The 133,981-nt window shown below is 52.1% G+C and overlaps 6 protein-coding genes and 6 long non-coding RNA genes across 22 annotated transcripts; 9 read left to right on the forward strand and 3 right to left on the reverse strand.

The window, feature by feature from the left end:
• The first annotated feature begins 16,069 nt into the window (after positions 1–16,069).
• Positions 16,070–17,427, forward strand: LOC135289447 (uncharacterized). Its single transcript, XR_010352201.1, has 3 exons — positions 16,070–16,205; positions 16,540–16,662; positions 17,345–17,427. It is a non-coding gene; the product is annotated as an uncharacterized LOC135289447 (long non-coding RNA).
• A 1-nt stretch (position 17,428) lies between these two features.
• Positions 17,429–27,705, forward strand: LOC135291253 (serine/threonine-protein kinase PAK 3-like). The gene is made up of 11 exons (XM_064405287.1): positions 17,429–17,486; positions 19,646–19,709; positions 20,492–20,540; positions 21,855–21,964; positions 22,253–22,370; positions 23,205–23,304; positions 23,729–23,925; positions 24,256–24,390; positions 25,918–25,993; positions 26,315–26,455; positions 27,307–27,705. Exons 1-9 carry the CDS (start codon positions 17,429–17,431, stop codon positions 25,960–25,962), a joined length of 876 nt encoding a protein of 291 aa, XP_064261357.1. The 3' UTR covers positions 25,963–25,993; positions 26,315–26,455; positions 27,307–27,705.
• Positions 27,706–29,601: 1,896 nt separating this feature from the next.
• On the reverse strand, positions 29,602–32,415 carry LOC135290664 (uncharacterized). The gene is made up of 3 exons (XR_010353430.1): positions 30,793–32,415; positions 30,550–30,648; positions 29,602–29,698 (listed from the first exon to the last, which is right to left on the reverse strand). It is a non-coding gene; the product is annotated as an uncharacterized LOC135290664 (long non-coding RNA).
• Positions 32,416–35,011: 2,596 nt separating this feature from the next.
• LOC135290036 (uncharacterized) lies at positions 35,012–37,636 on the forward strand. Its single transcript, XR_010352777.1, has 3 exons — positions 35,012–35,342; positions 36,131–36,168; positions 37,538–37,636. It is a non-coding gene; the product is annotated as an uncharacterized LOC135290036 (long non-coding RNA).
• A 3,076-nt stretch (positions 37,637–40,712) lies between these two features.
• On the forward strand, positions 40,713–53,252 carry LOC135290962 (serine/threonine-protein kinase PAK 3-like). Of its 2 annotated transcripts, XM_064404974.1 has the most exons (14): positions 40,713–40,854; positions 41,682–41,753; positions 42,088–42,210; positions 42,893–43,034; positions 45,196–46,089; positions 47,401–47,510; positions 47,799–47,916; positions 48,751–48,850; positions 49,275–49,471; positions 49,802–49,936; positions 51,465–51,609; positions 51,723–51,771; positions 51,862–52,002; positions 52,854–53,252. In XM_064404974.1, the coding sequence occupies exons 6-11, from the start codon at positions 47,467–47,469 to the stop codon at positions 51,507–51,509; spliced, it is 639 nt and encodes a 212-aa protein (XP_064261044.1). In that variant the 5' UTR covers positions 40,713–40,854; positions 41,682–41,753; positions 42,088–42,210; positions 42,893–43,034; positions 45,196–46,089; positions 47,401–47,466; the 3' UTR covers positions 51,510–51,609; positions 51,723–51,771; positions 51,862–52,002; positions 52,854–53,252. The 2 variants fall into 2 exon arrangements, with proteins under 2 accessions (XP_064261044.1, XP_064261045.1); XM_064404975.1 differs by lacking the exons at positions 47,401–47,510; positions 47,799–47,916; positions 48,751–48,850; ... (4 more) ...; positions 51,862–52,002; positions 52,854–53,252 and having other exon boundaries at positions 45,196–46,519.
• Positions 42,292–48,589, reverse strand: LOC135290963 (uncharacterized). The gene is made up of 4 exons (XR_010353794.1): positions 47,803–48,589; positions 47,503–47,709; positions 46,256–46,450; positions 42,292–45,219 (listed from the first exon to the last, which is right to left on the reverse strand). It is a non-coding gene; the product is annotated as an uncharacterized LOC135290963 (long non-coding RNA).
• Positions 53,253–55,154: 1,902 nt separating the features above from the next.
• LOC135290407 (uncharacterized) lies at positions 55,155–58,137 on the reverse strand. 2 transcript variants are annotated; one of them, XR_010353183.1, is made up of 4 exons: positions 57,534–58,137; positions 56,340–57,346; positions 56,097–56,195; positions 55,155–55,244 (listed from the first exon to the last, which is right to left on the reverse strand). It is a non-coding gene; the product is annotated as an uncharacterized LOC135290407 (long non-coding RNA). The 2 variants fall into 2 exon arrangements; XR_010353182.1 differs by lacking the exon at positions 55,155–55,244 and having other exon boundaries at positions 55,308–56,195.
• A 9,031-nt stretch (positions 58,138–67,168) lies between these two features.
• Positions 67,169–68,598, forward strand: LOC135291455 (uncharacterized). The gene is made up of 3 exons (XR_010354249.1): positions 67,169–67,322; positions 67,657–67,779; positions 68,462–68,598. It is a non-coding gene; the product is annotated as an uncharacterized LOC135291455 (long non-coding RNA).
• A 2,957-nt stretch (positions 68,599–71,555) lies between these two features.
• On the forward strand, positions 71,556–78,053 carry LOC135289994 (serine/threonine-protein kinase PAK 3-like). Its single transcript, XM_064403886.1, has 8 exons — positions 71,556–71,633; positions 72,948–73,057; positions 73,346–73,463; positions 74,298–74,397; positions 74,822–75,018; positions 75,349–75,483; positions 77,011–77,086; positions 77,408–78,053. Exons 2-7 carry the CDS (start codon positions 73,014–73,016, stop codon positions 77,053–77,055), a joined length of 639 nt encoding a protein of 212 aa, XP_064259956.1. The 5' UTR covers positions 71,556–71,633; positions 72,948–73,013; the 3' UTR covers positions 77,056–77,086; positions 77,408–78,053.
• Positions 78,054–87,253: 9,200 nt separating this feature from the next.
• Positions 87,254–94,501, forward strand: LOC135291254 (rootletin-like). Its single transcript, XM_064405288.1, has 10 exons — positions 87,254–87,263; positions 88,232–88,281; positions 88,633–88,736; positions 89,658–89,796; positions 89,950–90,143; positions 91,462–91,589; positions 91,788–91,957; positions 92,785–92,856; positions 93,191–93,313; positions 93,996–94,501. Exons 1-10 carry the CDS (start codon positions 87,254–87,256, stop codon positions 94,491–94,493), a joined length of 1,488 nt encoding a protein of 495 aa, XP_064261358.1. The 3' UTR covers positions 94,494–94,501.
• A 3,504-nt stretch (positions 94,502–98,005) lies between these two features.
• On the forward strand, positions 98,006–103,128 carry LOC135289974 (serine/threonine-protein kinase PAK 3-like). Of its 4 annotated transcripts, XR_010352721.1 has the most exons (8): positions 98,009–98,644; positions 98,933–99,050; positions 99,884–99,983; positions 100,408–100,604; positions 100,935–101,069; positions 102,597–102,741; positions 102,855–102,903; positions 102,994–103,128. XR_010352721.1 is itself a non-coding variant. In XM_064403872.1 (7 exons), exons 1-6 carry the CDS (start codon positions 98,601–98,603, stop codon positions 102,639–102,641), a joined length of 639 nt encoding a protein of 212 aa, XP_064259942.1. In that variant the 5' UTR covers positions 98,006–98,600; the 3' UTR covers positions 102,642–102,672; positions 102,994–103,128. The 4 variants fall into 4 exon arrangements, 2 of the variants coding, with proteins under 2 accessions (XP_064259942.1, XP_064259941.1); XM_064403872.1 differs by lacking the exon at positions 102,855–102,903 and having other exon boundaries at positions 98,006–98,644; positions 102,597–102,672; XR_010352720.1 differs by having other exon boundaries at positions 102,597–102,903.
• Positions 103,129–119,586: 16,458 nt separating this feature from the next.
• On the forward strand, positions 119,587–129,674 carry LOC135290316 (serine/threonine-protein kinase PAK 3-like). 6 transcript variants are annotated; one of them, XR_010353059.1, is made up of 11 exons: positions 119,587–119,716; positions 121,867–122,221; positions 122,712–122,760; positions 124,075–124,184; positions 124,473–124,590; positions 125,425–125,524; positions 125,949–126,145; positions 126,476–126,610; positions 128,142–128,448; positions 128,539–128,679; positions 129,531–129,674. XR_010353059.1 is itself a non-coding variant. In XM_064404247.1 (7 exons), exons 2-7 carry the CDS (start codon positions 124,141–124,143, stop codon positions 128,184–128,186), a joined length of 639 nt encoding a protein of 212 aa, XP_064260317.1. In that variant the 5' UTR covers positions 122,469–122,760; positions 124,075–124,140; the 3' UTR covers positions 128,187–128,494. The 6 variants fall into 6 exon arrangements, 1 of the variants encoding a protein (XP_064260317.1); XR_010353058.1 differs by lacking the exons at positions 119,587–119,716; positions 121,867–122,221 and having other exon boundaries at positions 122,469–122,760; positions 128,142–128,286; positions 128,400–128,448; XR_010353061.1 differs by lacking the exons at positions 119,587–119,716; positions 121,867–122,221 and having other exon boundaries at positions 122,466–122,760; positions 128,142–128,217.
• Positions 129,675–133,981: the final 4,307 nt, after the last annotated feature.

Consider the following 133,981-nt stretch of genomic DNA (forward strand, 5'->3'; position numbering starts at 1 on the left):
TACTAACAGTTAACTCTTATAACTCTTCAACTTGTAACCTTAAACAGTTTTAAATAGATGGAGGAACCCATTCTCTATGTTCAAAATAATACATGAAATCTTCACACCAAACAGTTGTCAAAATGTTCACTCCAATCTCTAATCCAATAACATCACAATAATACTCCAAAACAAATGAAGGCTCCAACACAAACTAAAAATTGCACATTCATAAGTTAACAAAAATAAGAATAAATAATAATGACTTGAACAAAAAGTATAATAATCCTAGTATAATTAGTCTCTGTCTTTTTATCAGTCCTTCTAAATGACCTTTTGTTTCCTTCTAAAGGTTACTTTGAGATTGTTTGAGTTTGGGATTGCAACCCATGTGGAGGAGTCTGTAGTGGGTGCTGTTGGATCCGGTCTGCTGTTTGCGGGGATGGTACCAGTCCTTTGACTTGGGTCATGTGAGTCCAGCCTCTTTCTCGTGTCTTTATTGCAGTGTGTGTTGTGAGTAATAACTGGAAGGGACCTTCAAATTTTGGAGTTAATGGGGTATTGCTCCATGACTTAATAAATACCCAATCTCCCGGACTTATTTGGTGCACATCTGTATCAAGGGGAGAAGTGTGGGGAAGATATCCTCTTTTTCTCAGACTCTCTAGGGTTTTTCCAATAGTTCCTAGGTACTTTTGAGCAGTCGTTTCCACTTCTAAATAGTCCCCAGTACTACAGGGAGTCATTAAAAATGGGAGTCCAAACATCATTTTGTAGGGTGAAACCCCTATGTCCAATCAGGGTCTAATCCAGATCCTTAAAAGGGCAAGGGGTAGACATTTGAGCCAGTTTATCTGCATTTCTGTGATTAATTTTGTTGATACATTTTTGAGGGTTTTATTCATTCTTTCTACCCTCCCAGAGCTCTGGGGATGCCATGGGGTATGTAATCTCCATTTTATTCCCAAAGCCTCAATTATTTTATATAATACTTGGGCGATAAAATGTGGTCCCCTGTCTGAATCAATATTGTTCACCAACCCATTATCAGGGAATTATATTTTCTAAGATAACTCTGGCAATCACTTCTGCAATCTCTTTTCTTGTTGGAAAGGCTTCTACCCAATGAGTAAGGTGGTCAACTATTACCAATAAGTGTTTGGAACTCTGTATAGGGGGCATTTCAGCAAAGTCTATTTGAATGTTTTGAAATGGTATTTGGGCAAATTCTCTTCCCCCTGGTATGGTTTTCCTCATCATCTTCTGATTTACTTTTTTGGCAAATTAAGCACCCTTGATTTACTGCTTTTGCTAACTCATGTATTCCAATACATAGGTTTTCCCTTAAAAAGTGATCACATAACCCTTGGACCCCACCAATGGGTTAATTAATGTATCTCTGTTAACATTTTCCGGGCTAGGGCTTTTAAAATTTAAAATTTTAAAATTTAAAAATTTACGCCAATCTGCTGTCAACCACTCCCCTTCTTCCCCCGATGCATTTCTAATTCCTTTATTGCTTTTAGTTCTTTCTCACTGAATACTGGTTCTCTTTTCTTTGCCTGACACTTCATTTAACCTGAGTAATTTCACTGGCTCGCCTGGGTCTAATGCTGCCTCCTTAGCCACTTGGTCAGCTAACCGATTCCCTTTTTCCTCAATGGTATCCCCTTTCTGATGTCCCTTAACATGTACCACTGCCATCTCTGCAGGTTTAGGCAGAGATTCTAATATTGATCTTATCAGTACTGTGTGCACTAAAGTTTTTTCCTTTGGAGTTCAGATACATGCTTTCCTCCCAAATATTTCCAAATGTATAAACAATTCCAAAGGTGTAGCGTGAGTCGATGTAAATTGTCCCTTGGTCCCCCTCTAATAAGTCAAGTCCCCTCTTTAAAGCATAGATTTCACAACACTGAGCTGACCAATTAGAAGGCAATCTGCCCTTCTTGGTAATTCTCATGTCTTCCTTTTCTGTAATTTTGATTATTACATATCCAGACATCCTTTTTCCCTCCACTACTCTTGAAGACCCATCTGTAAATAATTTCCTTCTGTAAAGTAAAGCTATCTCTTCTAGCTCTTCCCTAACCTTTGTCTGAAAGTCCACTAGTTCCAAGCAGTTATGCTCCAGTTCTAATAATGGCTCTCCAGAGAGAAACTGCACTGGATTTAGAGTTTTAGAGGTTACCAGCTCTAGGTTATCAGCATTTATTAAGATTATTTCATATTTTAATACTCTGGAGTCAGTAAGCTACCTCTGGGCTCTTTGGCTTAAATTTGTTTTTAGATCATGTGGTCTGTGGATTGTTATTTTACCTCACAGGGTCAGTTTTTGAGTCTCTTCAATTAAGATGGCTGCTGCAGCAACTCTTGAATGCAGGTGGGCCACCCCCTACCTACAGGGTCTAGCAGTTTTGAGATGTAAGCTATTGGTTTCTTACACCCTCCCCACTCTTGGGCTACCACCCCATATGCAATTCCTTTTTCAGTGTTTACAAATAGGTCAAATTCTTTTTCAGGATTTGGCAAACTTAGGACGGGTGCTGAGGATAGTTTGTCTTTTAAATTATTTAGTTTTTTATAATTCTCAATTGTCCATTCTATTGGGTCAGGGTTTACTAATTGTCATATAAAAATTTTACACTTTGGGTATATTGGTCTAACCATAACTTACAGTACCCAAATAAGCCTAATAGTTTTCTGACATCTCTTTTAGTTTTTGGTGCTCGTACAGATAGTCTGCCTGAAATTCTTTCAGGACTCAATTTCTTATATCCTTTCCCAATTATGTGTCCCAGATAAGTGACTTCTGTTTCCACAAATTGCAATTTATTCTGGGATACCTTAAAACCCTTTGCTCCTAGGAAGTTTAAAAGATGTATACTTGTTGCATTGACATTATTCTGTTCCTCTCCGGATATTAATAAATCATCTACAAGTTGTAGAATTTGTACTTCACTGTCAGGGATGAATTGTTCTAAAAGCTCTTCTAAGGCTTGCCCGAAGAGATCTGGAGACTCTGTAAATCCTTGGGGTAGGCGCATCCACCTTAATTGTTTCCTCCTTTTCTCTGGATGTTCTCACACAAGCGCAAAGCAATCCCTACATTCCTCAGCAAGAGGACATGCCCAAAATACGTCTTTTAAATCTATAATGGTAAACCAGGTGTGCTCCCTTGGGATCTGACTCAAGAGGGTGTAGGGATTTGGGACCACCGGATCCCTGGTTATAGTTCTCTTATTTATTTCCCTTAAGTCTTGGACTAATTGGTATTTTCTGTCTGCCTTCTTGATTGCTAAAATAGGGGTGCTGTGGGGAGACATACATGGCTCTAGGATACCTTCCTCTAATAACTGCTCAATCACAGGGGTCAATCCCTTTTTACCCTCAATAGACACTGGGTATTGCTTTACCCAAATGGGAGGAATTCCGTTTTGCATTTCAGTTCTTATTGGTGGGATGTCTAGATAGCCTCTCTTTCCTTCTCCTGCCCAAGCCTCTCAGTTTATCCACTCTGTATCTCCTGATGTCAACTATCATTCTCCCATCCTTTGGAATAATCCCCACTCCTAATTGAAGTTGTAGGTCCCTTCCTAGTAAATTACTTTCTAGCTTAGGTAAATAAATAAAATCAGCCACACACTGCCTTCTGTTTCCTTTAATTTCTACATTTTCAACTATGGAAGCTCTAAACGGTTTTCCCTCCGCTCCTATCACCTCACAGACCTTTCTCCCAGTCATCACTCTTGCAGGTAATTCCTTCATACTTGGTCTATCTGCTCCAGTATCAACTAAAAATTCAAATTCTTCACTTTGGGGACCCACCTCAAAGTTTACTAGGGGCTCTTCTTGATAGTACATTGGATGCCCTAACGTGTAAAGCCCCTGAAACCCCTAGTCATCACCCCTCAGGTGTCTCTCTCGAGCCTCTTGTTCTTTTGCTATTGCCTCATCAAAAGAGAGTTTGTTGCAATCCCTTCTTATGTGTCCTATCTCTCCACAATAATAACATTTCCTGTCACTCAGTGGTGCCCTGGTCTCTTGTTTGTATCTACCCATGGAGGTAGTATAGGTTTATCTTTGGGTGTTTCAAAGGAGGACTTTTGTCCACCTTCACTGATTCTGGAGAGTTGTCCCCATTGATCTCTGTTTCCCCCGGGACTTTCCCTGGCTATAGCTACCATGATTCTCCATGATTCTAGCTTTAGCTTTAGTTTTCTCTTCCTCTCTCCTTAAATATATCTTTAAAGCTTCCTTTAATAGTCAATTTATTCCCTTCTCCATTTTCTCTAAATTTTTCTGGATGTCCAGCCATGATTTTGTAACAAATTGCATTTTTAGATATACTTTGCCTTCAGAGCTATCAGGATCTATATTGGAATAGAATTGGAAGTTCCTCTTTAATCTATTAAGCCAAGTAGCTGAGGTTTCATCCTTTTCTTGCATGCTATCAAAAGCTAGTTTTATGTTATTACTTCAGGGAACTGATTCCTTTATTCTTCTAACCATCAGAGACCTATACTCCTCCATGTTCCTTCTGTCTTCCTCTTCATTGGGGTCCCACTCAGGGTCCTTTAAGGGTAATTTTTGGTCACTGGGATCTCCTGAACAATTTCCTCACTCCCAGATCCACATTCCTGGGTCCCTAATCATCCTCACTTCTTCAGGGTTGAACAGAATTTTAAAAATAGAGTTCAGCTCCCCCCAGGTGTAAATGTTGGGACCCAGAAATTGGTCTGCTTGGTTTGATATACCTACCAGATCCTCACTAAGCTCCCTAACTCCTTCTTAAAACCTTGAACTTCAGTGGCTGTTAATGGGGGCATTCACAAACCCAAGTCTTCCATGTATCCCACCCAAGGGGACTTCTCTAAGAGGAAAAAGCCTCTCTGCTTTAGATGGTTTAGATCTTGTATTACAGTAAGGTCCCTCTGTGAGGTTACCTTTCTGGGAAGAAATGGGAGGTGTAGGGGCTAGTTGACTTATACTAACTGGGTTAGAGATGGAGGTGCTCACCTCCCAGCTAGGACGAGGTAGTGGTATAGCGGTAGGTAAGGGGGAAGAAACTGAACCTGTAGGATGGGATACTGGGAGCTGGAGAGGCACTTGAAGGGGTTGAGAGGGAGACGGGAAATAGCCGGGTTAGAGGGAGGTGGGGCAGAAGTATTTGGAGCAGGTAAGGGAGTTGAGGTTAGGGTAGGGGTATTAATCATAGCAGTATTAATCAGAGGTGTGATGGGATTGGGGCAGCTGCTGGTTCTAGGGATGGAGAAGCCAGAGGTAAAATCGGGAGATCTGGGAGAGGAACCTGGGGCATTGCCAGGTAAATAGGAGGGAAAGGAGGAGGAGGTAAGTAATCAAGGGGGTCCCACTTATTACTAGCCTGTTCTCTCATTCTTTCCTTCCTGTTTTTGTAGCTTACAGATTTTTACAATGTCATTTCCAGTGGTATCCCTCTGCTAACATGCAACATATGTTAACTGCTCATGATTGGGACTTTCTCAGGTTTTCAGGTGTTGATTTAATTGGGAACACATCCATGGATCTTTTGTCCCATACCATGGCCACTCCCCCTGCAGGTTTAACTTAGGCCAGACTTCCATACAATAGTGAACCATTTTTATTTTCTCTAAGCCTTTCGTGGCCTCCCAAGTGTTCCACTGATCTAGCATCTGTCCAAGAGGGCTATCAGGGGGAATATTTTTCTATTTTCTCTCATCTTCCCTTCTGAATCTTTCACTTTTACTCAAACACCAATGGGTCTGGTGGTCTTCCTCTGGTCTTCCTCTGGTCTTCCTCTGGGAATCCAGTGGAAAAGAAAGCTGCTCTTCTACTAATCCAATGAGAAAAGGCTGCTCTGGTGTTCCAAATATCAGATTATATCCAGATATGAATGCTTGGCTCCTCCCCCTGGATGGAGCATCTCAGAACGGCATGATGTAATTTTATCAGTCATACAATGAGACTCAATAGCCCATTAACAGAAAATGTTTCCCAGAGGAAAGGTTTGTGGAAGAGATAAATAAAACTGCCCAATTAACAGAAGATAAGTGCCCCACCTCTAACAGATGGCAATAGCATACACACATATGTTACAACCCAGGACAAGTGCTTATCAAGGATCCCCAGAAACTGTAGAGAAGTCACAAGACTTTTCCCTTTTGCCACTGCTGCTGCTTTGACAGCAAGATGTAAATTATAAATTGGACAGCCACTTACTCTGCCCTTGTCTGTGTCACTTTTCTGCATGAGGACTTTGTTTAAAGGACTCACAATTTCACTGTATTTGGAAAAGCAAATTAAATCCTCAAATGTCAGAAACAGAGACATCATTACAATTAAATTTATTCCCTGAGTTTATCTGTTGCCTGTGGTGGAAAGGTTCTGAACATGGAGGAAGAGGGGCACATGGCAGCTTAAGTCTTATTTCTGTATGTTTCAGGGAACCTGAGAAATCTTGTTTCAGCCTGTCAGGAAGTCAGCTGAAAAGTAATACTTCAATTCTGGTTTCTTATGAGTTTCTTTTGGTTTTCCGTCTTTTTTTTTTTTTATTATTTTTTTTATTTCTTTTGGTTTATTTTTTGGGATTATTTGTTTCTTTGATTTTAAGCGTGGGTATTTTGTTCTGGTTTTAAGGCTTAATTTGTTGGGTTTTTTTGATTTGGTATTCTGAGATGGGGGTTTTTATTTTGTTTTATTTTTATATGTTTGTGGAGTTTTGTTTGGTTTTGGGTTTTTTTTGTTTGCTTGTTTGTTATCATTTAATTTCAGAAAATCTCTTTCGAACATCAGCGGAGCCTACCTCCAGCCGGGCTGCTGGGACCCTGTCAGCAAAGGAAGTGCAGGAAGCCTGGAGAGGAGGCAGCGGTGCTTGAGGAGGCTTTGTGGCCTGCCAGCTCAGCGCAGGACTGGCAATCAAAACACCTAGCAGTGCACGGGAGCGTTCCCTTCCTGGTCAGGCTGCGCCTGAGCTGTGCTTTGCCCTGGCGCTGTGCCTTGCGGACGGACAGTCCCGTTTGTGGCTCCGCACTGCCCGAGGCTCTCCCCCTCACACAGGGGCCCCGCCCCGCCCCGGGCGCCCCCTGGCGGCTGCCCATGGCGCCCCGCCCGCCCCGCGCAGGGGCGCTCCCTGCCCATGGCGCCGCCCAGCGGCAGCCGCCCCTCCCTGCAGGCCCGGGCCGGGATCGGGCCCTGCTGCCCGTCCTCTCACTCGGCTCCCTTCTTTCCAGGAGCAAAGAAGGCTGCAAAGGAAGCCTTTTCCAGCTGTGTCCCTCTGCTTGACTTTGTGGGGCCAAAAGTCTCCCCTGAAGGTGGCCCTACTACATCCATGAGGGCTGGTGCAGGAAAAGATCCCTTCTCTCTCCCACCAGCTGTCATTACTGCCTCAAAAGCACCGCCCAGCTGTGCAAGGAGAAACAGCCCATGGCACACGGGTGCCATCCCTGCCCAGCTGGGGCTCTCTCGCACAGCAGCAGCAGCAGCAGCAGCAGCAGCAGCAGCAGCAGCAGCAGCAGCAGCAGCAGCAACAGCAGCAGGGCTTGCCTTGGCTTCACCTGGAAAGCCAGAAGCCTCTGTAAATCAGCAGGTTCCCAGGCTGCATCAGCTCCTGATAATGGGTGAATCCTGCTAGCTCTGACCATTTCCCAAAGGTTAGAAAGGCAGCAGTACAGACATACATGCAGAGCAACCAGCGTCCAATAAATGTGTAAAACTGTCGGGGTTTGCGTGGCGTTATTAGGGCTGTCATGCAGACAGTGTCTCCTCCACAGCTTGTGTGCCATGCTGTTGCTGGGCCAGCCTCGTCCCCAAGCTGTCACCCTCAGCCTCATTCTCTGGCTGCTGTTGCATCTCAAAGCACAGGTGCCCAAGTTCCTGACTTCCAGCTCTCAGGCTGGAGCACCAGCACATGCTGTTGCACATGGATGAATGATCTGAGTCCACCGTGCTGGCAGAAACCACTTTTGCTGAGAACATAGCACGTAGATAGTAGAGGAAAAAGGTGGTTGGAAACTCTTGGCGTGGGGCAGCCTGCTAGAGCTTTCTGTTGCTTTGCTCTGAGGAAACGGCAGTGTTTTGTGAATGGTGGGCAGAAAACGGTATGCATGGCTCTGGGGACTGTTTTGTAAGCAGTGCATGATTGAAACTATTCCCTGATCTCTTAACCTAGAGGAAATTAAGGCCACCCAGGAACATTTTAATGCCTTGGCATTATGAGACCAGTAAGGCACAAATATTGGGTCTGTAGATGCAAAGGTATTCCTCATCTAATCAGGCATTCCTTGAGAATTGTCCTGACTTTCAGTCTGACAGGCAGAGGGAATTTGCATCAGGACAACATGCAGCCTCCCAGATGTCACATGTGGCGTCTGACCAGCTGCTCTCTCCACTCCACTTGCTGGGCTCATGCCAGAGGTGGTCGTGGGGCTGGGAAACACCTGGACTTGTGTAGAGCCCTTCCCAAATGCTAGCACGGCTGCAAAAGCAGGCAAACAAGAAAAGCCCAGGTCTTTCTCCATTCTTTGTAGTTTTTAACTGAGACCTGGTGGTTTTTCCAGGCACTGGCTGTCCATGCTCAAGAAGGTATTTTTAGGAGGGAGAAGAAAAACCTGGTTTCAAAGGCAGAGGAGAGGAGGGCAAAGGAAGCTTCCAAACTTTGGAAGGCTTGTGGTTGCTCTGTTTTCCTGAGCCTGCCTTCCTAAGGTGTGCCCACCAGCTGAGTGATTTGGTCTCTGCCTCATGACTGCCTTTTGGGTGGGACTTGCCCATTTTGGTGCACTGCTTTCCTCCCCCCACCAGCTTCTACATTGTCCCACATTGGGATGGAAGGTTCTTTTGCTTCTTTCTGTGTGTCCATTAGAGTCAGATGCCTGTGACTCCCAGATGCATACTGCAGGGAAGCTGCCAGAGGTGAGGCACAGGCCCCCAAGGCTTCTTTGAGGTGCCCTAACTGTGCAGCAGCGGTGTGCTGTGTGTGCAGCACGTTGGTTCCTTGGCTTTTTCTCCCCACTTAGCTATCATTCTTCTTTCAGCAAGCCCTACAGTTTGCTGGTTGATGTTAGCCATGCAGCAAAGGGGTGGGAATGACAGGCATTCCAATGGAGGGAATTCTCCAGGATATTAGCAAAGCATGATTTCATCCACAGCATTTAAGCAGCTGTTCTTGGTTTTAGTCAGAAGCGCTGCTGGCCAAAAGGGCACGTTGCCTTTGGTTTCCTCACATGCTGGCTGCTTCACAGAGTTCAGCTTGGCATACAGGGTGTATGGGCTTGGTGCCTGTTTTGTGTTACTCTGGGATCCTTGGAGCTGTGGGCTATGGACTGCAAGGGGTTTTGTGCTGCTTTGGGTCAGAGGAGAATTTTCCGGGCTTTTCTTTTGTGTGAGCCCTAGAGCAGGTTTGGTTGCTATGCATGAATTCACAGAACATGCCAGAGCGGCTGCTATTGTGATGTCAGCAGAGGGCTGCCACGTCACAGCGTTGTCAGCAGGAGGTTTTCCTGGTGCCCGCAAGGCTCAGCGTGCAGAGCAGCTCTTGGCGTGCTCCTTGCAGGAGGATCACCTCGACTCAGCTGTTCTCAGCTTACAGCGGGTGTCCTTCTGTTTCTCTATTTTCTTGCAGAGTCCGTGGACTCGTGCAGGTGTCCTGTTTTGCCCTTTTTACTTGCACAGTCTCAGGACTTGTGCAAGTGGGGTTTTTTCTATTTTTGTTTCCCGGCCTACGGACTCGAGCAGCCCTGCTCAAAGGATGGAGGCAGTCCGTAGAGCAGTCAGCAGCGCCTTCTCATTGGCGGCTTCTCGGAAAGCTCTTCGTCGTTTGGCTGGTAAATAGAAGAGTTTTTTCTTGGGGCAGCACGTTGGAACAGAAACGGCATGAAGATGCCATATGTTTGGCAAAGGTCCTGTCAAGAGCTTCAGCTGAAAAGGGGGTGTGTCTTGCCCAGCAGGGTGTAGGAACCTCAAACATGCAAACTGGGAGAGCTTTGCAGGTGTCCTTCTAAAAACTGTGCGCTTCTCTCCAGACCTGAGGAAAAGCATCTTTCTTCTGCATTCCATCCTTAAAGGATGTGCCTGTCTTACTGGACCCCCTCTGTGTGCTCCAAGAGCCATTGGCTCTGCGCTGAAGCGCAAAGTGCTGAGCACTTGGTGTGTGCTCCTTAAGCCCAGAGCTGGGCCTGTGCTGTGTCCCAACAGAACTGCAAGCGCTAAGAGTGGTGTGGTGAAAGCTTTTGTGGGGAATTGGTTACAGCAACCGCATGGGACATGCTGCATGCCATTGACAAAAAGAAAAAGCAAGTCCAGGAAAGAGAGGAGAAAAAAGCTGCTTTAGCTGTAGGCTGGACAATGAGCTCCAGTGTAGGCACTGACTGCTAAGGAACAATTGGCATCCTCAGGGCCAAGTTTCTAGTTACTTAGTGGCAAAGCCGAGCAAAAGGTAGACACAGCCCAGGCTATTGGCCTGCAGTCTTGCTTGCTGTGCTAAAGAAGTGCTGCTCCTGGAGCGATGCTGTGAAGGGAAACTGCTCTCTGTTTGCGTGGACTTGTGCTGTGGAATTCCTCAGCACAAACAGTTTTCTAACAGCCCCTGATTCATTTTCCTTTGCCCCCGGCAGATCGCCTCAGAGGTGGAAGGAGTCAAGCACGCCCTTTGGTGAGTGGGACGGGCACCCTTGACATGCCTGGTGTCTGAAGATTGTGGAGAAAGCTGTGGGCTTGGCCTGTTGCAGTAGAGTGCCAGCCTGGCAGGCCGAAAGAAAGTCCACGTCAACATCTGCATGAACACTACCAGAAGGATTCCATCCATTTCCTCCTTTTCCACCGAAGAGGTTTTAACTAATGAAAGTCAAGCTTTGCAGACAGGAGGCCACATGCTGATTGTAGCCAGCCTGAAATATCTCCTTCAGATGCATGCGCAGTCCTGTCTTAACATTAGTCTCATCTAAGCACTTGAATTGAGGTTTAATGACTGAGCATCCCACTTTTATCCAAATTCATGACTTCTGCTCTAGGACAGCTGGGCGTAGAGCTCAGGAGAAATAAGGTTCTAAAACACAGGTTACTCCCTGTCCCTCATGCTGCTGCCTGTCTGCAGAGCACCACAGCAGTGGCAGAAGCTCCTCTGGCTGGCTCTCTTCCTCCAGAGGCTAAAGGGGACACAAAGGACAACAAACCTCCGGGTGTTGTCGATCCAGGGCCTGAGTATCGTGCACCAATCAGTGGCAGCTTTGGTTGGTTGAGTGCAAAGCTTTGGTGCAGTGCAGAGCTGCAAGTTTCTGAGCAGGCAGCCCTTGCCCTTTGTGGCTGAAGATGTTGTGGGCTGGAGTCCTGCCATGAGCTCACTCTTCAGCCCAGCCACTGGCCCTAGGGAAAATTCACATGCAGACATCATTTTCCTGGCACTCTCACAAGGACTGTGAACTTCCCTTGGTGTCAAAGAAGCACTAGCATGATGTCCTTTAGTGCTACTGGTGTGAAAGTCAGCCCCTTTGTGCACAGAGTCTGTGCAGGCTCCCTGCTGCCAGCACAGAGAGAGGTCCCAAGGCGCAGTTCACAGCCTTGTGGGGTGCAGAGGAGCCGCTGTTGCCTGCTGGGACCCACCCCTCTCCACGCCCTATCTAGGCAGCTACAGTCACAGCTTGGACTACGCCCTTAACTTTGACATGAGCCAGGTTTGCTGAGAAGTCTCCTGAGCAGCTCTGCATGGCAGAGACAAGGTCTGTCTGTGAAGGGCTGGAATGCAGTTCCTATTGGCTGCTCTCACAGGCCTGAAACCCCGAGGGGAAGTCAGTTGACCAGAGCTGAGCAGGGAAATGTTCCCTGCTTCTACTCAGACACTTCAGAGCAACTCGAGGGTTAGTTGGCACATAAACACCACATCAATACCACATAAACAGCCCCACACAACAGCTTTTGCCTTCAGGTGAGCTGTGTCTCTGCTTGCTGCTTCTGCCAGCTCTCAGGAGCCAACTGCCCTGCTCCTTATTGCTTGTTTGTGTTTTTTCCCTGCCTATTCCTTGCAGGTCCCGCTAGGCGAGGTCCTTGCCAGTCAGGACTCCTGGGCCCAGGCAGGAAAGGCGGAGGGGCAGGAGAGCACAGATCGAGTGCGTGGTGCTCAGGAGTTGAGGTGTGTGTTGAGCTTTCTCACTTTCTCTGAGCAGGGGTGGGCGTTGCTGGGCTTTAGGAGGCCCAGTGTCAAAGAAGCAATTTAGCTTTCTCCTTGTTGGACTTGCTCAGCACAGACTGGGGAAGGCAGCCCAGGGCAGGTCTGGCTGCTGACCAACGTAGAGCACAGCTGCCTGCTGGCACTCACTTCTTAAACCTTGACAAAAAGCTTTCTGAAGTGGTCTCGAGTGAAAACAAGGGAGGTTCAGGCTGGGCTTAAGGACATTGACCTGCAAAGGCAATCATGCAGCAGAACAAGCGCCTCAGAGAGCTTGTGCAGATTCCACCCCCAGAAATTCAGAAGCCCCAGCTGCATAGAGCCTTGAGCAGCCTGTCCCAATGTTGACCCCAAGTACTTGGAGCTGAAGACTGGGCTGGAGGCTTCCTGGGATCTCTGCCAGCCTAAACCATCCTTAGATACGTGGATTGGAAAATCGTCCACACCTCCTCCCCAAGCTAGAGCTTGCAAGGCTCTTTCCCTGTTTCACTAGTGAAAGCTAGAGTCATTGTGGGAGGAGTCACCTGGGCTTATCAAGCATGTCTTAGCCAAAGAAGAACTTTGGCAAGTCCAGTATCCACTGTAATCAGAAAGGAGCATAAGACCTAGCAGGCAGGAAGCAGTTACACTGAGAGTACCTGAGCTTTCTGGATGTGTTCTGTGGCTTCTGGAAGCTTGTTTGACTTGCTCAGTGGTGACTCTTTCACCTGCATGAACAACAAAGAGAGATGCTGGTCTAGGCAGGGAATTGCAGCATTCTCTTGAGGTGCAAGCAGAGGGCTGTGGGAAGGCCCTGAGACTGCCCTGTGTGGGACATGGTATACAGTCCTGGTTTTGCAAGGAGACTGTGCTGCAATTAAAGGCTTGTTTGTCTGCTTGCCATAGATGGAAGGAGCTGGCTGCGTTTGAGAGAAAGCGCCACTCCTCACTAGAGAGGGCGTCTGAAGTGGCGGCACAGACAGCAGAGGAATGGCAGCCTCAGAGGGATCTGCTGAAGGAAGCGTTTCCTCTGGCTGTGCCAAAGGTACGCTCACCTTGTTCCTAGGATGCACCTGTGGGAGAGGGATTAGTCCTAGCAAGACCCCCCAGAACGCTGCTTCTGGCAGCAAGCTAAGACTGCGACTGGGTTGTTGTTGTTGTTGTTGCTCTTGAAAAATGGTGTCCCCCCCACTTCCAGGTTTGCCGGCGGCAGCGGCCAGCCCACAGGGGCCTGGAGAAGGTGCTCCAGGAGTTCTCTCGCCAAGGGCACACCCTGTCCCAGGTGTGCAGAGAGAAGGCGGTGCTGGCGCAAGAGAACGCTGCCCTGGAAGCCCGACTGGCAGCCACGGAGCGGGACCTACGAGGCCTTTCAGAGCAGCTGGCAGAGGCCAGGTAAAGGCAGGGAGGAGACTCTGGGTGGGACATCATTGAAGGTCTGGAATTACAAAGGTGCTGAGCATGAAGATTTACTGCCTACTGGCAGGGAAGCAAAGAGACACGAGCAAAAAGAAAAGGCTACTGTGACCTGAATGTTATTTTTCTGTCAGCTCAAGTTCTCAAAGCACTTTTTGGGTGCCTGCTTGGGACCCCTTGCACATTCCTGTGACAAATGCAAAGCAAGCCGCTTGGCACTGAATTGAGTAGCAGGGAAACTGTGCAGAAGGTTGCTGAAACTGGAAGTTTCCCTGTGGTATTGCTTTCTCCTTCGGTGCATCTGACCATCAGTCTTTCCTTGCCAAGTAGTTTGTCATGGGAGTTTCAGAATTCAAAGCTCTTACATGTGAATGATGTGAGTGGGGCGGTGACGCTTCAGGTGAAGCTGGAGGGTCATGCTGAAAACCTTGAGACCCTGCAGAGCTCACTCTTGTGAAGGATGGTGCAGAACCTAGAACTGCTTACAAACAGCAGCAGCAGCAGCAGAAGGGAAAGGTCTTGTGACTTCTTGACCGTGTCTGGGGATTCTTGCTGAGCACTGATTCTTGCCCACTTACCCACCCACGTCTCTAACCTGTCAAGGTCCCCTTTGGCTGGTTCTTTTTCCTTTTTAAAGAGTGCCAAGATATTTGGGCACTGTTGGCTTAGTTAGCCAACAATGAAGGTAGCAAGTGGTCTTGTTCATCAAATTGCAGGCATTTAATTGGTGGGATATCTGTCCCACCCTCCTCCGTGAGAGTTCTTGTGGAGATTAAAACCTAGTTCTGTTTTCCTACTCATCCTTCTAGAAGCTGGAGATGTCACTATACCATTTGGTGAATTCCCTTATCCCTTTTACTTAGAGAGTGCCCGGCCAACAAAGTACCTAGAAGTACACAATGAATGGCATGAAACATTGAGGAGTCAGCCAGGAGAGCACTGCTCTGTCCTGCACCTGCCAAGTGACTTGGAAGTGCTGATGAGCTCAGAAGAGAGGCTGGGATTTTGTTCCTTTGCACATACTTGGCGGGCACGCCCGTGTGTGATAGGTCAGGCAACAGCAATTTCAGCTTTGGCTGCTGAGACCAAACTCAGCCGGGCTAGGTCATGAGGAAAGGCTGCCCAGGCACCTGGAGGGGCCTGCTTTGCTATGTAAAGCGGTAAAAGAGTGCTGCTGTATCTGAGTTTCCATGAGTTTCCATTTTCCATACTAAGGTGGAGGGATCTCAAGGCACATCTTATGCAGAAACTATCCCTGTGTGCCAGGAACAATTGCTCTTCATCTTCACAACTTGTAGGTCGGAGAAGGAGAGCCTGCAAAGCAGCCTGCTGGAGGCTCAGCAGCGCATATCGGAGCTGGAGATGGCCAGGAGCCGTGTGGAAGCCCAAGTGCGCACGGCCACGCAGGCCAAGGAGGCGATACTGGGTGAGAGCCTCGTGCGCTTTGTTTCTGGTGATGGCCCTGCCCAGTGCAGCTGCTGCAAAGCCAGCTGGGTGCGCAGGGCTTCTGAGGAGAGAAGCAGCTGAGGGCAGGTCCCTCCTTGCCCGAAAGAGAACGGGCTTAAAGTCAGCAGCTTCCTCTGCTTGTGCAGTGTCTGACTGCTGTCGTGTGTCATGTTTGCAGAGGACGTGAGGGGCCTTCGTCGTGAGCTGCTGGCTGTAAGAGCTCTCAGCCAGCAGCAATGTGAAGACATGGCTGAGCAGCTCCGCTGGGCAGAAGAGCAGTGCGGCAAGGCTCTGAGACTCTGGCACTCTGCTCAGGAAGAGGAGAAAAGGAAGCTGGTGCAAGAACTGGTAAGAAACAATAGACACCTGAAGATTTCAGGCAGGTTTGCTGGGCTGGCTTATGAGTATGTGACATGGCCACAAGCATCTGCTGTAGGCCACATGTGGCTGAGCCAGGCAGCAGAGGGCTCCAAGGGCTCAGACTTGAAGGCCTGTGAAGAGCCAGAGGCCAGTGCTGGGATGGTATATGCAGCCACAGGTTCAGGATGGGCATCAGCCAAGTTCCCCAGGAGGCTGGGTGGTTGCCCCCCAAAGCATGGCAGCGAAGGGGCAGGGTCTTCCCCACAGCCTTGTGCCATGCAGCAGACGGCTGCTGACCTTGCTGCCAAGTGCAGTCCCAGCAGCTGGGTTCCTTGCTTTCTGTCCTCCCGTGGTGGACAGAGGTTTGCCCTTTGGGCCTGCAGCAGATGCAAGAGGCCCCGCGTTGCTGGTATTTCAGCTGGTGGCCTGCCTTGTGATTTGGCTGATCGAGGCGCTGGCCTCGTCCTGGTCCTGCAGTGCATCTGCAGGTCTTCCTTGATGAAAGGGCAGGGGGAATTTGAGAACAGAGCCTCTGAGAAGAGGCAGAAATGCTGAGGAGAGAGGGGCCAGAAAACAGGCAGCCATCAGAGCAGGGAAGGAAGGTGGCATCTCCATCCATCCACCTGCTGACACTCCCTCTACATTTTGGGTTAGAACAGCATTGCTGGAGGGCACAAAGTCACAAGTAATGTGCACTTTTCAGGTGGGGGGTGGGGTTGTTGGAGGGATGAAGCTTCCATTTCTTTCTTTGGGGAGCATTGCTGGGACTTCATCTGGAAGTGTCTCTTCTCCTCATCAGCAGAGACAAGTGGACCAACAACATGTGAAGGCTCGGGAGCAGCTGGAGGAACGGGCTAACTTCCTGGCACAGGTACCCAGGGAGCAGGAGAAAAGGCTGCTTGAGATGAAGCAGGAAATTGGCATCATGCAAGTTGAACAAGTAAAGCTACCGAGCAGAGCCAGTCAAGAGGCACAGAGTGTGGAGAGAGAGTTTGTGTGCTGTTTTGGACTCCTCTGGGCTCCTTATGGGCACTGCTCCTCTGCACACTGTCTGTCTGGGAGGCATTGTCTCTTAGCTGGCCCTTTAGATATGATACGAGAATGAGGACAAAAAGCTTTTGGAAAGCGGGAGCACATCAGTCTTGGTTGATCAATCAAGTGGTGTGTGGGAAGTTTAAAGCTGTCTTCTCTTCATTTGTGTGCAGCTCCTGCAGGAAGAGCAGCGTCAGAAGGCTGCTCTGTTAGCCAGGGTGTGCCAGCTGCAGAGAGAGCTGAGCCAAAAGGAGCAGCTGAGGCAGGAGCTGACTGAGGAGCGGGAGAATGGGCAGGTGAGCCTGACTAGGCAGGTAGCAGAGGGAAGGGCACTGATGGGGGCATGAACCGGAGAGGTCTCAGGAAAGGGGAGGCAAGGACTACTGCAGGCACTGGAAGCACAGAGCCTGGCAGACTCTAGCTCTGAGCAGCAGGAAGAAGAGCTATAATGGAAGGGTTAGAGCTGGGTACAGAAGCAGCAAGAAGTGGCTGAATAGAAGTGCTTTTGAGACGGGAAGAGAGAAAACACTGGGTGTGATGGTAGAACAATTCCTGGGCCCCTGAATGTCAGCTGCTGCCCTGGGTAGCAGGGCTAGTGCTTTGCTTGGTGGGCCAGCAATCCTCTGAATGTATTTCTGCTGGCCTCTTAGTGCTCCCTTTGTTTTTTGCGGCGTTTGTTCAGGTGAGCATGGTGAGCCACACAGATTCTGAACAAGTTGTCCCTGTCCATGCTGAATGCAGTCCTCAGAAGAGGGTGAAGTGTAACCTTGGCCTTTCCCTTTCACGGTCTCTACTACGGCTGCCTGTGACAAGCTGTAGCCTCTGACTGCTTGTTTGGGTTTGATTGAAGGAGGAAGAGTTGACAGCTCAGCTTGCAGCCTAACACCAGTGTTGTTGCTATGGGCTTGCCTTTGAAATGCTGTATCTGGGGCATCCCTGCCAGGCACCTTTCTGACACAAAAAAATTTCTTGTCCCAGATGGACGCAGGATCACCCATCAAAGGTGCCGCAGCAGCAGCATCCTGCCAAGAGGCCTCCTGTCTGCAGCCTGGAAACCGGAGCATGAGCAGTTCACGCGGCTCAAGCCAGGAGAGAGAGAAGCAGCTCCTGAAGCTGCTGAGTACGTCCCGTGGATTTCTTGTGCAATCGAGCAGTGTATTACTGTGTGTGTGCCTCAGCATGAGCTGGAGCAAATGTTCCTCCTCCCTTTGGTGTTTGGACAGACATTTTGGATTCCCTAGAGAAGCCATTGTTGTGCTCGGAGGCAGCCAGGGAGCACCTGGGGAGTTCCTTTTGGCTTTGAGGGCAGCTGAGAGTGGGTGGGTTTTGCCTGAGCTTCCCTGTGCAGTAAAGACAAGAGCAGGGATTGTGTCCCCAGCAGCAGAAGGCTGTAACTCAGCCAGTGACCCCGTTGAAGGTGTGTGTGCTAGTCTGGCCAAAGTGATGAGAACACTTGGCTTCCTAGATTCCCTTTAGACTCCAGACTTGTGGCCAGTCATTGGAGGCAAAATACTTCCGAGAAATTGATGGGCTGTGGGGCTAGTTGAATGCTAGTGGGCTTTTTTATGAGTGTTAGTACTTCTACTATTCCTTCCACAGTTTGGGTTTGATAAGATTTCTCCACTAGCCTAACCTCCTTGAAGAGAACATCAGGTGACAGCACAAAGGAGATTGGAAGAGGTCTCTTCAGTTTGCCCCATAAATTAAAAAGTTACATTCTTGGAACAATCCCAAGCTGTCAGAGATGAAGAATTGCTTTCAATGTCCCCACAAGAAGAAATCCAGCACAAGATTTTTACAATCCCTGTTGGGAATTTTAGTGGTATGCTTTGGAAGATGCATCAAAAAGACACATCTATGTGGCATGGTCAGATAAAAGTGCCCTGCTGGCAATTCTCAGGAGGAAGCCGGCAGCCCCTCTGCTGCATGTTCCTCCGCTGCCAGGCACTTTGTCACTGCTAATGCTCAGCTGGGAAATATTCTTGGAATAGGGAGCATTGGCCTCCTTCCCTGCACAGATTCCTGCACTCTAGGAAAGCACACCAAGGCCTTAGTGACTCTGCAGTACAACTGAGTTGCTTCTTACAGCTAGTAATAGCTGCCAGTGCAGTGCTGTCAGAGAATACCCGTCAGGTAGAGAACCGAGCCCAGTTTACTCAGTGTCTGCCATCAGCTGCTGGGACAAAAGGTGGATTGATCGACTCCTCCGTGGGTCTGAGCACAAAAACAATCATGTTCTGTCTTGAGTAGGGTCAACAGCTCGGAACGGAGCTGGGTCTGCCTCTGGCTCCCCCATAGTGCTTGTCAGTGACCATTGATGGGCTTTGCCAAGCTTTTTGTCATAGCTGCCCTGCCACTGATGGCTGCTGTGACTGCAGGGGCTGGAGCCTTCCTCAGCTGTGAGGTTGCAGCTGCCACCTGGACTGGTGAGAGGATCGGCATCTCATTTGTGCAGGTGTCTGTGTCACGGCAGCGCCTGAGCAGCGGCACTGTCCTTGTTACCCGTCTGGGCTGTGCCCTTTGGGAAGATGGGGTACGTGGGTGCTGTTCAAGTGGCCAAGTCCAGTGCCAGTGACTGCTGCAGCCCACACTGAAGACCAGCACTTGTCGTTCTTCACTAAATGTGGGACAGGCAAAGTGGTCTTCAGAACTGAGCCTGCTCCTGAATGAAAAGGGTTCTAATTCTTACAGCCATTGTTCTTGGATGTAGCATGAGCTGCTGTTCTCTAAAAATGCCAAGGTATTCTTTAGGCAAGCTGCTGAGAGGAAGAGAAAATCCCCTCCTCTCCTGGAATTCACTTTGCAATATCCTTTCTGCTCTGCAAAAAAGCAGATGTTGATAAGAATTCATCCCAGATTCCAGAGTGCATGGAATCTTTGGAAGTATGAAACCTTTGGTTCAATCTCACAAGAGAGTCTTTCTTGCCAAGAAAGTGAAGGCTCCCAATTCTTCAGCCCTCCTTGTTGTTTGTAGGTGACAACCACTTGCCTTGGTGCCTGTTCTCTTCTGTTCTCTGTCTGCTCGGATGGTTTTTCCGTGGGCTTAGTTTCCCCTCAAGACAATCCTTCAAAAGAGTGTGGGAGAATCAGACTCTGTGCAGGCCAGCTGTGCTGCAGAGCTGCCTGTCTTGCTGGGGCTGCTCTTCTTGTTGTTCTTGTTGATGTTAAACGAGTGACCATAAATTGCTCAGAGCCCCAGAGAGTGGAGCAGGGTTTCAGATCTCCTGGAAGTCAGCATCTCTGTTTTCAAGTGTGCTTCTTGCATTTTGTTTCTTTCAGGGCGTGTGGTGAGTGTTGGAGATCCTGAAAATAAGTACACCGGATGGAAACGTATTGGCAGTGGGTGAGTGCAGCCACGCTTACTTCTACAGAACCACGGGCCAGGAATTTTGGTGGTGCAATAGCACGTGGGAAGTCAGGCAAGCTGCAAGCATCTTCAGAGCCTGGCTCCAGATTGTCCCTGTCTCAGTGCTGAGGCAGTACCAGGCATCATCAAAGAAAACTGGATGCTGACAATGTCTTGGCTGCCTCAAGGAGCAGGACCTGGAAGTCCTCTTGTCCCTCAAAAATGGGGCACCAGTTTGCCTCTTTTCCCAGGAGACATGCTTTTGAATGTATGGCCACACTCCTGAAGGAAGGAAAGCCTGAGAGAGCAGCTTATCACCTGATAACAGCTCTCAGTAGCATTTCTTAGTAGTACTTTACTGGAAACAGTATTCAGTGGTCAGGAAAATAAGAAAGGCTGTGTGGCGTTAGCTGAGTTGGGCAGGTAGGATCAAAAGAGAGCGGTGAGAAGGCCCAGCAGGACTGTGTGTTTCATTGCCTGCAAAGGCACGCCACAGGCACAGACACAAGAAGGACAAGGCAAAGCAAACTCCCCCACATGCATAATCTAGCGTGTACATTGGAGATTTCTAGCAGCCCTTTTTCTTCCTGTGTGAGCCAGCTTTTCGCTTGGACATTCTGCATGGCTGAGGGCTGCTGGGCTGTTGTGCCATTGGCTGAAGAGTAGACAAAGCCCAGTGTTTTAGAGAGACTGCAGGCAGCAGAGAGCTCCTGCCTGCACTGCCTTTTGCTTCTCAGCACTGAACAACTTCTCTGTTCTTGCCACTGCTCTCATTCTAGGGGTTTTGGAATTGTTTATAAGGCCTTCAACGCTGCCACAGGACAAGCGGTAAGTGCCCATGCAGATTTTGCAGCTCTTGAGTGCTTTCCCTTGTGATGTGATCTGGGGCCAGAGCTTTGGGCCGCCTGTCTTTGCTGCAAAGGCTGTCCCACAGAAGCCGTCTGTCTAGAGGCAGGCTGCAAAATGAATTTTGGGCAAACTTTGTCCTTCCTACCTGAATGAATGAATGCGACGATGGCAGCGGTGTCTTTCAGAGAAGGACATGCTAGCTTCCATTTGCCAGATAAATATGCATTGAGCAGCTGATGGCAAGAGCTGTCATTCCACACCGGTTCCTCTTAAGCTCAGGTTCAGACACAGATATTTTGTTTTCCATCATGTGGTTCTGATGCAAAATACAATGCAAGACCTAAAGAAAGAGAGATCTTGTCTGGAGCACAGTTTTGCCTTTCAGTCTTAGGGAACCTTGCTCACACACACACACACACACACACACAACCCACCCACCCACCCACCCCCCAGCCCCAAAACATACATACACGCACACAGATGAATGAGAAGAAGTTCACATGTCGGTGACATTCCACTAGAGAGATGCTATCTGTACTGAGCAGACATGGTGGTGTCTTGGGGAGTCCTGCTGCTCTTTGGGGCTAAAAGTTCAGGGTCCTGAATTCTCCTTTTTGGCTCTCAGCAAATACATTCCATCTTCCGAAATAGTAAGGAGTTAGATAAGGTAGTTCCTTATCCACCTGCAGTGCTGCGCTCAGGAAGTGCACTTGGAGGGAGGTCTAGGAGGCATCCGAAAGCCCTAAGCCCTGTGCTTCTAACCTGGGGGGCATCCGTAGTGTACCACAGAAAGGCTTTGTCATTTTTAAACCCATTCAATAATTTCAAGTCTAAAGCGTGTTCAAGATTGTTCTTCAGAGATGCAAAAGCCAAACTGAAGAAGTTAGGATGTGCTAGGATTGTAACTTTACTTTGAGTCGCTTTGGAGTTCTTTTTTGGACAGCATTTTCCCTGTCATGTATGTGTGTGTTTACTTGGACACACAATCGAAATGGCAGCCGTCTGGGAAACGCTGGCCAAAGCCCTAGAAATGCTAACATATTTCCAGTGGTTTCAATTTGTCTTCACAGGAGCAAAATTATTTTTGGCTTGTTAAACATGTGTAAATGATCGTAGTAGTGCTAAACAAAGCTTATTTGAGAAGTCTGCGGGTGCAGAGAGTTCTGTTAGCGCTTTGTGGTTGATGGTTTAGAGTCCCCATTTACCAAGGTGACGAGGCATCCAGGCCCATGAGTGCATGGAGAAAGAGGCTCTGGTCATTTCTGTCCCTAAGAGTCTTCAATGTCATCGTAGGTGGCTGTAAAGCAGCTTAATCTCCAGCACCAGGGCTGCGAGGACGTACTGAAAGAAATCCTGGTCATGAGTGAAAATAAGCACGCCAATATTGTCACCTACCTAGAAAGGTAAGTAGTTCTGGTAATTTTCTGGGAATGTTTGTTTCCATACTTGCAAGGCCAAGATTTAAAAGCTCTTTAGCCACTGGCAGAAAAAGGATCTTTCGATGAACATCAATCCACCCCTTCACCAGGCATGGGAGGAGAATGCATTTTGTTGCCATGAGGGGTTGCTGGCATAAAGAGCTTGAAGTCTGATCTCAGAAACCTGGAAACAAAACTCAGCTGTAGTCTTTTCTTCCGTACAGCAATTTAGCTGTGCACATTCAGCTCCATGCTGTGGCTTTCATCTTGCAGCTACCTTGTCAATGAGGCTGTCCTGCTGGTCTTGGAGTATATGGATGGAGGCTCCTTAGGTGATGTGGTCAGCGTGAGAAGGATGGCTGTAGGACACATAGCAACAGTGTGTCGGGAGGTAAGGGGTCCTGCTCGTGCTAGGGATGGCTTGCACAAGGCTCATCCTTCGAAAGCGCCGCTAAGCGAGGGATTCCATGTTCAGAGCTTCCTTTCTGTGTTGCCCTTATGCTTCAGAGAAGAAAGAGAATGTGGACTGAGCTGTCTGCCAGCGTCCCTGCCCCTACTGTAGTCTGTTCTTTACTCTTATCTACCGGTGTTGAACTCTCTGTGCCTGTTTTCTTTTTCTTTTCTCTTCTGCACTTTGCCTCTCCAAGCCTTAGCCCAGAGCCTTTCTGCATTGCCTTCTTTGCCTGTAAGGGCAAAGGTGCTGCTGTGCCAGTTTTCAACCAGAGGCAAAGCCAAAGAGCGACTCATGTGTCACGGGTCTCCACTCCAAAGGATGGCATGGCACCCAGCATGGTGCTTGCTGCTGAAAAGTGACAAAGCAGCTTCTTCCAAGTCTGCTGTCCAGGCAGCCGTATAAGCCTTGTCCTCCATTCTCCCGCCCGACTGTGATGCCCTTGGTATCCAAGGCAGGGACGTTTTCCTCTTTTGGCAAACCATTGTTTGTCGTCCGGACGGGGAGAGCGCATCCGCTGCAGCAGCGCTCATTCTGACTGCCTTTGCAGGGGATAGTGTGGAGCAACAACGACTGACGTTTCCCCCTCAAAAGCTAACGTGCCTTCCCTTGGAAAGATCCTGCTCTCCCAGTGTTGCAGCAGCAAGCTCTTCCTCCAGCCAGCGCTCACTGCTCCTTGGAGATCTGTGCATCTTCAGCAGCAGCCAACTTTTTGGGTGTGATGAAATCAGACCTGGCTAACTTTTGGCCTCCTGTTTCTTTTTCCCCTGGCAGTGCCTGCAAGGCCTGGCTTTCCTTCATGCCAACCAGGTGATCCATAGAGATATCAAAAGTGACAACATCCTTCTGGGCCGGGATGGCTCCGTCAAGTTGGGTGGGTATTCCTGGTCAGGCGCAGCGCTGCGGGGAGGCGGTGTGGGGCTGCTTTGGAGAGGCTGCCCGGTGCCCAGCAGTGGCGCTGGGGAGAGGGCAGGGAGCACTCTGCCAGCCCAGGGCACAGCTGTAAGGTGCTGAGTGGTGTAGAGAGCAACAAGGTATCCAGGGTAACTTTGGTTTGTGGGTGTTCCTTGCAAAGGGAGTGAGTTACAGTGTAAACGTTCAGGGGAATGAGGAAAAGTCAGGGTGGGAATCCTGGGCGGCTTGTTAAGTGGACAATTGCCCATGTCCTTGGCTGCAGCCCTGAGCAAGGAGAGCCCAGCTGCTTTTCCAGCTCCATTCAGCACTGCATTCTGGGGCTGAGAGTGAGGAACCCTTTTCCTTGGTTTCCTACTTGAAGCAGTGTTTGTTTCTCTCCTCAGCTGATTTTGGCCTCTGTGCTCTGCTCAGCCCTGAGCAGAGGAAACGGAGGTCGATGGTCGGGACCACTTGCTGGATGGCACCCGAGGTTGTGAGAAGAGAGCCTTACGGCCCCAAAGTGGACACCTGGTCCCTTGGCATCGTGGGAATAGAAATGGCCACAGGAGAGCCTCCTTATGTTCGGGAAACCAGTGACAGGGTAAGGTGCAAATACGCTCAGATAGCCGTGTCCTTCTCCTCCGTGTCCATCAGACAAAATGCCATTCCCAGAGCTTGAAGTGCTTCCAGCAAGACCCACTTCTAGAAAGGTCCCTGGGGCTCACATCAGCTGTCAAGGCAAGACCTGGTGCAACTTGGAATAGCTGGGGCTGCACTGGGGCCTTTTTTCCTTTGGGACAGAAGGCTCATCTCTAAGCATCTGCTAGGCAAGAAATTGCTACTGCAGACTGCAGCTTAAAAGATGGGGTCTAGGTGAGCACTGAAGGATATGGAAGAATCACGTAGAGTCTCATGTTTCCTTTTGCTTCAGGCCAACTTCCTGATAGGCAAGCAAGGGGTACCAGACCTGCACAAGCTCAGGCTACCCCCTGGCTTGTGTGAATTTCTGGGCTGCTGCCTGCAGATGGATGTGGACAGGCGAGGCTCTGCCAAGGAACTTCTGCAGGTACAAGGCATAGCGGCTGCGGGCCAAACAGCTGTTCCCTGCCAGGCTTTGCTCCTCGGCCAAACTCCAGGGAATCAGATGGGCCTCCCACAGAGTAATCTCTGCTCTGGGTGCTTTCCTAATGAAACCCAACCTGGATCCAAGACTGCTTGAGGTTAGAAGGGCCCAGTGAAGGTCACCTAGTGCAAAACCCTGGCCAGCGGCAAAGACAACTTCAAGTAGATCGGGTTGCTCAGCGTCCCATGCAAGCGGACCATGAATGTTGCCGGGCTTGGGGCTCCTGCCAGCTCTCTGGGCAGCCTGTGCCAGTGTTGCAGCACGCTTCTAGTAAACAGTTTCTTCCTTAGAGCCAGTCTGAATTGAGTGTCTTTAAGGTGAAAACTGTTCCCCCCTTGTCCTCTTGCAATCAGCCCTGCTAAAGGATATGTCCCCATCTTTCTTAGAAGCCCCTACAACTACGGAGAAGTCTCCTTGCAGCTTGCTCTTCTGCAGGCTAAACAAGCACAATTCTCTGAGCCGTTCCTCAGAGGAGAGCTCCCACCTTCTGCTCATTTCTGTGGCCCTCTTTTGCTCTTGGGTGGTGTATTCAGGTTTTCCTGGTAGCAAAGGCACTGAAGTATTGCAATGCCAGGGACAGGGCCTTGAGGAACACATTGAAAGCAGTCCCTGCCAAGCGGTTTTAGATTGGTCTGAGGGAAGACGGGGGCTGTTGAGGAGCTCAGTGTGAGCATCCGAGGGCACCGGCTTGTCCCTCCTGGCCCACTCTTAGAGGTTTCTGCCAGCCAAACGGGCACAGCTGTGCAGGATTTTTGCCAGCCCCATGTGCTGCCTGGCCCCGTCAAGTAGCTGAGAATGGCTGTGGCTTTGCTGCCAGGTTTGGTGGCAGGCAAGGAGCTGCTGACCGCACCACTTCCTTGGCTCTGCCTGCTGTGAAGGAAGATGCCAGCCGGCACAGGAGGAGGTGGGGTGTGCTGAGGCAGACACTGCTCTTCCTGCAAGCCAGAGCTGAGCACATCTGCACCCTGCTGCTTGTGTCCTTGCTCCTGGCTTGCTGCTGAAAACCTGCATCTCCAGCGCTCCTGAGAACAACTTGGGATCAATATTTTTCAGAGCTCTTGGGAGTCTCTTGAGGAATGCCTTATGCCCCACTTCTCTCCTGTTCACTCACATAGCCCATGTCTGTAGAAAAGAGGCGCTTGAATAAGTCTGTTGACTTTTCTGAAAGGAACAAATCCTTAGGACAGCGAGAAGCAATCGCACAGTGGTACCAGGACAAAAATCCCAGCAAGTGACAGCACCATGAGGAATGGACTAGTGCAGTTCTGGGCTGTGTTTGCCTGTGATGGCGGCATGCTGCACATGAAGGCAGATGTGCTGCTGGTGCTCTTGAGTCCAATGTCTGTTTATTTCTGGGCACTAGAGGAATCCAACTTGACCCTGTTAGGAACTCAGTTTGGAAAATAACGCTTCCTTTTTCCTTTGTCTCTTTTAATTAGATTTGTTTTGTTTCTTTTTCCCCTTGGGCAGCATCCATTTCTGCAATCAGCGGAGCCTCTCTTAAGCCTCTTCTGACAGCCTTGATTGCTGTCCTCCCTGCAGCCAGGTAATGCAGGAAGCAAAAGAGATGAGAAGGACCACCTGAGCACTTGGAGAACAGAGCCTCTGAGAGCAGGTAGAAATCCTGAGGAGAGAGGGGCCAGGCAACAGGCAGCCATCAGAGCAGGAAAGGAAGGTGGCATCCCCTTTTCTCCCACCTGCTGATCCTCCTTCTGCATTTCTGCTTAGGACAGCATTGCTGGAGGCCACAGAGTCACTACTGATGTGCACTTTTCAGGTGGGAGGTGGTGCGAGGCATGAAGTTTCCACTGATTAGTTGGGGAACTTGGCTGGGATTTCATTGGAAGTGTTTTCCTCCCCTCACCAGGAGCTGGAAGGGCAGCGTTTGGAGGCACAGCAACTGCTGGCACAAGGGGCAAACTTCCTGGCAGAGGTAGAGAAGAAGCAGGAGGAAAGGCTGCTTGAGACGAAGCAGGAAGTTGCCACCATGCAAGCTGAATGAGAAGAGGTACGAAGCAGAGCCAGCCAAAAGGCAAAGGCTTTGAAAAGAGAGTTTCTGTGTTGCTTTGGACTGCTGTGCGCTCCTTATGGGCACTGTTTCTCGGAACACTGTCTGTCTGGGCGGCATTGGCTCTTAGCCGGCCCGTGGCAAACAGTGCTGGAGAGAGCTTTGTGCCAGGAGGGAAAGGAGCGGTCAGGTGTGAGGCGACCGGAGTGCAGGTTTGAGGAAGGTGGGAATGGCGTTGCTGACGCAAAGAGAATGGGAAAGCCAGAGCTTTGTCTCAGAAGGAGGGAGGTCCCATAGGAAGCCCCCTGCAGAGCCAGGCTAGAGCTGTGGCAGCGGGCTGGCTGTCAGGCAGCTGAGGAGGTGCCTGAAGCTGCTGAGTACATCCTGTGCATTCTTTGTGTGATCGAGCTGTGTATGGTGGGTGTGCCTCAGCATGAACTGGAGCACATGTTCCACGTCCCTTTGGTATTGGGAGAGACATTTTGGATTCCCTAGAGAATCTATTGCGGACCTTGAATGCAGGCAGGGAGCACTTGGGTGTTCCTTTTGCCTTTGAGGGCAGCTGAGAGTGGGTGGGTTTTGCCTGAGCTTCCCTGTGCAGTAAAGACAAGAGCAGGGATTGTTTCACATGCAGCAGAAGGCTGTAACCCAGCCAGTGACCGCGTTGAAGGTGTGTGTGCTAGTCTGGCCAAAGTGATGAGAACACTTGGCTTCCTAGATTCCCTTTAGACTCCAGACTTGTGGCCAGGCATTGGAGACAAAATACTTCCGAGAAATTGATGGGCTGTGCAGCTGGTTTAATGCTGCTGTTGTATCTTTCACTCTTTGTACTTCTATTCTTCCATCCACAGATTCCATGGGCCCCCGCCATCTCGAAGGGCTTTTCAAATGTAAACAAAGGAAATGTGCAGTGAAGTAATGCAGGAAGCAGAAGACATGACCAGGATCACTTCAGGATTACACTCCGCAATGGCAGCTTGGAGCTGCACTCACAATAAAAGTCCTATACGCCCTCAAGCCTGCTGCAAGATTCCCTTCCTCGTCAGCCAGGGAATAAGGCTCTACATTCCCTTCTGAGTTGGCCATTCCTTCTTAAAGATGGAAAGTCCCTCCTAAGGGCCTTCTGCTGTGGTTTGGAATTGGGAACGCTCTCCTTCCTTTATCAGCTCCCACCTCCACTGCCTTTGGAATGCTGCCCATTGGCCAGTTTTTGCCCAGCCCTGGACTTGTGGATGAGGAAGAAAGTGCAATTCCAGCCAAAAAAGTGCATTTCCAGCCAAAACCCAGTGAAGAGCAGGGCAGCCTAAGCATCCTGTGCAGATACGGGCTTTCAGCTGTGCACATAGAAGCTTTTGTTTCCTGCTCGGTGTAGCCGGCACGTCTCCTCTGTGACTGCTCCCTCCTCCCAGGTGGCCGTGGCTAATAGGTACGAGGCTCGGCAAGTGGAACCAAGAAGGTGGGCACGTCTGCTGGCAGTAGAGGAGAGCAGAGAGGAAAGCGGCGGGCAGGACCCTGGCCAGCCAGGCAAAGCACCCACTGCTCCTGCTCTCTGTCAACAGAAAAGGACTGGGGCGTGACACCACGCTTGCGGTTGTCTGGGACTCAGCTGTCCTGAAAAGTCTCTGTGCTTGAGTGGCTTTGTCCTTCTTCTGTGCCTTCTGTTGTCCCTGTGCTCCGCAGTGTCCGCCCAGGGCTGTGCAGCTGTGTGGCACAGCTAAAATGCAGGAGAGCCTCGTTTGTCTGCCCTTTGAGGTGGCTGCTCACAGCAACCTTTTCAATCTGCAAGCTGCATCTGGAGAGTGACTTCCCCCTGCGTTTGGTCCCGGAGGCCAGGGCCTGTCATTGGCAGTCCCAGCTGGCATTGAGGGCTGCCCGGTGCCTCAGGCTGGTGTCACCCCAGCACAAACAACGGCAGACAGTGGCAGGCGGGTGTTTCCAAAGTCACGTTCTTCAGGGACAATGTGCCGTGTGTGTGTCCTTTCTCCAGCCCAGACTCAGACCTAGGCATCAGATGCAGGCACTGCTGCTGCTGCCACTGAAGTCAGCGAGGATTTGGTGCTTGCTTTCCATCCCAGCCAAACTGGTCACCTATAAGGCCAGGTGCTGATAGCGCCCTGCAGATCTCTGGGCTGCAGGGCTCTGAGGGAGCTGTCCCTTCTTATTCTCCATCCGCAAAAGCCGTGCCGGCCACGTGTGCCTCAACAGAGCAAACAGGGAGTGTGCGAGTCTCTTCCATCTCCATCTGCGGAGACTAGTGCCCTTTGAGTTTAGGTGGCACAAAGTCAGTTGCTTGTGGTCCCTCTGTGTATCTCCGTGTTAGATAGTGCTGCTAAATCTGCCTGTAGCAAAGCAGCAGGGGAAAAAGCCTCTCAGCTCTGCAGGCCGATAAGCTGCCATGGATGCACAGAAAACACTGCACTTTGTCTTTATGAGGAAGAGATGAACTGGTTTAGCAGCGAGAGAAGGTGGGATGATTCTTCTGATCGTTCCTTCTGTCTCATACAGGCAGCTCTCTGTAGCTCATAGGTGTGTCTCAAACTGGCAGCAAATGCAGCAATCCCTGGAGCCATAATCAGGTTGGGCCATGGGTTGCCAGGGCCCACCAGGAGCGGAGCCCTGCGTGGGCTCACCTGCAAAGTGTTGGGTGCACTGTGTCTTGGAGGTAGATGCCAGAGACAAAGTCCATCAGTTTTGCCTGTCCCAGGGCCAGGTGTTCTCTGGTTTGACCTCCTGGTGCAGGACCCCACAGCTGCTGCAGTGTGGCAAGGCCTCCAGCACGTAGAGGAACAGCCCCTGCACCACCTTCTCCGTCATGGCACCCCCATGCCAGAATGAAATCAAAGAGGTCCTGCGAGCGCTCAGGGCACTCCAGCACCAATAAGAAGTTGTTCGGGAGCTCCTACCAATCCAAGAGCTGAACAACACCATGGAACCCACTGGACACCTTGCGCAGCAGCTCCATCTCCCTGGGTACGCGGATTCCTTCGGGCTGCAAGAAGACCACAATGGCATCAGTGGGGCTGATGTCATGCCAGGGGTCTGGAAGCTCTCACCCAGCCAAGGATGATCTCAGCCCTCCACTGAGCACACGCCCGCTCCCCCTCCAGGCGTCCTGGCGCTTTCCACTCTGCCCGGCCTTGGCTTACCCCGCCCGTCACGTGCCGGTTTCTGCCGCTGGCCCCGGTCAATCTCCAGCTCGTCCCAATGAGGGATGCCATCCCAGGACACACTTCTGATGGCCACCTGCGAGTGAAGGGGTGCAGCATCCTGAGCTCAGATCCCACTCTGCCAAGCCCCATCCTCCTATTCCTCCGCACTCCCCCTCCACCACCCCATCTCAGCCCCTCCACCCACTGGGGCGCCATCTGTGGGGCACGTCCCTGAGTAGACGGTGCCGAAGCCACCGCGCAGCAGCAGCGATCCCAGCGGAATCGCTCTTGCAGGGCCTCCTGCGCTTTCCCTGCAGCCGAGACGCAGCTGTCCGTGTTGGACCAGGGCCGGGAACGGTCCCCGACCTCCCCCCTACGGCCCGCAAGGGACCCAGGCCGGGCATCCCCATCTGAACGGGGCACCGGCGGCTCGGGGCGGGCGGCCGCTCTGTTTAACAGCAGAGCTCGGGCCGGGAAAAGTGCTGCCCACTCCTCTATGGACTCACTTCATCATTTGAGCTATGCTGCTCCAGTCCACACACCATGAAACAAAAAGGGAAAAGCACCACTTGCAAGAATGCCCAGTGCATGCAGTGAAACGAGGACAAAAATGCACCCTTGCACAAGCCCCAGACCATGCAACTACAATGGAAAAATAAGGATGCTTGCACAATTTTGGAGAGTGTACAGCAAAAGAGGGAAGGAAAAAAGAAACACCTGCACAAATCCACAGACTGTACAAGAGAAAGGAAGAAAAAGTGACACCTCCATGTGTCTGCAGAGTCTACAGCCACAGGGAAAAAGAAGGATACCCGCACACACCCTGCTGGGCAAGAGACACCCCATTTTTTGCTCAGGCTCTTGGCAGGAGCTTTACCAAACATATGGCATCTTTATGCCATTTTTGTTTCAATCTGCTGCCCCAGCAAAAATACTTCTACTTACCCATGGGACCATAAAAAACTTTGTGGGATGACACCAGCAAGAAAGGCCTGCCAACTGCTCTACAGATTCACTCCATCATTTCATCAGTGCTGCTCCAGTCTGCAGGCCAGGAAACAAAAATGCAACATGAACCCACTTGCACAAGTCCCCAGACTCTGCAAGGAAAAGATGAAAAAGCGGACGCCCGCAGCAATCGGCCAACTGTATAGGAAGAAGGCAAAAGGAAAAGACACCTGCACATACCTGCAAACCTTACAATCGCAGGGGGGATAAAAAAGGATGCCTGCATTTGTCCACAGACTTTACAACATCAGGCGACAAAAAGGACTCCTTTGAAAGGGCGCACGCTGTCCCAAAACAGCGCAAAACCCGCTTGCAGTGCATAACCCGTAGCTGAAAGGATCCAAGAGTAACGCAGAACGGGCACCAAGTTCACACACCCTGTACTTTGGCCACCAATGCTTCTGACTAAAACTAGTTCCCTGAATTGCAATGCCTGTCACTCCTGCCCATTTCCTGCAGGGCTAACATCAACCAGCACATTGCAGGATTCACAGAAGGAAGAATGATTTTGTAGTGGGGAAAACATGGCAAGTAACAAACCACCCATGTGTGTTTGCATGACACTGGAGCAGTGTTGGTGTTGTCAATATGGCAGGGACATGTCCTCTGCACGGGGCAGTGCCCATGTCCTGTGCATGGCAGGGGGTGCCCTTGGAGCAGCCCTCAGAGTGTGGGTGCACCCATGGGCGCATTTGCCCCTTCTCTCCGCTTCCACCAGCTCCCAGGTCAGTCCGGCTCTTGAAAAAGTTCTGTGTCCCACACTGAGCTCCTGGTGTCTTTGCAAAAAGCCACTCCCTTTGGCTTGTGCGAAAGCTGCAAGGTCACATTCCTGCATGGATGTGGGTTTGAAATCTCTGGCATGCCCATTGAAGATATGTGCTGTATCATATACTGTGTTTTTCAGTCATTTGCTGCACCCTCATTTCTGGCCTGCAGGTGCTGAGTAAATTGGTTTCCCTCAGCTAACGGAGCCTTTTCCTTTCTGGACCGCATAGCTGACTGAACTGCCAACTCCACGTCTGCTGCGGACACTTGCAAGCACCAAACGGGGCAAACGATCCCAAGCGCAGGTTCTGTGGATTTCTCCTGTGTCATTTTGTTCTAGACCTCCTCACAAATGCCTCAGGTGCCAGCCTCATGGGTAACAGGAGAAGGCCGCAGGTCAAGAGCAGCAGTTCATCCAAGGCCTAGAGGAAGCAGAGCAATTTGCAAGGCAGGTGAGTGCTGGAGATGGTGGAGGCCTGCCAAGCTGCCTGCTCTTGTCTCGCTGCTGAACCCCTGAACTTCAGTGCTCTTGAGAACAGCACTTGGGCCTAAATCCCACTGGAATCCACATTTCTTAGGGGGATTGGCATTTGCTGAGGAACGGCTTACACTGCTCATCCTCTTGGCAGTTAACCCGGGCCATGTCCTAGAAAGGAGGAAGCTAAATGGGTCTGTGGAGTTTCCTGGAAGGAGCAAAGGCCTGTGACGGCAAGCAGCATTCTCAGGTTGCTCTCAGGGGAAAATCCCAACCAGCTGAAGACACCTGGGTAACGATTGTGAGTCACGCTGACCTGCAATAGCCTGGTCATAGACATGAATGTACGGGGCGCATTTTCTGCACCTTTCTGGGAACAAGAGGAATCCTGCCTCCGCCTGTGAGGAATTCAGCCTGGCAACAAATAGCTCCTTTCTGGTTTGCCTTTTGTCTTTTTTTCTTTTGGACAGCAGCGCTTTGTAACATCAGCTGAGCCTGCCTCCAGCCCGGCTGATGGGACCCTGTCAGCAAAGGAAGTGCAGGAAGCCTGGAGAGGAGGCAGCGGTGCTTGAGGAGGCTTTGTGGCCTGCCAGCTCAGCGCAGGACTGGCAATCAAAACACCTAGCAGTGCACGGGAGCGTTCCCTTCCTGGCCAGGCTGCGCCTGAGCTGTGCTTTGCCCTGGCGCTGTGCCTTGCGGACGGACAGTCCCGTTTGTGGCTCCGCACTGCCCGAGGCTCTCCCCCCTCACACAGGGGCCCCGCCCCGCCCCGGGCGCCCCCTGGCGGCTGCCCATGGCGCCCCGCCCGCCCCGCGCAGGGGCGCTCCCTGCCCATGGCGCCGCCCAGCGGCAGCCGCCCCTCCCTGCAGGCCCGGGCCGGGATCGGGCCCTGCTGCCCGTCCTCTCACTCGGCTCCCTTCTTTCCAGGAGCAAAGAAGGCTGCAAAGGAAGCCTTTTCCAGCTGTGTCCCTCTGCTTGACTTTGTGGGGCCAAAAGTCTCCCCTGAAGGTGGCCCTTGTGCATCCATGAGTGCTGGTGCAGGAAAAGATCCCTTCTCTCTCCCACCAGCTGTCATTACTGCCTCAAAAGCACCGCCCAGCTCTGCAAGGAGAAACAGCCCGTGGCACACGGGTGCCATCCCTGCCCAGCTAGGGCCCTCTCGCACAGCAGCAGCAGCAGCAGCAGCAGCAGCAGCAGCAGCAGCAGGGCTTGCCTTGGCTTCACCTGGAAAGCCAGAAGCCTCTGTAAATCAGCAGGTTCCCAGGCTGCATCAGCTCCTGATAATGGGTGAATCCTGCTAGCTCTGACCATTTCCCAAAGGTTAGAAAGGCAGCAGTACAGACATACATGCAGAGCAACCAGCGTCCAATAAATGTGTAAAACTGTCGGGGTTTGCGTGGCGTTATTAGGGCTGTCATGCAGACAGTGTCTCCTCCACAGCTTGTGTGCCATGCTGTTGCTGGGCCAGCCTCGTCCCCAAGCTGTCACCCTCAGCCTCATTCTCTGGCTGCTGTTGCATCTCAAAGCACAGGTGCCCAAGTTCCTGACTTCCAGCTCTCAGGCTGGAGCACCAGCACGTGCTGTTGCACATGGATGAATGATCTGAGTCCACCGTGCTGGCAGAAACCACTTTTGCTGAGAACATAGCACGTAGATAGTAGAGGAAAAAGGTGGTTGGAAACTCTTGGGGTGGGGCAGCCTGCTAGAGCTTTCTGTTGCTTTGCTCTGAGGAAACGGCAGTGTTTTGTGAATGGTGGGCAGAAAACGGTATGCATGGCTCTGGGGACTGTTTTGTAAGCAGTGCATGATTGAAACTATTCCCTGATCTCTTAACCTAGAGGAAATTAAGGCCACCCAGGAACATTTTAATGCCTTGGCATTATGAGACCAGTAAGGCACAAATATTGGGTCTGTAGATGCAAAGGTATTCCTCATCTAATCAGGCATTCCTTGAGAGTTGTCCTGACTTTCAGTCTGACAGGCAGAGGGAATTTGCATCAGGACAACATGCAGCCTCCCAGATGTCACATGTGGCGTCTGACCAGCTGCTCTCTCCACTCCACTTGCTGGGCTCATGCCAGAGGTGGTCGTGGGGCTGGGAAACACCTGGACTTGTGTAGAGCCCTTCCCAAATGCTAGCACGGCTGCAAAAGCAGGCAAACAAGAAAAGCCCAGGTCTTTCTCCATTCTTTGTAGTTTTTAACTGAGACCTGGTGGTTTTTCCAGGCACTGGCTGTCCATGCTCAAGAAGGTATTTTTAGGAGGGAGAAGAAAAACCTGGTTTCAAAGGCAGAGGAGAGGAGGGCGAAGGAAGCTTCCAAACTTTGGAAGGCTTGTGGTTGCTCTGTTTTCCTGAGCCTGCCTTCCTAAGGTGTGCCCACCAGCTGAGTGATTTGGTCTCTGCCTCATGACTGCCTTTTGGGTGGGACTTGCCCATTTTGGTGCACTGCTTTCCTCCCCCCACCAGCTTCTACATTGTCCCACATTGGGATGGAAGGTTCTTTTGCTTCTTTCTGTGTATCCATTAGAGTCAGATGCCTGTGACTCCCAGATGCATACTGCAGGGAAGCTGCCAGAGGTGAGGCACAGGCCCCCAAGGCTTCTTTGAGGTGCCCTAACTGTGCAGCAGCGGTGTGCTGTGTGTGCAGCACGTTGGTTCCTTGGCTTTTTCTCCCCACTTAGCTATCATTCTTCTTTCAGCAAGCCCTACAGTTTGCTGGTTGATGTTAGCCATGCAGCAAAGGGGTGGGAATGACAGGCATTCCAATGGAGGGAATTCTCCAGGATATTAGCAAAGCATGATTTCATCCACAGCATTTAAGCAGCTGTTCTTGGTTTTAGTCAGAAGCGCTGCTGGCCAAAAGGGCACCTTGCCTTTGGTTTCCTCACATGCTGGCTGCTTCACAGAGTTCAGCTTGGCATACAGGGTGTATGGGCTTGGTGCCTGTTTTGTGTTACTCTGGGATCCTTGGAGCTGCGGGCTATGGACTGCAAGGGGTTTTGTGCTGCTTTGGGTCAGAGGAGAATTTTCCGGGCTTTTCTTTTGTGTGAGCCCTAGAGCAGGTTTGGTTGCTATGCATGAATTCACAGAACATGCCAGAGCGGCTGCTATTGTGATGTCAGCAGAGGGCTGCCACGTCACAGCGTTGTCAGCAGGAGGTTTTCCTGGTGCCCGCAAGGCTCAGCGTGCAGAGCAGCTCTTGGCGTGCTCCTTGCAGGAGGATCACCTCGACTCAGCTGTTCTCAGCTTACAGCGGGTGTCCTTCTGTTTCTCTATTTTCTTGCAGAGTCCGTGGACTCGTGCAGGTGTCCTGTTTTTGCCCTTTTTACTTGCACAGTCTCAGGACTTGTGCAAGTGGGGTTTTTTCTATTTTTGTTTCCCGGCCTACGGACTCGAGCAGCCCTGCTCAAAGGATGGAGGCAGTCCGTAGAGCAGTCAGCAGCGCCTTCTCATTGGCGGCTTCTCGGAAAGCTCTTCGTCGTTTGGCTGGTAAATAGAAGAGTTTTTCTTGGGGCAGCACGTTGGAACAGAAATGGCATAAAGATGCCATATGTTTGGCAAAGGTCCTGTCAAGAGCTTCAGCTGAAAAGGGGGTGTGTCTTGCCCAGCAGGGTGTAGGAACCTCGAACATGCAAACTGGGAGAGCTTTGCAGGTGTCCTTCTAAAAACTGTGCGCTTCTCTCCAGACCTGAGGAAAAGCATCTTTCTTCTGCATTCCATCCTTAAAGGATGCGCCTGTCTTACTAGACCCCCTCTGTGTGCTCCAAGAGCCATTGGCTCTGCGCTGAAGCGCAAAGTGCCGAGCACTTGGTGTGTGCTCCTGAAGCCCAGAGCTGGGCCTGTGCTGTGTCCCAACAGCTAAGCAAGCGCTAAGAGTGGTGTGGTGAAAGCTTTTGTGGGGAATTGGTTACAGCAACCGCATGGGACATGCTGCATGCCATTGACAAAAAGAAAAAGCAAGTCCAGGAAAGAGAGGAGAAAAAAGCTGCTTTAGCTGTAGGCCGGACAATGAGCTCCAATGTAGGCACTGACTGCTAAGGAACAATTGGCATCCTCAGGGCCAAGTTTCTAGTTACTTAGTGACAAAGCCGAGCAAAAGGTAGACACAGCCCAGGCTATTGGCCTGCAGTCTTGCTTGCTGTGCTAAAGAAGTGCTGCTCCTGTAGTGATGCTGTGAAGGGAAACTGCTCTCTGTTTGCGTGGACTCGTGCTGTGGAATTCCTCAGCACAAACAGTTTTCTAACAGCCCCTGATTCATTTTCCTTTGCCCCCGGCAGATCGCCTCAGAGGTGGAAGGAGTCAAGCACGCCCTTCGGTGAGTGGGACGGGCACCCTTGACATGCCTGGTGTCTGAAGATTGTGGAGAAAGCTGTGGGCTTGGCCTGTTGCAGTAGAGTGCCAGCCCGGCAGGCCGAAAGAAAGTCCACGTCAACGTCTGCATGAACACTACCAGAAGGATTCCATCCATTTCCTCCTTTTCCACTGAAGAGGTTTTAACTAATGAAAGTCAAGCTTTGCAGACAGGAGGCCACATGCTGATTGTAGCCAGCCTGAAATATCTCCCTCAGCTGCATGTGCAATCCTGTCTCAACATTAGTCTCATCTGAGCACTTGAATTGAGGTTTAATGACTGAGCATCCCACTTTTATCCAAATTCATGACTTCTGCTCTAGGACAGCTGGGTGTAGAGCTCAGGAGAAACAAGGTTCTAAAACACAGGTTACTCCCTGTCCCTCATGCTGCTGCCTGTCTGCAGAGCACCACAGCAGTGGCAGAAGCTCCTCTGGCTGGCTCTCTTCCTCCAGAGGCTAAAGGGGACACAAAGGACAACAAACCTCCGGGTGTTGTCGATCCAGGGCCTGAGTATCGTGCACCAATCAGTGGCAACTTTGGTTGGTTGAGTGCAAAGCTTTGGTGCAGTGCAGAGCTGCAAGTTTCTGAGCAGGCAGCCCTTGCCCTTTGTGGCTGAAGATGTTGTGGGCTGGAGTCCTGCCGTGAGCTCACTCTTCAGCCCAGCCACTGGCCCTAGGGAAAATTCACATGCAGACATCATTTTCCTGGCACTCTCACAGGGACTGTGAACTTCCCTTGGTGTCAAAGAAGCACTAGCATGATGTCCTTTAGTGCTACTGGTGTGAAGGCCAGCCCCTTTGTGCACAGAGTCTGTGCAGGCTCCCTGCTGCCAGCACAGAGAGAGGTCCCAAGGCGCAGTTCACAGCCTTGTGGGGTGCAGAGGAGCCGCTGTTGCCTGCAGGGACCCACCCCTCTCCACGCCCTATCTAGGCAGCTACAGTCACAGCTTGGACTACGCCCTTAACTTTGACATGAGCCAGGTTTGCTGAGAAGTCTCCTGAGCAGCTCTGCATGGCAGAGACAAGGTCTGTCTGTGAAGGGCTGGAATGCAGTTCCTATTGGCTGCTCTCACAGGCCTGAAACCCCGAGGGGAAGTCAGTTGACCAGAGCTGAGCAGGGAAATGTTCCCTGCTTCTACTCAGACACTTCAGAGCAACTCGAGGGTTAGTTGGCACATAAACACCACATCAATACCACATAAACAGCCCCACACAACAGCTTTTGCCTTCAGGTGAGCTGTGTCTCTGCTTGCTGCTTCTGCCAGCTCTCAGGAGCCAACTGCCCTGCTCCTTATTGCTTGTTTGTGTTTTTTCCCTGCCTATTCCTTGCAGGTCCCGCTAGGCGAGGTCCTTGCCAGTCAGGACTCCTGGGCCCAGGCAGGAAAGGCGGAGGGGCAGGAGAGCACAGATCGAGTGCGTGGTGCTCAGGAGTTGAGGTGTGTGTTGAGCTTTCTCACTTTCTCTGAGCAGGGGTGGGCGTTGCTGGGCTTTAGGAGGCCCAGTGTCAAAGAAGCAATTTAGCTTTCTCCTTGTTGGACTTGCTCAGCACAGACTGGGGAAGGCAGCCCAGGGCAGGTCTGGCTGCTGACCAGCGTAGAGCACAGCTGCCTGCTGGCACTCACTTCTTAAACCTTGACAAAAAGCTTTCTGAAGTGGACCCGAGTGAAAGCAAGGGAGGTTCAGGCTGGGCTTAAGGACATTGACCTGCAAAGGCAATCATGCAGCAGAACAAGCGCCTCAGAGAGCTTGTGCAGATTCCACCCCCAGAAATTCAGAAGCCCCAGCTGCATAGAGCCTTGAGCAGCCTGTCCCAATGCTGACCCCAAGTACTTGGAGCTGAAGACTGGGCTGGAGGCTTCCTGGGATCTCTGCCAGCCTAAACCATCCTTAGATACGTGGATTGGAAAATCGTCCAAACATCCTCCCCAAACTAGAGCTTGCAAGGCTCTTCCCTTGTTTCACTAGTGAAAGCTAGAGTCATTGTGGGAGGAGTCACCTGGGCTTATCAAGCATGTCTTAGCCAAAGAAGATCTTTGGCAAGTCCAGTATCCACTGTAATCAGAAAGGAGCATAAGACCTAGCAGGCAGGAAGCAGTTACACTGAGAGTACCTGAGCTTTCTGGAAGTGTTCTGTGACTTCGGGAAGCTTGTTTGGCCTGCTCAGTGGTGACTCTTTCACCTGCATGGACAAGAAAGAGAGATGCTAGTCTAGGCAGGGAATTGCAGCATTCTCTTGAGGTGCAAGCAGAGGGCTGTGGGAAGGCCCTGAGACTGCCCTGTGTGGGACATGGTATACAGTCCTGGTTTTGCAAGGAGACTGTGCTGCAATTAAAGGCTTGTTTGTCTGCTTGCCATAGATGGAAGGAGCTGGCTGCGTTTGAGAGAAAGCGCCACTCCTCACTAGAGAGGGCTTCTGAAGTGGCGGCACAGACAGCAGAGGAATGGCAGCCTCAGAGGGATCTGCTGAAGGAAGCGGTTCCTCTGGCTGTGCCAAAGGTACGCTCACCTTGTTCCTAGGATGCACCTGTGGGAGAGGGATTAGTCCTAGCAAGACCCCCCAGAACGCTGCTTCTGGCAGCAAGCTAAGACTGCGACTGGGTTGTTGTTGTTGTTGTTGCTCTTGAAAAATGGTGTCCCCCCCCACTTCCAGGTTTGCCGGCGGCAGCGGCCAGCCCACAGGGGCCTGGAGAAGGTGCTCCAGGAGTTCTCTCGCCAAGGGCACACCCTGTCCCAGGTGTGCAGAGAGAAGGCGGTGCTGGCGCAAGAGAACGCTGCCCTGGAAGCCCGACTGGCAGCCACGGAGCGGGACCTACGAGGCCTTTCAGAGCAGCTGGCAGAGGCCAGGTAAAGGCAGGGAGGAGACTCTGGGTGGGACATCATTGAAGGTCTGGAATTACAAAGGTGCTGAGCATGAAGATTTACTGCCTGCTGGCAGTGAAGCAAAGAGACACGAGCAAAAAGAAAAGGCTACTGTGATCTGAATGTTATTTTTCTGTCAGCTCAAGTTCTCAAAGCTCTTTTTGGGTGCCTGCTTGGGACCCCTTGCACATTCCTGTGACAAATGCAAAGCAAGCCGCTTGGCACTGAATTGAGTAGCAGGGAAACTGTGCAGATGTTTGCTGAAACCGGAAGTTTCCCTGTGGTATTGCTTTCTCCTTCGGTGCATCTGACCATCAATCTTTCCTTGCCAAGTAGTTTGTCATGGGAGTTTCAGAATTCAAAGCTCTTACATGTGAATGATGTGAGTGGGGCGGTGACGCTTCAGGTGAAGCTGGAGGGTCATGCTGAAAACCTTGAGACCCTGCAGAGCTCACTCTTGGTGCAGAACCTAGAATTGCTTACAAACAGCAGCAGCAGCAGCAGAAGGGAAAGGTCTTGTGACTTCTTGACAGTGTCTGGGGATTCTTGCTGAGCACTGATTCTTGCCCATTTACCCACCCACGTCTCTAACCTGTCAAGGTCCCCTTTGGCTGGTTCTTTTTCCTTTTTAAAGAGTGCCAAGATATTTGGGCACTGTTGGCTTAGTTAGCCAACAATGAAGGTAGCAAGTGGTCTTGTTCATCAAATTGCAGGCATTTAATTGGTGGGATATCTGTCCCTCCCTCCTCCGTGAGAGTTCCTGTGGAGATTAAAACCTAGTTCTGCTTTCCTACTCATCCTTCTAGAAGCTGGAGATTTCGATATACCATTTGGTGAATTCCCTTATCCCTTTTACTTAGAGAGTGCCCGGCCAACAAAGTACCTAGAAGTACACAATGAATGGCATGAAACATTGAGGAGTCAGCCAGGAGAGCACTGCTCTGTCCTGCACCTGCCAAGTGACTTGGAAGTGCTGATGAGCTCAGAAGAGAGGCTGGGATTTTGTTCCTTTGCACATACTTGGCGGGCACGCCCGTGTGTGATAGGTCAGGCAACAGCAATTTCAGCTTTGGCTGCTGAGACCAAACTCAGCCGGGCTAGGTCATGAGGAAAGGCTGCCCAGGCACCTGGAGGGGCCTGCTTTGCTATGTAAAGCGGTAAAAGAGTGCTGCTGTATCTGAGTTTCCATGCAAGCCATTTTCCATACTAAGGTGGAGGGATCTCAAGGCACATCTTATGCAGAAACTATCCCTGTGTGCCAAGAACAATTGCTCTTCATCTTCACAACTTGTAGGTCGGAGAAGGAGAGCCTGCAAAGCAGCCTGCTGGAGGCTCAGCAGCGCATATCGGAGCTGGAGATGGCCAGGAGCCGTGTGGAAGCCCAAGTGCGCACGGCCACGCAGGCCAAGGAGGCGATACTGGGTGAGAGCCTCGTGCGCTTTGTTTCTGGTGATGGCCCTGCCCAGTGCAGCTGCTGCAAAGCCAGCTGGGTGCGCAGGGCTTCTGAGGAGAGAAGCAGCTGAGGGCAGGTCCCTCCTTGCCCGAAAGAGAAAGGGCTTAAAGTCAGCAGCTTCCTCTGCTTGTGCAGTGTCTGACTGCTGCCGTGTGTCGTGTTTGCAGAGGACGTGAGGGGCCTTCGTTGTGAGCTGCTGGCTGTAAGAGCTCTCAGCCAGCAGCAATGTGAAGACATGGCTGAGCAGCTCCGCTGGGCAGAAGAGCAGTGCGGCAAGGCTCTGAGACTCTGGCAATCTGCTCAGGAAGAGGAGAAAAGGAAGCTGGTGCAAGAACTGGTAAGAAACAATAGACACCTGAAGATTTCAAGCAGGTTTGCTGGGCTGGCTTAGCAGAAGAGCAGCCTGAGTATGTGACATGGCCACAAGCATCTGCTGTAGGCCACACGTGGCTGAGCCAGGCAGCAGAGGGCTCCAAGGGCTCAGACTTGAAGGCCTGTGAAGAGCCAGAGGCCAGTGCTGGGATGGTATATGCAGCCACAGGTTGAGGATGGGCATCAGCCAAGTTCCCCAGGAGGCTGGGTGGTTGCCCCCCAAAGCATGGCAGCGAAGGGGCAGGATCTTCCCCACAGCCTTGTGCCATGCAGCAGACGGCTGCTGACCTTGCTGCCAAGTGCAGTCCCAGCAGCTGGGTTCCTTGCTTTCTGTCCTCCCGTGGTGGACAGAGGTTTGCCCTTTGGGCCTGAAGCAGATGCAAGAGGCCCCGTGTTGCTGGTATTTCAGCTGGTGGCCTGCCTTGTGACTTGGCTGATCGAGGCGCTGGCCTCGTCCTCGTCCTGCAGTGCATCTGCAGCTCTTCCTTGATGAAAGGGCAGGGAGAATTTGAGAACAGAGCCTCTGAGAAGAGGCAGAAATGCTGAGGAGAGAGGGGCCAGAAAACAGGCAGCCATCAGAGCAGGGAAGGAAGGTGGCATCTCCATCCCTCCACCTGCTGACACTCCCTCTACATTTTGGGTTAGAACAGCATTGCTGGAGGGCACAAAGTCACAAGTAATGTGCACTTTTCAGGTGGGGGGGGTGGGGTTGTTGGAGGGATGAAGCTTCCATTTCTTTCTTTGGGGAGCATTGCTGGGACTTCATCTGGAAGTGTCTCTTCTCCTCATCAGCAGAGACAAGTGGACCAACAACATGTGAAGGCGCGGGAGCAGCTGGAGGAACGGGCTAACTTCCTGGCACAGGTAGCCAGGGGGCAGGAGAAAAGGCTGCTTGAGATGAAGCAGGAAATTGGCATCATGCAAGTTGAACAAGTAAAGCTACCGAGCAGAGCCAGTCAAGAGGCACAGAGTGTGGAGAGAGAGTTTGTGTGCTGTTTTGGACTCCTCTGGGCTCCTTATGGGCACTGCTCCTCTGCACACTGTCTGTCTGGGAGGCATTGTCTCTTAGCTGGCCCTTTGGATATGATACGAGAATGAGGACAAAAAGCTTTTGGAAAGCGGGAGCACATCAGTCTTGGTTGATCAATCAAGTGGTGTGTGGGAAGTTTAAAGCTGTCTTCTCTTCATTTGTGTGCAGCTCCTGCAGGAAGAGCAGCGTCAGAAGGCTGCTCTGTTAGCCAGGGTGTGCCAGCTGCAGAGAGAGCTGAGCCAAAAGGAGCAGCTGAGGCAGGAGCTGACTGAGGAGCGGGAGAATGGGCAGGTGAGCCTGACTAGGCAGGTAGCAGAGGGAAGGGCACTGATGGGGGCATGAACCGGAGAGGTCTCAGGAAAGGGGAGGCAAGGACTACTGCAGGCACTGGAAGCACAGAGCCTGGCAGGCTCTAGCTCTGAGCAGCAGGAAGAAGAGCTATAATGGAAGGGTTAGAGCTGGGTACAGAAGCAGCAAGAAGTGGCTGAATAGAAGTGCTTTTGAGACGGGAAGAGAGAAAACACTGGGTGTGATGGTAGAACAATTCCTGGGCCCCTGAATGTCAGCTGCTGCCCTGGGTAGCAGGGCTAGTGCTTTGCTTGGTGGGCCAGCAATCCTCTGAATGTATTTCTGCTGGCCTCTTAGTGCTCCCTTTGTTTTTTGCGGCGTTTGTTCAGGTGAGCATGGTGAGCCACACAGATTCTGAACAAGTTGTCCCTGTCCATGCTGAATGCAGTCCTCAGAAGAGGGTGAAGTGTAACCTTGGCCTTTCCCTTTCACGGTCTCTACTACGGCTGCCTGTGACAAGCTGTAGTCTCTGACTGCTTGTTTGGGTTTGATTGAAGGAGGAAGAGTTGACAGCTCAGCTTGCAGCCTAACACCAGTGTTGTTGCTATGGGCTTGCCTTTGAAATGCTGTATCTGGGGCATCCCTGCCAGGCACCTTTCTGACACAAACAAATTTCTTGTCCCAGATGGACGCAGGATCACCCATCAAAGGTGCCGCAGCAGCAGCATCCTGCCAAGAGGCCTCCTGTCTGCAGCCTGGAAACCGGAGCATGAGCAGTTCACGCGGCTCAAGCCAGGAGAGAGAGAAGCAGCTCCTGAAGCTGCTGAGTACGTCCCGTGGATTTCTTGTGCAATCGAGCAGTGTGTTACTGTGTGTGTGCCTCAGCATGAGCTGGAGCACATGTTCCTCCTCCCTTTGGTGTTTGGACAGACATTTTGGATTCCCTAGAGAAGCCAGTGTTGTGCTTGGAGGCAGCCAGGGAGCACTTGGGGAGTTCCTTTTGCCTTTGAGGGCAGCTGAGAGTGGGTGGGTTTTGCCTGAGCTTCCCTGTGCCGTAAAGACAAGAGCAGGGATTGTGTCCCCAGCAGCAGAAGGCTGTAACTCAGCCAGTGACCCCGTTGAAGGTGTGTGTGCTAGTCTGGCCAAAGTGATGGGAACACTTGGCTTCCTAGATTCCCTTTAGACTCCAGACTTGTGGCCAGGCATTGGAGACAAAATACTTCCGAGAAATTGATGGGCTGTGGGGCTAGTTGAATGCTAGTGGGCTTTTTTATGAGTGTTAGTACTTCTACTATTCCTTCCACAGTTTGGGTTTGATAAGATTTCTACATTAGCCTGACCCCCTTGAAGAGAACATCAGGTGACAGCACAAAGAAGATTGGAAGAGGTCTCTTCAGTTTGCCCCATAAATTAAAAAGTTACATTCTTGGAACAATCCCAAGCTGTCAGAGATGAAGAATTGCTTTCAATGTCCCCACAAGAAGAAATCCAGCACAAGATTTTTACAATCCCTGTTGGGAATTTTAGTGGTATGCTTAGGAAGATGCATCAAAAAGACACATCTATGTGGCATGGTCAGATAAAAGTGCCCTGCTGGCAATTCTCAGGAGGAAGCCGGCAGCCCCTCTGCTGCATGTTCCTCCGCTGCCAGGCACTTTGTCACTGCTAATGCTCAGCTGGGAAATATTCTTGGAATACGGAGCATTGGCCTCCATCCCTGCACAGATTCCTGCACTCTAGGAAAGTACACCAAGGCCTTAGTGACTCTGCAGTACAACTGAGTTGCTTCTTACAGCTAGTAACAGCTGCCAGTGCAGTGCTGTCAGAGAATACCCGTCAGGTAGAGAACCGAGCCCAGTTTACTCAGTGTCTGCCATCAGCTGCTGGGACAAAAGGTGGATTGATCGACTCCTCTGTGGGTCTGAGCACAAAAACAATCATGTTCTGTCTTGAGTAGGGTCAACTCAGAACGGAGCTGGGTCTGCCTCTGGCTCCCCCATAGTGCTTGTCAGTGGCCATTGATGGGCTTTGCCAAGCTTTTTGTCATAGCTGCCCTGCCACTGATGGCTGCTGTGACTGCAGGGGCTGGAGCCTTCCTCAGCTGTGAGGTTGCAGCTGCCACCTGGACTGGTGAGAGGATCGGCATCTCATTTGTGCACGTGTCTGTGTCACGGCAGCGCCTGAGCAGCGGCACTGTCCTTGTTACCCGTCTGGGCTGTGCCCTTTGGGAAGATGGGGCACGTGGGTGCTGTTCAAGGGGCCAAGTCCAGTGCCAGTGACTGCTGCAGCCCACACTGAAGACCAGCACTTGTCGTTCTTCACTAAATGTGGGACAGGCAAAGTGGTCTTCAGAACTGAGCCTGCTCCTGAATGAAAAGGGTTCTAATTCTTACAGCCATTGTTCTTGGATGTAGCATGAGCTGCTGTTCTCTAAAAATGTCAAAGCATTCTTTAGGCAAGCTGCTGAGAGGAAGAGAAAATCCCCTCCTCTCCTGGAATTCATTTGCAATATCCTTTCTGCTCTGCAAAAAAGCAGATGTTGATAAGAATTCATCCCAGATTCCAGAGTGCATGGAATCTTTGGAAGTATGAAACCTTTGGTTCAATCTCACAAGAGAGTCTTTCTTGCCAAGAAAGTGAAGGCTCCCAATTCTTCAGCCCTCCTTGTTGTTTGTAGGTGACAACCACTTGCCTTGGTGCCTGTTCTCTTCTGTTCTCTGTCTGCTCAGATGGTTTTTCCGTGGGCTTAGTTTCCCCTCAAGACAATCCTTCAAAGCAGTGTGGGAGAATCAGACTCTGTGCAGGCCAGCTGTGCTGCAGAGCTGCCTGTCTTGCTGGGGCTGCTCTTCTTGTTGTTCTTGTTGATGTTATTGTTGAGCGAGTGACCATAAAGTGCTCAGAGCCCCAGAGAGTGGAGCTGGGTTTCAGATCTCCTGGAAGTCAGCATCTCTGTTTTCAAGTGTGCTTCTTGCATTTTGTTTCTTTCAGGGCGTGTGGTGAGTGTGGGAGATCCTGAAAATAAGTACACCGGATGGAAACGTATTGGCAGTGGGTGAGTGCAGCCACGCTTACTTCTACAGAACCACGGGCCAGGAATTTTGGTGGTGCAATAGCACGTGGGAAGTCAGGCAAGCTGCAAGCATCTTCAGAGCCTGGCTCCAGATTGTCCCTGTCTCAGTGCTGAGGCAGTACCAGGCATCATCAAAGAAAACTGGATGCTGACAATGTCTTGGCTGCCTCAAGGAGCAGGACCTGGAAGTCCTCTTGTCCCTCAAAAATGGGGCACCAGTTTGCCTCTTTTCCCAGGAGACATGCTTTTGTATGTATGGCCACACTCCTGAAGGTAGGAAAGCCTGAGAGAGCAGCTTATCACCTGATAACAGCTCTCAGTAGCATTTCTTAGTAGTACTTTACTGGAAACAGTATTCAGTGGTCAGGAAAATAAGAAAGGCTGTGTGGCGTTGGCTGAGTTGGGCAGGTAGGATCAAAAGAGAGCGGTGAGAAGGCCCAGCAGGACTGTGTGTTTCATTGCCTGCCAAGGCACGCCACAGGCACAGACACAAGAAGGACAAGGCAAAGCAAACTCCCCCACATGCATAATCTAGCATGTACATTGGAGATTTCTAGCAGCCCTTTTTCTTCCTGTGTGAGCCAGCTTTTCGCTTGGACATTCTGCATGGCTGAGGGCTGCTGGGCTGTTGTGCCATTGGCTGAAGAGTAGACAAAGCCCAGTGTTTTAGAGAGACTGCAGGCAGCAGAGAGCTCCTGCCTGCGCTGCCTTTTGCTTCTCAGCACTGAACAACTTCTCTGTTTTTGCACTGCTCTCATCCTAGGGGTTTTGGAATTGTTTATAAGGCCTTCAACGCTGCCACAGGACAAGCGGTAAGTGCCCATGCAGATTTTGCAGCTCTTGAGTGCTTTCCCTTGTGATGTGGTCTGGGGCCAGAGCTTTGGGCCGCCTGTCTTTGCTGCAAAGGCTGTCCCACAGAAGCCGTCTGTCTAGAGGCAGGCTGCAAAGTGCATTTTGGACAAACTTTGTCCTTCCTACCTGAATGAATGAATGCGACGATGGCAGCGGTGTCTTTCAGAGAAGGACATGCTAGCTTCCATTTGCCAGATAAATATGCATAGAGCAGCTGATGGCAAAAGCCGTCATTCCACACCGGTTCCTCTTAAGCTCAGGTTCAGACACAGATATTTTGTTTTCCATCATGTGGTTCTGATGCAAAATACAATGCAAGACCTAAAGAAAGAGAGATCTTGTCTGGAGCACAGTTTTGCCTTTCAGCCTTAGGGAACCTTGCTCACACACACACACACACACACAACCCACCCACCCACCCACCCCCCAGCCCCAAAACATACACACACACGCACAGATGAATGAGAAGAAGTTCACATGTTGGTAACATTCCACTAGAGAGATGCTATCTGTACTGAGCAGACATGGTGGTGTCTTGGGGAGTCCTGCTGCTCTTTGGGGCTAAAAGTTCAGGGTCCTGAATTCTCCTTTTTGGCTCTCAGCAAATACATTCCATCTTCCGAAATAGTAAGGAGTTAGATAAGGTAGTTCCTTATCCACCTGCAGTGCTGCGCTCAGGAAGTGCACTTGGAGGGAGGTCTAGGAGGCATCCGAAAGCCCTAAGCCCTGTGCTTCTAACCTGGGGGGCATCCGTAGTGTACCACAGAAAGGCTTTGTCATTTTTAAACCCATTCAATAATTTCAAGTCTAAAGCGTGTTCAAGATTGTTCTTCAGAGTTGCAAAAGCCAAACTGAAGAAGTTAGGATGTGCTAGGATTGTAACTTTACTTTGAGTCGCTTTGGAGTTCTTTTTTGGACAGCATTTTCCCTGTCATGTATGTGTGTGTTTACTTGGACACACAATCGAAATGGCAGCCGTCTGGGAAACGCTGGCCAAAGCCCCTAGAAATGCTAACATATTTCCAGTGGTTTCAATTTGTCTTCACAGGAGCAAAATTATTTTTGGCTTGTTAAACATGCGTAAATGATCGTAGTAGTGCTAAACAAAGCTTATTTGAGAAGTCTGCGGGTGCAGAGAGTTCTGTTAGCGCTTTGTGGTTGATGGTTTAGAGTCCCCTTTTACCAAGGTGACGAGGCATCCAGGCCTGTGAGTGCATGGAGAAAGAGGCTCTGGTCATTTCTGTCCCTAAGAGTTTTCAATGTCATCGTAGGTGGCTGTAAAGCAACTTAATCTCCAGCACCAGGGCTGCGAGGACGTACTGAAAGAAATCCTGGTCATGAGTGAAAATAAGCACGCCAATATTGTCACCTACCTAGAAAGGTAAGTAGTTCTGGTAATTTTCTGGGAATGTTTGTTTCCATACTTGCAAGGCCAAGATTTAAAAGCTCTTTAGCCACTGGCAGAAAAAGAATCTTTCGATGAACATCAATCCACCCCTTCACCAGGCATGGGAGGAGAATGCATTTTGTTGCCATGAGGGGTTCCTGGCATAAAGAGCTTGAAGTCTGATCTCAGAAACCTGGAAACAAAACTCAGCTGTAGTCTTTTCTTCCGTACAGCAATTTAGCTGTGCACATTCAGCTCCATGCTGTGGCTTTCATCTTGCAGCTACCTTGTCAATGAGGCTGTCCTGCTGGTCTTGGAGTATATGGATGGAGGCTCCTTAGGTGATGTGGTCAGCGTGAGAAGGATGGCTGTAGGACACATAGCAACAGTGTGTCGGGAGGTAAGGGGTCCTGCTCGTGCTAGGGATGGCTTGCACAAGGCTCATCCTTCGAAAGCGCCGCTAAGCGAGGGATTCCCTGTTCAGAGCTTCCTTTCTGTGTTGCCCTTATGCTCCAGAGAAGAAAGAACATGTGGACTGAGCTGTCTGCCAGCGTCCCTGCCCCTACTGTAGTCTGTTCTTTACTCTTATCTACCGGTGTTGAACTCTCTGTGCCTGTTTTCTTTTTCTTTTCTCTTCTGCACTTTGCTTGTCCAAGCCTTAGCCCAGAGCCTTTCTGCATTGCCTTCTTTGCCTGTAAGGGCAAAGGTGCTGCTGTGCCAGTTTTCAACCAGAGGCAAAGCCAAAGAGCGACTCATGTGTCACGGGTCTCCACTCCAAAGGATGGCATGGCACCCAGCATGGTGCTTGCTGCTGAAAAGTGACAAAAGAGCTACTTCCAAGTCTGCTGTCCAGGCAGCCGTATAAGCCTTGTCCTCCATTCTCCCGCCCGACTGTGATGCCCTTGGTATCCAAGGCAGGGACGTTTTCCTCTTTTGGCAAACCATTGTTTGTCGTCCGGACGGGGAGAGCGCATCCGCTGCAGCAGCGCTCATTCTGACTGCCTTTGCAGGGGATAGTGTGGAGCAACAACGACTGACGTTTCCCCCTCAAAAGCTAACGTGCCTTCCCTTGGAAAGATCCTGCTCTCCCAGTGTTGCAGCAGCAAGCTCTTCCTCCAGCCAGCGCTCACTGCTCCTTGGAGATCTGTGCATCTTCAGCAGCAGCCAACTTTTTGGGTGTGATGAAATCAGATCAGGCTAACTTTTGGCCTCCTGTTTCTTTTTCCCCTGGCAGTGCCTGCAAGGCCTGGCTTTCCTTCATGCCAACCAGGTGATCCATAGAGATATCAAAAGTGACAACATCCTTCTGGGCCGGGATGGCTCCGTCAAGTTGGGTGGGTATTCCTGGTCAGGCGCAGCGCTGCGGGGAGGCGGTGTGGGGCTGCTTTGGAGAGGCTGCCCGGTGCCCAGCAGTGGCGCTGGGGAGAGGGCAGGGAGCACTCTGCCAGCCCAGGGCACAGCTGTAAGGTGCTGAGTGGTGTAGAGAGCAACAAGGTATCCAGGGTAACTTTGGTTTGTGGGTGTTCCTTGCAAAGGGAGTGAGTTACAGTGTAAACGTTCAGGGGAATGAGGAAAAGTCAGGGTGGGAATCCTGGGCGGCTTGTTAAGTGGACAATTGCCCATGTCCTTGGCTGCAGCCCTGAGCAAGGAGAGCCCAGCTGCTTTTCCAGCTCCATTCAGCACTGCATTCTGGGGCTGAGAGTGAGGAACCCTTTTCCTTGGTTTCCTACTTGAAGCAGTGTTTGTTTCTCTCCTCAGCTGATTTTGGCCTCTGTGCTCTGCTCAGCCCTGAGCAGAGGAAACGGAGGTCGATGGTCGGGACCACTTGCTGGATGGCACCCGAGGTTGTGAGAAGAGAGCCTTACGGCCCCAAAGTGGACACCTGGTCCCTTGGCATCGTGGGAATAGAAATGGCCACAGGAGAGCCTCCTTATGTTCGGGAAACCAGTGACAGGGTAAGGTGCAAATACGCTCAGATAGCCGTGTCCTTCTCCTCCGTGTCCATCAGACAAAATGCCATTCCCAGAGCTTGAAGTGCTTCCAGCAAGACCCACTTCTAGAAAGGTCCCTGGGGCTCACATCAGCTGTCAAGGCAAGACCTGGTGCAACTTGGAATAGCTGGGGCTGCACTGGGGCCTTTTTTCCTTTGGGACAGAAGGCTCCTCTCTAAGCATCTGCTAGGCAAGAAATTGCTACTGCAGACTGCAGCTTAAAAGATGGGGTCTAGGTGAGCACTGAAGGATATGGAAGAATCACGTAGAGTCTCATGTTTCCTTTTGCTTCAGGCCAACTTCCTGATAGGCAAGCAAGGGGTACCAGACCTGCACAAGCTCAGGCTACCCCCTGGCTTGTGTGAATTTCTGGGCTGCTGCCTGCAGATGGATGTGGACAGGCGAGGCTCTGCCAAGGAACTTCTGCAGGTACAAGGCATAGCGGCTGCGGGCCAAACAGCTGTTCCCTGCCAGGCTTTGCTCCTCAGCCAAACTCCAGGGAATCAGATGGGCCTCCCACAGAGTAATCTCTGCTCTGGGTGCTTTCCTAATGAAACCCAACCTGGATCCAAGACTGCTTGTGGTTAGAAGGGCCCAGTGAAGATCACCTAGTGCAAAACCCCGGCCAGCGACAAAGACAACTTCAAGTAGATCGGGTTGCTCAGCGTCCCATGCAAGCAGACCCTGAATGTTGCCGGGCTTGGGGCTCCTGCCAGCTCTCTGGGCAGCCTGTGCCAGTGTTGCAGCACGCTCCTAGTAAACAGTTTCTTCCTTAGAGCCAGTCTGAATTGAGTGTCTTTAAGCTGAAAACTGTTCCCCCCTTGTCCTCTTGCAATCAGCCCTGCTAAAGGATATGTCCCCATCTTTCTTAGAAGCCCCTACAACTACGGAGAAGTCTCCTTGCAGCTTGCTCTTGTCCAGGCTAAACAAGCACAATTCTCTGAGCCGTTCCTCAGAGGAGAGCTCTCACCTGCTCATTTCTGTGGCCCTCTTTTGCTCTTGGGTGGTGTATTCAGGTTTTCCTGGTAGCAAAGGCACTGAAATATTGCAATGCCAGGGACAGGGCCTTGATGAACACATTGAAAGCAGTCCCAGCCAAGCGGTTTTAGATTGGTCTGAGGGAAGACGGGGGCTGTTGAGGAGCTCAGTGTGAGCATCCGAGGGCACCGGCTTGTCCCTCCTGGCCCACTCTTAGAGGTTTCTGCCAGCCAAACGGGCACAGCTGTGCAGGATTTTTGCCAGCCCCATGTGCTGCCTGGCCCCGTCAAGTAGCTGAGAATGGCTGTGGCTTTGCTGCCAGGTTTGGTGGCAGGCAAGGAGCTGCTGACCGCGCCACTTCCTTGGCTCTGCCTGCTGTGAAGGAAGATGCCAGCCAGCACAGGAGGAGGTGGGGTGTGCTGAGGCAGACACTGCTCTTCCTGCAAGCCAGAGCTGAGCACATCTGCACCCTGCTGCTTGTGTCCTTGCTCCTGGCTTGCTGCTGAAAACCTGCATCTCCAGCGCTCCTGAGAACAACTTGGGATCAATATTTTTCAGAGCTCTTGGGAGTCTCTTGAGGAATGCCTTATGCCCCACTTCTCTCTTGTTCACTCACATAGCCCATGTCTGTAGAAAAGAGGTGCTTGAATAAGTCTGTAAGTTGACTTTCCTGAAAGGAACAAATCCTTAGGACAGCGAGAAGCAATCGCACAGTGGTACCAGGACAAAAATCGCAGCATGTGACAGCACCATAAGGAATGGACTAGTGCAGTTCTGGGCTGTGTTTGCCTGTGATGGCAGCATGCTGCACATGAAGGCAGATGTGCTGCTGGTGCTCTTGAGTCCAATGTCTGTTTATTTCTGGGCACTAGAGGAATCCAACTTGACCCTGTTAGGAACTCAGTTTGGAAAATAACGCTTCCTTTTTCCTTTGTCTCTTTTAATTAGATTTGTTTTGTTTCTTTTTCCCCTTGGGCAGCATCCATTTCTGCAATCAGCGGAGCCTCTCTTAAGCCTCTTCTGACAGCCTTGATTGCTGTCCTCCTTGCAGCCAGGTAATGCAGGAAGCAAAAGAGATGAGAAGGACCACCTGAGCACTTGGAGAACAGAGCCTCTGAGAGCAGGTAGAAATCCTGAGGAGAGAGGGGCCAGGCAACAGGCAGCCATCAGAGCAGGAAAGGAAGGTGGCATCCCCTTTTCTCCCACCTGCTGATCCTCCTTCTGCATTTCTGCTTAGGACAGCATTGCTGGAGGCCACAGAGTCACTACTGATGTGCACTTTTCAGGTGGGAGGTGCTGCGAGGCATGAAGTTTCCACTGATTAGTTGGGGAACTTGGCTGGGATTTCATTGGAAGTGTCTTCCTCCCCTCACCAGGAGCTGGAAGGGCAGCGTTTGGAGGCACAGCAGCTGCTGGCACAAGGGGCAAACTTCCTGGATGAGGTAGAGAAGAAGCAGGAGGAAAGGCTGCTTGAGACGAAGCAGGAAGTTGCCACCATGCAAGCTGAATGAGAAGAGGTACGAAGCAGAGCCAGCCAAAAGGCAAAGGCTTTGAAAAGAGAGTTTCTGCGTTGCTTTGGACTGCTGTGCGCTCCTTATGGGCACTGTTTCTCGGAACACTGTCTGTCTGGGCGGCATTGGCTCTTAGCCGGCCCGTGGTAAACAGTGCTGGAGAGAGCTTTGTGCCAGGAGGGAAAGGAGCGGTCAGGTGTGAGGCTACCGGAGTGCAGGTTTGGGGAAGGTGGGAATGGCGTTGCTGACGCAAAGAGAATGGGAAAGCCAGAGCTTTGTCTCAGAAGGAGGGAGGTCCCATAGGAAGCCCCCTGCAGAGCCAGGCTAGAGCTGTGGCAGCGGGCTGGCTGTCAGGCAGCTGAGGAGGTGCCTGAAGCTGCTGAGTACATCCTGTGCATTCTTTGTGTGATCGAGCTGTGTATGGTGGGTGTGCCTCAGCATGAACTGGAGCACATGTTCCACGTCCCTTTGGTATTGGGAGAGACATTTTGGATTCCCTAGAGAATCTATTGCGGACCTTGAATGCAGCCAGGGAGCACTTGGGTGTTCCTTTTGCCTTTGAGGGCAGCTGGGAGTGGGTGGGTTTTGCCTGAGCTTCCCTGTGCAGTAAAGACAAGAGCAGGGATTGTTTCACATGCAGCAGAAGGCTGTAACCCAGCCAGTGACCCCATTGAAGGTGTGTGTGCTAGTCTGGCCAAAGTGATGAGAACACTTGGCTTCCTAGATTCCCTTTAGACTCCAGACTTGTGGCCAGTCATTGGAGACAAAATACTTCCGAGAAATTGATGGGCTGTGCGGCTGGTTTAATGCTGCTGTTGTATCTTTCACTCTTTGTACTTCTATTCTTCCATCCACAGATTCCATGGGCCCCCGCCATCTCGAAGGGCTTTTCAAATGTAAACAAAGGAAATGTGCAGTGAAGTAATGCAGGAAGCAGAAGACATGACCAGGATCACTTCAGGATTACACTCCGCAATGGCAGCTTGGAGCTGCACTCACAATAAAAGTCCTATACGCCCTCAAGCCTGCTGCAAGATTCCCTTCCTCGTCAGCCAGGGAATAAGGCTCTACATTCCCTTCTGAGTTGGCCATTCCTTCTTAAAGATGGAAAGTCCCTCCTAAGGGCCTTCTGCTGTGGTTTGGAATTGGGAACGCTCTCCTTCCTTTATCAGCTCCCACCTCCACTGCCTTTGGAATGCTGCCCATTGGCCAGTTTTTGCCCAGCCCTGGACTTGTGGATGAGGAAGAAAGTGCAATTCCAGCCAAAAAGTGCATTTCCAGCCAAAACCCAGTGAAGAGCAGGGCAGCCTAAGCATCCTGTGCAGATACGGGCTTTCAGCTGTGCACATAGAAGCTTTTGTTTCCTGCTCGGTGTAGCCGGCACGTCTCCTCTGTGACTGCTCCCTCCTCCCAGGTGGCTGTGGCTAATAGGTACAAGGCTCGGCAAGTGGAACCAAGAAGGTGGGCATGTCTGCTGGCAGTAGAGGAGAGCAGAGAGGAAAGCGGCGGGCAGGACCCTGGCCAGCCAGGCAAAGCACCCACTGCTCCTGCTCTCTGTCAACAGAAAAGGACTGGGGTGTGACACCACGCTTGGGGTTGTCGGGGACTCAGCTGTCATGAAAAGTCTCTGTGCTTGAGTGGCTTTGTCCTTCTTCTGTGCCTTCTGTTGTCCCTGTGCTCCGCAGTGTCCGCCCAGGGCTGTGCAGCTGTGTGGCACAGCTAAAATGCAGGAGAGCCTCGTTTGTCTGCCCTTTGAGGTGGCTGCTCACAGCAACCTTTTCAATCTGCAAGCTGCATCTGGAGAGTGACTTCCCCCTGCGTTTGGTCCCGGAGGCCAGGGCCTGTCATCGGCAGTCCCAGCTGGCATTGAGGGCTGCCCGGTGCCTCAGGGTGGTGTCACCCCAGCACAAACAACGGCAGACAGTGGCAGGCGGGTGTTTCCAAAGTCACGTTCTTCAGGGACAATGTGCCGTGTGTGTGTCCTTTGTCCAGCCCAGACTCAGACCTAGGCATCAGATGCAGGCACTGCTGCTGCTGCCACTGAAGTCAGCGAGGATTTGGTGCTTGCTTTCCATCCCAGCCAAACTGGTCACCTATAAGGCCAGGTGCTCATAGCGCCCTGCAGATCTCTGGGCTGCAGGGCTCTGAGGGAGCTGTCCCTTGTTATTCTCCATCCGCAAAAGCCGTGCCGGCCACGTGTGCATCAACAGAGCAAACAGGGAGTGTGTGAGTCTCTTCCATCTCCATCTGCGGAGACTAGTGCCCTTTGAGTTTAGGTGGCACAAAGTCAGTTGCTTGTGGTGCCTCTGTGTATCTCCGTGTTAGATAGTGCTGCTAAATCTGCCTGTAGCAAAGCAGCAGGGGAAAAAGCCTCTCAGCTCTGCAGGTCAATAAGCTGCCATGGATGCACAGAAAACACTGCACTTTGTCTTTATGAGGAAGAGATGAACTGGTTTAGCAGCGAGAGAAGGTGGGATGATTCTTCTGATCGTTCCTTCTGTCTCATACAGGCAGCTCTCTGTAGCTCATAGGTGTGTCTCAAACTGGCAGCAAACGCAGCAATCCCTGGAGCCATAATCAGGTTGGGCCATGGGTTGCCGGGGCCCACCAGGAGCAGAGCCCTGCGTGGGCTCACCTGCAAAGTGTTGGGTGCACTGTGTCTTGGAGGTAGATGCCAGAGACAAAGTCCATCAGTTTTGCCTGTCCCAGGGCCAGGTGTTCTCTGGTTTGACCTCCTGGTGCAGGACCCCACAGCTGCTGCAGTGTGGCAAGGCCTCCAGCACCTGGAGGAACAGCCCCTGCACCACCTTCTCCGTCATGGCACCCCCATGCCAGAATGAAATCAAAGAGGTCCTGCGAGTGCTCAGGGCACTCCAGCACCAATAAGAAGTTGTTCGGGAGCTCCTACCAATCCAAGAGCTGAACAACACCATGGAACCCACTGGACACCTTGCGCAGCAGCTCCATCTCCCTGGGTACGCGGATTCCTTCGGGCTGCAAGAAGACCACAATGGCATCAGTGGGGCTGATGTCATGCCAGGGGTCTGGAAGCTCTCACCCAGCCAAGGATGATCTCAGCCCTCCACTGAGCACACGCCCGCTCCCCCTCCAGGCGTCCTGGCGCTTTCCACTCTGCCCGGCCTTGGCTTACCCCGCCCATCACATGCCGGTTTCTGCCGCTGGCCCCGGTCAATCTCCAGCTCGTCCCAATGAGGGATGCCATCCCAGGACACACTTCTGATGGCCACCTGCGAGTGAAGGGGTGCAGCATCCTGAGCTCAGATCCCACTCTGCCAAGCCCCATCCTCCTATTCCTCCGCACTCCCCCTCCACCGCCCCATCTCAGCCCCTCCACCCACTGGGGCGCCATCTGTGGGGCACGTCCCTGAGTAGACGGTGCCGAAGCCACCGCGCAGCAGCAGCGATCCCAGCGGAATCGCTCTTGCAGGGCCTCCTGCGCTTTCCCTGCAGCCGAGACGCAGCTGTCCGTGTTGGACCAGGGCCGGGAACGGTCCCCGACCTCCCCCCTACGGCCCGCAAGGGACCCAGGCCGGGCATCCCCATCTGAACGGGGCACCGGCGGCTCGGGTCAGGCGGCCGCTCTGTTTAACAGCAGAGCTCGGGCCGGGAAAAGTGCTGCCCACTCCTCTATGGACTCACTTCATCATTTGAGCTATGCTGCTCCAGTCCACACACCATGAAACAAAAAGGGAAAAAGCACCACTTGCAAGAATGCCCAGTGCATGCAGTGAAACGAGGACAAAAATGCACCCTTGCACAAGCCCCAGACCATGCAACTACAATGGAAAAATAAGGATGCTTGCACAATTTTGGAGAGTGTACAGCAAAAGAGGGAAGGAAAAAAGAAACACCTGCACAAATCCACAGACTGTACAAGAGAAAGGAAGAAAAAGTGACACCTCCATGTGTCTGCAGAGTCTACAGCCACAGGGAAAAAGAAGGATACCCGCACACACCCTGCTGGGCAAGAGACACCCCATTTTTTGCTCAGGCTCTTGGCAGGAGCTTTACCAAACATATGGCATCTTTATGCCATTTTTGTTTCAATCTGCTGCCCCAGCAAAAATACTTCTACTTACCCATGGGACCATAAAAAACTTTGTGGGATGACACCAGCAAGAAAGGCCTGCCAACTGCTCTACAGATTCACTCCATCATTTCATCAGTGCTGCTCCAGTCTGCAGGCCAGGAAACAAAAATGCAACATGAACCCACTTGCACAAGTCCCCAGACTCTGCAAGGAAAAGATGAAAAAGCGGACGCCCGCAGCAATCGGCCAACTGTATAGGAAGAAGGCAAAAGGAAAAGACACCTGCACATACCTGCAAACCCTACAGTCGCAGGGGCGATAAAAAAGGATGCCTGCATTTGTCCACAGACTTTACAACATCAGGCGACAAAAAGGACTCCTTTGAAAGGGCGCACGCTGTCCCAAAACAGCGCAAAACCCGCTTGCAGTGCATAACCCGTAGCTGAAAGGATCCAAGAGTAACGCAGAACGGGCACCAAGTTCACACACCCTGTACTTTGGCCACCAATGCTTCTGACTAAAACTAGTTCCCTGAATTGCAATGCCTGTCACTCCTGCCCATTTCCTGCAGGGTTAACATCAACCAGCACATTGCAGGATTCACAGAAGGAAGAATGATTTTGTAGTGGGGAAAACATGGCAACTAACAAACCACCCATGTGTGTTTGCATGACACTGGAGCAGTGTTGGTGTTGTCAATATGGCAGGGACATGTCCTCTGCACGGGGCAGTGCCCATGTCCTGTGCATGGCAGGGGGTGCCCTTGGAGCAGCCCTCAGAGTGTGGGTGCACCCATGGGCGCATTTGCCCCTTCTCTCCGCTTCCACCAGCTCCCAGGTCAGTCCACCTCTTGAAAAAGTTCTGTGTCCCACACTGAGCTCCTGGTGTCTTTGCAAAAAGCCACTCCCTTTGGCTTGTGCGATAGCTGCAAGGTCACATTCCTGCATGGATGTGGGTTTGAAATCTCTGGCATGCCCATTGAGGATATGTGCTGTATCATATACTGTGTTTTTCAGTCATTTGCTGCACCCTCATTTCTGGCCTGCAGGTGCTGAGTAAATTGGTTTCCCTCAGCTAACGGAGCCTTTTCCTTTCTGGGCCGCATAGCTGACTGAACTGCCAACTCCACGTCTGCTGCGGACACTTGCAAGCACCAAACGGGGCAAACGATCCCAAGCGCAGGTTCTGTGGATTTCTCCTGTGTCATTTTGTTCTAGACCTCCTCACAAATGCCTCAGGTGCCAGCCTCATGGGTAACAGGAGAAGGCCGCAGGTCAAGAGCAGCAGTTCATCCAAGGCCTAGAGGAAGCAGAGCAATTTTCAAGGCAGGTGAGTGCTGGAGATGGTGGAGGCCTGCCAAGCTGCCTGCTCTTGTCTCGCTGCTGAACCCCTGAACTTCAGTGCTCTTGAGAACAGCACTTGGGCCTAAATCCCACTGGAATCCACATTTCTTAGGGGGATTGGCATTTGCTGAGGAACGGCTTACACTGCTCATCCTCTTGGCAGTTAACCCGGGCCATGTCCTAGAAAGGAGGAAGCTAAATGGGTCTGTGGAGTTTCCTGGAAGGATCAAAGGCCTGTGACGGCAAGCAGCATTCTCAGGCTGCTCTCAGGGGAAAATCCCAACCAGCTGAAGACACCTGGGTAACGATTGTGAGTCACGCTGACCTGCAATAGCCTGGTCATAGACATGAATGTACGGGGCGCATTTTCTGCACCTTTCTGGGAACAAGAGGAATCCTGCCTCCGCCTGTGAGGAATTCAGCCTGGCAACAAATAGCTCCTTTCTGGTTTGCCTTTTGTCTTTTTTTCTTTTGGACAGCAGCGCTTTGTAACATCAGCTGAGCCTGCCTGCAGCCGGGCTGCTGGGACCCTGTCAGCAAAGGAAGTGCAGGAAGCCTGGAGAGGAGGCAGCGGTGCTTGAGGAGGCTTTGTGGCCTGCCAGCTCAGCGCAGGACTGGCAATCAAAACACCTAGCAGTGCACGGGAGCGTTCCCTTCCTGGTCAGGCTGCGCCTGAGCTGTGCTTTGCCCTGGCGCTGTGCCTTGCGGACGGACAGTCCCGTTTGTGGCTCCGCACTGCCCGAGGCTCTCCCCCTCACACAGGGGCCCCGCCCCGCCCCGGGCGCCCCCTGGCGGCTGCCCATGGCGCCCCGCCCGCCCCGCGCAGGGGCGCTCCCTGCCCATGGCGCCGCCCAGCGGCAGCCGCCCCTCCCTGCAGGCCCGGGCCGGGATCGGGCCCTGCTGCCCGTCCTCTCACTCGGCTCCCTTCTTTCCAGGAGCAAAGAAGGCTGCAAAGGAAGCCTTTTCCAGCTGTGTCCCTCTGCTTGACTTTGTGGGGCCAAATGTCTCCCCTGAAGGTGGCCCTAGTGCATCCATGAGTGCTGGTGCAGGAAAAGATCCCTTCTCTCTCCCACCAGCTGTCATTACTGCCTCAAAAGCACCGCCCAGCTCTGCAAGGAGAAACAGCCCGTGGCACACGGGTGCCATCCCTGCCCAGCTAGGGCCCTCTCGCACAGCAGCAGCAGCAGCAGCAGCAGCAGCAGCAGCAGCAGCAGCAGCAGCAGCAGCAGCAGCAGCAGCAGGGCTTGCCTTGGCTTCACCTGGAAAGCCAGAAGCCTCTGTAAATCAGCAGGTTCCCAGGCTGCATCAGCTCCTGATAATGGGTGAATCCTGCTAGCTCTGACCATTTCCCAAAGGTTAGAAAGGCAGCAGTACAGACATACATGCAGAGCAACCAGCGTCCAATAAATGTGTAAAACTGTCGGGGTTTGCGTGGCGTTATTAGGGCTGTCATGCAGACAGTGTCTCCTCCACAGCTTGTGTGCCATGCTGTTGCTGGGCCAGCCTCGTCCCCAAGCTGTCACCCTCAGCCTCATTCTCTGGCTGCTGTTGCATCTCAAAGCACAGGTGCCCAAGTTCCTGACTTCCAGCTCTCAGGCTGGAGCACCAGCACGTGCTGTTGCACATGGATGAATGATCTGAGTCCACCGTGCTGGCAGAAACCACTTTTGCTGAGAACATAGCACGTAGATAGTAGAGGAAAAAGGTGGTTGGAAACTCTTGGGGTGGGGCAGCCTGCTAGAGCTTTCTGTTGCTTTGCTCTGAGGAAACGGCAGTGTTTTGTGAATGGTGGGCAGAAAACGGTATGCATGGCTCTGGGGACTGTTTTGTAAGCAGTGCATGATTGAAACTATTCCCTGATCTCTTAACCTAGAGGAAATTAAGGCCACCCAGGAACATTTTAATGCCTTGGCATTATGAGACCAGTAAGGCACAAATATTGGGTCTGTAGATGCAAAGGTATTCCTCATCTAATCAGGCATTCCTTGAGAGTTGTCCTGACTTTCAGTCTGACAGGCAGAGGGAATTTGCATCAGGACAACATGCAGCCTCCCAGATGTCACATGTGGCGTCTGACCAGCTGCTCTCTCCACTCCACTTGCTGGGCTCATGCCAGAGGTGGTCGTGGGGCTGGGAAACACCTGGACTTGTGTAGAGCCCTTCCCAAATGCTAGCACGGCTGCAAAAGCAGGCAAACAAGAAAAGCCCAGGTCTTTCTCCATTCTTTGTAGTTTTTAACTGAGACCTGGTGGTTTTTCCAGGCACTGGCTGTCCATGCTCAAGAAGGTATTTTTAGGAGGGAGAAGAAAAACCTGGTTTCAAAGGCAGAGGAGAGGAGGGCGAAGGAAGCTTCCAAACTTTGGAAGGCTTGTGGTTGCTCTGTTTTCCTGAGCCTGCCTTCCTAAGGTGTGCCCACCAGCTGAGTGATTTGGTCTCTGCCTCATGACTGCCTTTTGGGTGGGACTTGCCCATTTCGGTGCACTGCTTTCCTCCCCCCACCAGCTTCTACATTGTCCCACATTGGGATGGAAGGTTCTTTTGCTTCTTTCTGTGTATCCATTAGAGTCAGATGCCTGTGACTCCCAGATGCATACTGCAGGGAAGCTGCCAGAGGTGAGGCACAGGCCCCCAAGGCTTCTTTGAGGTGCCCTAACTGTGCAGCAGCGGTGTGCTGTGTGTGCAGCACGTTGGTTCCTTGGCTTTTTCTCCCCACTTAGCTATCATTCTTCTTTCAGCAAGCCCTACAGTTTGCTGGTTGATGTTAGCCATGCAGCAAAGGGGTGGGAATGACAGGCATTCCAATGGAGGGAATTCTCCAGGATATTAGCAAAGCATGATTTCATCCACAGCATTTAAGCAGCTGTTCTTGGTTTTAGTCAGAAGCGCTGCTGGCCAAAAGGGCACGTTGCCTTTGGTTTCCTCACATGCTGGCTGCTTCACAGAGTTCAGCTTGGCATACAGGGTGTATGGGCTTGGTGCCTGTTTTGTGTTACTCTGGGATCCTTGGAGCTGCGGGCTATGGACTGCAAGGGGTTTTGTGCTGCTTTGGGTCAGAGGAGAATTTTCCGGGCTTTTCTTTTGTGTGAGCCCTAGAGCAGGTTTGGTTGCTATGCATGAATTCACAGAACATGCCAGAGCGGCTGCTATTGTGATGTCAGCAGAGGGCTGCCACGTCACAGCGTTGTCAGCAGGAGGTTTTCCTGGTGCCCGCAAGGCTCAGCGTGCAGAGCAGCTCTTGGCGTGCTCCTTGCAGGAGGATCACCTCGACTCAGCTGTTCTCAGCTTACAGCGGGTGTCCTTCTGTTTCTCTATTTTCTTGCAGAGTCCGTGGACTCGTGCAGGTGTCCTGTTTTTGCCCTTTTTACTTGCACAGTCTCAGGACTTGTGCAAGTGGGGTTTTTTCTATTTTTGTTTCCCGGCCTACGGACTCGAGCAGCCCTGCTCAAAGGATGGAGGCAGTCCGTAGAGCAGTCAGCAGCGCCTTCTCATTGGCGGCTTCTCGGAAAGCTCTTCGTCGTTTGGCTGGTAAATAGAAGAGTTTTTCTTGGGGCAGCACGTTGGAACAGAAATGGCATAAAGATGCCATATGTTTGGCAAAGGTCCTGTCAAGAGCTTCAGCTGAAAAGGGGGTGTGTCTTGCCCAGCAGGGTGTAGGAACCTCGAACATGCAAACTGGGAGAGCTTTGCAGGTGTCCTTCTAAAAACTGTGCGCTTCTCTCCAGACCTGAGGAAAAGCATCTTTCTTCTGCATTCCATCCTTAAAGGATGCGCCTGTCTTACTGGACCCCCTCTGTGTGCTCCAAGAGCCATTGGCTCTGCGCTGAAGCGCAAAGTGCCGAGCACTTGGTGTGTGCTCCTGAAGCCCAGAGCTGGGCCTGTGCTGTGTCCCAACAGCTAAGCAAGCGCTAAGAGTGGTGTGGTGAAAGCTTTTGTGGGGAATTGGTTACAGCAACCGCATGGGACATGCTGCATGCCATTGACAAAAAGAAAAAGCAAGTCCAGGAAAGAGAGGAGAAAAAAGCTGCTTTAGCTGTAGGCCGGACAATGAGCTCCAATGTAGGCACTGACTGCTAAGGAACAATTGGCATCCTCAGGGCCAAGTTTCTAGTTACTTAGTGACAAAGCCGAGCAAAAGGTAGACACAGCCCAGGCTATTGGCCTGCAGTCTTGCTTGCTGTGCTAAAGAAGTGCTGCTCCTGTAGTGATGCTGTGAAGGGAAACTGCTCTCTGTTTGCGTGGACTCGTGCTGTGGAATTCCTCAGCACAAACAGTTTTCTAACAGCCCCTGATTCATTTTCCTTTGCCCCCGGCAGATCGCCTCAGAGGTGGAAGGAGTCAAGCACGCCCTTTGGTGAGTGGGACGGGCACCCTTGACATGCCTGGTGTCTGAAGATTGTGGAGAAAGCTGTGGGCTTGGCCTGTTGCAGTAGAGTGCCAGCCCGGCAGGCCGAAAGAAAGTCCACGTCAACGTCTGCATGAACACTACCAGAAGGATTCCATCCATTTCCTCCTTTTCCACTGAAGAGGTTTTAACTAATGAAAGTCAAGCTTTGCAGACAGGAGGCCACATGCTGATTGTAGCCAGCCTGAAATATCTCCCTCAGCTGCATGTGCAATCCTGTCTCAACATTAGTCTCATCTGAGCACTTGAATTGAGGTTTAATGACTGAGCATCCCACTTTTATCCAAATTCATGACTTCTGCTCTAGGACAGCTGGGTGTAGAGCTCAGGAGAAACAAGGTTCTAAAACACAGGTTACTCCCTGTCCCTCATGATGCTGCCTGTCTGCAGAGCACCACAGCAGTGGCAGAAGCTCCTCTGGCTGGCTCTCTTCCTCCAGAGGCTAAAGGGGACACAAAGGACAACAAACCTCCGGGTGTTGTCGATCCAGGGCCTGAGTATCGTGCACCAATCAGTGGCAACTTTGGTTGGTTGAGTGCAAAGCTTTGGTGCAGTGCAGAGCTGCAAGTTTCTGAGCAGGCAGCCCTTGCCCTTTGTGGCTGAAGATGTTGTGGGCTGGAGTCCTGCCATGAGCTCACTCTTCAGCCCAGCCACTGGCCCTAGGGAAAATTCACATGCAGACATCATTTTCCTGGCACTCTCACAGGGACTGTGAACTTCCCTTGGTGTCAAAGAAGCACTAGCATGATGTCCTTTAGTGCTACTGGTGTGAAAGTCAGCCCCTTTGTGCACAGAGTCTGTGCAGGCTCCCTGCTGCCAGCACAGAGAGAGGTCCCAAGGCGCAGTTCACAGCCTTGTGGGGTGCAGAGGAGCCGCTGTTGCCTGCTGGGACCCACCCCTCTCCACGCCCTATCTAGGCAGCTACAGTCACAGCTTGGACTACGCCCTTAACTTTGACATGAGCCAGGTTTGCTGAGAAGTCTCCTGAGCAGCTCTGCATGGCAGAGACAAGGTCTGTCTGTGAAGGGCTGGAATGCAGTTCCTATTGGCTGCTCTCACAGGCCTGAAACCCCGAGGGGAAGTCAGTTGACCAGAGCTGAGCAGGGAAATGTTCCCTGCTTCTACTCAGACACTTCAGAGCAACTCGAGGGTTAGTTGGCACATAAACACCACATCAATACCACATAAACAGCCCCACACAACAGCTTTTGCCTTCAGGTGAGCTGTGTCTCTGCTTGCTGCTTCTGCCAGCTCTCAGGAGCCAACTGCCCTGCTCCTTATTGCTTGTTTGTGTTTTTTCCCTGCCTATTCCTTGCAGGTCCCGCTAGGCGAGGTCCTTGCCAGTCAGGACTCCTGGGCCCAGGCAGGAAAGGCGGAGGGGCAGGAGAGCACAGATCGAGTGCGTGGTGCTCAGGAGTTGAGGTGTGTGTTGAGCTTTCTCACTTTCTCTGAGCAGGGGTGGGCGTTGCTGGGCTTTAGGAGGCCCAGTGTCAAAGAAGCAATTTAGCTTTCTCCTTGTTGGACTTGCTCAGCACAGACTGGGGAAGGCAGCCCAGGGCAGGTCTGGCTGCTGACCAGCGTAGAGCACAGCTGCCTGCTGGCACTCACTTCTTAAACCTTGACAAAAAGCTTTCTGAAGTGGACCCGAGTGAAAGCAAGGGAGGTTCAGGCTGGGCTTAAGGACATTGACCTGCAAAGGCAATCATGCAGCAGAACAAGCGCCTCAGAGAGCTTGTGCAGATTCCACCCCCAGAAATTCAGAAGCCCCAGCTGCATAGAGCCTTGAGCAGCCTGTCCCAATGCTGACCCCAAGTACTTGGAGCTGAAGACTGGGCTGGAGGCTTCCTGGGATCTCTGCCAGCCTAAACCATCCTTAGATACGTGGATTGGAAAATCGTCCAAACATCCTCCCCAAACTAGAGCTTGCAAGGCTCTTCCCTTGTTTCACTAGTGAAAGCTAGAGTCATTGTGGGAGGAGTCACCTGGGCTTATCAAGCATGTCTTAGCCAAAGAAGATCTTTGGCAAGTCCAGTATCCACTGTAATCAGAAAGGAGCATAAGACCTAGCAGGCAGGAAGCAGTTACACTGAGAGTACCTGAGCTTTCTGGAAGTGTTCTGTGACTTCGGGAAGCTTGTTTGGCCTGCTCAGTGGTGACTCTTTCACCTGCATGGACAAGAAAGAGAGATGCTAGTCTAGGCAGGGAATTGCAGCATTCTCTTGAGGTGCAAGCAGAGGGCTGTGGGAAGGCCCTGAGACTGCCCTGTGTGGGACATGGTATACAGTCCTGGTTTTGCAAGGAGACTGTGCTGCAATTAAAGGCTTGTTTGTCTGCTTGCCATAGATGGAAGGAGCTGGCTGCGTTTGAGAGAAAGCGCCACTCCTCACTAGAGAGGGCTTCTGAAGTGGCGGCACAGACAGCAGAGGAACGGCAGCCTCAGAGGGATCTGCTGAAGGAAGCGGTTCCTCTGGCTGTGCCAAAGGTACGCTCACCTTGTTCCTAGGATGCACCTGTGGGAGAGGGATTAGTCCTAGCAAGACCCCCCAGAACGCTGCTTCTGGCAGCAAGCTAAGACTGCGACTGGGTTGTTGTTGTTGTTGTTGCTCTTGAAAAATGGTGTCCCCCCCCACTTCCAGGTTTGCCGGCGGCAGCGGCCAGCCCACAGGGGCCTGGAGAAGGTGCTCCAGGAGTTCTCTCGCCAAGGGCACACCCTGTCCCAGGTGTGCAGAGAGAAGGCGGTGCTGGCGCAAGAGAACGCTGCCCTGGAAGCCCGACTGGCAGCCACGGAGCGGGACCTACAAGGCCTTTCAGAGCAGCTGGCAGAGGCCAGGTAAAGGCAGGGAGGAGACTCTGGGTGGGACATCATTGAAGGTCTGGAATTACAAAGGTGCTGAGCATGAAGATTTACTGCCTGCTGGCAGTGAAGCAAAGAGACACGAGCAAAAAGAAAAGGCTACTGTGATCTGAATGTTATTTTTCTGTCAGCTCAAGTTCTCAAAGCTCTTTTTGGGTGCCTGCTTGGGACCCCTTGCACATTCCTGTGACAAATGCAAAGCAAGCCGCTTGGCACTGAATTGAGTAGCAGGGAAACTGTGCAGAAGGTTGCTGAAACTGGAAGTTTCCCTGTGGTATTGCTTTCTCCTTCGGTGCATCTGACCATCAGTCTTTCCTTGCCAAGTAGTTTGTCATGGGAGTTTCAGAATTCAAAGCTCTTACATGTGAATGATGTGAGTGGGGCGGTGACGCTTCAGGTGAAGCTGGAGGGTCATGCTGAAAACCTTGAGACCCTGCAGAGCTCACTCTTGTGAAGGATGGTGCAGAACCTAGAACTGCTTACAAACAGCAGCAGCAGCAGCAGAAGGGAAAGGTCTTGTGACTTCTTGACCATGTCTGGGGATTCTTGCTGAGCACTGATTCTTGCCCACTTACCCACCCACGTCTCTAACCTGTCAAGGTCCCCTTTGGCTGGTTCTTTTTCCTTTTTAAAGAGTGCCAAGATATTTGGGCACTGTTGGCTTAGTTAGCCAACAATGAAGGTAGCAAGTGGTCTTGTTCATCAAATTGCAGGCATTTAATTGGTGGGATATCTGTCCCACCCTCCTCCGTGAGAGTTCTTGTGGAGATTAAAACCTAGTTCTGTTTTCCTACTCATCCTTCTAGAAGCTGGAGATGTCACTATACCATTTGGTGAATTCCCTTATCCCTTTTACTTAGAGAGTGCCCGGCCAACAAAGTACCTAGAAGTACACAATGAATGGCATGAAACATTGAGGAGTCAGCCAGGAGAGCACTGCTCTGTCCTGCACCTGCCAAGTGACTTGGAAGTGCTGATGAGCTCAGAAGAGAGGCTGGGATTTTGTTCCTTTGCACATACTTGGCGGGCACGCCCGTGTGTGATAGGTCAGGCAACAGCAATTTCAGCTTTGGCTGCTGAGACCAAACTCAGCCGGGCTAGGTCATGAGGAAAGGCTGCCCAGGCACCTGGAGGGGCCTGCTTTGCTATGTAAAGCGGTAAAAGAGTGCTGCTGTATCTGAGTTTCCATGAGTTTCCATTTTCCATACTAAGGTGGAGGGATCTCAAGGCACATCTTATGCAGAAACTATCCCTGTGTGCCAGGAACAATTGCTCTTCATCTTCACAACTTGTAGGTCGGAGAAGGAGAGCCTGCAAAGCAGCCTGCTGGAGGCTCAGCAGCGCATATCGGAGCTGGAGATGGCCAGGAGCCGTGTGGAAGCCCAAGTGCGCACGGCCACGCAGGCCAAGGAGGCGATACTGGGTGAGAGCCTCATGCACTTTGTTTCTGGTGATGGCCCTGCCCAGTGCAGCTGCTGCAAAGCCAGCTGGGTGTGCAGGGCTTCTGAGGAGAGAAGCAGCTGAGGGCAGGTCCCTCCTTGCCCGAAAGAGAACGGGCTTAAAGTCAGCAGCTTCCTCTGCTTGTGCAGTGTCTGACTGCTGCCGTGTGTCATGTTTGCAGAGGACGTGAGGGGCCTTCGTCGTGAGCTGCTGGCTGTAAGAGCTCTCAGCCAGCAGCAATGTGAAGACATGGCTGAGCAGCTCCGCTGGGCAGAAGAGCAGTGCGGCAAGGCTCTGAGACTCTGGCACTCTGCTCAGGAAGAGGAGAAAAGGAAGCTGGTGCAAGAACTGGTAAGAAACAATAGACACCTGAAGATTTCAGGCAGGTTTGCTGGGCTGGCTTATGAGTATGTGACATGGCCACAAGCATCTGCTGTAGGCCACATGTGGCTGAGCCAGGCAGCAGAGGGCTCCAAGGGCTCAGACTTGAAGGCCTGTGAAGAGCCAGAGGCCAGTGCTGGGATGGTATATGCAGCCACAGGTTCAGGATGGGCATCAGCCAAGTTCCCCAGGAGGCTGGGTGGTTGCCCCCCAAAGCATGGCAGCGAAGGGGCAGGGTCTTCCCCACAGCCTTGTGCCATGCAGCAGACGGCTGCTGACCTTGCTGCCAAGTGCAGTCCCAGCAGCTGGGTTCCTTGCTTTCTGTCCTCCCGTGGTGGACAGAGGTTTGCCCTTTGGGCCTGAAGCAGATGCAAGAGGCCCCGCGTTGCTGGTATTTCAGCTGGTGGCCTGCCTTGTGATTTGGCTGATCGAGGCGCTGGCCTCGTCCTGGTCCTGCAGTGCATCTGCAGGTCTTCCTTGATGAAAGGGCAGGGGGAATTTGAGAAGAGAGCCTCTGAGAAGAGGCAGAAATGCTGAGGAGAGAGGGGCCAGAAAACAGGCAGCCATCAGAGCAGGGAAGGAAGGTGGCATCTCCATCCATCCACCTGCTGACACTCCCTCTACATTTTGGGTTAGAACAGCATTGCTGGAGGGCACAAAGTCACAAGTAATGTGCACTTTTCAGGTGGGGGGGGTGGGGTTGTTGGAGGGATGAAGCTTCCATTTCTTTCTTTGGGGAGCATTGCTGGGACTTCATCTGGAAGTGTCTCTTCTCCTCATCAGCAGAGACAAGTGGACCAACAACATGTGAAGGCTCGGGAGCAGCTGGAGGAACGGGCTAACTTCCTGGCACAGGTAGCCAGGGGGCAGGAGAAAAGGCTGCTTGAGATGAAGCAGGAAATTGGCATCATGCAAGTTGAACAAGTAAAGCTACCGAGCAGAGCCAGTCAAGAGGCACAGAGTGTGGAGAGAGAGTTTGTGTGCTGTTTTGGACTCCTCTGGGCTCCTTATGGGCACTGCTCCTCTGCACACTGTCTGTCTGGGAGGCATTGTCTCTTAGCTGGCCCTTTAGATATGATACGAGAATGAGGACAAAAAGCTTTTGGAAAGCGGGAGCACATCAGTCTTGGTTGATCAATCAAGTGGTGTGTGGGAAGTTTAAAGCTGTCTTCTCTTCATTTGTGTGCAGCTCCTGCAGGAAGAGCAGCGTCAGAAGGCTGCTCTGTTAGCCAGGGTGTGCCAGCTGCAGAGAGAGCTGAGCCAAAAGGAGCAGCTGAGGCAGGAGCTGACTGAGGAGCGGGAGAATGGGCAGGTGAGCCTGACTAGGCAGGTAGCAGAGGGAAGGGCACTGATGGGGGCATGAACCGGAGAGGTCTCAGGAAAGGGGAGGCAAGGACTACTGCAGGCACTGGAAGCACAGAGCCTGGCAGACTCTAGCTCTGAGCAGCAGGAAGAAGAGCTATAATGGAAGGGTTAGAGCTGGGTACAGAAGCAGCAAGAAGTGGCTGAATAGAAGTGCTTTTGAGACGGGAAGAGAGAAAACACTGGGTGTGATGGTAGAACAATTCCTGGGCCCCTGAATGTCAGCTGCTGCCCTGGGTAGCAGGGCTAGTGCTTTGCTTGGTGGGCCAGCAATCCTCTGAATGTATTTCTGCTGGCCTCTTAGTGCTCCCTTTGTTTTTTGCGGCGTTTGTTCAGGTGAGCATGGTGAGCCACACAGATTCTGAACAAGTTGTCCCTGTCCATGCTGAATGCAGTCCTCAGAAGAGGGTGAAGTGTAACCTTGGCCTTTCCCTTTCACGGTCTCTACTACGGCTGCCTGTGACAAGCTGTAGCCTCTGACTGCTTGTTTGGGTTTGATTGAAGGAGGAAGAGTTGACAGCTCAGCTTGCAGCCTAACACCAGTGTTGTTGCTATGGGCTTGCCTTTGAAATGCTGTATCTGGGGCATCCCTGCCAGGCACCTTTCTGACACAAAAAAATTTCTTGTCCCAGATGGACGCAGGATCCCCCATCAAAGGTGCCGCAGCAGCAGCATCCTGCCAAGAGGCCTCCTGTCTGCAGCCTGGAAACCGGAGCATGAGCAGTTCACGCGGCTCAAGCCAGGAGAGAGAGAAGCAGCTCCTGAAGCTGCTGAGTACGTCCCGTGGATTTCTTGTGCAATCGAGCAGTGTGTTACTGTTTGTGTACCTCAGCATGAGCTGGAGCACATGTTCCTCCTCCCTTTGGTGTTTGGACAGACATTTTGGATTCCCTAGAGAAGCCAGTGTTGTGCTTGGGATCAGCCGGGGAGCACTTGGGGAGTTCCTTTTGCCTTTGAGGGCAGCTGAGAGTGGGTGGGTTTTGCCTGAGCTTCCCTGTGCAGTAAAGACAAGAGCAGGGATTGTGTCCCCAGCAGCAGAAGGCTGTAACTCAGCCAGTGACCCCGTTGAAGGTGTGTGTGCTAGTCTGCCCAAAGTGATGAGAACACTTGGCTTCCTAGATTCCCTTTAGACTCCAGACTTGTGGCCAGTCATTGGAGGCAAAATACTTCCGAGAAATTGATGGGCTGTGGGGCTAGTTGAATGCTAGTGGGCTTTTTTATGAGTGTTAGTACTTCTACTATTCCTTCCACAGTTTGGGTTTGATAAGATTTCTCCACTAGCCTAACCTCCTTGAAGAGAACATCAGGTGACAGCACATATGAGATTGGAAGAGGTCTCTATTTGCCCCATAAATTAAAAAGTTACATTCTTGGAACAATCCCAAGCTGTCAGAGATGAAGAATTGCTTTCAATGTCCCCACAAGAAGAAATCCAGCACAAGATTTTTACAATCCCTGTTGGGAATTTTAGTGGTATGCTTAGGAAGATGCATCAAAAAGACACATCTATGTGGCATGGTCAGATAAAAGTGCCCTGCTGGCAATTCTCAGGAGGAAGCCGGCAGCCCCTCTGCTGCATGTTCCTCCGCTGCCAGGCACTTTGTCACTGCTAATGCTCAGCTGGGAAATATTCTTGGAATAGGGAGCATTGGCCTCCTTCCCTGCACAGATTCCTGCACTCTAGGAAAGCACACCAAGGCCTTAGTGACTCTGCAGTACAACTGAGTTGCTTCTTACAGCTAGTAATAGCTGCCAGTGCAGTGCTGTCAGAGAATACCCGTCAGGTAGAGAACCGAGCCCAGTTTACTCAGTGTCTGCCATCAGCTGCTGGGACAAAAGGTGGATTGATCGACTCCTCCGTGGGTCTGAGCACAAAAACAATCATGTTCTGTCTTGAGTAGGGTCAACAGCTCGGAACGGAGCTGGGTCTGCCTCTGGCTCCCCCATAGTGCTTGTCAGTGGCCATTGATGGGCTTTGCCAAGCTTTTTGTCATAGCTGCCCTGCCACTGATGGCTGCTGTGACTGCAGGGGCTGGAGCCTTCCTCAGCTGTGAGGTTGCAGCTGCCACCTGGACTGGTGAGAGGATCGGCATCTCATTTGTGCAGGTGTCTGTGTCACGGCAGCGCCTGAGCAGCGGCACTGTCCTTGTTACCCGTCTGGGCTGTGCCCTTTGGGAAGATGGGGCACGTGGGTGCTGTTCAAGTGGCCAAGTCCAGTGCCAGTGACTGCTGCAGCCCACACTGAAGACCAGCACTTGTCGTTCTTCACTAAATGTGGGACAGGCAAAGTGGTCTTCAGAACTGAGCCTGCTCCTGAATGAAAAGGGTTCTAATTCTTACAGCCATTGTTCTTGGATGTAGCATGAGCTGCTGTTCTCTAAAAATGCCAAGGTATTCTTTAGGCAAGCTGCTGAGAGGAAGAGAAAATCCCCTCCTCTCCTGGAATTCACTTTGCAATATCCTTTCTGCTCTGCAAAAAAGCAGATGTTGATAAGAATTCATCCCAGATTCCAGAGTGCATGGAATCTTTGGAAGTATGAAACCTTTGGTTCAATCTCACAAGAGAGTCTTTCTTGCCAAGAAAGTGAAGGCTCCCAATTCTTCAGCCCTCCTTGTTGTTTGTAGGTGACAACCACTTGCCTTGGTGCCTGTTCTCTTCTGTTCTCTGTCTGCTCGGATGGTTTTTCCGTGGGCTTAGTTTCCCCTCAAGACAATCCTTCAAAAGAGTGTGGGAGAATCAGACTCTGTGCAGGCCAGCTGTGCTGCAGAGCTGCCTGTCTTGCTGGGGCTGCTCTTCTTGTTGTTCTTGTTGATGTTAAACGAGTGACCATAAATTGCTCAGAGCCCCAGAGAGTGGAGCTGGGTTTCAGATCTCCTGGAAGTCAGCATCTCTGTTTTCAAGTGTGCTTCTTGCATTTTGTTTCTTTCAGGGCGTGTGGTGAGTGTTGGAGATCCTGAAAATAAGTACACCGGATGGAAACGTATTGGCAGTGGGTGAGTGCAGCCACGCTTACTTCTACAGAACCACGGGCCAGGAATTTTGGTGGTGCAATAGCACGTGGGAAGTCAGGCAAGCTGCAAGCATCTTCAGAGCCAGATTGTCCCTGTCTCAGTGCTGAGGCAGTACCAGGCATCATCAAAGAAAACTGGATGCTGACAATGTCTTGGCTGCCTCAAGGAGCAGGACCTGGAAGTCCTCTTGTCCCTCAAAAATGGGGCACCAGTTTGCCTCTTTTCCCAGGAGACATGCTTTTGAATGTATGGCCACACTCCTGAAGGAAGGAAAGCCTGAGAGAGCAGCTTATCACCTGATAACAGCTCTCAGTAGCATTTCTTAGTAGTACTTTACTGGAAACAGTATTCAGTGGTCAGGAAAATAAGAAAGGCTGTGTGGCGTTGGCTGAGTTGGGCAGGTAGGATCAAAAGAGAGCGGTGAGAAGGCCCAGCAGGACTGTGTGTTTCATTGCCTGCAAAGGCACGCCACAGGCACAGACACAAGAAGGACAAGGCAAAGCAAACTCCCCCACATGTACATTGGAGATTTCTAGCAGCCCTTTTTCTTCCTGTGTGAGCCAGCTTTTCGCTTGGACATTCTGCATGGCTGAGGGCTGCTGGGCTGTTGTGCCATTGGCTGAAGAGTAGACAATGCACAGTGTTTTAGAGAGACTGCAGGCAGCAGAGAGCTCCTGCCTGCACTGCCTTTTGCTTCTCAGCACTGAACAACTTCTCTGTTCTTGCCACTGCTCTCATTCTAGGGGTTTTGGAATTGTTTATAAGGCCTTCAACGCTGCCACAGGACAAGCGGTAAGTGCCCATGCAGATTTTGCAGCTCTTGAGTGCTTTCCCTTGTGATGTGGTCTGGGGCCAGAGCTTTGGGCCGCCTGTCTTTGCTGCAAAGGCTGTCCCACAGAAGCCGTCTGTCTAGAGGCAGGCTGCAAAATGAATTTTGGGCAAACTTTGTCCTTCCTACCTGAATGAATGAATGCGACGATGGCAGCGGTGTCTTTCAGAGAAGGACATGCTAGCTTCCATTTGCCAGATAAATATGCATAGAGCAGCTGATGGCAAGAGCTGTCATTCCACACCGGTTCCTCTTAAGCTCAGGTTCAGACACAGATATTTTGTTTTCCATCATGTGGTTCTGATGCAAAATACAATGCAAGACCTAAAGAAAGAGAGATCTTGTCTGGAGCACAGTTTTGCCTTTCAGTCTTAGGGAACCTTGCTCACACACACACACACACACACACACAACCCACCCACCCACCCACCCCCCAGCCCCAAAACATACATACACGCACACAGATGAATGAGAAGAAGTTCACATGTCGGTGACATTCCACTAGAGAGATGCTATCTGTACTGAGCAGACATGGTGGTGTCTTGGGGAGTCCTGCTGCTCTTTGGGGCTAAAAGTTCAGGGTCCTGAATTCTCCTTTTTGGCTCTCAGCAAATACATTCCATCTTCCGAAATAGTAAGGAGTTAGATAAGGTAGTTCCTTATCCACCTGCAGTGCTGCGCTCAGGAAGTGCACTTGGAGGGAGGTCTAGGAGGCATCCGAAAGCCCTAAGCCCTGTGCTTCTAACCTGGGGCACATCCGTAGTGTACCACAGAAAGGCTTTGTCATTTTTAAACCCATTCAATAATTTCAAGTCTAAAGCGTGTTCAAGATTGTTCTTCAGAGTTGCAAAAGCCAAACTGAAGAAGTTAGGATGTGCTAGGATTGTAACTTTACTTTGAGTCGCTTTGGAGTTCTTTTTTGGACAGCATTTTCCCTGTCATGTATGTGTGTGTTTACTTGGACACACAATCGAAATGGCAGCCGTCTGGGAAACGCTGGCCAAAGCCCTAGAAATGCTAACATATTTCCAGTGGTTTCAATTTGTCTTCACAGGAGCAAAATTATTTTTGGCTTGTTAAACATGTGTAAATGATCGTAGTAGTGCTAAACAAAGCTTATTTGAGAAGTCTGCGGGTGCAGAGAGTTCTGTTAGCGCTTTGTGGTTGATGGTTTAGAGTCCCCTTTTACCAAGGTGACGAGGCATCCAGGCCCATGAGTGCATGGAGAAAGAGCCTCTGGTCATTTCTGTCCCTAAGAGTCTTCAATGTCATCGTAGGTGGCTGTAAAGCAACTTAATCTCCAGCACCAGGGCTGCGAGGACGTACTGAAAGAAATCCTGGTCATGAGTGAAAATAAGCACGCCAATATTGTCACCTACCTAGAAAGGTAAGTAGTTCTGGTAATTTTCTGGGAATGTTTGTTTCCATGCTTGCAAGGCCAAGATTTAAAAGCTCTTTAGCCACTGGCAGAAAAAGGATCTTTCGATGAACATCAATCCACCCCTTCACCAGGCATGGGAGGAGAATGCATTTTGTTGCCATGAGGGGTTGCTGGCATAAAGAGCTTGAAGTCTGATCTCAGAAACCTGGAAACAAAACTCAGCTGTAGTCTTTTCTTCCGTACAGCAATTTAGCTGTGCACATTCAGCTCCATGCTGTGGCTTTCATCTTGCAGCTACCTTGTCAATGAGGCTGTCCTGCTGGTCTTGGAGTATATGGATGGAGGCTCCTTAGGTGATGTGGTCAGCGTGAGAAGGATGGCTGTAGGACACATAGCAACAGTGTGTCGGGAGGTAAGGGGTCCTGCTCGTGCTAGGGATGGCTTGCACAAGGCTCATCCTTTGAAAGCGCCGCTAAGCGAGGGATTCCCTGTTCAGAGCTTCCTTTCTGTGTTGCCCTTATGCTTCAGAGAAGAAAGAGCATGTGGACTGAGCTGTCTGCCAGCGTCCCTGCCCCTACTGTAGTCTGTTCTTTATTCTTATCTACCGGTGTTGAACTCTCTGTGCCTGTTTTCTTTTTCTTTTCTCTTCTGCACTTTGCCTCTCCAAGCCTTAGCCCAGAGCCTTTCTGCATTGCCTTCTTTGCCTGTAAGGGCAAAGGTGCTGCTGTGCCAGTTTTCAACCAGCGGCAAAGCCAAAGAGCGACTCATGTGTCACGGGTCTCCACTCCAAAGGATGGCATGGCACCCAGCATGGTGCTTGCTGCTGAAAAGTGACAAAGCAGCTTCTTCCAAGTCTGCTGTCCAGGCAGCCGTATAAGCCTTGTCCTCCATTCTCCCGCCCGACTGTGATGCCCTTGGTATCCAAGGCGGGGACGTTTTCCTCTTTTGGCAAACCATTGTTTGTCGTCCGGACGGGGAGAGCGCAGCCGCTGCAGCAGCGCTCATTCTGACTGCCTTTGCAGGGGATAGTGTGGAGCAACAACGACTGACGTTTCCCCCTCAAAAGCTAACGTGCCTTCCCTTGGAAAGATCCTGCTCTCCCAGTGTTGCAGCAGCAAGCTCTTCCTCCAGCCAGCGCTCACTGCTCCTTGGAGATCTGTGCATCTTCAGCAGCAGCCAACTTTTTGGGTGTGATGAAATCAGACCTGGCTAACTTTTGGCCTCCTGTTTCTTTTTCCCCTGGCAGTGCCTGCAAGGCCTGGCTTTCCTTCATGCCAACCAGGTGATCCATAGAGATATCAAAAGTGACAACATCCTTCTGGGCCGGGATGGCTCCGTCAAGTTGGGTGGGTATTCCTGGTCAGGCGCAGCGCTGCGGGGAGGCGGTGTGGGGCTGCTTTGGAGAGGCTGCCCGGTGCCCAGCAGTGGCGCTGGGGAGAGGGCAGGGAGCACTCTGCCAGCCCAGGGCACAGCTGTAAGGTGCTGAGTGGTGTAGAGAGCAACAAGGTATCCAGGGTAACTTTGGTTTGTGGGTGTTCCTTGCAAAGGGAGTGAGTTACAGTGTAAACGTTCAGGGGAATGAGGAAAAGTCAGGGTGGGAATCCTGGGCGGCTTGTTAAGTGGACAATTGCCCATGTCCTTGGCTGCAGCCCTGAGCAAGGAGAGCCCAGCTGCTTTTCCAGCTCCATTCAGCACTGCATTCTGGGGCTGAGAGTGAGGAACCCTTTTCCTTGGTTTCCTACTTGAAGCAGTGTTTGTTTCTCTCCTCAGCTGATTTTGGCCTCTGTGCTCTGCTCAGCCCTGAGCAGAGGAAACGGAGGTCGATGGTCGGGACCACTTGCTGGATGGCACCCGAGGTTGTGAGAAGAGAGCCTTACGGCCCCAAAGTGGACACCTGGTCCCTTGGCATCGTGGGAATAGAAATGGCCACAGGAGAGCCTCCTTATGTTCGGGAAACCAGTGACAGGGTAAGGTGCAAATACGCTCAGATAGCCGTGTCCTTCTCCTCCGTGTCCATCAGACAAAATGCCATTCCCAGAGCTTGAAGTGCTTCCAGCAAGACCCACTTCTAGAAAGGTCCCTGGGGCTCACATCAGCTGTCAAGGCAAGGCCTGGTGCAACTTGGAATAGCTGGGGCTGCACTGGGGCCTTTTTTCCTTTGGGACAGAAGGCTCCTCTCTAAGCATCTGCTAGGCAAGAAATTGCTACTGCAGACTGCAGCTTAAAAGATGGGGTCTAGGTGAGCACTGAAGGATATGGCAGAATCACGTAGAGTCTCATGTTTCCTTTTGCTTCAGGCCAACTTCCTGATAGGCAAGCAAGGGGTACCAGACCTGCACAAGCTCAGGCTACCCCCTGGCTTGTGTGAATTTCTGGGCTGCTGCCTGCAGATGGATGTGGACAGGCGAGGCTCTGCCAAGGAACTTCTGCAGGTACAAGGCATAGCGGCTGCGGGCCAAACAGCTGTTCCCTGCCAGGCTTTGCTCCTCGGCCAAACTCCAGGGAATCAGATGGGCCTCCCACAGAGTAATCTCTGCTCTGGGTGCTTTCCTAATGAAACCCAACCTGGATCCAAGACTGCTTGAGGTTAGAAGGGCCCAGTGAAGGTCACCTAGTGCAAAACCCTGGCCAGCGGCAAAGACAACTTCAAGTAGATCGGGTTGCTCAGCGTCCCATGCAAGCGGACCATGAATGTTGCCGGGCTTGGGGCTCCTGCCAGCTCTCTGGGCAGCCTGTGCCAGTGTTGCAGCACGCTCCTAGTAAACAGTTTCTTCCTTAGAGCCAGTCTGAATTGAGTGTCTTTAAGGTGAAAACTGTTCCCCCCTTGTCCTCTTGCAATCAGCCCTGCTAAAGGATATGTCCCCATCTTTCTTAGAAGCCCCTACAACTACGGAGAAGTCTCCTTGCAGCTTGCTCTTCTGCAGGCTAAACAAGCACAATTCTCTGAGCCGTTCCTCAGAGGAGAGCTCCCACCTTCTGCTCATTTCTGTGGCCCTCTTTTGCTCTTGGGTGGTGTATTCAGGTTTTCCTGGTAGCAAAGGCACTGAAGTATTGCAATGCCAGGGACAGGGCCTTGAGGAACACATTGAAAGCAGTCCCTGCCAAGCGGTTTTTGATTGGTCTGAGGGAAGACGGGGGCTGTTGAGGAGCTCAGTGTGAGCATCCGAGGGCACCGGCTTGTCCCTCCTGGCCCACTCTTAGAGGTTTCTGCCAGCCAAACGGGCACAGCTGTGCAGGATTTTTGCCAGCCCCATGTGCTGCCTGGCCCCGTCAAGTAGCTGAGAATGGCTGTGGCTTTGCTGCCAGGTTTGGTGGCAGGCAAGGAGCTGCTGACCGCACCACTTCCTTGGCTCTGCCTGCTGTGAAGGAAGATGCCAGCCGGCACAGGAGGAGGTGGGGTGTGCTGAGGCAGACACTGCTCTTCCTGCAAGCCAGAGCTGAGCACATCTGCACCCTGCTGCTTGTGTCCTTGCTCCCGGCTTGCTGCTGAAAATCTGCATCTCCAGCGCTCCTGAGAACAACTTGGGATCAATATTTTTCAGAGCTCTTGGGAGTCTCTTGAGGAATGCCTTATGCCCCACTTCTCTCTTGTTCACTCACATAGCCCATGTCTGTAGAAAAGAGGCGCTTGAATAAGTCTGTTGACTTTTCTGAAAGGAACAAATCCTTAGGACAGCGAGAAGCAATCGCACAGTGGTACCAGGACGAAAATCCCAGCAAGTGACAGCACCATGAGGAATGGACTAGTGCAGTTCTGGGCTGTGTTTGCCTGTGATGGCGGCATGCTGCACATGAAGGCAGATGTGCTGCTGGTGCTCTTGAGTCCAATGTCTGTTTATTTCTGGGCACTAGAGGAATCCAACTTGACCCTGTTAGGAACTCAGTTTGGAAAATAACGCTTCCTTTTTCCTTTGTCTCTTTTAATTAGATTTGTTTTGTTTCTTTTTCCCCTTGGGCAGCATCCATTTCTGCAATCAGCGGAGCCTCTCTTAAGCCTCTTCTGACAGCCTTGATTGCTGTCCTCCCTGCAGCCAGGTAATGCAGGAAGCAAAAGAGATGAGAAGGACCACCTGAGCACTTGGAGAACAGAGCCTCTGAGAGCAGGTAGAAATCCTGAGGAGAGAGGGGCCAGGCAACAGGCAGCCATCAGAGCAGGAAAGGAAGGTGGCATCCCCTTTTCTCCCACCTGCTGATCCTCCTTCTGCATTTCTGCTTAGGACAGCATTGCTGGAGGCCACAGAGTCACTACTGATGTGCACTTTTCAGGTGGGAGGTGGTGCGAGGCATGAAGTTTCCACTGATTAGTTGGGGAACTTGGCTGGGATTTCATTGGAAGTGTCTTCCTCCCCTCACCAGGAGCTGGAAGGGCAGCGTTTGGAGGCACAGCAGCTGCTGGCACAAGGGGCAAACTTCCTGGCAGAGGTAGAGAAGAAGCAGGAGGAAAGGCTGCTTGAGACGAAGCAGGAAGTTGCCACCATGCAAGCTGAATGAGAAGAGGTACGAAGCAGAGCCAGCCAAAAGGCAAAGGCTTTGAAAAGAGAGTTTCTGTGTTGCTTTGGACTGCTGTGCGCTCCTTATGGGCACTGTTTCTCGGAACACTGTCTGTCTGGGCGGCATTGGCTCTTAGCCGGCCCGTGGTAAACAGTGCTGGAGAGAGCTTTGTGCCAGGAGGGAAAGGAGCGGTCAGGTGTGAGGCTACCGGAGTGCAGGTTTGAGGAAGGTGGGAATGGCGTTGCTGACGCAAAGAGAATGGGAAAGCCAGAGCTTTGTCTCAGAAGGAGGGAGGTCCCATAGGAAGCCCCCTGCAGAGCCAGGCTAGAGCTGTGGCAGCGGGCTGGCTGTCAGGCAGCTGAGGAGGTGCCTGAAGCTGCTGAGTACATCCTGTGCATTCTTTGTGTGATCGAGCTGTGTATGGTGGGTGTGCCTCAGCATGAACTGGAGCACATGTTCCACGTCCCTTTGGTATTGGGAGAGACATTTTGGATTCCCTAGAGAATCTATTGCGGACCTTGAATGCAGGCAGGGAGCACTTGGGTGTTCCTTTTGCCTTTGAGGGCAGCTGAGAGTGGGTAGGTTTTGCCTGAGCTTCCCTGTGCAGTAAAGACAAGAGCAGGGATTGTTTCACATGCAGCAGAAGGCTGTAACCCAGCCAGTGACCGCGTTGAAGGTGTGTGTGCTAGTCTGGCCAAAGTGATGAGAACACTTGGCTTCCTAGATTCCCTTTAGACTCCAGACTTGTGGCCAGGCATTGGAGACAAAATACTTCCGAGAAATTGATGGGCTGTGCAGCTGGTTTAATGCTGCTATTTTATCTTTCACTCTTTGTACTTCTATTCTTCCATCCACAGATTCCATGGGCTCCCGCCATCTCGAAGGGCTTTTCAAATGTAAACAAAGGAAATGTGCAGTGAAGTCATGCAGGAAGCAGAAGACATGACCAGGATCACTTCAGGATTACACTCCGCAATGGCAGCTTGGAGCTGCACTCACAATAAAAGTCCTATACGCCCTCAAGCCTGCTGCAAGATTCCCTTCCTCGTCAGCCAGGGAATAAGGCTCTACATTCCCTTCTGAGTTGGCCATTCCTTCTTAAAGATGGAAAGTCCCTCCTAAGGGCCTTCTGCTGTGGTTTGGAATTGGGAACGCTCTCCTTCCTTTATCAGCTCCCACCTCCACTGCCTTTGGAATGCTGCCCATTGGCCAGTTTTTGCCCAGCCCTGGACTTGTGGATGAGGAAGAAAGTGCAATTCCAGCCGAAAAAGTGCATTTCCAGCCAAAACCCAGTGAAGAGCAGGGCAGCCTAAGCATCCTGTGCAGATACGGGCTTTCAGCTGTGCACATAGAAGCTTTTGTTTCCTGCTCGGTGTAGCCGGCACGTCTCCTCTGTGACTGCTCCCTCCTCCCAGGTGGCTGTGGCTAATAGGTACGAGGCTCGGCAAGTGGAACCAAGAAGGTGGGCATGTCTGCTGGCAGTAGAGGAGAGCAGAGAGGAAAGCGGCAGGCAGGACCCTGGCCAGCCAGGCAAAGCACCCACTGCTCCTGCTCTCTGTCAACAGAAAAGGACTGGGGCGTGACACCACGCTTGCGGTTGTCTGGGACTCAGCTGTCCTGAAAAGTCTCTGTGCTTGAGTGGCTTTGTCCTTCTTCTGTGCCTTCTGTTGTCCCTGTGCTCCGCAGTGTCCGCCCAGGGCTGTGCAGCTGTGTGGCACAGCTAAAATGCAGGAGAGCCTCGTTTGTCTGCCCTTTGAGGTGGCTGCTCACAGCAACCTTTTCAATCTGCAAGCTGCATCTGGAGAGTGACTTCCCCCTGCGTTTGGTCCCGGAGGCCAGGGCCTGTCATCGGCAGTCCCAGCTGGCATTGAGGGCTGCCCGGTGCCTCAGGGTGGTGTCACCCCAGCACAAACAACGGCAGACAGTGGCAGGCGGGTGTTTCCAAAGTCACGTTCTTCAGGGACAATGTGCCGTGTGTGTGTCCTTTGTCCAGCCCAGACTCAGACCTAGGCATCAGATGCAGGCACTGCTGCTGCTGCCACTGAAGTCAGCGAGGATTTGGTGCTTGCTTTCCATCCCAGCCAAACTGGTCACCTATAAGGCCAGGTGCTGATAGCGCCCTGCAGATCTCTGGGCTGCAGGGCTCTGAGGGAGCTGTCCCTTGTTATTCTCCATCCGCAAAAGCCGTGCCGGCCACGTGTGCATCAACAGAGCAAACAGGGAGTGTGCGAGTCTCTTCCATCTCCATCTGCGGAGACTAGTGCCCTTTGAGTTTAAGTGGCACAAAGTCAGTTGCTTGTGGTCCCTCTGTGTATCTCCGTGTTAGATAGTGCTGCTAAATCTGCCTGTAGCAAAGCATCAGGGGAAAAAGCCTCTCAGCTCTGCAGGTCGATAAGCTGCCATGGATGCACAGAAAACACTGCACTTTGTCTTTATGAGGAAGAGATGAACTGGTTTAGCAGCGAGAGAAGGTGGGATGATTCTTCTGATCGTTCCTTCTGTCTCATACAGGCAGCTCTCTGTAGCTCATAGGTGTGTCTCAAACTGGCAGCAAATGCAGCAATCCCTGGAGCCATAATCAGGTTGGGCCATGGGTTGCCAGGGCCCACCAGGAGCGGAGCCCTGCGTGGGCTCACCTGCAAAGTGTTGGGTGCACTGTGTCTTGGAGGTAGATGCCAGAGACAAAGTCCATCAGTTTTGCCTGTCCCATGGCCAGGTGTTCTCTGGTTTGACCTCCTGGTGCAGGACCCCACAGCTGCTGCAGTGTGGCAAGGCCTCCAGCACCTGGAGGAACAGCCCCTGCACCACCTTCTCCGTCATGGCACCCCCATGCCAGAATGAAATCAAAGAGGTCCTGCGAGCGCTCAGGGCACTCCAGCACCAATAAGAAGTTGTTCGGGAGCTCCTACCAATCCAAGAGCTGAACAACACCATGGAACCCACTGGACACCTTGCGCAGCAGCTCCATCTCCCTGGGTACGCGGATTCCTTCGGGCTGCAAGAAGACCACAATGGCATCAGTGGGGCTGATGTCATGCCAGGGGTCTGGAAGCTCTCACCCAGCCAAGGATGATCTCAGCCCTCCACTGAGCACACGCCCGCTCCCCCTCCAGGCGTCCTGGCGCTTTCCACTCTGCCCGGCCTTGGCTTACCCCGCCCGTCACGTGCCGGTTTCTGCCGCTGGCCCCGGTCAATCTCCAGCTCGTCCCAATGAGGGATGCCATCCCAGGACACACTTCTGATGGCCACCTGCGAGTGAAGGGGTGCAGCATCCTGAGCTCAGATCCCACTCTGCCAAGCCCCATCCTCCTATTCCTCCGCACTCCCCCTCCACCACCCCATCTCAGCCCCTCCACCCACTGGGGCGCCATCTGTGGGGCACGTCCCTGAGTAGACGGTGCCGAAGCCACCGCGCAGCAGCAGCGATCCCAGCGGAATCGCTCTTGCAGGGCCTCCTGCGCTTTCCCTGCAGCCGAGACGCAGCTGTCCGTGTTGGACCAGGGCCGGGAACGGTCCCCGACCTCCCCCCTACGGCCCGCAAGGGACCCAGGCCGGGCATCCCCATCTGAACGGGGCACCGGCGGCTCGGGGCGGGTGGCCGCTCTGTTTAACAGCAGAGCTCGGGCCGGGAAAAGTGCTGCCCACTCCTCTATGGACTCACTTCATCATTTGAGCTATGCTGCTCCAGTCCACACACCATGAAACAAAAAGGGAAAAGCACCACTTGCAAGAATGCCCAGTGCATGCAGTGAAACGAGGACAAAAATGCACCCTTGCACAAGCCCCAGACCATGCAACTACAATGGAAAAATAAGGTTGCTTGCACAATTTTGGAGAGTGTACAGCAAAAGAGGGAAGGAAAAAAGAAACACCTGCACAAATCCACAGACTGTACAAGAGAAAGGAAGAAAAAGTGACACCTCCATGTGTCTGCAGAGTCTACAGCCACAGGGAAAAAGAAGGATACCCGCACACACCCTGCTGGGCAAGAGACACCCCATTTTTTGCTCAGGCTCTTGGCAGGAGCTTTACCAAACATATGGCATCTTTATGCCATTTTTGTTTCAATCTGCTGCCCCAGCAAAAATACTTCTACTTACCCATGGGACCATAAAAAACTTTGTGGGATGACACCAGCAAGAAAGGCCTGCCAACTGCTCTACAGATTCACTCCATCATTTCATCAGTGCTGCTCCAGTCTGCAGGCCAGGAAACAAAAATGCAACATGAACCCACTTGCACAAGTCCCCAGACTCTGCAAGGAAAAGATGAAAAAGCGGACGCCCGCAGCAATCGGCCAACTGTATAGGAAGAAGGCAAAAGGAAAAGACACCTGCACATACCTGCAAACCCTACAGTCGCAGGGGCGATAAAAAAGGATGCCTGCATTTGTCCACAGACTTTACAACATCAGGCGACAAAAAGGACTCCTTTGAAAGGGCGCACGCTGTCCCAAAACAGCGCAAAACCCGCTTGCAGTGCATAACCCGTAGCTGAAAGGATCCAAGAGTAACGCAGAACGGGCACCAAGTTCACACACCCTGTACTTTGGCCACCAATGCTTCTGACTAAAACTAGTTCCCTGAATTGCAATGCCTGTCACTCCTGCCCATTTCCTGCAGGGCTAACATCAACCAGCACATTGCAGGATTCACAGAAGGAAGAATGATTTTGTAGTGGGGAAAACATGGCAAGTAACAAACCACCCATGTGTGTTTGCATGACACTGGAGCAGTGTTGGTGTTGTCAATATGGCAGGGACATGTCCTCTGCACGGGGCAGTGCCCATGTCCTGTGCATGGCAGGGGGTGCCCTTGGAGCAGCCCTCACAGTGTGGGTGCACCCATGGGCGCATTTGCCCCTTCTCTCCGCTTCCACCAGCTCCCAGGTCAGTCCACCTCTTGAAAAAGTTCTGTGTCCCACACTGAGCTCCTGGTGTCTTTGCAAAAAGCCACTCCCTTTGGCTTGTGCGAAAGCTGCAAGGTCACATTCCTGCATGGATGTGGGTTTGAAATCTCTGGCATGCCCATTGAAGATATGTGCTGTATCATATACTGTGTTTTTCAGTCATTTGCTGCACCCTCATTTCTGGCCTGCAGGTGCTGAGTAAATTGGTTTCCCTCAGCTAACGGAGCCTTTTCCTTTCTGGACCGCATAGCTGACTGAACTGCCAACTCCACGTCTGCTGCGGACACTTGCAAGCACCAAACGGGGCAAACGATCCCAAGCGCAGGTTCTGTGGATTTCTCCTGTGTCATTTTGTTCTAGACCTCCTCACAAATGCCTCAGGTGCCAGCCTCATGGGTAACAGGAGAAGGCCGCAGGTCAAGAGCAGCAGTTCATCCAAGGCCTAGAGGAAGCAGAGCAATTTTCAAGGCAGGTGAGTGCTGGAGATGGTGGAGGCCTGCCAAGCTGCCTGCTCTTGTCTCGCTGCTGAACCCCTGAACTTCAGTGCTCTTGAGAACAGCACTTGGGCCTAAATCCCACTGGAATCCACATTTCTTAGGGGGATTGGCATTTGCTGAGGAACGGCTTACACTGCTCATCCTCTTGGCAGTTAACCCGGGCCATGTCCTAGAAAGGAGGAAGCTAAATGGGTCTGTGGAGTTTCCTGGAAGGAGCAAAGGCCTGTGACGGCAAGCAGCATTCTCAGGTTGCTCTCAGGGGAAAATCCCAACCAGCTGAAGACACCTGGGTAACGATTGTGAGTCACGCTGACCTGCAATAGCCTGGTCATAGACATGAATGTACGGGGCGCATTTTCTGCACCTTTCTGGGAACAAGAGGAATCCTGCCTCCGCCTGTGAGGAATTCAGCCTGGCAACAAATAGCTCCTTTCTGGTTTGCCTTTTGTCTTTTTTTCTTTTGGACAGCAGCGCTTTGTAACATCAGCTGAGCCTGCCTGCAGCCGGGCTGCTGGGACCCTGTCAGCAAAGGAAGTGCAGGAAGCCTGGAGAGGAGGCAGCGGTGCTTGAGGAGGCTTTGTGGCCTGCCAGCTCAGCGCAGGACTGGCAATCAAAACACCTAGCAGTGCACGGGAGCGTTCCCTTCCTGGTCAGGCTGCGTCTGAGCTGTGCTTTGCCCTGGCGCTGTGCCTTGCGGACGGACAGTCCCGTTTGTGGCTCCGCACTGCCCGAGGCTCTCCCCCTCACACAGGGGCCCCGCCCCGCCCCGGGCGCCCCCTGGCGGCTGCCCATGGCGCCCCGCCCGCCCCGCGCAGGGGCGCTCCCTGCCCATGGCGCCGCCCAGCGGCAGCCGCCCCTCCCTGCAGGCCCGGGCCGGGATCGGGCCCTGCTGCCCGTCCTCTCACTCGGCTCCCTTCTTTCCAGGAGCAAAGAAGGCTGCAAAGGAAGCCTTTTCCAGCTGTGTCCCTCTGCTTGACTTTGTGGGGCCAAAAGTCTCCCCTGAAGGTGGCCCTAGTGCATCCATGAGTGCTGGTGCAGGAAAAGATCCCTTCTCTCTCCCACCAGCTGTCATTACTGCCTCAAAAGCACCGCCCAGCTCTGCAAGGAGAAACAGCCCGTGGCACACGGGTGCCATCCCTGCCCAGCTAGGGCCCTCTCGCACAGCAGCAGCAGCAGCAGCAGCAGCAGCAGCAGCAGCAGCAGCAGGGCTTGCCTTGGCTTCACCTGGAAAGCCAGAAGCCTCTGTAAATCAGCAGGTTCCCAGGCTGCATCAGCTCCTGATAATGGGTGAATCCTGCTAGCTCTGACCATTTCCCAAAGGTTAGAAAGGCAGCAGTACAGACATACATGCAGAGCAACCAGCGTCCAATAAATGTGTAAAACTGTGGGGGTTTGCGTGGTGTTATTAGGGCTGTCATGCAGACAGTGTCTCCTCCACAGCTTGTGTGCCATGCTGTTGCTGGGCCAGCCTCGTCCCCAAGCTGTCACCCTCAGCCTCATTCTCTGGCTGCTGTTGCATCTCAAAGCACAGGTGCCCAAGTTCCTGACTTCCAGCTCTCAGGCTGGAGCACCAGCACGTGCTGTTGCACATGGATGAATGATCTGAGTCCACCGTGCTGGCAAAAACCACTTCTGCTGAGAACATAGCACATAGATAGTAGAGGAAAAAGGTGGTTGGAAACTCTTGGCGTGGGGCAGCCTGCTAGAGCTTTGTGTTGCTTTGCTTTGAGGAAACGGCAGTGTTTTGTGAATGGTGGGCAGAAAACGGTATGCGTGGCTCTGGGGACTGTTTTGTAAGCAGTGCATGATTGAAACTATTCCCTGATCTCTTAACCTAGAGGAAATTAAGGCCACCCAGGAACATTTTAATGCCTTGGCATTATGAGACCAGTAAGGCACAAATATTGGGTCTGTAGATGCAAAGGTATTCCTCATCTAATCAGGCATTCCTTGAGAGTTGTCCTGACTTTCAGTCTGACAGGCAGAGGGAATTTGCATCAGGACAACATGCAGCCTCCCAGATGTCACATGTGGCGTCTGACCAGCTGCTCTCTCCACTCCACTTGCTGGGCTCATGCCAGAGGTGGTCATGGGGCTGGGAAACACCTGGACTTGTGTAGAGGCCTTCCCAAATGCTAGCACGGCTGCAAAAGCAGGCAAACAAGAAAAGCCCAGGTCTTTCTCCATTCTTTGTAGTTTTTAACTGAGACCTGGTGGTTTTTCCAGGCACTGGCTGTCCATGCTCAAGAAGGTATTTTTAGGAGGGAGAAGAAAAACCTGGTTTCAAAGGCAGAGGAGAGGAGGGCGAAGGAAGCTTCCAAACTTTGGAAGGCTTGTGGTTGCTCTGTTTTCCTGAGCCTGCCTTCCTAAGGTGTGCCCACCAGCTGAGTGATTTGGTCTCTGCCTCATGACTGCCTTTTGGGTGGGACTTGCCCATTTTGGTGCACTGCTTTCCTCCCCCCACCAGCTTCTACATTGTCCCACATTGGGATGGAAGGTTCTTTTGCTTCTTTCTGTGTATCCATTAGAGTCAGATGCCTGTGACTCCCAGATGCATACTGCAGGGAAGCTGCCAGAGGTGAGGCACAGGCCCCCAAGGCTTCTTTGAGGTGCCCTAACTGTGCAGCAGCGGTGTGCTGTGTGTGCAGCACGTTGGTTCCTTGGCTTTTTCTCCCCACTTAGCTATCATTCTTCTTTCAGCAAGCCCTACAGTTTGCTGGTTGATGTTAGCCATGCAGCAAAGGGGTGGGAATGACAGGCATTCCAATGGAGGGAATTCTCCAGGATATTAGCAAAGCATGATTTCATCCACAGCATTTAAGCAGCTGTTCTTGGTTTTAGTCAGAAGCGCTGCTGGCCAAAAGGGCACCTTGCCTTTGGTTTCCTCACATGCTGGCTGCTTCACAGAGTTCAGCTTGGCATACAGGGTGTATGGGCTTGGTGCCTGTTTTGTGTTACTCTGGGATCCTTGGAGCTGCGGGTTATGGACTGCAAGGGGTTTTGTGCTGCTTTGGGTCAGAGGAGAATTTTCCGGGCTTTTCTTTTGTGCGAGCCCTAGAGCAGGTTTGGTTGCTATGCATGAATTCACAGAACATGCCAGAGCGGCTGCTATTGTGATGTCAGCAGAGGGCTGCCACGTCACAGCGTTGTCAGCAGGAGGTTTTCCTGGTGCCCGCAAGGCTCAGCGTGCAGAGCAGCTCTTGGCGTGCTCCTTGCAGGAGGATCACCTCGACTCAGCTGTTCTCAGCTTACAGCGGGTGTCCTTCTGTTTCTCTATTTTCTTGCAGAGTCCGTGGACTCGTGCAGGTGTCCTGTTTTTGCCCTTTTTACTTGCACAGTCTCAGGACTTGTGCAAGTGGGGTTTTTTCTATTTTTGTTTCCCGGCCTACGGACTCGAGCAGCCCTGCTCAAAGGATGGAGGCAGTCCGTAGAGCAGTCAGCAGCGCCTTCTCATTGGCGGCTTCTCGGAAAGCTCTTCGTCGTTTGGCTGGTAAATAGAAGAGTTTTTCTTGGGGCAGCACGTTGGAACAGAAATGGCATAAAGATGCCATATGTTTGGCAAAGGTCCTGTCAAGAGCTTCAGCTGAAAAGGGGGTGTGTCTTGCCCAGCAGGGTGTAGGAACCTCGAACATGCAAACTGGGAGAGCTTTGCAGGTGTCCTTCTAAAAACTGTGCGCTTCTCTCCAGACCTGAGGAAAAGCATCTTTCTTCTGCATTCCATCCTTAAAGGATGCGCCTGTCTTACTAGACCCCCTCTGTGTGCTCCAAGAGCCATTGGCTCTGCGCTGAAGCGCAAAGTGCCGAGCACTTGGTGTGTGCTCCTTAAGCCCAGAGCTGGGCCTGTGCTGTGTCCCAACAGCTAAGCAAGCGCTAAGAGTGGTGTGGTGAAAGCTTTTGTGGGGAATTGGTTACAGCAACCGCATGGGACATGCTGCATGCCATTGACAAAAAGAAAAAGCAAGTCCAGGAAAGAGAGGAGAAAAAAGCTGCTTTAGCTGTAGGCCGGACAATGAGCTGCAATGTAGGCACTGACTGCTAAGGAACAATTGGCATCCTCAGGGCCAAGTTTCTAGTTACTTAGTGGCAAAGCCGAGCAAAAGGTAGACACAGCCCAGGCTATTGGCCTGCAGTCTTGCTTGCTGTGCTAAAGAAGTGCTGCTTCTGTAGTGATGCTGTGAAGGGAAACTGCTCTCTGTTTGCGTGGACTCGTGCTGTGGAATTCCTCAGCACAAACAGTTTTCTAACAGCCCCTGATTCATTTTCCTTTGCCCCCGGCAGATCGCCTCAGAGGTGGAAGGAGTCAAGCATGCCCTTCGGTGAGTGGGACGGGCACCCTTGACATGCCTGGTGTCTGAAGATTGTGGAGAAAGCTGTGGGCTTGGCCTGTTGCAGTAGAGTGCCAGCCCGGCAGGTCGAAAGAAAGTCCACGTCAACGTCTGCATGAACACTACCAGAAGGATTCCATCCATTTCCTCCTTTTCCACTGAAGAGGTTTTAACTAATGAAAGTCAAGCTTTGCAGACAGGAGGCCACATGCTGATTGTAGCCAGCCTGAAATATCTCCCTCAGCTGCATGTGCAATCCTGTCTCAACATTAGTCTCATCTGAGCACTTGAATTGAGGTTTAATGACTGAGCATCCCACTTTTATCCAAATTCATGACTTCTGCTCTAGGACAGCTGGGTGTAGAGCTCAGGAGAAACAAGGTTCTAAAACACAGGTTACTCCCTGTCCCTCATGCTGCTGCCTGTCTGCAGAGCACCACAGCAGTGGCAGAAGCTCCTCTGGCTGGCTCTCTTCCTCCAGAGGCTAAAGGGGACACAAAGGACAACAAACCTCCGGGTGTTGTCGATCCAGGGCCTGAGTATCGTGCACCAATCAGTGGCAACTTTGGTTGGTTGAGTGCAAAGCTTTGGTGCAGTGCAGAGCTGCAAGTTTCTGAGCAGGCAGCCCTTGCCCTTTGTGGCTGAAGATGTTGTGGGCTGGAGTCCTGCCATGAGCTCACTCTTCAGCCCAGCCACTGGCCCTAGGGAAAATTCACATGCAGACATCATTTTCCTGGCACTCTCACAGGGACTGTGAACTTCCCTTGGTGTCAAAGAAGCACTAGCATGATGTCCTTTAGTGCTACTGGTGTGAAGGCCAGCCCCTTTGTGCACAGAGTCTGTGCAGGCTCCCTGCTGCCAGCACAGAGAGAGGTCCCAAGGCGCAGTTCACAGCCTTGTGGGGTGCAGAGGAGCCGCTGTTGCCTGCAGGGACCCACCCCTCTCCACGCCCTATCTAGGCAGCTACAGTCACAGCTTGGACTACGCCCTTAACTTTGACATGAGCCAGGTTTGCTGAGAAGTCTCCTGAGCAGCTCTGCATGGCAGAGACAAGGTCTGTCTGTGAAGGGCTGGAATGCAGTTCCTATTGGCTGCTCTCACAGGCCTGAAACCCCGAGGGGAAGTCAGTTGACCAGAGCTGAGCAGGGAAATGTTCCCTGCTTCTACTCAGACACTTCAGAGCAACTCGAGGGTTAGTTGGCACATAAACACCACATCAATACCACATAAACAGCCCCACACAACAGCTTTTGCCTTCAGGTGAGCTGTGTCTCTGCTTGCTGCTTCTGCCAGCTCTCAGGAGCCAACTGCCCTGCTCCTTATTGCTTGTTTGTGTTTTTTCCCTGCCTATTCCTTGCAGGTCCCGCTAGGAGAGGTCCTTGCCAGTCAGGACTCCTGGGCCCAGGCAGGAAAGGCGGAGGGGCAGGAGAGCACAGATCGAGTGCGTGGTGCTCAGGAGTTGAGGTGTGTGTTGAGCTTTCTCACTTTCTCTGAGCAGGGGTGGGCATTGCTGGGCTTTAGGAGGCCCAGTGTCAAAGAAGCAATTTAGCTTTCTCCTTGTTGGACTTGCTCAGCTCAGACTGGGGAAGGCAGCCCAGGGCAGGTCTGGCTGCTGACCAGCGTAGAGCACAGCTGCCTGCTGGCACTCACTTCTTAAACCTTGACAAAAAGCTTTCTGAAGTGGACCCGAGTGAAAGCAAGGGAGGTTCAGGCTGGGCTTAAGGACATTGACCTGCAAAGGCAATCATGCAGCAGAACAAGCGCCTCAGAGAGCTTGTGCAGATTCCACCCCCAGAAATTCAGAAGCCCCAGCTGCATAGAGCCTTGAGCAGCCTGTCCCAATGCTGACCCCAAGTACTTGGAGCTGAAGACTGGGCTGGAGGCTTCCTGGGATCTCTGCCAGCCTAAACCATCCTTAGATACGTGGATTGGAAAATCGTCCAAACATCCTCCCCAAGCTAGAGCTTGCAAGGCTCTTCCCTTGTTTCACTAGTGAAAGCTAGAGTCATTGTGGGAGGAGTCACCTGGGCTTATCAAGCATGTCTTAGCCAAAGAAGATCTTTGGCAAGTCCAGTATCCACTGTAATCAGAAAGGAGCATAAGACCTAGCAGGCAGGAAGCAGTTACACTGAGAGTACCTGAGCTTTCTGGAAGTGTTCTGTGACTATGGGAAGCTTGTTTGACCTGCTCAGTGGTGACTCTTTCACCTGCATGGACAAGAAAGAGAGATGCTAGTCTAGGCAGGGAATTGCAGCATTCTCTTGAGGTGCAAGCAGAGGGCTGTGGGAAGGCCCTGAGACTGCCCTGTGTGGGACATGGTATACAGTCCTGGTTTTGCAAGGAGACTGTGCTGCAATTAAAGGCTTGTTTGTCTGCTTGCCATAGATGGAAGGAGCTGGCTGCGTTTGAGAGAAAGCGCCACTCCTCACTAGAGAGGGCTTCTGAAGTGGCGGCACAGACAGCAGAGGAATGGCAGCCTCAGAGGGATCTGCTGAAGGAAGCGTTTCCTCTGGCTGTGCCAAAGGTACGCTCACCTTGTTCCTAGGATGCACCTGTGGGAGAGGGATTAGTCCTAGCAAGACCCCCCAGAACGCTGCTTCTGGCAGCAAGCTAAGACTGCGACTGGGTTGTTGTTGTTGTTGTTGTTCTTGAAAAATGGTGTCCCCCCCACTTCCAGGTTTGCCGGCGGCAGCGGCCAGCCCACAGGGGCCTGGAGAAGGTGCTCCAGGAGTTCTCTCGCCAAGGGCACACCCTGTCCCAGGTGTGCAGAGAGAAGGCAGTGCTGGCGCAAGAGAACGCTGCCCTGGAAGCCCGACTGGCAGCCACGGAGCGGGACCTACGAGGCCTTTCAGAGCAGCTGGCAGAGGCCAGGTAAAGGCAGGGAGGAGACTCTGGGTGGGACATCATTGAAGGTCTGGAATTACAAAGGTGCTGAGCATGAAGATTTACTGCCTGCTGGCAGGGAAGCAAAGAGACACGAGCAAAAAGAAAAGACTACTGTGATCTGAAAGTTATTTTTCTGTCAGCTCAAGTTCTCAAAGCTCTTTTTGGGTGCCTGCTTGGGACCCCTTGCACATTCCTGTGACAAATGCAAAGCAAGCCGCTTGGCACTGAATTGAGTAGCAGGGAAACTGTGCAGATGTTTGCTGAAACCGGAAGTTTCCCTGTGGTATTGCTTTCTCCTTCGGTGCATCTGACCATCAATCTTTCCTTGCCAAGTAGTTTGTCATGGGAGTTTCAGAATTCAAAGCTCTTACATGTGAATGATGTGAGTGGGGCCGTGACGCTTCAGGTGAAGCTGGAGGGTCATGCTGAAAACCTTGAGACCCTGCAGAGCTCACTCTTTTGAAGGATGGTGCAGAACCTAGAACTGCTTACAAACAGCAGCAGCAGCAGCAGAAGGGAAAGGTCTTGTGACTTCTTGACAGTGTCTGGGGATTCTTGCTGAGCACTGATTCTTGCCCATTTACCCACCCACGTCTCTAACCTGTCAAGGTCCCCTTTGGCTGGTTCTTTTTCCTTTTTAAAGAGTGCCAAGATATTTGGGCACTGTTGGCTTAGTTAGCCAACAATGAAGGCAGCAAGTGGTCTTGTTCATCAAATTGCAGGCATTTAATTGGTGGGATATCTGTCCCTCCCTCCTCCGTGAGAGTTCCTGTGGAGATTAAAACCTAGTTCTGCTTTCCTACTCATCCTTCTAGAAGCTGGAGATTTCGATATACCATTTGGTGAATTCCCTTATCCCTTTTACTTAGAGAGTGCCCGGCCAACAAAGTACCTAGAAGTACACTATGAATGGCATGAAACATTGAGGAGTCAGCCAGGAGAGCACTGCTCTGTCCTGCACCTGCCAAGTGACTTGGAAGTGCTGATGAGCTCAGAAGAGAGGCTGGGATTTTGTTCCTTTGCACATACTTGGCGGGCACGCCCGTGTGTGATAGGTCAGGCAACAGCAATTTCAGCTTTGGCTGCTGAGACCAAACTCAGCCGGGCTAGGTCATGAGGAAAGGCTGCCCAGGCACCTGGAGGGGCCTGCTTTGCTATGTAAAGCGGTAAAAGAGTGCTGCTGTATCTGAGTTTCCATGCAAGCCATTTTCCATACTAAGGTGGAGGGATCTCAAGGCACATCTTATGCAGAAACTATCCCTGTGTGCCAAGAACAATTGCTCTTCATCTTCACAACTTGTAGGTCGGAGAAGGAGAGCCTGCAAAGCAGCCTGCTGGAGGCTCAGCAGCGCATATCGGAGCTGGAGATGGCCAGGAGCCGTGTGGAAGCCCAAGTGCGCACGGCCACGCAGGCCAAGGAGGCGATACTGGGTGAGAGCCTCATGCACTTTGTTTCTGGTGATGGCCCTGCCCAGTGCAGCTGCTGCAAAGCCAGCTGGGTGCGCAGGGCTTCTGAGGAGAGAAGCAGCTGAGGGCAGGTCCCTCCTTGCCCGAAAGAGAAAGGGCTTAAAGTCAGCAGCTTCCTCTGCTTGTGCAGTGTCTGACTGCTGTCGTGTGTCATGTTTGCAGAGGACGTGAGGGGCCTTCGTCGTGAGCTGCTGGCTGTAAGAGCTCTCAGCCAGCAGCAATGTGAAGACATGGCTGAGCAGCTCCGCTGGGCAGAAGAGCAGTGCGGCAAGGCTCTGAGACTCTGGCAATCTGCTCAGGAAGAGGAGAAAAGGAAGCTGGTGCAAGAACTGGTAAGAAACAATAGACACCTGAAGATTTCAAGCAGGTTTGCTGGGCTGGCTTAGCAGAAGAGCAGCCTGAGTATGTGACATGGCCACAAGCATCTGCTGTAGGCCACACGTGGCTGAGCCAGGCAGCAGAGGGCTCCAAGGGCTCAGACTTGAAGGCCTGTGAAGAGCCAGAGGCCAGTGCTGGGATGGTGTATGCAGCCACAGGTTGAGGATGGGCATCAGCCAAGTTCCCCAGGAGGCTGGGTGGTTGCCCCCCAAAGCATGGCAGCGAAGGGGCAGGATCTTCCCCACAGCCTTGTGCCATGCAGCAGACGGCTGCTGACCTTGCTGCCAAGTGCAGTCCCAGCAGCTGGGTTCCTTGCTTTCTGTCCTCCCGTGGTGGACAGAGGTTTGCCCTTTGGGCCTGAAGCAGATGCAAGAGGCCCCGCGTTGCCGGTATTTCAGCTGGTGGCCTGCCTTGTGACTTGGCTGATCGAGGCGCTGGCCTCGTCCTCGTCCTGCAGTGCATCTGCAGCTCTTCCTTGATGAAAGGGCAGGGAGAATTTGAGAACAGAGCCTCTGAGAAGAGGCAGAAATGCTGAGGAGAGAGGGGCCAGAAAACAGGCAGCCATCAGAGCAGGGAAGGAAGGTGGCATCTCCATCCCTCCACCTGCTGACACTCCCTCTACATTTTGGGTTAGAACAGCATTGCTGGAGGGCACAAAGTCACAAGTAATGTGCACTTTTCAGGTGGGGGGGGTGGGGTTGTTGGAGGGATGAAGCTTCCATTTCTTTCTTTGGGGAGCATTGCTGGGACTTCATCTGGAAGTGTCTCTTCTCCTCATCAGCAGAGACAAGTGGACCAACAACATGTGAAGGCTCGGGAGCAGCTGGAGGAACGGGCTAACTTCCTGGCACAGGTACCCAGGGGGCAGGAGAAAAGGCTGCTTGAGATGAAGCAGAAATTTGGCATCATGCAAGTTGAACAAGTAAAGCTACTGAGCAGAGCCAGTCAAGAGGCACAGAGTGTGGAGAGAGAGTTTGTGTGCTGTTTTGGACTCCTCTGGGCTCCTTATGGGCACTGCTCCTCTGCACACTGTCTGTCTGGGAGGCATTGTCTCTTAGCTGGCCCTTTGGATATGATACGAGAATGAGGACAAAAAGCTTTTGGAAAGCGGGAGCACATCAGTCTTGGTTGATCAATCAAGTGGTGTGTGGGAAGTTTAAAGCTGTCTTCTCTTCATTTGTGTGCAGCTCCTGCAGGAAGAGCAGCGTCAGAAGGCTGCTCTGTTAGCCAGGGTGTGCCAGCTGCAGAGAGAGCTGAGCCAAAAGGAGCAGCTGAGGCAGGAGCTGACTGAGGAGCGGGAGAATGGGCAGGTGAGCCTGACTAGGCAGGTAGCAGAGGGAAGGGCACTGATGGGGGCATGAACCGGAGAGGTCTCAGGAAAGGGGAGGCAAGGACTACTGCAGGCACTGGAAGCACAGAGCCTGGCAGGCTCTAGCTCTGAGCAGCAGGAAGAAGAGCTATAATGGAAGGGTTAGAGCTGGGTACAGAAGCAGCAAGAAGTGGCTGAATAGAAGTGCTTTTGAGACGGGAAGAGAGAAAACACTGGGTGTGATGGTAGAACAATTCCTGGGCCCCTGAATGTCAGCTGCTGCCCTGGGTAGCAGGGCTAGTGCTTTGGTTGGTGGGCCAGCAATCCTCTGAATGTATTTCTGCTGGCCTCTTAGTGCTCCCTTTGTTTTTTGCGGCGTTTGTTCAGGTGAGCATGGTGAGCCACACAGATTCTGAACAAGTTGTCCCTGTCCATGCTGAATGCAGTCCTCAGAAGAGGGTGAAGTGTAACCTTGGCCTTTCCCTTTCACGGTCTCTACTACGGCTGCCTGTGACAAGCTGTAGTCTCTGACTGCTTGTTTGGGTTTGATTGAAGGAGGAAGAGTTGACAGCTCAGCTTGCAGCCTAACACCAGTGTTGTTGCTATGGGCTTGCCTTTGAAATGCTGTATCTGGGGCATCCCTGCCAGGCACCTTTCTGACACAAACAAATTTCTTGTCCCAGATGGACGCAGGATCACCCATCAAAGGTGCCGCAGCAGCAGCATCCTGCCAAGAGGCCTCCTGTCTGCAGCCTGGAAACCGGAGCATGAGCAGTTCACGCGGCTCAAGCCAGGAGAGAGAGAAGCAGCTCCTGAAGCTGCTGAGTACGTCCCGTGGATTTCTTGTGCAATCGAGCAGTGTGTTACTGTGTGTGTGCCTCAGCATGAGCTGGAGCACATGTTCCTCCTCCCTTTGGTGTTTGGACAGACATTTTGGATTCCCTAGAGAAGCCAGTGTTGTGCTTGGAGGCAGCCAGGGAGCACTTGGGGAGTTCCTTTTGCCTTTGAGGGCAGCTGAGAGTGGGTGGGTTTTGCCTGAGCTTCCCTGTGCCGTAAAGACAAGAGCAGGGATTGTGTCCCCAGCAGCAGAAGGCTGTAACTCAGCCAGTGACCCCGTTGAAGGTGTGTGTGCTAGTCTGGCCAAAGTGATGGGAACACTTGGCTTCCTAGATTCCCTTTAGACTCCAGACTTGTGGCCAGGCATTGGAGACAAAATACTTCCGAGAAATTGATGGGCTGTGGGGCTAGTTGAATGCTAGTGGGCTTTTTTATGAGTGTTAGTACTTCTACTATTCCTTCCACAGTTTGGGTTTGATAAGATTTCTACATTAGCCTGACCCCCTTGAAGAGAACATCAGGTGACAGCACAAAGAAGATTGGAAGAGGTCTCTTCAGTTTGCCCCATAAATTAAAAAGTTACATTCTTGGAACAATCCCAAGCTGTCAGAGATGAAGAATTGCTTTCAATGTCCCCACAAGAAGAAATCCAGCACAAGATTTTTACAATCCCTGTTGGGAATTTTAGTGGTATGCTTAGGAAGATGCATCAAAAAGACACATCTATGTGGCATGGTCAGATAAAAGTGCCCTGCTGGCAATTCTCAGGAGGAAGCCGGCAGCCCCTCTGCTGCATGTTCCTCCGCTGCCAGGCACTTTGTCACTGCTAATGCTCAGCTGGGAAATATTCTTGGAATACGGAGCATTGGCCTCCATCCCTGCACAGATTCCTGCACTCTAGGAAAGTACACCAAGGCCTTAGTGACTCTGCAGTAGAACTGAGTTGCTTCTTACAGCTAGTAATAGCTGCCAGTGCAGTGCTGTCAGAGAATACCCGTCAGGTAGAGAACCGAGCCCAGTTTACTCAGTGTCTGCCATCAGCTGCTGGGACAAAAGGTGGATTGATCGACTCCTCTGTGGGTCTGAGCACAAAAACAATCATGTTCTGTCTTGAGTAGGGTCAACTCAGAACGGAGCTGGGTCTGCCTCTGGCTCCCCCATAGTGCTTGTCAGTGGCCATTGATGGGCTTTGCCAAGCTTTTTGTCATAGCTGCCCTGCCACTGATGGCTGCTGTGACTGCAGGGGCTGGAGCCTTCCTCAGCTGTGAGGTTGCAGCTGCCACCTGGACTGGTGAGAGGATCGGCATCTCATTTGTGCACGTGTCTGTGTCATGGCAGCGCCTGAGCAGCGGCACTGTCCTTGTTACCCGTCTGGGCTGTGCCCTTTGGGAAGATGGGGCACGTGGGTGCTGTTGAAGGGGCCAAGTCCAGTGCCAGTGACTGCTGCAGCCCACACTGAAGACCAGCACTTGTCGTTCTTCACTAAATGTGGGACAGGCAAAGTGGTCTTCAGAACTGAGCCTGCTCCTGAATGAAAAGGGTTCTAATTCTTACAGCCATTGTTCTTGGATGTAGCATGAGCTGCTGTTCTCTAAAAATGTCAAAGCATTCTTTAGGCAAGCTGCTGAGAGGAAGAGAAAATCCCCTCCTCTCCTGGAATTCATTTGCAATATCCTTTCTGCTCTGCAAAAAAGCAGATGTTGATAAGAATTCATCCCAGATTCCAGAGTGCATGGAATCTTTGGAAGTATGAAACCTTTGGTTCAATCTCACAAGAGAGTCTTTCTTGCCAAGAAAGTGAAGGCTCCCAATTCTTCAGCCCTCCTTGTTGTTTGTAGGTGACAACCACTTGCCTTGGTGCCTGTTCTCTTCTGTTCTCTGTCTGCTCAGATGGTTTTTCCGTGGGCTTAGTTTCCCCTCAAGACAATCCTTCAAAGCAGTGTGGGAGAATCAGACTCTGTGCAGGCCAGCTGTGCTGCAGAGCTGCCTGTCTTGCTGGGGCTGCTCTTCTTGTTGTTCTTGTTGATGTTATTGTTGAGCGAGTGACCATAAAGTGCTCAGAGCCCCAGAGAGTGGAGCTGGGTTTCAGATCTCCTGGAAGTCAGCATCTCTGTTTTCAAGTGTGCTTCTTGCATTTTGTTTCTTTCAGGGCGTGTGGTGAGTGTTGGAGATCCTGAAAATAAGTACACCGGATGGAAACGTATTGGCAGTGGGTGAGTGCAGCCACGCTTACTTCTACAGAACCACGGGCCAGGAATTTTGGTGGTGCAATAGCACGTGGGAAGTCAGGCAAGCTGCAAGCATCTTCAGAGCCTGGCTCCAGATTGTCCCTGTCTCAGTGCTGAGGCAGTACCAGGCATCATCAAAGAAAACTGGATGCTGACAATGTCTTGGCTGCCTCAAGGAGCAGGACCTGGAAGTCCTCTTGTCCCTCAAAAATGGGGCACCAGTTTGCCTCTTTTCCCAGGAGACATGCTTTTGTATGTATGGCCACACTCCTGAAGGTAGGAAAGCCTGAGAGAGCAGCTTATCACCTGATAACAGCTCTCAGTAGCATTTCTTAGTAGTACTTTACTGGAAACAGTATTCAGTGGTCAGGAAAATAAGAAAGACCGTGTGGCGTTGGCTGAGTTGGGCAGGTAGGATCAAAAGAGAGCGGTGAGAAGGCCCAGCAGGACTGTGTGTTTCATTGCCTGCAAAGGCACGCCACAGGCACAGACACAAGAAGGACAAGGCAAAGCAAACTCCCCCACATGCATAATCTAGCATGTACATTGGAGATTTCTAGCAGCCCTTTTTCTTCCTGTGTGAGCCAGCTTTTCGCTTGGACATTCTGCATGGCTGAGGGCTGCTGGGCTGTTGTGCCATTGGCTGAAGAGTAGACAAAGCCCAGTGTTTTAGAGAGACTGCAGGCAGCAGAGAGCTCCTGCCTGCGCTGCCTTTTGCTTCTCAGCACTGAACAACTTCTCTGTTTTTGCACTGCTCTCATTCTAGGGGTTTTGGAATTGTTTATAAAGCCTTCAACGCTGCCACAGGACAAGCGGTAAGTGCCCATGCAGATTTTGCAGCTCTTGAGTGCTTTCCCTTGTGATGTGGTCTGGGGCCAGAGCTTTGGGCCGCCTGTCTTTGCTGCAAAGGCTGTCCCACAGAAGCCGTCTGTCTAGAGGCAGGCTGCAAAGTGCATTTTGGACAAACTTTGTCCTTCCTACCTGAATGAATGAATGCGACGATGGCAGCGGTGTCTTTCAGAGAAGGACATGCTAGCTTCCATTTGCCAGATAAATATGCATAGAGCAGCTGATGGCAAAAGCCGTCATTCCACACCGGTTCCTCTTAAGCTCAGGTTCAGACACAGATATTTTGTTTTCCATCATGTGGTTCTGATGCAAAATACAATGCAAGACCTAAAGAAAGAGAGATCTTGTCTGGAGCACAGTTTTGCCTTTCAGCCTTAGGGAACCTTGCTCACACACACACACACACACACACACACACACACATACACACACACACACACACAACCCACCCACCCACCCACCCCCCAGCCCCAAAACATACACACACACGCACAGATGAATGAGAAGAAGTTCACATGTCGGTGACATTCCACTAGAGAGATGCTATCTGTACTGAGCAGACATGGTGGTGTCTTGGGGAGTCCTGCTGCTCTTTGGGGCTAAAAGTTCAGGGTCCTGAATTCTCCTTTTTGGCTCTCAGCAAATACATTCCATCTTCCGAAATAGTAAGGAGTTAGATAAGGTAGTTCCTTATCCACCTGCAGTGCTGCGCTCAGGAAGTGCACTTGGAGGGAGGTCTAGGAGGCATCCGAAAGCCCTAAGCCCTGTGCTTCTAGCCTGGGGGGCATCCGTAGTGTACCACAGAAAGGCTTTGTCATTTTTAAACCCATTCAATAATTTCAAGTCTAAAGCGTGTTCAAGATTGTTCTTCAGAGTTGCAAAAGCCAAACTGAAGAAGTTAGGATGTGCTAGGATTGTAACTTTACTTTGAGTCGCTTTGGAGTTCTTTTTTGGACAGCATTTTCCCTGTCATGTATGTGTGTGTTTACTTGGACACACAATCGAAATGGCAGCCGTCTGGGAAACGCTGGCCAAAGCCCTAGAAATGCTAACATATTTCCAGTGGTTTCAATTTGTCTTCACAGGAGCAAAATTATTTTTGGCTTGTTAAACATGTGTAAATGATCGTAGTAGTGCTAAACAAAGCTTATTTGAGAAGTCTGCGGGTGCAGAGAGTTCTGTTAGCGCTTTGTGGTTGATGGTTTAGAGTCCCCTTTTACCAAGGTGACGAGGCATCCAGGCCCATGAGTGCATGGAGAAAGAGCCTCTGGTCATTTCTGTCCCTAAGAGTCTTCAATGTCATCGTAGGTGGCTGTAAAGCAACTTAATCTCCAGCACCAGGGCTGCGAGGACGTACTGAAAGAAATCCTGGTCATGAGTGAAAATAAGAACGCCAATATTGTCACCTACCTAGAAAGGTAAGTAGTTCTGGTAATTTTCTGGGAATGTTTGTTTCCATACTTGCAAGGCCAAGATTTAAAAGCTCTTTAGCCACTGGCAGAAAAAGGATCTTTCGATGAACATCAATCCACCCCTTCACCAGGCATGGGAGGAGAATGCATTTTGTTGCCATGAGGGGTTCCTGGCATAAAGAGCTTGAAGTCTGATCTCAGAAACCTGGAAACAAAACTCAGCTGTAGTCTTTTCTTCCGTACAGCAATTTAGCTGTGCACATTCAGCTCCATGCTGTGGCTTTCATCTTGCAGCTACCTTGTCAATGAGGCTGTCCTGCTGGTCTTGGAGTATATGGATGGAGGCTCCTTAGGTGATGTGGTCAGCGTGAGAAGGATGGCTGTAGGACACATAGCAACAGTGTGTCGGGAGGTAAGGGGTCCTGCTCGTGCTAGGGATGGCTTGCACAAGGCTCATCCTTCGAAAGCGCCGCTAAGCGAGGGATTCCCTGTTCAGAGCTTCCTTTCTGTGTTGCGCTTATGCTCCAGAGAAGAAAGAACATGTGGACTGAGCTGTCTGCCAGCGTCCCTGCCCCTACTGTAGTCTGTTCTTTACTCTTATCTACCGGTGTTGAACTCTCTGTGCCTGTTTTCTTTTTCTTTTCTCTTCTGTACTTTGCTTGTCCAAGCCTTAGCCCAGAGCCTTTCTGCATTGCCTTCTTTGCCTGTAAGGGCAAAGGTGCTGCTGTGCCAGTTTTCAACCAGAGGCAAAGCCAAAGAGCGACTCATGTGTCACGGGTCTCCACTCCAAAGGATGGCATGGCACCCAGCATGGTGCTTGCTGCTGAAAAGTGACAAAGCAGCTACTTCCAAGTCTGCTGTCCAGGCAGCCGTATAAGCCTTGTCCTCCATTCTCCCGCCCGACTGTGATGCCCTTGGTATCCAAGGCAGGGACGTTTTCCTCTTTTGGCAAACCATTGTTTGTCGTCCGGACGGGGAGAGCGCATCCGCTGCAGCAGCGCTCATTCTGACTGCCTTTGCAGGGGATAGTGTGGAGCAACAACGACTGACGTTTCCCCCTCAAAAGCTAACGTGCCTTCCCTTGGAAAGATCCTGCTCTCCCAGTGTTGCAGCAGCAAGCTCTTTCTCTGGGCAGCGCTCACTGCTCCTTGGAGATCTGTGCATCTTCAGCAGCAGCCATCTTTTGCGTGTGATGAAATCAGATCAGGCTAACTTTTGGCCTCCTGTTTCTTTTTCCCCTGGCAGTGCCTGCAAGGCCTGGCTTTCCTTCATGCCAACCAGGTGATCCATAGAGATATCAAAAGTGACAACATCCTTCTGGGCCGGGATGGCTCCGTCAAGTTGGGTGGGTATTCCTGGTCAGGCGCAGCGCTGCGGGGAGGCGGTGTGGGGCTGCTTTGGAGAGGCTGCCCGGTGCCCAGCAGTGGCGCTGGGGAGAGGGCAGGGAGCACTCTGCCAGCCCAGGGCACAGCTGTAAGGTGCTGAGTGGTGTAGAGAGCAACAAGGTATCCAGGGTAACTTTGGTTTGTGGGTGTTCCTTGCAAAGGGAGTGAGTTACAGTGTAAACGTTCAGGGGAATGAGGAAAAGTCAGGGTGGGAATCCTGGGCAGCTTGTTAAGTGGACAATTGCCCATGTCCTTGGCTGCAGCCCTGAGCAAGGAGAGCCCAGCTGCTTTTCCAGCTCCATTCAGCACTGCATTCTGGGGCTGAGAGTGAGGAACCCTTTTCCTTGGTTTCCTACTTGAAGCAGTGTTTGTTTCTCTCCTCAGCTGATTTTGGCCTCTGTGCTCTGCTCAGCCCTGAGCAGAGGAAACGGAGGTCGATGGTCGGGACCACTTGCTGGATGGCACCCGAGGTTGTGAGAAGAGAGCCTTACGGCCCCAAAGTGGACACCTGGTCCCTTGGCATCGTGGGAATAGAAATGGCCACAGGAGAGCCTCCTTATGTTCGGGAAACCAGTGACAGGGTAAGGTGCAAATACGCTCAGATAGCCGTGTCCTTCTCCTCCGTGTCCATCAGACAAAATGCCATTCCCAGAGCTTGAAGTGCTTCCAGCAAGACCCACTTCTAGAAAGGTCCCTGGGGCTCACATCAGCTGTCAAGGCAAGGCCTGGTGCAACTTGGAATAGCTGGGGCTGCACTGGGGCCTTTTTTCCTTTGGGACAGAAGGCTCCTCTCTAAGCATCTGCTAGGCAAGAAATTGCTACTGCAGACTGCAGCTTAAAAGATGGGGTCTAGGTGAGCACTGAAGGATATGGCAGAATCACGTAGAGTCTCATGTTTCCTTTTGCTTCAGGCCAACTTCCTGATAGGCAAGCAAGGGGTACCAGACCTGCACAAGCTCAGGCTACCCCCTGGCTTGTGTGAATTTCTGGGCTGCTGCCTGCAGATGGATGTGGACAGGCGAGGCTCTGCCAAGGAACTTCTGCAGGTACAAGGCATAGCGGCTGCGGGCCAAACAGCTGTTCCCTGCCAGGCTTTGCTCCTCGGCCAAACTCCAGGGAATCAGATGGGCCTCCCACAGAGTAATCTCTGCTCTGGGTGCTTTCCTAATGAAACCCAACCTGGATCCAAGACTGCTTGAGGTTAGAAGGGCCCAGTGAAGGTCACCTAGTGCAAAACCCTGGCCAGCGGCAAAGACAACTTCAAGTAGATCGGGTTGCTCAGCGTCCCATGCAAGCGGACCATGAATGTTGCCGGGCTTGGGGCTCCTGCCAGCTCTCTGGGCAGCCTGTGCCAGTGTTGCAGCACGCTCCTAGTAAACAGTTTCTTCCTTAGAGCCAGTCTGAATTGAGTGTCTTTAAGGTGAAAACTGTTCCCCCCTTGTCCTCTTGCAATCAGCCCTGCTAAAGGATATGTCCCCATCTTTCTTAGAAGCCCCTACAACTACGGAGAAGTCTCCTTGCAGTTTGCTCTTGTCCAGGCTAAACAAGCACAATTCTCTGAGCCGTTCCTCAGAGGAGAGCTCTCACCTTCTGCTCATTTCTGTGGCCCTCTTTTGCTCTTGGGTGGTGTATTCAGGTTTTCCTGGTAGCAAAGGCACTGAAGTATTGCAATGCCAGGGACAGGGCCTTGAGGAACACATTGAAAGCAGTCCCAGCCAAGCGGTTTTAGATTGGTCTGAGGGAAGACGGGGGCTGTTGAGGAGCTCAGTGTGAGCATCCGAGGGCACCGGCTTGTCCCTCCTGGCCCACTCTTAGAGGTTTCTGCCAGCCAAACAGGCACAGCTGTGCAGGATTTTTGCCAGCCCCATGTGCTGCCTGGCCCCGTCAAGTAGCTGAGAATGGCTGTGGCTTTGCTGCCAGGTTTGGTGGCAGGCAAGGAGCTGCTGACCGCACCACTTCCTTGGCTCTGCCTGCTGTGAAGGAAGATGCCAGCCGGCACAGGAGGAGGTGGGGTGTGCTGAGGCAGACACTGCTCTTCCTGCAAGCCAGAGCTGAGCACATCTGCACCCTGCTGCTTGTGTCCTTGCTCCCGGCTTGCTGCTGAAAATCTGCATCTCCAGCGCTCCTGAGAACAACTTGGGATCAATATTTTTCAGAGCTCTTGGGAGTCTCTTGAGGAATGCCTTATGCCCCACTTCTCTCTTGTTCACTCACATAGCCCATGTCTGTAGAAAAGAGGCGCTTGAATAAGTCTGTTGACTTTTCTGAAAGGAACAAATCCTTAGGACAGCGAGAAGCAATCGCACAGTGGTACCAGGACAAAAATCCCAGCAAGTGACAGCACCATGAGGAATGGACTAGTGCAGTTCTGGGCTGTGTTTGCCTGTGATGGCAGCATGCTGCACATGAAGGCAGATGTGCTGCTGGTGCTCTTGAGTCCAATGTCTGTTTATTTCTGGGCACTAGAGGAATCCAACTTGACCCTGTTAGGAACTCAGTTTGGAAAATAACGCTTCCTTTTTCCTTTGTCTCTTTTAATTAGATTTGTTTTGTTTCTTTTTCCCCTTGGGCAGCATCCATTTCTGCAATCAGCGGAGCCTCTCTTAAGCCTCTTCTGACAGCCTTGATTGCTGTCCTCCCTGCAGCCAGGTAATGCAGGAAGCAAAAGAGATGAGAAGGACCACCTGAGCACTTGGAGAACAGAGCCTCTGAGAGCAGGTAGAAATCCTGAGGAGAGAGGGGCCAGGCAACAGGCAGCCATCAGAGCAGGAAAGGAAGGTGGCATCCCCTTTTCTCCCACCTGCTGATCCTCCTTCTGCATTTCTGCTTAGGACAGCATTGCTGGAGGCCACAGAGTCACTACTGATGTGCACTTTTCAGGTGGGAGGTGCTGCGAGGCATGAAGTTTCCACTGATTAGTTGGGGAACTTGGCTGGGATTTCATTGGAAGTGTCTTCCTCCCCTCACCAGGAGCTGGAAGGGCAGCGTTTGGAGGCACAGCAGCTGCTGGCACAAGGGGCAAACTTCCTGGATGAGGTAGAGAAGAAGCAGGAGGAAAGGCTGCTTGAGACGAAGCAGGAAGTTGCCACCATGCAAGCTGAATGAGAAGAGGTACGAAGCAGAGCCAGCCAAAAGGCAAAGGCTTTGAAAAGAGAGTTTCTGCGTTGCTTTGGACTGCTCTGCGCTCCTTATGGGCACTGTTTCTCGGAACACTGTCTGTCTGGGCGGCATTGGCTCTTAGCCGGCCCGTGGCAAACAGTGCTGGAGAGAGCTTTGTGCCAGGAGGGAAAGGAGCGGTCAGGTGTGAGGCTACCGGAGTGCAGGTTTGAGGAAGGTGGGAATGGCGTTGCTGATGCAAAGAGAATGGGAAAGCCAGAGCTTTGTCTCAGAAGGAAGCCGGTCCCATAGGAAGCCCCCTGCAGAGCCAGGCTAGAGCTGTGGCAGCGGGCTGGCTGTCAGGCAGCTGAGGAGGTGCCTGAAGCTGCTGAGTACATCCTGTGCATTCTTTGTGTGATCGAGCTGTGTATGGTGGGTGTGCCTCAGCATGAACTGGAGCACATGTTCCACGTCCCTTTGGTATTGGGAGAGACATTTTGGATTCCCTAGAGAATCCATTGTGGACCTTGAATGCAGCCAGGGAGCACTTGGGTGTTCCTTTTGCCTTTGAGGGCAGCTGAGAGTGGGTGGGTTTTGCCTGAGCTTCCCTGTGCAGTAAAGACAAGAGCAGGGATTGTTTCACATGCAGCAGAAGGCTGTAACCCAGCCAGTGACCGCGTTGAAGGTGTGTGTGCTAGTCTGGCCAAAGTGATGAGAACACTTGGCTTCCTAGATTCCCTTTAGACTCCAGACTTGTGGCCAGGCATTGGAGACAGAATACTTCCGAGAAATTGATGGGCTGTGCAGCTGGTTTAATGCTGCTGTTGTATCTTTCACTCTTTGTACTTCTATTCTTCCATCCACAGATTCCATGGGCTCCCGCCATCTCGAAGGGCTTTTCAAATGTAAACAAAGGAAATGTGCAGTGAAGTAATGCAGGAAGCAGAAGACATGACCAGGATCACTTCAGGATTACACTCCGCAATGGCAGCTTGGAGCTGCACTCACAATAAAAGTCCTATACGCCCTCAAGCCTGCTTCAAGATTCCCTTCCTCGTCAGCCAGGGAATAAGGCTCTACATTCCCTTCTGAGTTGGCCATTCCTTCTTAAAGATGGAAAGTCCCTCCTAAGGGCCTTCTGCTGTGGTTTGGAATTGGGAACGCTCTCCTTCCTTTATCAGCTCCCACCTCCACTGCCTTTGGAATGCTGCCCATTGGCCAGTTTTTGCCCAGCCCTGGACTTGTGGATGAGGAAGAAAGTGCAATTCCAGCCGAAAAAGTGCATTTCCAGCCAAAACCCAGTGAAGAGCAGGGCAGCCTAAGCATCCTGTGCAGATACGGGCTTTCAGCTGTGCACATAGAAGCTTTTGTTTCCTGCTCGGTGTAGCCGGCACGTCTCCTCTGTGACTGCTCCCTCCTCCCAGGTGGCTGTGGCTAATAGGTACGAGGCTCGGCAAGTGGAACCAAGAAGGTGGGCACGTCTGCTGGCAGTAGAGGAGAGCAGAGAGGAAAGCGGCGGGCAGGACCCTGGCCAGCCAGGCAAAGCACCCACTGCTCCTGCTCTCTGTCAACAGAAAAGGACTGGGGCGTGACACCACGCTTGCGGTTGTCTGGGACTCAGCTGTCCTGAAAAGTCTCTGTGCTTGAGTGGCTTTGTCCTTCTTCTGTGCCTTCTGTTGTCCCTGTGCTCCGCAGTGTCCGCCCAGGGCTGTGCAGCTGTGTGGCACAGCTAAAATGCAGGAGAGCCTCGTTTGTCTGCCCTTTGAGGTGGCTGCTCAGAGCAACCTTTTCAATCTGCAAGCTGCATCTGGAGAGTGACTTCCCCCTGCGTTTGGTCCCGGAGGCCAGGGCCTGTCATTGGCAGTCCCAGCTGGCATTGAGGGCTGCCCGGTGCCTCAGGCTGGTGTCACCCCAGCACAAACAACGGCAGACAGTGGCAGGCGGGTGTTTCCAAAGTCACGTTCTTCAGGGACAATGTGCCGTGTGTGTGTCCTTTGTCCAGCCCAGACTCAGACCTAGGCATCAGATGCAGGCACTGCTGCTGCTGCCACTGAAGTCAGCGAGGATTTGGTGCTTGCTTTCCATCCCAGCCAAACTGGTCACCTATAAGGCCAGGTGCTCATAGCGCCCTGCAGATCTCTGGGCTGCAGGGCTCTGAGGGAGCTGTCCCTTGTTATTCTCCATCCGCGAAAGCCGTGCCGGCCACGTGTGCCTCAACAGAGCAAACAGGGAGTGTGCGAGTCTCTTCCATCTCCATCTGCGGAGACTAGTGCCCTTTGAGTTTAGGTGGCACAAAGTCAGTTGCTTGTGGTCCCTCTGTGTATCTCCGTGTTAGATAGTGCTGCTAAATCTGCCTGTAGCAAAGCAGCAGGGGAAAAAGCCTCTCAGCTCTGCAGGTCGATAAGCTGCCATGGATGCACAGAAAACACTGCACTTTGTCTTTATGAGGAAGAGATGAACTGGTTTAGCAGCGAGAGAAGGTGGGATGATTCTTCTGATCGTTCCTTCTGTCTCATACAGGCAGCTCTCTGTAGCTCATAGGTGTGTCTCAAACTGGCAGCAAATGCAGCAATCCCTGGAGCCATAATCAGGTTGGGCCATGGGTTGCCGGGGCCCACCAGGAGCGGAGCCCTGCGTGGGCTCACCTGCAAAGTGTTGGGTGCACTGTGTCTTGGAGGTAGATGCCAGAGACAAAGTCCATCAGTTTTGCCTGTCCCAGGGCCAGGTGTTCTCTGGTTTGACCTCCTGGTGCAGGACCCCACAGCTGCTGCAGTGTGGCAAGGCCTCCAGCACCTGGAGGAACAGCCCCTGCACCACCTTCTCCGTCATGGCACCCCCATGCCAGAATGAAATCAAAGAGGTCCTGCGAGCGCTCAGGGCACTCCAGCACCAATAAGAAGTTGTTCGGGAGCTCCTACCAATCCAAGAGCTGAACAACACCATGGAACCCACTGGACACCTTGCGCAGCAGCTCCATCTCCCTGGGTACGCGGATTCCTTCGGGCTGCAAGAAGACCACAATGGCATCAGTGGGGCTGATGTCATGCCAGGGGTCTGGAAGCTCTCACCCAGCCAAGGATGATCTCAGCCCTCCACTGAGCACACGCCCGCTCCCCCTCCAGGCGTCCTGGCGCTTTCCACTCTGCCCGGCCTTGGCTTACCCCGCCCGTCACGTGCCGGTTTCTGCCGCTGGCCCCGGTCAATCTCCAGCTCGTCCCAATGAGGGATGCCATCCCAGGACACACTTCTGATGGCCACCTGCGAGTGAAGGGGTGCAGCATCCTGAGCTCAGATCCCACTCTGCCAAGCCCCATCCTCCTATTCCTCCGCACTCCCCCTCCACCGCCCCATCTCAGCCCCTCCACCCACTGGGGCGCCATCTGTGGGGCACGTCCCTGAGTAGACGGTGCCGAAGCCACCGCGCAGCAGCAGCGATCCCAGCGGAATCGCTCTTGCAGGGCCTCCTGCGCTTTCCCTGCAGCCGAGACGCAGCTGTCGGTGTTGGACCGGGGCCGGGAACGGTCCCCGACCTCCCCCCTACGGCCCGCAAGGGACCCAGGCCGGGCATCCCCATCTGAACGGGGCACCGGCGGCTCGGGGCGGGCGGCCGCTCTGTTTAACAGCAGAGCTCGGGCCGGGAAAAGTGCTGCCCACTCCTCTATGGACTCACTTCATCATTTGAGCTATGCTGCTCCAGTCCACACACCATGAAACAAAAAGGGAAAAAGCACCACTTGCAAGAATGCCCAGTGCATGCAGTGAAACGAGGACAAAAATGCACCCTTGCACAAGCCCCAGACCATGCAACTACAATGGAAAAATAAGGATGCTTGCACAATTTTGGAGAGTGTACAGCAAAAGAGGGAAGGAAAAAAGAAACACCTGCACAAATCCACAGACTGTACAAGAGAAAGGAAGAAAAAGTGACACCTCCATGTGTCTGCAGAGTCTACAGCCACAGGAAAAAAGAAGGATACCCGCACACACCCTGCTGGGCAAGAGACACCCCATTTTTTGCTCAGGCTCTTGGCAGGAGCTTTACCAAACATATGGCATCTTTATGCCATTTTTGTTTCAATCTGCTGCCCCAGCAAAAATACTTCTACTTACCCATGGGACCATAAAAAACTTTGTGGGATGACACCAGCAAGAAAGGCCTGCCAACTGCTCTACAGATTCACTCCATCATTTCATCAGTGCTGCTCCAGTCTGCAGGCCAGGAAACAAAAATGCAACATGAACCCACTTGCACAAGTCCCCAGACTCTGCAAGGAAAAGATGAAAAAGCGGACGCCCGCAGCAATCGGCCAACTGTATAGGAAGAAGGCAAAAGGAAAAGACACCTGCACATACCTGCAAACCCTACAATCGCAGGGGCGATAAAAAAAGATGCCTTCATTTGTGCACAGACTTTACAACATCAGGTGACAAAAAGGACTCCTTTGAAAGGGCGCACGCTGTCCCAAAACAGCACAAAACCCGCTTGCAGTGCATAACCCGTAGCTGAAAGGATCCAAGAGTAACACAGAACGGGCACCAAGTTCACACACCCTGTACTTTGGCCACCAATGCTTCTGACTAAAACTAGTTCCCTGAATTGCAATGCCTGTCACTTCTGCCCATTTCCTGCAGGGCTAACATCAACCAGCACATTGCAGGATTCACAGAAGGAAGAATGATTTTGTAGTGGGGAAAACATGGCAAGTAACAAACCACCCATGTGTGTTTGCATGACACTGGAGCAGTGTTGGTGTTGTCAATATGGCAGGGACATGTCCTCTGCACGGGGCAGTGCCCATGTGCTGTGCGTGGCAGGGGGTGCCCTTGGAGCAGCCCTCACAGTGTGGGTGCACCCATGGGCGCATTTGCCCCTTCTCTCCGCTTCCACCAGCTCCCAGGTCAGTCCGGCTCTTGAAAAAGTTCTGTGTCCCACACTGACCTCCGGGTGTCTTTGCAAAAAGCCACTCCCTTTGGCTTGTGCGAAAGCTGCAAGGTCACATTCCTGCATGGATGTGGGTTTGAAATCTCTGGCATGCCCATTGAGGATATGTGCTGTATCATATACTGTGTTTTTCAGTCATTTGCTGCACCCTCATTTCTGGCCTGCAGGTGCTGAGTAAATTGGTTTCCCTCAGCTAACGGAGCCTTTTCCTTTCTGGGCCGCATAGCTGACTGAACTGCCAACTCCACGTCTGCTGCGGACACTTGCAAGCACCAAACGGGGCAAACGATCCCAAGCGCAGGTTCTGTGGATTTCTCCTGTGTCATTTTGTTCTAGACCTCCTCACAAATGCCTCAGGTGCCAGCCTCATGGGTAACAGGAGAAGGCCGCAGGTCAAGAGCAGCAGTTCATCCAAGGCCTAGAGGAAGCAGAGCAATTTGCAAGGCAGGTGAGTGCTGGAGATGGTGGAGGCCTGCCAAGCTGCCTGCTCTTGTCTCGCTGCTGATCCCCTGAACTTCAGTGCTCTTGAGAACAGCACTCAGGCCTAAATCCCACTGGAATCCACATTTCTTAGGGGGATTGGCATTTGCTGAGGAACGGCTTACACTGCTCATCCTCTTGGCAGTTAACCCGGGCCATGTCCTAGAAAGGAGGAAGCTAAATGGGTCTGTGGAGTTTCCTGGAAGGATCAAAGGCCTGTGACGGCAAGCAGCATTCTCAGGTTGCTCTCAGGGGAAAATCCCAACCAGCTGAAGACACCTGGGTAACGATTGTGAGTCACGCTGACCTGCAATAGCCTGGTCATAGACATGAATGTACGGGGCGCATTTTCTGCACCTTTCTGGGAACAAGAGGAATCCTGCCTCCGCCTGTGAGGAATTCAGCCTGGCAACAAATAGCTCCTTTCTGGTTTGCCTTTTGTCTTTTTTTCTTTTGGACAGCAGCGCTTTGTAACATCAGCTGAGCCTGCCTGCAGCCAGGCTGCTGGGACCCTGTCAGCAAAGGAAGTGCAGGAAGCCTGGAGAGGAGGCAGCGGTGCTTGAGGAGGCTTTGTGGCCTGCCAGCTCAGCGCAGGACTGGCAATCAAAACACCTAGCAGTGCACGGGAGCGTTCCCTTCCTGGTCAGGCTGCGCCTGAGCTGTGCTTTGCCCTGGCGCTGTGCCTTGCGGACGGACAGTCCCGTTTGTGGCTCCGCACTGCCCGAGGCTCTCCCCCTCACACAGGGGCCCCGCCCCGCCCCGCCCCGGGCGCCCCCTGGCGGCTGACCATGGCGCCCCGCCCGCCCCGCGCAGGGGCGCTCCCTGCCCATGGCGCCGCCCAGCGGCAGCCGCCCCTCCCTGCAGGCCCGGGCCGGGATCGGGCCCTGCTGCCCGTCCTCTCACTCGGCTCCCTTCTTTCCAGGAGCAAAGAAGGCTGCAAAGGAAGCCTTTTCCAGCTGTGTCCCTCTGCTTGACTTTGTGGGGCCAAAAGTCTCCCCTGAAGGTGGCCCTAGTGCATCCACGAGTGCTGGTGCAGGAAAAGATCCCTTCTCTCTCCCACCAGCTGTCATTACTGCCTCAAAAGCACCACCCAGCTCTGCAAGGAGAAACAGCCCGTGGCACACGGGTGCCATCCCTGCCCAGCTGGGGCTCTCTCCCACAGCAGCAGCAGCAGCAGCAGCAGCAGCAGCAGCAGGGCTTGCCTTGGCTTCACCTGGAAAGCCAGAAGCCTCTGTAAATCAGCAGGTTCCCAGGCTGCATCAGCTCCTGATAATGGGTGAATCCTGCTAGCTCTGACCATTTCCCAAAGGTTAGAAAGGCAGCAGTACAGACATACATGCAGAGCAACCAGCGTCCAATAAATGTGTAAAACTGTGGGGGTTTGCGTGGCGTTATTAGGGCTGTCATGCAGACAGTGTCTCCTCCACAGCTTGTGTGCCATGCTGTTGCTGGGCCAGCCTCGTCCCCAAGCTGTCACCCTCAGCCTCATTCTCTGGCTGCTGTTGCATCTCAAAGCACAGGTGCCCAAGTTCCTGACTTCCAGCTCTCAGGCTGGAGCACCAGCACGTGCTGTTGCACATGGATGAATGATCTGAGTCCACCGTGCTGGCAAAAACCACTTCTGCTGAGAACATAGCACATAGATAGTAGAGGAAAAAGGTGGTTGGAAACTCTTGGGGTGGGGCAGCCTGCTAGAGCTTTGTGTTGCTTTGCTTTGAGGAAACGGCAGTGTTTTGTGAATGGTGGGCAGAAAACGGTATGCATGGCTCTGGGGACTGTTTTGTAAGCAGTGCATGATTGAAACTATTCCCTGATCTCTTAACCTAGAGGAAATTAAGGCCACCCAGGAACATTTTAATGCCTTGGCATTATGAGACCAGTAAGGCACAAATATTGGGTCTGTAGATCCAAAGGTATTCCTCATCTAATCAGGCATTCCTTGAGAGTTGTCCTGACTTTCAGTCTGACAGGCAGAGGGAATTTGCATCAGGACAACATGCAGCCTCCCAGATGTCACATGTGGCGTCTGACCAGCTGCTCTCTCCACTCCACTTGCTGGGCTCATGCCAGAGCTGGTCGTGGGGCTGGGAAACACCTGGACTTGTGTAGAGCCCTTCCCAAATTCTAGCACGGCTGCAAAAGCAGGCAAACAAGAAAAGCCCAGGTCTTTCTCCATTCTTTGTAGTTTTTAACTGAGACCTGGTGGTTTTTCCAGGCACTGGCTGTCCATGCTCAAGAAGGTATTTTTAGGAGGGAGAAGAAAAACCTGGTTTCAAAGGCAGAGGAGAGGAGGGCGAAGGAAGCTTCCAAACTTTGGAAGGCTTGTGGTTGCTCTGTTTTCCTGAGCCTGCCTTCCCAAGGTGTGCCCACCAGCTGAGTGATTTGGTCTCTGCCTCATGACTGCCTTTTGGGTGGGACTTGCCCATTTTGGTGCACTGCTTTCCTCCCCCCACCAGCTTCTACATTGTCCCACATTGGGATGGAAGGTTCTTTTGCTTCTTTCTGTGTGTCCATTAGAGTCAGATGCCTGTGACTCCCAGATGCATACTGCAGGGAAGCTGCCAGAAGTGAGGCACAGGCCCCCAAGGCTTCTTTGAGGTGCCCTAACTGTGCAGCAGCGGTGTGCTGTGTGTGCAGCACGTTGGTTCCTTGGCTTTTTCTCCCCACTTAGCTATCATTCTTCTTTCAACAAGCCCTACAGTTTGCTGGTTGATGTTAGCCATGCAGCAAAGGGGTGGGAATGACAGGCATTCCAATGGAGGGAATTCTCCAGGATATTAGCAAAGCATGATTTCATCCACAGCATTTAAGCAGCTGTTCTTGGTTTTAGTCAGAAGCGCTGCTGGCCAAAAGGGCACCTTGCCTTTGGTTTCCTCACATGCTGGCTGCTTCACAGAGTTCAGCTTGGCATACAGGGTGTATGGGCTTGGTGCCTGTTTTGTGTTACTCTGGGATCCTTGGAGCTGTGGGTTATGGACTGCAAGGGGTTTTGTGCTGCTTTGGGTCAGAGGAGAATTTTCCGGGCTTTTCTTTTGTGTGAGCCCTAGAGCAGGTTTGGTTGCTATGCATGAATTCACAGAGCAAGCCAGAGCGGCTGCTATTGTGATGTCAGCAGAGGGCTGCCACGTCACAGCGTTGTCAGCAGGAGGTTTTCCTGGTGCCCGCAAGGCTCAGCGTGCAGAGCAGCTCTTGGCGTGCTCCTTGCAGGAGGATCACCTCGACTCAGCTGTTCTCAGCTTACAGCGGGTGTCCTTCTGTTTCTCTATTTTCTTGCAGAGTCCGTGGACTCGTGCAGGTGTCCTGTTTTGCCCTTTTTACTTGCACAGTCTCAGGACTTGTGCAAGTGGGGTTTTTTCTATTTTTGTTTCCCGGCCTACGGACTCGAGCAGCCCTGCTCAAAGGATGGAGGCAGTCCGTAGAGCAGTCAGCAGCGCCTTCTCATTGGCGGCTTCTCGGAAAGCTCTTCGTCGTTTGGCTGGTAAATAGAAGAGTTTTTCTTGGGGCAGCACGTTGGAACAGAAATGGCATAAAGATGCCATATGTTTGGCAAAGGTCCTGTCAAGAGCTTCAGCTGAAAAGGGGGTGTGTCTTGCCCAGCAGGGTGTAGGAACCTCGAACATGCAAACTGGGAGAGCTTTGCAGGTGTCCTTCTAAAAACTGTGCGCTTCTCTCCAGACCTGAGGAAAAGCATCTTTCTTCTGCATTCCATCCTTAAAGGATGTGCCTGTCTTACTGGACCCCCTCTGTGTGCTCCAAGAGCCATTGGCTCTGCGCTGAAGCGCAAAGTGCCGAGCACTTGGTGTGTGCTCCTGAAGCCCAGAGCTGGGCCTGTGCTGTGTCCCAACAGCTAAGCAAGCGCTAAGAGTGGTGTGGTGAAAGCTTTTGTGGGGAATTGGTTACAGCAACCGCATGGGACATGCTGCATGCCATTGACAAAAAGAAAAAGCAAGTCCAGGAAAGAGAGGAGAAAAAAGCTGCTTTAGCTGTAGGCCGGACAATGAGCTGCAATGTAGGCACTGACTGCTAAGGAACAATTGGCATCCTCAGGGCCAAGTTTCTAGTTACTTAGTGGCAAAGCCGAGCAAAAGGTAGACACAGCCTAGGCTATTGGCCTGCAGTCTTGCTGTGCTAAAGAAGTGCTGCTTCTGTAGTGATGCTGTGAAGGGAATCTGCTCTCTGTTTGCGTGGACTTGTGCTGTGGAATTCCTCAGCACAAACAGTTTTCTAACAGCCCCTGATTCATTTTCCTTTGCCCCCGGCAGATCGCCTCAGAGGTGGAAGGAGTCAAGCACGCCCTTCGGTGAGTGGGACGGGCACCCTTGACATGCCTGGTGTCTGAAGATTGTGGAGAAAGCTGTGGGCTTGGCCTGTTGCAGTAGAGTGCCAGCCTGGCAGGCCGAAAGAAAGTCCACGTCAACGTCTGCATGAACACTACCAGAAGGATTCCATCCATTTCCTCCTTTTCCACTGAAGAGGTTTTAACTAATGAAAGTCAAGCTTTGCAGACAGGAGGCCACATGCTGATTGTAGCCAGCCTGAAATATCTCCCTCAGATGCATGTGCAGTCCTGTCTCAACATTAGTCTCAATTGAGCACTTGAATTGAGGTTTAATGACTGAGCATCCCACTTTTATCCAAATTCATGACTTCTGCTCTAGGACAGCTGGGCGTAGAGCTCAGGAGAAATAAGGTTCTAAAAGCAGGTTACTCCCTGTCCCGCATGCTGCTGCCTGTCTGCAGAGCACCACAGCAGTGGCAGAAGCTCCTCTGGCTGGCTCTCTTCCTCCAGAGGCTAAAGGGGACACAAAGGACAACAAACCTCCGGGTGTTGTCGATCCAGGGCCTGAGTATCGTGCACCAATCAGTGGCAGCTTTGGTTGGTTGAGTGCAAAGCTTTGGTGCAGTGCAGAGCTGCAAGTTTCTGAGCAGGCAGCCCTTGCCCTTTGTGGCTGAAGATGTTGTGGGCTGGAGTCCTGCCATGAGCTCACTCTTCAGCCCAGCCACTGGCCCTAGGGAAAATTCACATGCAGACATCATTTTCCTGGCACTCTCACAGGGACTGTGAACATCCCTTGGTGTCAAAGAAGCACTAGCATGATGTCCTTTAGTGCTACTGGTGTGAAGGCCAGCCCCTTTGTGCACAGAGTCTGTGCAGGCTCCCTGCTGCCAGCACAGAGAGAGGTCCCAAGGCGCAGTTCACAGCCTTGTGGGGTGCAGAGGAGCCGCTGTTGCCTGCAGGGACCCACCCCTCTCCACGCCCTATCTAGGCAGCTACAGTCACAGCTTGGACTACGCCCTTAACTTTGACATGAGCCAGGTTTGCTGAGAAGTCTCCTGAGCAGCTCTGCATGGCAGAGACAAGGTCTGTCTGTGACTGGCTGGAATGCAGTTCCTATTGGCTGCTCTCACAGGCCTGAAACCCCGAGGGGAAGTCAGTTGACCAGAGCTGAGCAGGGAAATGTTCCCTGCTTCTACTCAGACACTTCAGAGCAACTCAAGGGTTAGTAGGCACATAAACACCACATCAATACCACATAAACAGCCCCACACAACAGCTTTTGCCTTCAGGTGAGCTGTGTCTCTCTTGCTGCTTCTGCCAGCTCTCAGGAGCCAACTGCCCTGCTCCTTATTGCTTGTTTGTGTTTTTTCCCTGCCTATTCCTTGCAGGTCCCGCTAGGAGAGGTCCTTGCCAGTCAGGACTCCTGGGCCCAGGCAGGAAAGGCGGAGGGGCAGGAGAGCACAGATCGAGTGCGTGGTGCTCAGGAGTTGAGGTGTGTGTTGAGCTTTCTCACTTTCTCTGAGCAGGGGTGGGCGTTGCTGGGCTTTAGGAGGCCCAGTGTCAAAGAAGCAATTTAGCTTTCTCCTTGTTGGACTTGCTCAGCACAGACTGGGGAAGGCAGCCCAGGGCAGGTCTGGCTGCTGACCAGCGTAGAGCACAGCTGCCTGCTGGCACTCACTTCTTAAACCTTGACAAAAAGCTTTCTGAAGTGGACCCGAGTGAAAGCAAGGGAGGTTCAGGCTGGGCTTAAGGGCATTGACCTGCAAAGGCAATCATGCAGCAGAACAAGCGCCTCAGAGAGCTTGTGCAGATTCCACCCCCAGAAATTCAGAAGCCCCAGCTGCATAGAGCCTTGAGCAGCCTGTCCCAATGCTGACCCCAAGTGCTTGGAGCTGAAGACTGGGCTGGAGGCTTCCTGGGATCTCTGCCAGCCTAAACCATCCTTAGATACGTGGATTGGAAAATCGTCCAAACCTCCTCCCCAAGCTAGAGCTTGCAAGGCTCTTTCCTTGTTTCACTAGTGAAAGCTAGAGTCATTGTGGGAGGAGTCACCTGGGCTTATCAAGCATGTCTTAGCCAAAGAAGAACTTTGGCAAGTCCAGTATCCACTGTAATCAGAAAGGAGCATAAGACCTAGCAGGCCGGAAGCAGTTACGCTGAGAGTACCTGAGCTTTCTGGAAGTGTTCTGTGGCTTCTGGAAGCTTGTTTGACCTGCTCAGTGGTGACTCTTTCACCTGCATGAACAACAAAGAGAGATGCTGGTCTAGGCAGGGAATTGCAGCATTCTCTTGAGGTGCAAGCAGAGGGCTGTGGGAAGGCCCTGAGACTGCCCTGTGTGGGACTTGGTATACAGTCCTGGTTTTGCAAGGAGACTGTGCTGCAATTAAAGGCTTGTTTGTCTGCTTGCCATAGATGGAAGGAGCTGGCTGCGTTTGAGAGAAAGCGCCACTCCTCACTAGAGAGGGCTTCTGAAGTGGCGGCACAGACAGCAGAGGAATGGCAGCCTCAGAGGGATCTGCTGAAGGAAGCGGTTCCTCTGGCTGTGCCAAAGGTACGCTCACCTTGTTCCTAGGATGCACCTGTGGGAGAGGGATTAGTCCTAGCAAGACCCCCCAGAACGCTGCTTCTGGCAGCAAGCTAAGACTGCGACTGGGTTGTTGTTGTTGTTGTTGCTCTTGAAAAATGGTGTCCCCCCCCACTTCCAGGTTTGCCGGCGGCAGCGGCCAGCCCACAGGGGCCTGGAGAAGGTGCTCCAGGAGTTCTCTCGCCAAGGGCACACCCTGTCCCAGGTGTGCAGAGAGAAGGCAGTGCTGGCGCAAGAGAACGCTGCCCTGGAAGCCCGACTGGCAGCCACGGAGCGGGACCTACGAGGCCTTTCAGAGCAGCTGGCAGAGGCCAGGTAAAGGCAGGGAGGAGACTCTGGGTGGGACATCATTGAAGGTCTGGAATTACAAAGGTGCTGAGCATGAAGATTTACTGCCTGCTGGCAGGGAAGCAAAGAGACACGAGCAAAAAGAAAAGGCTACTGTGATCTGAATGTTATTTTTCTGTCAGCTCAAGTTCTCAAAGCTCTTTTTGGGTGCCTGCTTGGGACCCCTTGCACATTCCTGTGACAAATGCAAAGCAAGCCGCTTGGCACTGAATTGAGTAGCAGGGAAACTGTGCAGAAGGTTGCTGAAACCGGAAGTTTCCCTGTGGTATTGCTTTCTCCTTCGGTGCATCTGACCATCAATCTTTCCTTGCCAAGTAGTTTGTCATGGGAGTTTCAGAATTCAAAGCTCTTACATGTGAATGATGTGAGTGGGGCCGTGACGCTTCAGGTGAAGCTGGAGGGTCATGCTGAAAACCTTGAGACCCTGCAGAGCTCACTCTTGTGAAGGATGGTGCAGAACCTAGAACTGCTTACAAACAGCAGCAGCAGCAGCAGAAGGGAAAGGTCTTGTGACTTCTTGACAGTGTCTGGGGATTCTTGCTGAGCACTGATTCTTGCCCACTCACCCACCCACGTCTCTAACCTGTCAAGGTCCCCTTTGGCTGGTTCTTTTTCCTTTTTAAAGAGTGCCAAGATATTTGGGCACTGTTGGCTCAGTTAGCCAACAATGAAGGTAGCAAGTGGTCTTGTTCATCAAATTGCAGGCATTTAATTGGCGGGATATCTGTCCCTCCCTCCTCCGTGAGAGTTCTTGTGGAGATTAAAACCTAGTTCTGCTTTCCTACTACTCATCCTTCTAGAAGCTGGAGATTTCGCTATATCATTTGGTGAATTCCCTTATCCCTTTTATTTAGAGAGTGCCCGGCCAACAAAGTACCTAGAAGTACACTATGAATGGCATGAAACATTGAGGAGTCAGCCAGGAGAGCACTGCTCTGTCCTGCACCTGCCGAGTGACTTGGAAGTGCTGATGAGCTCAGAAGAGAGGCTGGGATTTTGTTCCTTTGCACATACTTGGCGGGCATGCCCGTGTGTGATAGGTCAGGCAACAGCAATTTCAGCTTTGGCTGCTGAGACCAAACTCAGCCAGGCTAGGTCATGAGGAAAGGCTGCCCAGGCACCTGGAGGGGCCTGCTTTGCTATGTAAAGCGGTAAAAGAGTGCTGCTGTATCTGAGTTTCCATGCAAGCCATTTTCCATACTAAGGTGGAGGGATCTCAAGGCACATCTTATGCAGAAACTATCCCTGTGTGCCAAGAACAATTGCTCTTCATCTTCACAACTTGTAGGTCGGAGAAGGAGAGCCTGCAAAGCAGCCTGCTGGAGGCTCAGCAGCGCATATCGGAGCTGGAGATGGCCAGGAGCCGTGTGGAAGCCCAAGTGCGCACGGCCACGCAGGCCAAGGAGGCGATACTGGGTGAGAGCCTTGTGCGCTTTGTTTCTGGTGATGGCCCTGCCCAGTGCAGCTGCTGCAAAGCCAGCTGGGTGCGCAGGCTTCTGAGGAGAGAAGCAGCTGAGGGCAGGTCCCTCCTTGCCCGAAAGAGAAAGGGCTTAAAGTCAGCAGCTTCCTCTGCTTGTGCAGTGTCTGACTGCTGCCGTGTGTCATGTTTGCAGAGGACGTGAGGGGCCTTCGTCGTGAGCTGCTGGCTGTAAGAGCTCTCAGCCAGCAGCAATGTGAAGACATGGCTGAGCAGCTCCGCTGGGCAGAAGAGCAGTGCGGCAAGGCTCTGAGACTCTGGCAATCTGCTCAGGAAGAGGAGAAAAGGAAGCTGGTGCAAGAACTGGTAAGAAACAATAGACACCTGAAGATTTCAGGCAGGTTTGCTGGGCTGGCTTAGCAGAAGAGCAGCCTGAGTATGTGACATGGCCACAAGCATCTGCTGTAGGCCACACGTGGCTGAGCCAGGCAGCAGAGGGCTCCAAGGGCTCAGACTTGAAGGCCTGTGAAGAGCCAGAGGCCAGTGCTGGGATGGTATATGCAGCCACAGGTTCAGGATGGGCATCAGCCAAGTTCCCCAGGAGGCTGGGTGGTTGCCCCCCAAAGCATGGCAGCGAAGGGGCAGGATCTTCCCCACAGCCTTGTGCCATGCAGCAGACGGCTGCTGACCTTGCTGCCAAGTGCAGTCCCAGCAGCTGGGTTCCTTGCTTTCTGTCCTCCCGTGGTGGACAGAGGTTTGCCCTTTGGGCCTGAAGCAGATGCAAGAGGCCCCGCGTTGCTGGTATTTCAGCTGGTGGCCTGCCTTGTGACTTGGCTGATCGAGGCGCTGGCCTCGTCCTCGTCCTGCAGTGCATCTGCAGCTCTTCCTTGATGAAAGGGCAGGGAGAATTTGAGAACAGAGCCTCTGAGAAGAGGCAGAAATGCTGAGGAGAGAGGGGCCAGAAAACAGGCAGCCATCAGAGCAGGGAAGGAAGGTGGCATCTCCATCCCTCCACCTGCTGACACTCCCTCTACATTTTGGGTTAGAACAGCATTGCTGGAGGGCACAAAGTCACAAGTAATGTGCACTTTTCAGGTGGGGGGGGTGGGGTTGTTGGAGGGATGAAGCTTCCATTTCTTTCTTTGGGGAGCATTGCTGGGACTTCATCTGGAAGTGTCTCTTCTCCTCATCAGCAGAGACAAGTGGACCAACAACATGTGAAGGCTCGGGAGCAGCTGGAGGAACGGGCTAACTTCCTGGCACAGGTACCCAGGGGGCAGGAGAAAAGGCTGCTTGAGATGAAGCAGAAATTTGGCATCATGCAAGTTGAACAAGTAAAGCTACTGAGCAGAGCCAGTCAAGAGGCACAGAGTGTGGAGAGAGAGTTTGTGTGCTGTTTTGGACTCCTCTGGGCTCCTTATGGGCACTGCTCCTCTGCACACTGTCTGTCTGGGAGGCATTGTCTCTTAGCTGGCCCTTTGGATATGATACGAGAATGAGGACAAAAAGCTTTTGGAAAGCGGGAGCACATCAGTCTTGGTTGATCAATCAAGTGGTGTGTGGGAAGTTTAAAGCTGTCTTCTCTTCATTTGTGTGCAGCTCCTGCAGGAAGAGCAGCGTCAGAAGGCTGCTCTGTTAGCCAGGGTGTGCCAGCTGCAGAGAGAGCTGAGCCAAAAGGAGCAGCTGAGGCAGGAGCTGACTGAGGAGCGGGAGAATGGGCAGGTGAGCCTGACTAGGCAGGTAGCAGAGGGAAGGGCACTGATGGGGGCATGAACCGGAGAGGTCTCAGGAAAGGGGAAGCAAGGACTACTGCAGGCACTGGAAGCACAGAGCCTGGCAGGCTCTAGCTCTGAGCAGCAGGAAGAAGAGCTATAATGGAAGGGTTAGAGCTGGGTACAGAAACAGCAAGAAGTGGCTGAATAGAAGTGCTTTTGAGACGGGAAGAGAGAAAACACTGGGTGTGATGGTAGAACAATTCCTGGGCCCCTGAATGTCAGCTGCTGCCCTGGGTAGCAGGGCTAGTGCTTTGCTTGGTGGGCCAGCAGTCCTCTGAATGTATTTCTGCTGGCCTCTTAGTGCTCCCTTTGTTTTTTGCGGCGTTTGTTCAGGTGAGCATGGTGAGCCACACAGATTCTGAACAAGTTGTCCCTGTCCATGCTGAATGCAGTCCTCAGAAGAGGGTGAAGTGTAACCTTGGCCTTTCCCTTTCACGGTCTCTACTACAGCTGCCTGTGACAAGCTGTAGTCTCTGACTGCTTGTTTGGGTTTGATTGAAGGAGGAAGAGTTGACAGCTCAGCTTGCAGCCTAACACCAGTGTTGTTGCTATGGGCTTGCCTTTGAAATGCTGTATCTGGGGCATCCCTGCCAGGCACCTTTCTGACACAAACAAATTTCTTGTCCCAGATGGACGCAGGATCCCCCATCAAAGGTGCCGCAGCAGCAGCATCCTGCCAAGAGGCCTCCGGTCTGCAGCCTGGAAACCGGAGCATGAGCAGTTCACGCGGCTCAAGCCAGGAGAGAGAGAAGCAGCTCCTGAAGCTGCTGAGTACGTCCCGTGGATTTCTTGTGCAATCGAGCAGTGTGTTACTGTGTGTGTGCCTCAGCATGAGCTGGAGCGCATGTTCCTCCTCCCTTTGGTGTTTGGACAGACATTTTGGATTCCCTAGAGAAGCCAGTGTTGTGCTTGGAGGGAGGCAGGGAGCACTTGGGGAGTTCCTTTTGCCTTTGAGGGCAGCTGGGAGTGGGTGGGTTTTGCCTGAGCTTCCCTGTGCAGTAAAGACAAGAGCAGGGATTGTTTCACATGCAGCAGAAGGCTGCCACCTAGCCAGTGACCCCGTTGAAGTTGTGTGTGCTAGTCTGGCCAAAGTGATGAGAACACTTGGCTTCCTAGATTCCCTTTAGACTCCAGACTTGTGGCCAGTCGTTGGAGGCAAAATACTTCCGAGAAATTGATGGGCTGTGGGGCTAGTTGAATGCTAGTGGGCTTTTTTATGAGTGTTAGTACTTCTACTATTCCTTCCACAGTTTGGGTTTGATAAGATTTCTCCACTAGCCTGACCTCCTTGAAGAGAACATCAGGTGACAGCACAAAGAAGATTGGAAGAGGTCTCTTCAGTTTGCCCCATAAATTAAAAAGTTACATTCTTGGAACAATCCCAAGCTGTCAGAGATGAAGAATTGCTTTCAATGTCCCCACAAGAAGAAATCCAGCACAAGGTTTTTACAATCCCTGTTGGGAATTTTAGTGGTATGCTTAGGAAGATGCATCAAAAAGACACATCTATGTGGCATGGTCAGATAAAAGTGCCCTGCTGGCAATTCTCAGGAGGAAGCCTGCAGCCCCTCTGCTGCATGTTCCTCCGCTGCCAGGCACTTTGTCACTGCTAATGCTCAGCTGGGAAATATTCTTGGAATAGGGAGCATTGGCCTCCTTCCCTGCACAGATTCCTGCACTCTAGGAAAGCACACCAAGGCCTTAGTGACTCTGCAGTACAACTGAGTTGCTTCTTACAGCTAGTAATAGCTGCCAGTGCAGTGCTGTCAGAGAATACCCGTCAGGTAGAGAACCGAGCCCAGTTTACTCAGTGTCTGCCATCAGCTGCTGGGACAAAAGGTGGATTGATCGACTCCTCCGTGGGTCTGAGCACAAAAACAATCATGTTCTGTCTTGAGTAGGGTCAACAGCTCGGAACGGAGCTGGGTCTGCCTCTGGCTCCCCCATAGTGCTTGTCAGTGGCCATTGATGGGCTTTGCCAAGCTTTTTGTCATAGCTGCCCTGCCACTGATGGCTGCTGTGACTGCAGGGGCTGGAGCCTTCCTCAGCTGTGAGGTTGCAGCTGCCACCTGGACTGGTGAGAGGATCGGCATCTCATTTGTGCAGGTGCCTGTGTCACGGCAGCGCCTGAGCAGCGGCACTGTCCTTGTTACCTGTCTGGGCTGTGCCCTTTGGGAAGATGGGGCACGTGGGTGCTGTTCAAGGGGCCAAGTCCAGTGCCAGTGACTGCTGCAGCCCACACTGAAGACCAGCACTTGTCGTTCTTCACTAAATGTGGGACAGGCAAAGTGGTCTTCAGAACTGAGCCTGCTCCTAAATGAAAAGGGTTCTAATTCTTACAGCCATTGTTCTTTGATGTAGCATGAGCTGCTGTTCTCTAAAAATGCCAAGGCATTCTTTAGGCAAGCTGCTGAGAGGAAGAGAAAATCCCCTCCTCTCCTGGAATTCACTTTGCAATATCCTTTCTGCTCTGCAAAAAAGCAGATGTTGATAAGAATTCATCCCAGATTCCAGAGTGTATGGAAGTATGGAACCTTTGGTTCAATCTCACAAGAGAGTCTTTCTTGCCAAGAAAGTGAAGGCTCCCAATTCTTCAGCCCTCCTTGTTGTTTGTAGGTGACAACCACTTGCCTTGGTGCCTGTTCTCTTCTGTTCTCTGTCTGCTCGGATGGTTTTTCCGTGGGCTTAGTTTCCCCTCAAGACAATCCTTCAAAAGAGTGTGGGAGAATCAGACTCTGTGCAGGCCAGCTGTGCTGCAGAGCTGCCTGTCTTGCTGGGGCTGCTCTTCTTGTTGTTCTTGTTGAGGTTAAACGAGTGACCATAAATTGCTCAGAGCCCCAGAGAGTGGAGCTGGGTTTCAGATCTCCTGGAAGTCAGCATCTCTGTTTTCAAGTGTGCTTCTTGCATTTTGTTTCTTTCAGGGCGTGTGGTGAGTGTGGGAGATCCTGAAAAGAAGTACACCGGATGGAAACGTATTGGCAGTGGGTGAGTGCAGCCACGCTTACTTCTACAGAACCATGGGCCAGGAATTTTGGTGGTGCAATAGCACGTGGGAAGTCAGGCAAGCTGCAAGCCTCTTCAGAGCCTGGCTCCAGATTGTCCCTGTCTCAGTGCTGAGGCAGTACCAGGCATCATCAAAGAAAACTGGATGCTGACAATGTCTTGGCTGCCTCAAGGAGCAGGACCTGGAAGTCCTCTTGTCCCTCAAAAATGGGGCACCAGTTTGCCTCTTTTCCCAGGAGACATGCTTTTGTATGTATGGCCACACTCCTGAAGGTAGGAAAGCCTGAGAGAGCAGCTTATCACCTGATAACAGCTCTCAGTAGCATTTCTTAGTAGTACTTTACTAGAAACAGTATTCAGTGGTCAGGAAAATAAGAAAGGCTGTGTGGCGTTGGCTGAGTTGGGCAGGTAGGATCAAAAGAGAGCGGTGAGAAGGCCCAGCAGGACTGTGTGTTTCATTGCCTGCCAAGGCAAGCCACAGGCACAGACACAAGAAGGACAAGGCAAAGCAAACTCCCCCACATGCATAATCTAGCATGTACATTGGAGATTTCTAGCAGCCCTTTTTCTTCCTGTGTGAGCCAGCTTTTCGCTTGGACATTCTGCATGGCTGAGGGCTGCTGGGCTGTTGTGCCATTGGCTGAAGAGTAGACAAAGCCCAGTGTTTTAGAGAGACTGCAGGCAGCAGAGAGCTCCTGCCTGCGCTGCCTTTTGCTTCTCAGCACTGAACAACTTCTCTGTTTTTGCACTGCTCTCATCCTAGGGGTTTTGGAATTGTTTATAAGGCCTTCAACGCTGCCACAGGACAAGCGGTAAGTGCCCATGCAGATTTTGCAGCTCTTGAGTGCTTTCCCTTGTGATGTGGTCTGGGGCCAGAGCTTTGGGCCGCCTGTCTTTGCTGCAAAGGCTGTCCCACAGAAGCCGTCTGTCTAGAGGCAGGCTGCAAAGTGCATTTTGGACAAACTTTGTCCTTCCTACCTGAATGAATGAATGAATGCGACGATGGCAGCGGTGTCTTTCAGAGAAGGACATGCTAGCTTCCATTTGCCGGATAAATATGCATAGAGCAGCTGATGGCAAGAGCTGTCATTCCACACCGGTTCCTCTTAAGCTCAGGTTCAGACACAGATATTTTGTTTTCCATCATGAGGTTCTGATGCAAAATACAATGCAAGACCTAAAGAAAGAGAGATCTTGTCTGGAGCACAGTTTTGCCTTTCAGCCTTAGGGAACCTTGCTCACACACACACACACACACACAACCCACCCACCCACCCACCCCCCAGCCCCAAAACATACACACACACGCACAGATGAATGAGAAGAAGTTCACATGTTGGTAACATTCCACTAGAGAGATGCTATCTGTACTGAGCAGACATGGTGGTGTCTTGGGGAGTCCTGCTGCTCTTTGGGGCTAAAAGTTCAGGGTCCTGAATTCTCCTTTGTGGCTCTCAGCAAATACATTCCATCTTCCGAAATAGTAAGGAGTTAGATAAGGTAGTTCCTTATCCACCTGCAGTGCTGCGCTCAGGAAGTGCACTTGGAGGGAGGTCTAGGAGGCATCCGAAAGCCCTAAGCCCTGTGCTTCTAACCTGGGGCGCATCCGTAGTGTACCACAGAAAGGCTTTGTCATTTTTAAACTCATTCAATAATTTCAAGTCTAAAGCGTGTTCAAGATTGTTCTTCAGAGTTGCAAAAGCCAAACTGAAGAAGTTAGGATGTGCTAGGATTGTAACTTTACTTTGAGTCGCTTTGGAGTTCTTTTTTGGACAGCATTTTCCCTGTCATGTATGTGTGTGTTTACTTGGACACACAATCGAAATGGCAGCCGTCTGGGAAACGATGGCCAAAGCCCTAGAAATGCTAACATATTTCCAGTGGTTTCAATTTGTCTTCACAGGAGCAAAATTATTTTTGGCTTGTTAAACATGTGTAAATGATCGTAGTAGTGCTAAACAAAGCTTATTTGAGAAGTCTGCGGGTGCAGAGAGTTCTGTTAGCGCTTTGTGGTTGATGGTTTAGAGTCCCCTTTTACCAAGGTGACGAGGCATCCAGGCCCATGAGTGCATGGAGAAAGAGGCTCTGGTCATTTCTGTCCCTAAGAGTTTTCAATGTCATCGTAGGTGGCTGTAAAGCAACTTAATCTCCAGCACCAGGGCTGCGAGGACGTACTGAAAGAAATCCTGGTCATGAGTGAAAATAAGAACGCCAATATTGTCACCTACCTAGAAAGGTAAGTAGTCCTGGTAATTTTCTGGGAATGTTTGTTTCCATACTTGCAAGGCCAAGATTTAAAAGCTCTTTAGCCACTGGCAGAAAAAGGATCTTTCGATGAACATCAATCCACCCCTTCACCAGGCATGGGAGGAGAATGCATTTTGTTGCCATGAGGGGTTGCTGGCATAAAGAGCTTGAAGTCTGATCTCAGAAACCTGGAAACAAAACTCAGCTGTAGTCCTTTCTTCCGTACAGCAATTTAGCTGTGCACATTCAGCTCCATGCTGTGGCTTTCATCTTGCAGCTACCTTGTCAATGAGGCTGTCCTGCTGGTCTTGGAGTATATGGATGGAGGCTCCTTAGGTGATGTGGTCAGCGTGAGAAGGATGGCTGTAGGACACATAGCAACAGTGTGTCGGGAGGTAAGGGGTCCTGCTCGTGCTAGGGATGGCTTGCACAAGGCTCATCCTTCGAAAGCGCCGCTAAGCGAGGGATTCCATGTTCAGAGCTTCCTTTCTGTGTTGCGCTTATGCTCCAGAGAAGAAAGAGCATGTGGACTGAGCTGCCTGCCAGCGTCCCTGCCCCTACTGTAGTCTGTTCTTTACTCTTATCTACCGGTGTTGAACTCTCTGTGCCTGTTTACTTTTTCTTTTCTCTTCTGTACTTTGCTTGTCCAAGCCTTAGCCCAGAGCCTTTCTGCATTGCCTTCTTTGCCTGTAAGGGCAAAGGTGCTGCTGTGCCAGTTTTCAACCAGAGGCAAAGCCAAAGAGCGACTCATGTGTCACGGGTCTCCACTCCAAAGGATGGCATGGCACCCAGCATGGTGCTTGCTGCTGAAAAGTGACAAAGCAGCTTCTTCCAAGTCTGCTGTCCAGGCAGCCGTATAAGCCTTGTCCTCCATTCTCCCGCCCGACTGTGATGCCCTTGGTATCCAAGGCAGGGACGTTTTCCTCTTTTGGCAAACCATTGTTTGTCGTCCGGACGGGGAGAGCGCATCCGCTGCAGCAGCGCTCATTCTGACTGCCTTTGCAGGGGACAGTGTGGAGCAACAAGGACTGACGTTTCCCCCTCAAAAGCTAACGTGCCTTCCCTTGGAAAGATCCTGCTCTCCCAGTGTTGCAGCAGCAAGCTCTTTCTCCGGGCAGCGCTCACTGCTCCTTGGAGATCTGTGCATCTTCAGCAGCAGCTTTCTTTTTGCGTGTGATGAAATCAGATCAGGCTAACTTTTGGCCTCCTGTTTCTTTTTCCCCTGGCAGTGCCTGCAAGGCCTGGCTTTCCTTCATGCCAACCAGGTGATCCATAGAGATATCAAAAGTGACAACATCCTTCTGGGCCGGGATGGCTCCGTCAAGTTGGGTGGGTATTCCTGGTCAGGCGCAGCGCTGCGGGGAGGCGGTGTGGGGCTGCTTTGGAGAGGCTGCCCGGTGCCCAGCAGTGGCGCTGGGGAGAGGGCAGGGAGCACTCTGCCAGCCCAGGGCACAGCTGTAAGGTGCTGAGTGGTGTAGAGAGCAACAAGGTATCCAGGGTAACTTTGGTTTGTGGGTATTCCTTGCAAAGGGAGTGAGTTACAGTGTAAACGTTCACGGGAATGAGGAAAAGTCAGGGTGGGAATCCTGGGCGGCTTGTTAAGTGGACAATTGCCCATGTCCTTGGCTGCAGCCCTGAGCAAGGAGAGCCCAGCTGCTTTTCCAGCTCCATTCAGCACTGCATTCTGGGGCTGAGAGTGAGGAACCCTTTTCCTTGGTTTCCTACTTGAAGCAGTGTTTGTTTCTCTCCTCAGCTGATTTTGGCCTCTGTGCTCTGCTCAGCCCTGAGCAGAGGAAACGGAGGTCGATGGTCGGGACCACTTGCTGGATGGCACCCGAGGTTGTGAGAAGAGAGCCTTACGGCCCCAAAGTGGACACCTGGTCCCTTGGCATCGTGGGAATAGAAATGGCCACAGGAGAGCCTCCTTATGTTCGGGAAACCAGTGACAGGGTAAGGTGCAAATACGCTCAGATAGCCGTGTCCTTCTCCTCCGTGTCCATCAGACAAAATGCCATTCCCAGAGCTTGAAGTGCTTCCAGCAAGACCCACTTCTAGAAAGGTCCCTGGGGCTCACATCAGCTGTCAAGGCAAGACCTGGTGCAACTTGGAATAGCTGGGGCTGCACTGGGGCCTTTTTTCCTTTGGGACAGAAGGCTCCTCTCTAAGCATCTGCTAGGCAAGAAATTGCTACTGCAGACTGCAGCTTAAAAGATGGGGTCTAGGTGAGCACTGAAGGATATGGCAGAATCACGTAGAGTCTCATGTTTCCTTTTGCTTCAGGCCAACTTCCTGATAGGCAAGCAAGGGGTACCAGACCTGCACAAGCTCAGGCTACCCCCTGGCTTGTGTGAATTTCTGGGCTGCTGCCTGCAGATGGATGTGGACAGGCGAGGCTCTGCCAAGGAACTTCTGCAGGTACAAGGCATAGCGGCTGCGGGCCAAACAGCTGTTCCCTGCCAGGCTTTGCTCCTCGGCCAAACTCCAGGGAATCAGATGGGCCTCCCACAGAGTAATCTCTGCTCTGGGTGCTTTCCTAATGAAACCCAACCTGGATCCAAGACTGCTTGAGGTTAGAAGGGCCCAGTGAAGATCACCTAGTGCAAAACCCCGGCCAGCGGCAAGGACAACTTCAAGTAGATCGGGTTGCTCAGTGTCCCATGCAAGCGGACCTTGAATGTTGCCGGGCTTGGGGCTCCTGCCAGCTCTCTGGGCAGCCTGTGCCAGTGTTGCAGCACGCTCCTAGTAAACAGTTTCTTCCTTAGAGCCAGTCTGAATTGAGTGTCTTTAAGCTGAAAACTGTTCCCCCCTTGTCCTCTTGCAATCAGCCCTGCTAAAGGATATGTCCCCATCTTTCTTAGAAGCCCCTACAACTACGGAGAAGTCTCCTTGCAGCTTGCTCTTGTCCAGGCTAAACAAGCACAATTCTCTGAGCCGTTCCTCAGAGGAGAGCTCCCACCTTCTGCTCATTTCTGTGGCCCTCTTTTGCTCTTGGGTGGTGCATTCAGGTTTTCCTGGTAGCAAAGGCACTGAAATATTGCAATGCCAGGGACAGGGCCTTGAGGAACACATTGAAAGCAGTCCCAGCCAAGCGGTTTTAGATTGGTCTGAGGGAAGACGGGGGCTGTTGAGGAGCTCAGTGTGAGCATCCGAGGGCACCGGCTTGTCCCTCCTGGCCCACTCTTAGAGGTTTCTGCCAGCCAAACGGGCACAGCTGTGCAGGATTTTTGCCAGCCCCATGTGCTGCCTGGCCCCGTCAAGTAGCTGAGAATGGCTGTGGCTTTGCTGCCAGGTTTGGTGGCAGGCAAGGAGCTGCTGACCGCGCCACTTCCTTGGCTGTGCCTGCTGTGAAGGAAGATGCCGGCCGGCACAGGAGGAGGTGGGGTGTGCTGAGGCAGACACTGCTCTTCCTGCAAGCCAGAGCTGAGCACATCTGCACCCTGCTGCTTGTGTCCTTGCTCCTGGCTTGCTGCTGAAAACCTGCATCTCCAGCGCTCCTGAGAACAACTTGGGATCAATATTTTTCAGAGCTCTTGGGAGTCTCTTGAGGAATGCCTTATGCCCCACTTCTCTCTTGTTCACTCACATAGCCCATGTCTGTAGAAAAGAGGTGCTTGAATAAGTCTGTAAGTTGACTTTCCTGAAAGGAACAAATCCTTAGGACAGCGAGAAGCAATCGCACAGTGGTACCAGGACAAAAATCCCAGCAAGTGACAGCACCATGAGGAATGGACTAGTGCAGTTCTGGGCTGTGTTTGCCTGTGATGGCAGCATGCTGCACATGAAGGCAGATGTGCTGCTGGTGCTCTTGAGTCCAATGTCTGTTTATTTCTGGGCACTAGAGGAATCCAACTTGACCCTGTTAGGAACTCAGTTTGGAAAATAACGCTTCCTTTTTCCTTTGTCTCTTTTAATTAGATTTGTTTTGTTTCTTTTTCCCCTTGGGCAGCATCCATTTCTGCAATCAGCGGAGCCTCTCTTAAGCCTCTTCTGACAGCCTTGATTGCTGTCCTCCCTGCAGCCAGGTAATGCAGGAAGCAAAAGAGATGAGAAGGACCACCTGAGCACTTGGAGAACAGAGCCTCTGAGAGCAGGTAGAAATCCTGAGGAGAGAGGGGCCAGGCAACAGGCAGCCATCAGAGCAGGAAAGGAAGGTGGCATCCCCTTTTCTCCCACCTGCTGATCCTCCTTCTGCATTTCTGCTTAGGACAGCATTGCTGGAGGCCACAGAGTCACTACTGATGTGCACTTTTCAGGTGGGAGGTGCTGCGAGGCATGAAGTTTCCACTGATTAGTTGGGGAACTTGGCTGGGATTTCATTGGAAGTGTCTTCCTCCCCTCACCAGGAGCTGGAAGGGCAGCGTTTGGAGGCACAGCAGCTGCTGGCACAAGGGGCAAACTTCCTGGATGAGGTAGAGAAGAAGCAGGAGGAAAGGCTGCTTGAGACGAAGCAGGAAGTTGCCACCATGCAAGCTGAATGAGAAGAGGTACGAAGCAGAGCCAGCCAAAAGGCAAAGGCTTTGAAAAGAGAGTTTCTGCGTTGCTTTGGACTGCTCTGCGCTCCTTATGGGCACTGTTTCTCGGAACACTGTCTGTCTGGGCGGCATTGGCTCTTAGCCGGCCCGTGGCAAACAGTGCTGGAGAGAGCTTTGTGCCAGGAGGGAAAGGAGCGGTCAGGTGTGAGGCTACCGGAGTGCAGGTTTGAGGAAGGTGGGAATGGCGTTGCTGACGCAAAGAGAATGGGAAAGCCAGAGCTTTGTCTCAGAAGGAGGGAGGTCCCATAGGAAGCCCCCTGCAGAGCCAGGCTAGAGCTGTGGCAGCGGGCTGGCTGTCAGGCAGCTGAGGAGGTGCCTGAAGCTGCTGAGTACATCCTGTGCATTCTTTGTGTGATCGAGCTGTGTATGGTGGGTGTGCCTCAGCATGAACTGGAGCACATGTTCCACGTCCCTTTGGTATTGGGAGAGACATTTTGGATTCCCTAGAGAATCCATTGTGGACCTTGAATGCAGCCAGGGAGCACTTGGGTGTTCCTTTTGCCTTTGAGGGCAGCTGGGAATGGGTGGGTTTTGCCTGAGCTTCCCTGTGCAGTAAAGACAAGAGCAGGGATTGTTTCACATGCAGCAGAAGGCTGCCACCTAGCCAGTGACCCCGTTGAAGGTGTGTGTGCTAGTCTGGCCAAAGTGATGAGAACACTTGGCTTCCTAGATTCCCTTTAGACTCCAGACTTGTGGCCAGTCATTGGAGACAAAATACTTCCGAGAAATTGATGGGCTGTGCAGCTGGTTTAATGCTGCTGTTGTATCTTTCACTCTTTGTACTTCTATTCTTCCATCCACAGATTCCATGGGCCCCCGCCATCTCGAAGGGCTTTTCAAATGTAAACAAAGGAAATGTGCAGTGAAGTAATGCAGGAAGCAGAAGACATGACCAGGATCACTTCAGGATTACACTCCGCAATGGCAGCTTGGAGCTGCACTCACAATAAAAGTCCTGTACGCCCTCAAGCCTGCTGCAAGATTCCCCTCCTCGTCAGCCAGGGAATAAGGCTCTACGTTCCCTTCTGAATTGGCCATTCCTTCTTAAAGATGGAAAGTCCCTCCTAAGGGCCTTCTGCTGTGGTTTGGAATTGGGAACGCTCTCCTTCCTTTATCAGCTCCCACCTCCACTGCCTTTGGAATGCTGCCCATTGGCCAGTTTTTGCCCAGCCCTGGACTTGTGGATGAGGAAGAAAGTGCAATTCCAGCCAAAAAAGTGCATTTCCAGCCAAAACCCAGTGAAGAGCAGGGCAGCCTAAGCATCCTGTGCAGATACGGGCTTTCAGCTGTGCACATAGAAGCTTTTGTTTCCTGCTCGGTGTAGCCGGCACGTCTCCTCTGTGACTGCTCCCTCCTCCCAGGTGGCCGTGGCTAATAGGTACGAGGCTCGGCAAGTGGAACCAAGAAGGTGGGCACGTCTGCTGGCAGTAGAGGAGAGCAGAGAGGAAAGCGGCGGGCAGGACCCTGGCCAGCCAGGCAAAGCACCCACTGCTCCTGCTCTCTGTCAACAGAAAAGGACTGGGGCGTGACACCACGCTTGCGGTTGTCTGGGACTCAGCTGTCCTGAAAAGTCTCTGTGCTTGAGTGGCTTTGTCCTTCTTCTGTGCCTTCTGTTGTCCCTGTGCTCCGCAGTGTCCGCCCAGGGCTGTGCAGCTGTGTGGCACAGCTAAAATGCAGGAGAGCCTCGTTTGTCTGCCCTTTGAGGTGGCTGCTCACAGCAACCTTTTCAATCTGCAAGCTGCATCTGGAGAGTGACTTCCCCCTGCGTTTGGTCCCGGAGGCCAGGGCCTGTCGTCGGCAGTCCCAGCTGGCATTGAGGGCTGCCCGGTGCCTCAGGCTGGTGTCACCCCAGCACAAACAACGGCAGACAGTGGCAGGCGGGTGTTTCCAAAGTCACGTTCTTCAGGGACAATGTGCCGTGTGTGTGTCCTTTCTCCAGCCCAGACTCAGACCTAGGCATCAGATGCAGGCACTGCTGCTGCTGCCACTGAAGTCAGCGAGGATTTGGTGCTTGCTTTCCATCCCAGCCAGACTGGTCACCTATAAGGCCAGGTGCTCATAGCGCCCTGCAGATCTCTGGGCTGCAGGGCTCTGAGGGAGCTGTCCCTTGTTATTCTCCATCCGCGAAAGCCGTGCCGGCCACGTGTGCATCAACAGAGCAAACAGGGAGTGTGTGAGTCTCTTCCATCTCCATCTGCGGAGACTAGTGCCCTTTGAGTTTAAGTGGCACAAAGTCAGTTGCTTGTGGTGCCTCTGTGTATCTCCGTGTTAGATAGTGCTGCTAAATCTGCCTGTAGCAAAGCAGCAGGGGAAAAAGCCTCTCAGCTCTGCAGGTCAATAAGCTGCCATGGATGCACAGAAAACACTGCACTTTGTCTTTATGAGGAAGAGATGAACTGGTTTAGCAGCGAGAGAAGGTGGGATGATTCTTCTGATCGTTCCTTCTGTCTCATACAGGCAGCTCTCTGTAGCTCATAGGTGTGTCTCAAACTGGCAGCAAATGCAGCAATCCCTGGAGCCATAATCAGGTTGGGCCATGGGTTGCCGGGGCCCACCAGGAGCGGAGCCCTGCGTGGGCTCACCTGCAAAGTGTTGGGTGGACTGTGTCTTGGAGGTAGATGCCAGAGACAAAGTCCATCAGTTTTGCCTGTCCCATGGCCAGGTGTTCTCTGGTTTGACCTCCTGGTGCAGGACCCCACAGCTGCTGCAGTGTGGCAAGGCCTCCAGCACCTGGAGGAACAGCCCCTGCACCACCTTCTCCGTCATGGCACCCCCATGCCAGAATGAAATCAAAGAGGTCCTGCGAGCGCTCAGGGCACTCCAGCACCAATAAGAAGTTGTTAGGGAGCTCCTACCAATCCAAGAGCTGAACAACACCATGGAACCCACTGGACACCTTGCGCAGCAGCTCCATCTCCCTGGGTACGCGGATTCCTTCGGGCTGCAAGAAGACCACAATGGCATCAGTGGGGCTGATGCCGTGCCAGGGGTCTGGAAGCTCTCACCCAGCCAAGGATGATCTCAGCCCTCCACTGAGCACACGCCCGCTCCCCCTCCAGGCGTCCTGGCGCTTTCCACTCTGCCCGGCCTTGGCTTACCCCGCCCGTCACGTGCCGGTTTCTGCCGCTGGCCCCGGTCAATCTCCAGCTCGTCCCAATGAGGGATGCCATGCCGCGACACACTTCTGATGGCCACCTGCGAGTGAAGGGGTGCAGCATCCTGAGCTCAGATCCCACTGTGCCAAGCCCCATCCTCCTATTCCTCCGCACTCCCCCTCCACCGCCCCATCTCAGCCCCTCCACCCACTGGGGCGCCATCTGTGGGGCACGTCCCTGAGTAGACGGTGCCGAAGCCACCGCGCAGCAGCAGCGATCCCAGCGGAATCGCTCTTGCAGGGCCTCCTGCGCTTTCCCTGCAGCCGAGACGCAGCTGTCCGTGTTGGACCAGGGCCGGGAACGGTCCCCGACCTCCCCCCTACGGCCCGCAAGGGACCCAGGGCGGGCATCCCCATCTGAACGGGGCACCGGCGGCTCGGGGCGGGCGGCCGCTCTGTTTAACAGCAGAGCTCGGGCCGGGAAAAGTGCTGCCCACTCCTCTATGGACTCACTTCATCATTTGAGCTATGCTGCTCCAGTCCACACACCATGAAACAAAAAGGGAAAAAGCACCACTTGCAAGAATGCCCAGTGCATGCAGTGAAACGAGGACAAAAATGCACCCTTGCACAAGCCCCAGACCATGCAACTACAATGGAAAAATAAGGATGCTTGCACAATTTTGGAGAGTGTACAGCAAAAGAGGGAAGGAAAAAAGAAACACCTGCACAAATCCACAGACTGTACAAGAGAAAGGAAGAAAAAGTGACACCTCCATGTGTCTGCAGAGTCTACAGCCACAGGAAAAAAGAAGGATACCCGCACACACCCTGCTGGGCAAGAGACACCCCATTTTTTGCTCAGGCTCTTGGCAGGAGCTTTACCAAACATATGGCATCTTTATGCCATTTTTGTTTCAATCTGCTGCCCCAGCAAAAATACTTCTACTTACCCATGGGACCATAAAAAACTTTGTGGGATGACACCAGCAAGAAAGGCCTGCCAACTGCTCTACAGATTCACTCCATCATTTCATCAGTGCTGCTCCAGTCTGCAGGCCAGGAAACAAAAATGCAACATGAACCCACTTGCACAAGTCCCCAGACTCTGCAAGGAAAAGATGAAAAAGCGGACGCCCGCAGCAATCGGCCAACTGTATAGGAAGAAGGCAAAAGGAAAAGACACCTGCACATACCTGCAAACCCTACAGTCGCAGGGGCGATAAAAAAGGATGCCTGCATTTGTCCACAGACTTTACAACATCAGGCGACAAAAAGGACTCCTTTGAAAGGGCGCACGCTGTCCCAAAACAGCGCAAAACCCGCTTGCAGTGCATAACCCGTAGCTGAAAGGATCCAAGAGTAACGCAGAACGGGCACCAAGTTCACACACCCTGTACTTTGGCCACCAATGCTTCTGACTAAAACTAGTTCCCTGAATTGCAATGCCTGTCACTCCTGCCCATTTCCTGCAGGGTTAACATCAACCAGCACATTGCAGGATTCACAGAAGGAAGAATGATTTTGTAGTGGGGAAAACATGGCAAGTAACAAACCACCCATGTGTGTTTGCATGACACTGGAGCAGTGTTGGTGTTGTCAATATGGCAGGGACATGTCCTCTGCACGGGGCAGTGCCCATGTGCTGTGCGTGGCAGGGGGTGCCCTTGGAGCAGCCCTCACAGTGTGGGTGCACCCATGGGCGCATTTGCCCCTTCTCTCCGCTTCCACCAGCTCCCAGGTCAGTCCGGCTCTTGAAAAAGTTCTGTGTCCCACACTGACCTCCGGGTGTCTTTGCAAAAAGCCACTCCCTTTGGCTTGTGCGATAGCTGCAAGGTCACATTCCTGCATGGATGTGGGTTTGAAATCTCTGGCATGCCCATTGAGGATATGTGCTGTATCATATACTGTGTTTTTCAGTCATTTGCTGCACCCTCATTTCTGGCCTGCAGGTGCTGAGTAAATTGGTTTCCCTCAGCTAACGGAGCCTTTTCCTTTCTGGGCCGCATAGCTGACTGAACTGCCAACTCCACGTCTGCTGCGGACACTTGCAAGCACCAAACGGGGCAAACGATCCCAAGCGCAGGTTCTGTGGATTTCTCCTGTGTCATTTTGTTCTAGACCTCCTCATAAATGCCTCAGGTGCCAGCCTCATGGGTA

Source organism: Passer domesticus, chromosome Z, assembly GCF_036417665.1.
Source record: "Passer domesticus isolate bPasDom1 chromosome Z, bPasDom1.hap1, whole genome shotgun sequence".
Taxonomy (NCBI): Eukaryota; Metazoa; Chordata; class Aves; order Passeriformes; family Passeridae; genus Passer; species Passer domesticus.

Bases quoted from the DNA above. Each gene is read 5' to 3' on its own strand.
- LOC135291253 (XM_064405287.1), top strand. From the start codon at position 17,429: ATGAGCAGTTCACGCGGCTCAAGCCAGGAGAGAGAGAAGCAGCTCCTG. The intron at 17,487-19,645 runs GTACGTCCCGTG...TGTTTCTTTCAG, and splicing joins GCAGCTCCTGAAGCTGCTGA to GGCGTGTGGTGAGTGTTGGA. The intron at 22,371-23,204 runs GTAAGGGGTCCT...TTCCCCTGGCAG, and splicing joins TAGCAACAGTGTGTCGGGAG to TGCCTGCAAGGCCTGGCTTT.
- LOC135290962 (XM_064404974.1), top strand. From the start codon at position 47,467: ATGAGTGAAAATAAGCACGCCAATATTGTCACCTACCTAGAAAG. The intron at 47,511-47,798 runs GTAAGTAGTTCT...TTCATCTTGCAG, and splicing joins ATTGTCACCTACCTAGAAAG to CTACCTTGTCAATGAGGCTG. The intron at 49,937-51,464 runs GTACAAGGCATA...CCCCTTGGGCAG, and splicing joins CTGCCAAGGAACTTCTGCAG to CATCCATTTCTGCAATCAGC.
- LOC135289994 (XM_064403886.1), top strand. From the start codon at position 73,014: ATGAGTGAAAATAAGCACGCCAATATTGTCACCTACCTAGAAAG. The intron at 73,058-73,345 runs GTAAGTAGTTCT...TTCATCTTGCAG, and splicing joins ATTGTCACCTACCTAGAAAG to CTACCTTGTCAATGAGGCTG. The intron at 74,398-74,821 runs GTGGGTATTCCT...TTCTCTCCTCAG, and splicing joins GGATGGCTCCGTCAAGTTGG to CTGATTTTGGCCTCTGTGCT.
- LOC135290316 (XM_064404247.1), top strand. From the start codon at position 124,141: ATGAGTGAAAATAAGAACGCCAATATTGTCACCTACCTAGAAAG. The intron at 124,591-125,424 runs GTAAGGGGTCCT...TTCCCCTGGCAG, and splicing joins TAGCAACAGTGTGTCGGGAG to TGCCTGCAAGGCCTGGCTTT. The intron at 126,146-126,475 runs GTAAGGTGCAAA...CTTTTGCTTCAG, and splicing joins TTCGGGAAACCAGTGACAGG to GCCAACTTCCTGATAGGCAA.
- LOC135289974 (XM_064403872.1), top strand. From the start codon at position 98,601: ATGAGTGAAAATAAGAACGCCAATATTGTCACCTACCTAGAAAG. The intron at 99,984-100,407 runs GTGGGTATTCCT...TTCTCTCCTCAG, and splicing joins GGATGGCTCCGTCAAGTTGG to CTGATTTTGGCCTCTGTGCT. The intron at 100,605-100,934 runs GTAAGGTGCAAA...CTTTTGCTTCAG, and splicing joins TTCGGGAAACCAGTGACAGG to GCCAACTTCCTGATAGGCAA.
- LOC135291254 (XM_064405288.1), top strand. The intron at 88,737-89,657 runs GTGTGTGTTGAG...TGCTTGCCATAG, and splicing joins CGTGGTGCTCAGGAGTTGAG to ATGGAAGGAGCTGGCTGCGT. The intron at 92,857-93,190 runs GTACCCAGGGGG...ATTTGTGTGCAG, and splicing joins GGGCTAACTTCCTGGCACAG to CTCCTGCAGGAAGAGCAGCG.